Genomic DNA, 106,468 nt, shown 5'->3' with positions numbered 1-106,468 from the left:
AAAGTGTTTTATATATGAAAAGAATTATTTTTCTTTGTTAAAGAGCGAATAATGGCTGAAAAAAGACAAAAGTCGTATCAGGAGGCACGCACACATCACACCCCGTTACTCCCTATAATATTAACCTATAAATTTCAAACTCGGCCTGAAATTAGAGTCTAATGTAACAAACAATTGTATTGAAGGAATTTTTTATAGACTAATCAGTGGGCCCACAATGTTCCAAAATATTATTTGTTGATTAACCGTGAGGAGGTGCTTAAAGCTAAATATTCGCGGAGCAGGCAAGTGAATCGTGGTGCAGTTGGTAGCGCTATGGACAAGGATGATTTGTAGTCCCGGAAGTCCTGGCTTCGATACCCTGCAAGGGTCGACTTTAAATTTTTTTATTTATTTCATATTATGTTTTTTAATATACTTTTCGACAATTTAGCGTGAATGAAGTGTTCTGTATATAGAAATGACTATTTTTCCTTTATGAAATTGCGAAAAATAGCTAATAAACAGATAAATTTTGATTATTTTTTATTTAGTTATTTATTTTATCTAATGTTATTTTTTTTAATTTCTTTCTCAATATTTTTAAGAGAATAAGGTGTTTAAATTTATGAAAAGAATTATTTTTCTTTGTTAAAGAGCGAATAATGGCTGAAAAAAGACAAAAGTCGTATCAGAAGGCACGCACACATCACACCCCGTTACTCCCTATAATATTAACCTATAAATTTCAAACTCGGCCTGAAATTAGAGTCTAATGTAACAAACAATTGTATTGAAGGAATTTTTCATAGACTAATTAGTGGGGCCACAATGTTCCAAAATATTATTTGTTGATTAACCGTGAGGAGGTGCTTAAAGCTAAATATACGCGGAGCAGGTAAGTGAATCGTGGTGCAGTTGGTAGCGCTATGGACAAGGATGATTTGTAGTCCCGGAAGTCCTGGGTTCGATACCCTGCAAGGGTCGACTTTAAATTTTTTTATTTATTTCATATTATGTTTTTTAATATACTTTTCGACAATTTAGCGTGAATGAAGTGTTCTATATATAGAAATAACTATTTTTCCTTTATGAAATTGCGAAAAATAGCTAATAAACAGATAAATTTTGATAATTTTTTATTTAGTTATTTATTTTATCTAATGTTATTTTTTTTAATTTCTTTCTCAATATTTTTAAGAGAATAAGGTGTTTAAATTTATGAAAAGAATTATTTTTCTTTGTTAAAGAGCGAATAATGGCTGAATAAAGACAAAAGTCGTATCTGAAGGCAAGCACACATCACACCCCGTTACTCCCTATAATATTAACCTATAAATTTCAAACTCGGCCTGAAATTAGAGTCTAATGTAACAAACAATTGAATTGAAGGAATTTTTTATAGACTAATTAGTGGGCCCACAATGTTCCAAAATATTATTTGTTGATTAACCGTGAGGAGGTGCTTAAAGCTAAATATTCGCGGAGCAGGTAAGTGAATCGTGGTGCAGTTGGTAGCGCTATGGACAAGGATGATTTGTAGTCCCGGAAGTCCTGGGTTCGATACCCTGCAAGGGACGACTTTAAATTTTTTTATTTATTTCATATTATGTTTTTTAATATACTTTTCGACAATTTAGCGTGAATGAAGTGTTCTGTATATAGAAATAACTATTTTTCCTTTATGAAATTGCGAAAAATAGCTAATAAACAGATAAATTTTGATTATTTTTTATTTAGTTATTTATTTTATCTAATGTTATTTTTTTTAATTTCTTTCTCAATATTTTTAAGAGAATAAGGTGTTTAAATTTATGAAAAGAAATATTTTTCTTTGTTAAAGAGCGAATAATGGCTGAAAAAAGACAAAAGTCGTATCAGAAGGCACGCACACATCACACCCCGTTACTCCCTATAATATTAACCTTTAAATTTCAAACTCGGCCTGAAATTAGAGTCTAATGTAACAAACAATTGAATTGAAGGAATTTTTTATAGACTAATTAGTGGGCCCACAATGTTCCAAAATATTATTTGTTGATTAACCGCGAAGAGGTGCTTAAAGCTAAATATACGCGGAGCAGGTAAGTGAATCGTGGTGCAGTTGGTAGCGCTATGGACAAGGATGATTTGTAGTCCCGGAAGTCCTGGGTTCGATACCCTGCAAGGGTCGACTTTAAATTTTTTTATTTATTTCATATTATTTTTTTTTATATACTTTTCGACAATTTAGCGTGAATGAAGTGTTCTGTATATAGAAATAACTATTTTTCCTTTATGAAATTGTGAATAATAGCTAATAAACAGATAAATTTTGATTATTTTTTATTTAGTTATTTATTTTATTTAATGTTATTTTTTTTAATTTCTTTCTCAATATTTTTAAGAGAATAAAGTGTTTTATATATGAAAAGAATTATTCTTCTTTGTTAAAGAGCGAATAATGGCTGAAAAAAAGACAAAAGTCGTATCAGGAGGCACGCACACATCACACCCCGTTACTCCCTATAATATTAACCTATAAATTTCAAACTCGGCCTGAAATTAGAGTCTAATGTAACAAACAATTGTATTGAAGGAATTTTTTATAGACTAATTAGTGGGCCCACAATGTTCCAAAATATTATTTGTTGATTAACCGTGAGGAGGTGCTTAAAGCTGAATATACGCGGAGCAGGCAAGTGAATCGCGGTGCAGTTGGTAGCGCTACGGACAAGGATGATTTATAGTCCCGGAAGTCCTGGGTTCGATACCCTGCAGGGGTCGACTTTAAATTTTTTTATTTATTTCATATTTTGTTTTTTAATATACTTTTCGACAATTTAGCGTGAATGAAGTGTTCTGTATATAGAAATAACTATTTTTCCTTTATGAAATTGTGAATAATAGCTAATAAACAGATCAATTTTGATTATTTTTTATTTAGTTATTTATTTTATTTAATGTTATTTTTTTTAATTTCTTTCTCAATATTTTTAAGAGAATAAAGTGTTTTATATATGAAAAGAATTATTCTTCTTTGTTAAAGAGCGAATAATGGCTGAAAAAAAGACAAAAGTCGTATCAGGAGGCACGCACACATCACACCCCGTTACTCCCTATAATATTAACCTATAAATTTCAAACTCGGCCTGAAATTAGAGTCTAATGTAACAAACAATTGTATTGAAGGAATTTTTTATAGACTAATTAGTGGGCCCACAATGTTCCAAAATATTATTTGTTGATTAACCGTGAGGAGGTGCTTAAAGCTAAATATACGCGGAGCAGGCAAGTGAATCGTGGTGCAGTTGGTAGCGCTACGGACAAGGATGATTTATAGTCCCGGAAGTCCTGGGTTCGATACCCTGCAGGGATCGACTTTAAATTTTTTTATTTATTTCATATTTTGTTTTTTAATATACTTTTCGACAATTTAGCGTGAATGAAGTGTTCTGTATATAGAAATAACTATTTTTCCTTTGTGAAATTGCGAATAATAGCTAATAAACAGATAAATTTTGATTATTTTTTATTTAGTTATTTATTTTATTTAATGTTATTTTTTTTTAATTTCTTTCTCAGTATTTTTAAGAGAATAAAGTGTTTTATATATGAAAAGAATTATTTTTCTTTGTTAAAGAGCGAATAATGGCTGAAAAAAGACAAAAGTCGTATCAGGAGGCACGCACACATCACACCCCGTTACTCCCTATAATATTAACCTATAAATTTCAAACTCGGCCTGAAATTAGAGTCTAATGTAACAAACAATTGTATTGAAGGAATTTTTTATAGACTAATCAGTGGGCCCACAATGTTCCAAAATATTATTTGTTGATTAACCGTGAGGAGGTGCTTAAAGCTAAATATTCGCGGAGCAGGCAAGTGAATCGTGGTGCAGTTGGTAGCGCTATGGACAAGGATGATTTGTAGTCCCGGAAGTCCTGGCTTCGATACCCTGCAAGGGTCGACTTTAAATTTTTTTATTTATTTCATATTATGTTTTTTAATATACTTTTCGACAATTTAGCGTGAATGAAGTGTTCTGTATATAGAAATGACTATTTTTCCTTTATGAAATTGCGAAAAATAGCTAATAAACAGATAAATTTTGATTATTTTTTATTTAGTTATTTATTTTATCTAATGTTATTTTTTTTAATTTCTTTCTCAATATTTTTAAGAGAATAAGGTGTTTAAATTTATGAAAAGAATTATTTTTCTTTGTTAAAGAGCGAATAATGGCTGAAAAAAGACAAAAGTCGTATCAGAAGGCACGCACACATCACACCCCGTTACTCCCTATAATATTAACCTATAAATTTCAAACTCGGCCTGAAATTAGAGTCTAATGTAACAAACAATTGTATTGAAGGAATTTTTTATAGACTAATTAGTGGGGCCACAATGTTCCAAAATATTATTTGTTGATTAACCGTGAGGAGGTGCTTAAAGCTAAATATACGCGGAGCAGGTAAGTGAATCGTGGTGCAGTTGGTAGCGCTATGGACAAGGATGATTTGTAGTCCCGGAAGTCCTGGGTTCGATACCCTGCAAGGGTCGACTTTAAATTTTTTTATTTATTTCATATTATGTTTTTTAATATACTTTTCGACAATTTAGCGTGAATGAAGTGTTCTATATATAGAAATAACTATTTTTCCTTTATGAAATTGCGAAAAATAGCTAATAAACAGATAAATTTTGATAATTTTTTATTTAGTTATTTATTTTATCTAATGTTATTTTTTTTAATTTCTTTCTCAATATTTTTAAGAGAATAAGGTGTTTAAATTTATGAAAAGAATTATTTTTCTTTGTTAAAGAGCGAATAATGGCTGAAAAAAGACAAAAGTCGTATCTGAAGGCAAGCACACATCACACCCCGTTACTCCCTATAATATTAACCTATAAATTTCAAACTCGGCCTGAAATTAGAGTCTAATGTAACAAACAATTGAATTGAAGGAATTTTTTATAGACTAATTAGTGGGCCCACAATGTTCCAAAATATTATTTGTTGATTAACCGTGAGGAGGTGCTTAAAGCTAAATATTCGCGGAGCAGGTAAGTGAATCGTGGTGCAGTTGGTAGCGCTATGGACAAGGATGATTTGTAGTCCCGGAAGTCCTGGGTTCGATACCCTGCAAGGGTCGACTTTAAATTTTTTTATTTATTTCATATTATGTTTTTTAATATACTTTTCGACAATTTAGAGTGAATGAAGTGTTCTGTATATAGAAATAACTATTTTTCCTTTATGAAATTGCGAAAAATAGCTAATAAACAGATAAATTTTGATTATTTTTTATTTAGTTATTTATTTTATCTAATGTTATTTTTTTTAATTTCTTTCTCAATATTTTTAAGAGAATAAGGTGTTTAAATTTATGAAAAGAATTATTTTTCTTTGTTAAAGAGCGAATAATGGCTGAAAAAAGACAAAAGTCGTATCAGAAGGCACGCACACATCACACCCCGTTACTCCCTATAATATTAACCTTTAAATTTCAAACTCGGCCTGAAATTAGAGTCTAATGTAACAAACAATTGAATTGAAGGAATTTTTTATAGACTAATTAGTGGGCCCACAATGTTCCAAAATATTATTTGTTGATTAACCGCGAAGAGGTGCTTAAAGCTAAATATACGCGGAGCAGGTAAGTGAATCGTGGTGCAGTTGGTAGCGCTATGGACAAGGATGATTTGTAGTCCCGGAAGTCCTGGGTTCGATACCCTGCAAGGGTCGACTTTAAATTTTTTTATTTATTTCATATTATGTTTTTTAATATACTTTTCGACAATTTAGAGTGAATGAAGTGTTCTGTATATAGAAATAACTATTTTTCCTTTATGAAATTGTGAATAATAGCTAATAAACAGATAAATTTTGATTATTTTTTATTTAGTTATTTATTTTATTTAATGTTATTTTTTTTAATTTCTTTCTCAATATTTTTAAGAGAATAAAGTGTTTTATATATGAAAAGAATTATTCTTCTTTGTTAAAGAGCGAATAATGGCTGAAAAAAAGACAAAAGTCGTATCAGGAGGCACGCACACATCACACCCCGTTACTCCCTATAATATTAACCTATAAATTTCAAACTCGGCCTGAAATTAGAGTCTAATGTAACAAACAATTGTATTGAAGGAATTTTTTATAGACTAATTAGTGGGCCCACAATGTTCCAAAATATTATTTGTTGATTAACCGTGAGGAGGTGCTTAAAGCTAAATATACGCGGAGCAGGCAAGTGAATCGTGGTGCAGTTGGTAGCGCTACGGACAAGGATGATTTATAGTCCCGGAAGTCCTGGGTTCGATACCCTGCAGGGATCGACTTTAAATTTTTTTATTTATTTCATATTTTGTTTTTTAATATACTTTTCGACAATTTAGCGTGAATGAAGTGTTCTGTATATAGAAATAACTATTTTTCCTTTGTGAAATTGCGAATAATAGCTAATAAACAGATAAATTTTGATTATTTTTTATTTAGTTATTTATTTTATTTAATGTTATTTTTTTTTAATTTCTTTCTCAGTATTTTTAAGAGAATAAAGTGTTTTATATATGAAAAGAATTATTTTTCTTTGTTAAAGAGCGAATAATGGCTGAAAAAAGACAAAAGTCGTATCAGGAGGCACGCACACATCACACCCCGTTTTTCCCTATAATATTAACCTATAAATTTCAAACTCGGCCTGAAATTAGAGTCTAATGTAACAAACAATTGTATTGAAGGAATTTTTTATAGACTAATCAGTGGGCCCACAATGTTCCAAAATATTATTTGTTGATTAACCGTGAGGAGGTGCTTAAAGCTAAATATTCGCGGAGCAGGCAAGTGAATCGTGGTGCAGTTGGTAGCGCTATGGACAAGAATGATTTGTAGTCCCGGAAGTCCTGGCTTCGATACCTGCAAGGGTCGACTTTAAATTTTTTTATTTATTTCATATTATGTTTTTTAATATACTTTTCGACAATTTAGCGTGAATGAAGTGTTCTGTATATAGAAATGACTATTTTTCCTTTATGAAATTGCGAAAAATAGCTAATAAACAGATAAATTTTGATTATTTTTTATTTAGTTATTTATTTTATCTAATGTTATTTTTTTTAATTTCTTTCTCAATATTTTTAAGAGAATAAGGTGTTTAAATTTATGAAAAGAATTATTTTTCTTTGTTAAAGAGCGAATAATGGCTGAAAAAAGACAAAAGTCGTATCAGAAGGCACGCACACATCACACCCCGTTACTCCCTATAATATTAACCTATAAATTTCAAACTCGGCCTGAAATTAGAGTCTAATGTAACAAACAATTGTATTGAAGGAATTTTTTATAGACTAATTAGTGGGCCCACAATGTTCCAAAATATTATTTGTTGATTAACCGTGAGGAGGTGCTTAAAGCTAAATATTCGCGGAGCAGGTAAGTGAATCGTGGTGCAGTTGGTAGCGCTATGGACAAGGATGATTTGTAGTCCCGGAAGTCTTGGGTTCGATACCCTGCGAGGGTCGACTTTAAATTTTTTTATTTATTTCATATTATGTTTTTTAATATACTTTTCGACAATTTAGCGTGAATGAAGTGTTCTGTATATAGAAATAACTATTTTTCCTTTATGAAATTGCGAATAATAGCTAATAAACAGATAAATTTTGAATATTTTTTATTTAGTTATTTATTTTATTTAATGTTATTTTTTTTAATTTCTTTCTCAATATTTTTAAGAGAATAAGGTGTTTAAATTTATGAAAAGAATTATTTTTCTTTGTTAAAGAGCGAATAATGGCTGAAAAAAGACAAAAGTCGTATCAGAAGGCAAGCACACATCACACCCCGTTACTTCCTATAATATTAACCTATAAATTTCAAACTCGGCCTGAAATTAGAGTCTAATGTAACAAACAATTGAATTGAAGGAATTTTTTATAGACTAATTAGTGGGCCCACAATGTTCCAAAATATTATTTGTTGATTAACCGTGAGGAGGTGCTTAAAGCTAAATATTCGCGGAGCAGGTAAGTGAATCGTGGTGCAGTTGGTAGCGCTATGGACAAGGATGATTTGTAGTCCCGGAAGTCCTGGGTTCGATACCCTGCAAGGGTCGACTTTAAATTTTTTTATTTATTTCATATTATGTTTTTTAATATACTTTTCGACAATTTAGCGTGAATGAAGTGTTCTGTATATAGAAATAACTATTTTTCCTTTATGAAATTGCGAATAATAGCTAATAAACAGATAAATTTTGATTATTTTTTATTTAGTTATTTATTTTATCTAATGTTATTTTTTTTAATTTCTTTCTCAATATTTTTAAGAGAATAAGGTGTTTAAATTTATGAAAAGAATTATTTTTCTTTGTTAAAGAGCGAATAATGGCTGAAAAAAGACAAAAGTCGTATCAGAAGGCACGCACACATCACACCCCGTTACTCCCTATAATATTAACCTTTAAATTTCAAACTCGGCCTGAAATTAGAGTCTAATGTAACAAACATTGAATTGAAGGAATTTTTTATAGACTAATTAGTGGGCCCACAATGTTCCAAAATATTATTTGTTGATTAACCGCGAAGAGGTGCTTAAAGCTAAATATACGCGGAGCAGGTAAGTGAATCGTGGTGCAGTTGGTAGCGCTATGGACAAGGATGATTTGTAGTCCCGGAAGTCCTGGGTTCGATACCCTGCAAGGGTCGACTTTAAATTTTTTTATTTATTTCATATTATGTTTTTTAATATACTTTTCGACAATTTAGAGTGAATGAAGTGTTCTGTATATAGAAATAACTATTTTTCCTTTATGAAATTGTGAATAATAGCTAATAAACAGATAAATTTTGATTATTTTTTATTTAGTTATTTATTTTATTTAATGTTATTTTTTTTAATTTCTTTCTCAATATTTTTAAGAGAATAAAGTGTTTTATATATGAAAAGAATTATTCTTCTTTGTTAAAGAGCGAATAATGGCTGAAAAAAAGACAAAAGTCGTATCAGGAGGCACGCACACATCACACCCCGTTACTCCCTATAATATTAACCTATAAATTTCAAACTCGGCCTGAAATTAGAGTCTAATGTAACAAACAATTGTATTGAAGGAATTTTTTATAGACTAATTAGTGGGCCCACAATGTTCCAAAATATTATTTGTTGATTAACCGTGAGGAGGTGCTTAAAGCTAAATATACGCGGAGCAGGCAAGTGAATCGTGGTGCAGTTGGTAGCGCTACGGACAAGGATGATTTATAGTCCCGGAAGTCCTGGGTTCGATACCCTGCAGGGATCGACTTTAAATTTTTTTATTTATTTCATATTTTGTTTTTTAATATACTTTTCGACAATTTAGCGTGAATGAAGTGTTCTGTATATAGAAATAACTATTTTTCCTTTGTGAAATTGCGAATAATAGCTAATAAACAGATAAATTTTGATTATTTTTTATTTAGTTATTTATTTTATTTAATGTTATTTTTTTTTAATTTCTTTCTCAGTATTTTTAAGAGAATAAAGTGTTTTATATATGAAAAGAATTATTTTTCTTTGTTAAAGAGCGAATAATGGCTGAAAAAAGACAAAAGTCGTATCAGGAGGCACGCACACATCACACCCCGTTTTTCCCTATAATATTAACCTATAAATTTCAAACTCGGCCTGAAATTAGAGTCTAATGTAACAAACAATTGTATTGAAGGAATTTTTTATAGACTAATCAGTGGGCCCACAATGTTCCAAAATATTATTTGTTGATTAACCGTGAGGAGGTGCTTAAAGCTAAATATTCGCGGAGCAGGCAAGTGAATCGTGGTGCAGTTGGTAGCGCTATGGACAAGAATGATTTGTAGTCCCGGAAGTCCTGGCTTCGATACCTGCAAGGGTCGACTTTAAATTTTTTTATTTATTTCATATTATGTTTTTTAATATACTTTTCGACAATTTAGCGTGAATGAAGTGTTCTGTATATAGAAATGACTATTTTTCCTTTATGAAATTGCGAAAAATAGCTAATAAACAGATAAATTTTGATTATTTTTTATTTAGTTATTTATTTTATCTAATGTTATTTTTTTTAATTTCTTTCTCAATATTTTTAAGAGAATAAGGTGTTTAAATTTATGAAAAGAATTATTTTTCTTTGTTAAAGAGCGAATAATGGCTGAAAAAAGACAAAAGTCGTATCAGAAGGCACGCACACATCACACCCCGTTACTCCCTATAATATTAACCTATAAATTTCAAACTCGGCCTGAAATTAGAGTCTAATGTAACAAACAATTGTATTGAAGGAATTTTTTATAGACTAATTAGTGGGCCCACAATGTTCCAAAATATTATTTGTTGATTAACCGTGAGGAGGTGCTTAAAGCTAAATATTCGCGGAGCAGGTAAGTGAATCGTGGTGCAGTTGGTAGCGCTATGGACAAGGATGATTTGTAGTCCCGGAAGTCTTGGGTTCGATACCCTGCGAGGGTCGACTTTAAATTTTTTTATTTATTTCATATTATGTTTTTTAATATACTTTTCGACAATTTAGCGTGAATGAAGTGTTCTGTATATAGAAATAACTATTTTTCCTTTATGAAATTGCGAATAATAGCTAATAAACAGATAAATTTTGAATATTTTTTATTTAGTTATTTATTTTATTTAATGTTATTTTTTTTAATTTCTTTCTCAATATTTTTAAGAGAATAAGGTGTTTAAATTTATGAAAAGAATTATTTTTCTTTGTTAAAGAGCGAATAATGGCTGAAAAAAGACAAAAGTCGTATCAGAAGGCAAGCACACATCACACCCCGTTACTTCCTATAATATTAACCTATAAATTTCAAACTCGGCCTGAAATTAGAGTCTAATGTAACAAACAATTGAATTGAAGGAATTTTTTATAGACTAATTAGTGGGCCCACAATGTTCCAAAATATTATTTGTTGATTAACCGTGAGGAGGTGCTTAAAGCTAAATATTCGCGGAGCAGGTAAGTGAATCGTGGTGCAGTTGGTAGCGCTATGGACAAGGATGATTTGTAGTCCCGGAAGTCCTGGGTTCGATACCCTGCAAGGGTCGACTTTAAATTTTTTTATTTATTTCATATTATGTTTTTTAATATACTTTTCGACAATTTAGCGTGAATGAAGTGTTCTGTATATAGAAATAACTATTTTTCCTTTATGAAATTGCGAATAATAGCTAATAAACAGATAAATTTTGATTATTTTTTATTTAGTTATTTATTTTATTTAATGTTATTTTTTTTAATTTCTTTCTCAATATTTTTAAGAGAATAAAGTGTTTTATATATGAAAAGAATTATTTTTCTTTGTTAAAGAGCGAATAATGGCTGAAAAAAGACAAAAGTCGTATCAGAAGGCACGCACACATCACACCCCGTTACTCCCTATAATATTAACCTATAAATTTCAAACTCGGCCTGAAATTAGAGTCTAATGTAACAAACAATTGTATTGATGGAATTTTTTATAGACTAATTAGTGGGCCCACAATGTTCCAAAATATTATTTGTTGATTAACCGTGAGGAGGTGCTTAAAGCTAAATATTCGCGGAGCAGGTAAGTGAATCGTGGTGCAGTTGGTAGCGCTATGGACAAGGATGATTTGTAGTCCCGGAAGTCCTGGGTTCGATACCCTGCAAGGGTCGACTTTAAATTTTTTTATTTATTTCATATTATGTTTTTTAATATACTTTTCGACAATTTAGCGTGAATGAAGTGTTCTGTATATAGAAATAACTATTTTTCCTTTATGAAATTGCGAATAATAGCTAATAAACAGATAAATTTTGATTATTTTTTATTTAGTTATTTATTTTATTTAATGTTATTTTTTTTAATTTCTTTCTCAATATTTTTAAGAGAATAAAGTGTTTTATATATGAAAAGAATTATTTTTCTTTGTTAAAGAGCGAATAATGGCTGAAAAAAGACAAAAGTCGTATCAGAAGGCACGCACACATCACACCCCGTTACTCCCTATAATATTAACCTATAAATTTCAAACTCGGCCTGAAATTAGAGTCTAATGTAACAAACAATTGTATTGATGGAATTTTTTATAGACTAATTAGTGGGCCCACAATGTTCCAAAATATTATTTGTTGATTAACCGTGAGGAGGTGCTTAAAGCTAAATATTCGCGGAGCTGGTAAGTGAATCGTGGTGCAGTTGGTAGCGCTATGGACAAGGATGATTTGTAGTCCCGGAAGTCTTGGGTTCGATACCCTGCAAGGGTCGACTTTAAATTTTTTTATTTATTTCATATTATGCTTTTTAATATACTTTTCGACAATTTAGCGTGAATGAAGTGTTCTGTATATAGAAATAACTATTTTTCCTTTATGAAATTGCGAATAATAGCTAATAAACAGATAAATTTTGATTATTTTTTATTTAGTTATTTATTTTATTTAATGTTATTTTTTTTAATTTCTTTCTCAATATTTTTAAGAGAATAAAGTGTTTTATATATGAAAAGAATTATTTTTCTTTGTTAAAGAGCGAATAATGGCTGAAAAAAGACAAAAGTCGTATCAGAAGGCAAGCACACATCACACCCCGTTACTCCCTATAATATTAACCTATAAATTTCAAACTCGGCCTGAAATTAGAGTCTAATGTAACAAACAATTGAATTGAAGGAATTTTTTATAGACTAATTAGTGGGCCCACAATGTTCCAAAATATTATTTGTTGATTAACCGTGAGGAGGTGCTTAAAGCTAAATATTCGCGGAGCAGGTAAGTGAATCGTGGTGCAGTTGGTAGCGCTATGGACAAGGATGATTTGTAGTCCCGGAAGTCCTGGGTTCTATACCCTGCAAGGGTCGACTTTAAATTTTTTTATTTATTTCATATTATGTTTTTTAATATACTTTTCGACAATTTAGCGTGAATGAAGTGTTCTGTATATAGAAATAACTATTTTTCCTTTATGAAATTGCGAATAATAGCTAATAAACAGATAAATTTTGATTATTTTTTATTTAGTTATTTATTTTATTTAATGTTATTTTTTTAAATTTCTTTCTCAATATTTTTAAGAGAATAAAGTGTTTTATATATGAAAAGAATTATTTTTCTTTGTTAAAGAGCGAATAATGGCTGAAAAAAGACAAAAGTCGTATCAGAAGGCACGCACACATCACACCCCGTTACTCCCTATAATATTAACCTATAAATTTCAAACTCGGCCTGAAATTAGAGTCTAATGTAACAAACAATTGTATTGAAGGAATTTTTTATAGACTAATTAGTGGGCCCACAATGTTCCAAAATATTATTTGTTGATTAACCGTGAGGAGGTGCTTAAAGCTAAATATTCGCGGAGCAGGTAAGTGAATCGTGGTGCAGTTGGTAGCGCTATGGACAAGGATGATTTGTAGTCCCGGAAGTCCTGGGTTCGATACCCTGCAAGGGTCGACTTTAAATTTTTTTATTTATTTCATATTATGTTTTTTAATATACTTTTCGACAATTTAGCGTGAATGAAGTGTTCTGTATATAGAAATAACTATTTTTCCTTTATGAAATTGCGAATAATAGCTAATAAACAGATAAATTTTGATTATTTTTTATTTAGTTATTTATTTTATTTAATGTTATTTTTTTTAATTTCTTTCTCAATATTTTTAAGAGAATAAAGTGTTTTATATATGAAAAGAATTATTTTTCTTTGTTAAAGAGCGAATAATGGCTGAAAAAAGACAAAAGTCGTATAAGGAGGCACGCACACATCACACCCCGTTGCTCCCTATAATATTAACCTATAAATTTCAAACTCGGCCTGAAATTAGAGTCTAATGTAACAAACAATTGTATTGAAGGAATTTTTTATAGACTAATTAGTGGGGCCACAATGTTCCAAAATATTATTTGTTGATTAACCGTGAGGAGGTGCTTAAAGCTAAATATACGCGGAGCAGGTAAGTGAATCGTGGTGCAGTTGGTAGCGCTATGGACAAGGATGATTTGTAGTCCCGGAAGTCCTGGGTTCGATACCCTGCAAGGGTCGACTTTAAATTTTTTTATTTATTTCATATTATGTTTTTTAATATACTTTTCGACAATTTAGCGTGAATGAAGTGTTCTGTATATAGAAATAACTAATTTTCCTTTATGAAATTGCGAAAAATAGCTAATAAACAGATAAATTTTGATAATTTTTTATTTAGTTATTTATTTTATCTAATGTTATTTTTTTTAATTTCTTTCTCAATATTTTTAAGAGAATAAGGTGTTTAAATTTATGAAAAGAATTATTTTTCTTTGTTAAAGAGCGAATAATGGCTGAAAAAAGACAAAAGTCGTATCAGAAGGCAAGCACACATCACACCCCGTTACTCCCTATAATATTAACCTATAAATTTCAAACTCGGCCTGAAATTAGAGTCTAATGTAATAAACAATTGTATTGAAGGAATTTTTTATAGACTAATTAGTGGGGCCACAATGTTCCAAAATATTATTTGTTGATTAACCGTGAGGAGGTGCTTAAAGCTAAATATACGCGGAGCAGGTAAGTGAATCGTGGTGCAGTTGGTAGCGCTATGGACAAGGATGATTTGTAGTCCCGGAAGTCCTGGGTTCGATACCCTGCAAGGGTCGACTTTAAATTTTTTTATTTATTTCATATTATGTTTTTTAATATACTTTTCGACAATTTAGCGTGAATGAAGTGTTCTGTATATAGAAATAACTAATTTTCCTTTATGAAATTGCGAAAAATAGCTAATAAACAGATAAATTTTGATAATTTTTTATTTAGTTATTTATTTTATCTAATGTTATTTTTTTTAATTTCTTTCTCAATATTTTTAAGAGAATAAGGTGTTTAAATTTATGAAAAGAATTATTTTTCTTTGTTAAAGAGCGAATAATGGCTGAAAAAAGACAAAAGTCGTATCAGAAGGCAAGCACACATCACACCCCGTTACTCCCTATAATATTAACCTATAAATTTCAAACTCGGCCTGAAATTAGAGTCTAATGTAACAAACAATTGAATTGAAGGAATTTTTTATAGACTAATTAGTGGGCCCACAATGTTCCAAAATATTATTTGTTGATTAACCGTGAGGAGGTGCTTAAAGCTAAATATTCGCGGAGCAGGTAAGTGAATCGTGGTGCAGTTGGTAGCGCTATGGACAAGGATGATTTGTAGTGCCGGAAGTCCTGGGTTCGATACCCTGCAAGGGTCGACTTTAAATTTTTTTATTTATTTCATATTATGTTTTTTAATATACTTTTCGACAATTTAGCGTGAATGAAGTGTTCTGTATATAGAAATAACTAATTTTCCTTTATGAAATTGCGAAAAATAGCTAATAAACAGATAAATTTTGATAATTTTTTATTTAGTTATTTATTTTATCTAATGTTATTTTTTTTAATTTCTTTCTCAATATTTTTAAGAGAATAAGGTGTTTAAATTTATGAAAAGAATTATTTTTCTTTGTTAAAGAGCGAATAATGGCTGAAAAAAGACAAAAGTCGTATCAGAAGGCAAGCACACATCACACCCCGTTACTCCCTATAATATTAACCTATAAATTTCAAACTCGGCCTGAAATTAGAGTCTAATGTAACAAACAATTGAATTGAAGGAATTTTTTATAGACTAATTAGTGGGCCCACAATGTTCCAAAATATTATTTGTTGATTAACCGTGAGGAGGTGCTTAAAGCTAAATATTCGCGGAGCAGGTAAGTGAATCGTGGTGCAGTTGGTAGCGCTATGGACAAGGATGATTTGTAGTCCCGGAAGTCCTGGGTTCGATACCCTGCAAGGGTCGACTTTAAATTTTTTTATTTATTTCATATTATGTTTTTTAATATACTTTTCGACAATTTAGCGTGAATGAAGTGTTCTGTATATAGAAATAACTATTTTTCCTTTATGAAATTGCGAATAATAGCTAATAAACAGATAAATTTTGATTATTTTTTATTTAGTTATTTATTTTATTTAATGTTATTTTTTTTAATTTCTTTCTCAATATTTTTAAGAGAATAAAGTGTTTTATATATGAAAAGAATTATTTTTCTTTGTTAAAGAGCGAATAATGGCTGAAAAAAGACAAAAGTCGTATCAGAAGGCACGCACACATCACACCCCGTTACTCCCTATAATATTAACCTATAAATTTCAAACTCGGCCTGAAATTAGAGTCTAATGTAACAAACAATTGTATTGAAGGAATTTTTTATAGACTAATTAGTGGGCCCACAATGTTCCAAAATATTATTTGTTGATTAACCGTGAGGAGGTGCTTAAAGCTAAATATTCGCGGAGCTGGTAAGTGAATCGTGGTGCAGTTGGTAGCGCTATGGACAAGGATGATTTGTAGTCCCGGAAGTCTTGGGTTCGATACCCTGCAAGGGTCGACTTTAAATTTTTTTATTTATTTCATATTATGCTTTTTAATATACTTTTCGACAATTTAGCGTGAATGAAGTGTTCTGTATATAGAAATAACTATTTTTCCTTTATGAAATTGCGAATAATAGCTAATAAACAGATAAATTTTGATTATTTTTTATTTAGTTATTTATTTTATTTAATGTTATTTTTTTTAATTTCTTTCTCAATATTTTTAAGAGAATAAAGTGTTTTATATATGAAAAGAATTATTTTTCTTTGTTAAAGAGCGAATAATGGCTGAAAAAAGACAAAAGTCGTATCAGAAGGCAAGCACACATCACACCCCGTTACTCCCTATAATATTAACCTATAAATTTCAAACTCGGCCTGAAATTAGAGTCTAATGTAACAAACAATTGAATTGAAGGAATTTTTTATAGACTAATTAGTGGGCCCACAATGTTCCAAAATATTATTTGTGTATTAACCGTGAGGAGGTGCCTAAAGCTAAATATTCGCGGAGCAGGTAAGTGAATCGTGGTGCAGTTGGTAGCGCTATGGACAAGGATGATTTGTAGTCCCGGAAGTCCTGGGTTCGATACCCTGCAAGGGTCGACTTTAAATTTTTTTATTTATTTCATATTATGTTTTTTAATATACTTTTCGACAATTTAGCGTGAATGAAGTGTTCTGTATATAGAAATAACTATTTTTCCTTTATGAAATTGCGAATAATAGCTAATAAACAGATAAATTTTGATTATTTTTTATTTAGTTATTTATTTTATTTAATGTTATTTTTTTTAATTTCTTTCTCAATATTTTTAAGAGAATAAAGTGTTTTATATATGAAAAGAATTATTTTTCTTTGTTAAAGAGCGAATAATGGCTGAAAAAAGACAAAAGTCGTATCAGAAGGCACGCACACATCACACCCCGTTACTCCCTATAATATTAACCTATAAATTTCAAACTCGGCCTGAAATTAGAGTCTAATGTAACAAACAATTGTATTGAAGGAATTTTTTATAGACTAATTAGTGGGCCCACAATGTTCCAAAATATTATTTGTTGATTAACCGTGAGGAGGTGCTTAAAGCTAAATATTCGCGGAGCAGGTAAGTGAATCGTGGTGCAGTTGGTAGCGCTATGGACAAGGATGATTTGTAGTCCCGGAAGTCTTGGGTTCGATACCCTGCAAGGGTCGACTTTAAATTTTTTTATTTATTTCATATTATGCTTTTTAATATACTTTTCGACAATTTAGCGTGAATGAAGTGTTCTGTATATAGAAATAACTATTTTTCCTTTATGAAATTGCGAATAATAGCTAATAAACAGATAAATTTTGATTATTTTTTATTTAGTTATTTATTTTATTTAATGTTATTTTTTTTAATTTCCTTCTCAATATTTTTAAGAGAATAAAGTGTTTTATATATGAAAAGAATTATTTTTCTTTGTTAAAGAGCGAATAATGGCTGAAAAAAGACAAAAGTCGTATAAGGAGGCACGCACACATCACACCCCGTTGCTCCCTATAATATTAACCTATAAATTTCAAACTCGGCCTGAAATTAGAGTCTAATGTAAAAAACAATTGTATTGAAGGAATTTTTTATAGACTAATTAGTGGGGCCACAATGTTCCAAAATATTATTTGTTGATTAACCGTGAGGAGGTGCTTAAAGCTAAATATACGCGGAGCAGGTAAGTGAATCGTGGTGCAGTTGGTAGCGCTATGGACAAGGATGATTTGTAGTCCCGGAAGTCCTGGGTTCGATACCCTGCAAGGGTCGACTTTAAATTTTTTTATTTATTTCATATTATGTTTTTTAATATACTTTTCGACAATTTAGCGTGAATGAAGTGTTCTGTATATAGAAATAACTATTTTTCCTTTATGAAATTGCGAAAAATAGCTAATAAACAGATAAATTTTGATAATTTTTTATTTAGTTATTTATTTTATCTAATGTTATTTTTTTTAATTTCTTTCTCAATATTTTTAAGAGAATAAGGTGTTTAAATTTATGAAAAGAATTATTTTTCTTTGTTAAAGAGCGAATAATGGCTGAAAAAAGACAAAAGTCGTATCAGAAGGCAAGCACACATCACACCCCGTTACTCCCTATAATATTAACCTATAAATTTCAAACTCGGCCTGAAATTAGAGTCTAATGTAACAAACAATTGAATTGAAGGAATTTTTTATAGACTAATTAGTGGGCCCACAATGTTCCAAAATATTATTTGTTGATTAACCGTGAGGAGGTGCTTAAAGCTAAATATTCGCGGAGCAGGTAAGTGAATCGTGGTGAAGTTGGTAGCGCTATGGACAAGGATGATTTGTAGTCCCGGAAGTCCTGGGTTCGATACCCTGCAAGGGTCGACTTTAAATTTTTTTATTTATTTCATATTATGTTTTTTAATATACTTTTCGACAATTTAGCGTGATTGAAGTGTTCTGTATATAGAAATAACTATTTTTCCTTTCTGAAATAGCGAATAATAGCTAATAAGCAGATAAATTTTGATTATTTTTTATTAAAGGAAACAAATAGTTTGGGGAGGAATTTAGACGAGAGAGTTTTTTTTTTTTTAAGTACATAAATAAAAGAAGCATTGTCATAATATGAGTAAGCAAAGTAGCACTATTTCGAAGAATCTAACGTGGAACTGGGAAGTTAGCAATTTTTTTGTGGGGAGATGGGGGCCTCTGGGTATCATCTCGTCTGCAGAGGATCAAAATTGTGATGGCGTGTCTTCGGATCATCCTCAGGGATGTTTCCCAGACCGTCACCAATAGCCCATTGTGCAGCTCTACTGCGACGTAAATGCGACTACACCAGGGCCGGATTAACCTATAGGCACGTGCCTAGGGCCAACGAAATTCAGGGGCCTGCGAAAAACTTGGGAGAAAAAAATTTAAAAAAAAAAAATCAAAGCGTAGTGGAATCTGAAAAAAAGTTTTGTTTTTCTGATTCCACTGTGTTTGATTTTTTTTTTCTTTTCACGATAAATTTCGCAACCAATAAATTCTTTTTATTCGTAAATTTCCGGGTTTTAATATTTATGCTAGTGCCTTTTTTAACTATCGTTTCGGTTATTCAAAATTGTTTTGATTTAGATTAATAAGTTTTCCTTTTATTTTATTGTTTCCCCCCCGTTTAATTAGTTAATTAGGTAATATTGCGTTATTTAATCATTGGTTTTGTTTATATAAGTTAATTTAGGAATTGTAATTATTTTTAAAAAATAAATATGAGAATTTTGTATTTTTTAAACTTGTTTTTCTTGTCTAAACTTGTAAATTTTTTATTCTTTTAAATGTTATATTTCTACCATTTTTTTTTTCTCTTTAAAGTTAGGAGTACCTATCTTTTTTCTCTTACTTTATGCATTACACTTGGTCGGTATTGCAGATAAAGTTCGATAAACAAATTCGTAAATTAAAATCCATATTAATAAAAGTGTAAAAAAAAATATGCAAGAAAATTTCAGCATATATTTTGAAAAGAGGAGAGGAGTGGGGGAAGGAAGGGAGGGCCCAAAAACGGCTATGCCTAGGGCCTACGAAAGGTATAATCCGGCTCTGGACTACACCCAAAAAATCTAAAAACGTCATAGAAAACAAGTAAGCTAAGAGCGTGAAAATACTTTCACACAATCTTTCGAAATTAATTCAAAGCCAACAATTTTTTTTTATTTGCAGCATTTGAATTTGCTTTTAGCATTGGTTGATATAATTACCAAAAGAGTATTTTTAAATCAAAAATTTGACTAAAATTAAAAAAGGTTTTTGAAACTTAACTAAATTGTAATAGCTCTGCTGATGTTGACCCGTGTTAAAGTTCTTGTGCTTGTCCTGCTGGATGTTTCTTGTGACTGCATTGTTGATCATGGATTTTTAATGCGCTAATAAATTTAATTTATGTGAATGTTCGTGAAATTATGTAAACATGTCATTTAAGCCCAGCAAAATTAGTTTTTAAGTAAAAGTGCTATTTTTTATTTTATCATTTCGGTTGTTTCAAGTAGCAGTTTAAATTATGCAGGGATATATTCGTAATCTGACCTGTGAAGCCAACTACATTTGCCAAGATCCAGGTTATCCAGGAAATACATCCAGAAATAAAAGTATATGCTGGGATGGCGCGTATATGGATATCATCAGATCGAAATAGTATTTCTATTTTTTCTTTATTTAGGTCGATAGTATTTTTAAGCTAGTTTTAGTTTAAATTTATTATAACTGTTTTCTTTTATTTTGAAGTTTTATTTGGGGGTAAATTACCGAATTGTGTAGGATATTATAAATGGTGTAAACCTATTTAGTGTGATCTTGGCAAACAATAATATACAATAATATAATACCTTAATTCTGGTGGCCAAGGGTGTGATAAATATGTATTATATTCTGTAACGATGTAAACAAGAAATTTACTCAATCCGGAAAGATAACAAAACTCAAATAATTCATTTGCTAATTTAAGACAGTGCTAAACATTCAAGGAACTAGCTCATTTGTTTATTTTTTTTTCTTGATAAATTTGTGTGTATTCTGTAATACTTAGCTTTGTTAATCTGAAATGTTCTGATGTTTTTAAACATTATTATTTCTCAGAATTCCAATTGCTATTTTTAATTGAAAGATAATCTATATTTCATTGTTCTGTAACTTTTATATTAAGATACTAAGAAAATGTTTATTCTAGACCTTAAAAAGGGCAGGGCACAAGAAGCTGGAAAGAGCCCCTAAAAAAGGGCTCACATCATAAAAAAGAGCATTATTTAAAAATATTTACTTTATTTTTAGGACACCCAAAATATAAAAAGTTTTTAATTTTATCACTAAAAAATTTTTTTGTTGTTGAGGTAATTAGTTTAAAATAATTCCCTTAATTCAATTGGTACATTCTATATGTTGATTTTAAAGTGAGCGTAATTATGAAATTTTGAAGCGCATGATAAAATATCTATATGGTTCGAGAGTTGGTGCGAAATTTACATTTTTGTAAAATCCTAATATTGTTTTTCTTTTCATGTTGCTTATTTATACACTATTATACTATGCTTATTTATAAACTTAATTTAAAATATATTTTTCCTTCCTATCTAGATGATGAAAATCAGATTTTTTTTCTTTTCATGTTTATAATTATGCTTATTCATGCATTCAATTGAAAATATTTCTTCTTTCTTATCTAGAAGATGAAAATGTTGGACATCCTTTTTGGAAGATTGTAAGCATGAAAAAAATTGATGGTGGTATCCTTGGTTGTCAAAAACAAGAAGCTATCAGCTGATATAATGGTTAGTCAGTAATTAACAATAAATTTAATTTTTACATTCATTTTGGTGTACTTACCCATTGCAAGAGTAAATACCCTACCCACTGGATTTATTGTATTTTAGTTTTTATTTGAGAGTGACTATGGTTTAATCATCCTGAAGTTCACAGTTTGATTCATAATTCCCAATGTTTCTCAGCTCAGAAATATATTTTTAAAATATAAAGGAACGCTTAAGGAAAACTCAACATACATATATTTACATACTGATATAAATATATGTCACATAACACCTCCTAAAAAGTGCATCCACCACCCTCCAAAATATTCCTTGTCCATCCCTGACTTCCATAATTCTATAAACAAACATTGAAGAAAAACTTATCTTTAAAAACTCATTCAATTTTTAATATTGTCCATTACAATGTGTATTTTTATTACAAATCACGAAAGAGTTTAATTTAAAGACATATTTAATTAAAATTTAATGTTGTAAATTTAATTAAAAACTCAGAGCAATATTAATAATCAATATTTCACATAAAACTGAAAATTAAATACAAGATCTTAATACATTTAACTCAGTCAAATTTGTCAACCTCTTGTTTAATTGTCTAAATTATCTTGTATTTTAAAGATTTGTTTTTCTCATACTTGACAAAATAATTCACTAATATAAAAATTAAATTGTTCACTTTAATATTTTTTGAAAAAATGATTCTTTTTTTAAAAAATTTCATTAAAATATCAACTGATTTTAAAATTACATTAAAAAAAGCATTTATTTTAAATAAAATAGTTATATATATATTTTTTTTTTTTTTTTACAAAAACTTACAAAAGAAATTTCCAGTTTTAGTTTAGTCATTTAATATAAATATTAAATTTATGGAATTAATAGAAATGAACACAGTTAAGAAATTTTAAACTCATCCCTTATGCATATAAATTTCTTCTATTTTATCCAGTTAATGCCATTGTCTTCGAAAAAAATGATTTTTTCTTGAAAAGCGCTCAATTTTCACATAAATCACTTAACATAAAGTCTACTTTGTGATACTGCACAATACCTTTTAACATTGCTTTTTATTGTGACAATTTAGCTCCTCTGCTTGGTATTTATAGTTTTTTGAAATATTTTTCCTGGAATTGATATTCTTTAGTGTTCATTTTTTGAAATTAAAAATGTTATGTTATTGCCAGAACTATAAGCAAGGCAAATGATGGTTATATATTTTAAAAGTGACGAAAAGTTTTAAAAGCCTTGATTTAGGGTACTACCCCAAGGCAGAGGTAAATACCCATTTATAAATACCATACTTACTGGCTATTTATCTGACCACATCTATACCCATGCAGTGTTTGGCTAAATTTGAATTGATAAAACTCTTAATAAATATAAAGTAATGACTATAAAATATGTAAACTTGTAATTGCTGCAATTTTTGTAGTCTTTATCAAATTTTCTTATTTATCTTCCTCCTCAGTGACGATACATATTATATAAAAAACTATTTTAAGTTTGAAATTGTTTTTTGTTTATAAAAATAAATAATTATAATAAAGTTTGCATAAAACACTGAAAAGTTAAAAATTTTATACCTTATTATTTTGAACTTTTTTTTAAAATTTTTTTCATGCAACAAATTTGTCGTAAAAAATTTTAAGCAGAGGAACTTTTTTTAGAGGAAAGAAGAGGAATTAGGTGATTGAATGTGCCTAAAAGTTTAGCTTTTAGGCTCATTCAATGACCTAATTATTCTTTAGTTTAATGAGAACAATCACAAATTTATCTTTAAAATGATAAAAATAGAAAGTTAGAGCAAGGTTTATGTGTCATGTAAACTAAAAAAGTAAATTAATGTTATTAGTTTTACCCATGCTATTTTCTCTTTGCTTAATCAGATGAAAGTATACTGCAAAATAAAAATCTGCAATATCTTTTTTGGTAGAATATAGATTTTAAAAATAATTGATTATTCTAAAATTCTCAATAATTCCCATTAAACTTTGTTCAGCAGTTTAAGCTTCTAAAAATGTTTTGAAGAACCTAATTTTATTATTGATTTTCTGAAAAATGTATTTTCTCCTACAGAATTTAAAAGAATAAGTTTTATTTGGCTAACGAAATAGCAGGGTCTAATACTAATTCTTATTGTCGGCATTGCAACAGATTTGTGTCTTAAAATATTTGTACAAATATTTTAAAAGCAAAATACGCAAATTCGAAATTGAAAAAGTCATTATAATGATCTATTATATAGCTATTATAAAATTATAAAGTTTCTAAAAAACCTCAAAATTTAGATTTTTTGTCTTCTATATTTTTATATATTTCTTTTTATTCTTCACAACAAAATCCTTCTTAAATTAAATAAATTTCTTATTTAATAACAAATCCTTTTAGTTAGTTTACTTTGACTTATATAGTGACTTATTCATTTGAATTTTGTTTATTAATATGAATTTGAAACAAATGAGATTTTTTTAAAAAAAAGAATCACTTCTGACTCGTGTCTATATAAATAGGAAATATATTGTATTACAGAGTTCTCCCTACGAATAAAATAGGGTTGGGCGCTTCCTCTCTGAAAAAAGCTTTTTGAGTTTTGAAACGAACTCACATTAAAAATTAAAATTGGTAATATTATGTTATAAGTGAATTTTATCCACGACAATTTTTAAATTACCTCATACTATCATAAATTGTCTCATACTATCTTTTAAGTATATTTCAAAGGTAATTCTCTCTCATTATCAAAATCTGAGAAGAGATTGTTGTTAATGAAAATAATTAAAGGTATGCTAACAAACAAACTCTGTGCATATTTTTTTTTCAATTAAAAGTAAACTAACAAAAAATGATTAATTGATAAGCAGCTTGATAGCGTTTTTTAATAATTTTAACTAAAAATTATAAGAAAATAAACTTTAAAATGTGCATTTTTTGAAAAAAAAAATATTTAGAAATTAGTTTTAAAATTACTTAAAAAAATTATTAATATGCTCCTCCCCGACCTCCCCCTAAAAAGATACTTCTATTATAGAATGTTAACCAGTTGAGAATAGTCCAAACAGAGTAAATGTTTGTAAAAGTCTTGGCGAGCAAAAAACAAGGGGCGCGCTCAAATGATCAGAAAGTCGGGTCCACAATCGTGGTTGCCGGGAGAAAAGTGTTGCACCAAGCAGACTCCTCAATTCTGCTTTTACCATGTAAAGTCTATGGCGGGCTTGTCATACTTTGAATCGATTTTTCTTGTTCAAGAATCGGAGTGATCAATTAAAAAAAAATACTAATAATTTTTTCAATCTTTCCTATCCACGAAAATGTAGGTTAATTTTTTTAATCTTTATTACTTTTTGTAATATTGCCTTTGAAACACAAGTCACTTTCTACCTTTGAGTAAGGGAGGAAGGCAACTTCCACCCCCAAGTTCACTAATCTTCTCGGTGGGAGGTCTTGCTCCCTTTTGAAAATCTTTTTCTCTCTCTGTCCTCCTGAAGAACTGATATGGGGAACGCTTCAAAAACCGATAGCTTTCTTTTTAGTTATAAGCTTGTAATTTATTATGAAAATTATATTTGCTGATAATTCGTTCATTCTATATACATTTTATTTATTTAGTAGTAATAATTTTCTTAGCTGCTGAATAAAGTGAGATTAATTAAAATCGAATAAAGGACGTAAAGATCTTCCAATATACTATAAAGCATCACAAAACTGCAGTTTTCCTTTTTTTTTTTTTAAATATATCGTACACTCATTTGTAGGTTTAAAAAAACATTTACATTAAAAAAATTTAAAAGGTTCCAATTTTTTCATTCCGTAAATAGTTTTAATTACTCCAATAGCTGGGATAGTATGTTTTTTCACGGTAGGGGAAAAAAATAGCTAGTACACAAGACCACGCATCATCCAAACATGAACAAGCACTTAACCCTGTTTTTAGTGCTTTAATGTAAATACACAAGAACACTAAAGTATTATGAAATTTTCATTTTAATCAGCAAATGAAGAAAAATATGAAAATACACGCATGTATTGTAAAATTCTTTTAAAAAAAAGGAAGTAAAAGAACATTAGTGGTCATAATTAATATTCACGAGAGAAAAATACAAACGATATCAAAATATAATGAATCGATGCTTAGGAACGCAACACTGAAAATATTGAAACCAGTTTGATTGCCAGATGAAATAGAAAGAATGAGAAATTTGATTATTATAAACACCACGAAATTTCATCACGATAAATTAAAAAATAAAAATAAGCTGTAATACTTAGAGTTAAGCTACTCTTTGTTACTTCAGACAGTCAAACTGGTTTTGATGTTTTCAGACCTGATTCTTAGTTGATTCCCTGATCTGTAGTTCCTAATTAATACACTTTTTAAAACTTTTTTTCGCAATATTCTAAAAATATATATTAAGAGTAGTAATTATGCAATATCTTATGTATTTAATAACGAGAAATTTTTCGAATTCATATTAAAAGTGTATAATGTAATTTTTATTCATAACTTTTTGCTAGAACAAAGTATGTAATCATTGTGTTATTTTAATTTCTCTTCCCTGACCCTCTTTTGCCATTCATGGAGAAGAGTTTTAGTAGAAATTTCTATACTGCAAACTTTAATTAGTGTAATTATAGTTAATTAAAATATAAGAAAACTAACCGTCATTAGCATTACATAAAGAGGAAAAACACGAAAACCTCCCAGGGTTAGCCAGCATGCCATCTATATGAATATATCTCCTAGATAACCATAATTTTCTGTATTTTTGTATTTGATAAAATTTTGTAAAGTAAACTTGTCTCAATCTGTTGTTATGTTGTAAGTTTTAATCAAAACCAATAAATGCCTTTTCTTTCAAAAATTTCGTTATCGTACTTTTTATAAATTAATTTCGATTATTTTGATAAATCTTTATATTAATTACAGTGAGCAGTCTCACAAATCTATTTACTAAAATGTAAAATAACATAGAATTGTTTTATTTTGTTGTTTTTAATGATCCATCGAAATGATCTATTAGAAAAATAAATTTAAACTGTCACTTCAGCTTATTAGTCGAAAATGTTATAATTTATTTTTACGACAGAAATTATGGTATTTTTTTATGAATCCTCATAACTGAAATGAAAGAGTTACATCAATTTTCTTATAATATTACTTCTACGTTTAGAAAATTATAAAGCTTATCAAAGATAGTTTTTAAGGAATTTCTTAGAAATAAGTTATACTTTTGTAAGTTATTTATTTGTCCTTTTATTTACGACATTTACAAATAAAATGCGTTCATTACCCCCTTTTATCATTATTCTTTGTTATTAGGGTTATAATAATTTAATTAAAAATGAAGTTCCTTTATTATAATATTATTATAATTATGTTCCTTTATTAATCACAAGATATTACTTGATAAAAATTATTTGATAAAATATAAATACTTTTTAACAAGCAAAAGCTGATAAATAAAATATATTCACTTTTTAATAAGTTATATTTTCCTTTATTCCTTTAAAATAAACTTCATATAAAACTGCGCTCTCAAAATATGCAGTTTAATAAATTTATACTAAATAACTGCTTTAGATCAATAAGGAATTTCTTTTGTATTATTGTTAAATAATATCTCTGGCGATAAGTTTTTAAAGTAACTATAACTGAGAAGAAATAATGTAAGTAAAAATGATGAATATGAGTTTGTGGGTGAAGTTTTAAATGTATCCGAGCTAAATTATTTGAATAAGTTAAGTGATATAATCGGAAACTAGATCTGTCTTAATATGATTTAAAATTTTGTGATAATTAAATCGAATAATTTTCAATTTTGATGTTTCAATTTGTTTGTGACAAATAACCCTGGTGTTTATTTTTTAAGATCGAATCATAATTCCAGTTCGGAGTTATTTATACAATAATAATTGTAGTTAGCAAAAGTAATAATTAAAATGAAGTGAGTTTTTAGTGAAGGTTAATTTAGTTTTTTCAAATTGCGAAATTCAAATATTTAAGTCTAAATCAAATTTACATAGTAAGCAACCATATTTGCTTAAACAATGGATTAAATGTTAACATAGTTTTTTAAAGTGGTAGAATTTAATTAGTTTCAAAACGGTGTAACAATCTTTAAAAAAAATAATTAAAATTAAAAAAAGATTGTGAAAAATATTTGTATCTGAATTGTAATTGAAAGAAGAAAATTAAATACGTAATAAAAAAATAAAATCTTGAACTCAAGGTTTTACTTTAACATAAAAAGTTTTAAAAATTAGCAAATCAATTTTAAAAAAATTAACAAACTTTATTTGATCTATAGAGAAAATATAAATTTATTTTTAATGTAGTTACTTTATATGAATTACTTTCATATGACTACATAGTAAAATTTTATAAATTTAAATACTCTGGTTATTATTAGTTCTCTAAATAATCAAATCAAAATAATAAACAATTCAAGATATAATTAGAAAAAGTGCATGTTAAATAAAATGATAAAACTATTTTGAAAATAAATAAAGTCGTTTTAGAGTTAAAAAAAATATTTTTTAAGTTTTTCTTAGAAAGAGAAAAAGCATAATATAAGATGAAGAGTGAGTTTCTTCTGATATCTTTTGAAAGCTAGTTGACCCCCGCAGGTTGCAATCCCCCTTCTGCGACAGTGGTTAGTCGATTAGTTTCGGGTTACACACACGCACCCCCACAAAAAATGTAGGGGAGACAGTAGAACGGGTTTTGGAGGTGCAATATATTTCGTCCCTTTTCGAACCTATCCTTACTGAAGGTTAGAATTGAAATGAAAAGGCCTCTTTAGGTATTCTTTGGCCAAGGTAAAAGTAATCTGAATTTAACCTATAAACACATAATTTTACCAATGTGTAATTGTTATTTAAGCAATGAATTAATTTTTTTCAAAATGGAATCTGAATAAAAAGACAATATTTTTAAAAGAGAGTGTCTTATTTTTATAAAAAGGGCAAAGAGCATTTATTGGGGTCAAAGGGCAAGCTGAAAGGGTTGCCCTTCACAAAAGGGTTAAGGAGAACACTGGTATTAAAATATACTGCTAATGAATTTCTTATAACAAAATAACTAAATGTTGCATTTTTAGAATGTTTTTCAATCCCCTTGAAAAGTTATAATTATTGGAGATAAGATTTTGTTTTTTTCCGATCAATAATATAAAAAATGTTGTTTAGTGTGTCTTAAGGAGAATTCTCAAGCTCTTCCAACACTTATGTATCTTTGAATTATTAGGTATGCTCTATCATTAATATCATTGTTGTATTAATTTTAAAAGAAAAGTTTTAAATTACCTTTTTTCAAACTTGTGAAGTTTCTAATAGTGTTCTAACAGCTGAACCTTGATTATTTCCATTCTATTTATCCTTTTACTGTTATTTCCAAAGAGTGAATGTAAGCAATTGATAAATGTTTTTCCAAGTTTATATCTTCTTGGTAAAGCTCAACATTATTTAATAATTTCGACCAATTTTTTAAAAATCCATTTTGATGTTCATTTGATCCTTTTACTGTTACATTATTTGGGCAAATTATTAATGGTTGTCCCTACCATAATCGCATTATCATTACTTTAAATTAGAAGTCATTCAAATATTATCTAAGCATATTTTTGGCAATTTCAAACACCTCCCATATCATCAAAATTAAACAAATTTCAAACCTTTTTCCATGTGTCAGGATATTGCATCACCCTCTGGTTTTTACTTTCTTTTCAGTACTATAATTTAATTTAAGGATAAAATTCTAATAAAAGATATTAACTTTATGTTAAACAACTATTGTATACAACTAATAAGCTACCGTGTGATCTGTTTTTATCCTAGCAAAATCATATATTACCCCTAAAATAGTTTGAAAAAAGTTCCTAAAATTACCCTAAAATTTTAAAAAACTTTGCTGCTACCCCTGTAGATTGTGCATGTTTTACAAGGAGATGCCCCAAGGGTAAAATATTACCCTTTAAAGTTTCAGTTCATTTACCTTTAAATTCAGAAAAACTTTGAAACTCACCTGCAGTTGTGGTGCAGCATTTAGACTTTCCATTTTCTGTTGAGAGGTTCGGATTTCGATGGAATATTTATTATCTTTAACTTTCTTTTCTAAAAATGAACTATTTAACATGTTTTATGCAATTTATAAATTATTTTAAGAACAAAAAAATATCAGTACCTGTTTAATTTTATCTTATTAAAATATATAGATTAATTAAAAAATGTGTAATTCAAGTTAAAATTTTGTTGTTATTTTTTTAAATTACAAATTTAAGTTAAGAAATTTTGTAATTTAAAATTCGCATTGAAATGTTATAATTAGTTAAAAATTAATTCAAATATTTTGATTAAAAAATAAGAAAAATAAAACATTTATAAATTTTTGTCTTAAAAATTTAATTTTTTTAACAAATTAATTTTGATTAAAAAAATTATAATTTATAACTTATATAAAACTTATTAAATAGTTATTAACCTTTTTAGATAAAGAAATTTGAATTGAACTCCTGACCTCACAGGTAGAAGGTGAACAGCCTTACTGTTACACCACGAAAGAAAAAAAAATTCAACTAAACCAATATTAACTTAGTTTTAAAATAAACTAAAATACGCATTTGAAAATAATGAAGTTATATTTCTTGAAACTAATAAGAAATCAATTATAAATGATTAAATAAAAATAAATAAAAAAACTTATTTTAAGAAAAAGTTTTCAGCAATTTTTCAAAATTGCCTCATGCAATACTTACCATCTCCCTCCCCACAAACTGATGACATTTTCGACCAATAACTTGTCTTGGCTATTCTTAAATATTATCACACGTTTAATTTGTGCCCTATCTTAACCACATGCTCCTTAATTTAAGCTTAATTTTGTTTTAATAGGAATTTTCTAGATGTGTTCCACCCTTGTTAGATACAAACTTGTGCGCATGCAATCGCTTGTGAGAACTGAACAACAATATTTGGGCATAAGCTTACTTTTCTGGGTTACACCAAAAATCGCAATTGAAATTGCAAGCATTCTTTAAAATGTTTAATCCTCTTTGAATAGAATTAAATTAATTTTGTTCAGTATATTATGAACTGATAACATATCGATAAGACTGCTTTAAAACTCTACTACGCTTTTTAGTTTGTCTCAGAAAGATATTTTTGAGCAATTATATAGTTTTTTTTTGCAAATTCAAGAATGGTATTTATTATAAGGATATTTTTTGTGCTGTCTAATTTAAAAATTTTTAGATTTTGTCCGTTTTATTTTCTAAGTATTCCTTTTGTGTATGTGGATAAACAATTCAATACTGCTGTTTGCATTACTTTGAAAATTTTCATTTTATACTTCAAGTAAACTTATTTAATTCTTGTACATTTCCATTATTTCACAATGATTTGTTTATAATAAATATTTCTATCAGGTGGAATATTTTTCTAACTTGTATCTAAAATTTAACAAGAGTTAACTTAGAAGTTTCAATTGCTATTGTGTCTTTTGAAGACTTTTATTTATCTTTCAGGTTTTGAAGTGGTTATTAACTTGTTATTTCTTAATTTAAAAGTTCATGTATTTCTCTTAATATGGTCACATGCATTTTTCTTAATATGGTCATATATTTTTCTTAATATGGTTATTAAAAAAATCATATAGTATTTTGATGAATATAGAACCATAGTTTTTGATATATATAATTTTCACAAGATTCTTAAAATAAGATCCTTAATGCATTGACCTCTAATAATGTTTTAAGATTTGCTATTCCTTTTTCTCTTCAATAAGAATTTCTCTTCACTTTTTATATTGACACTTTAAAATATATATATATATAATATGCGGTGTATCCACACCGATATTTTTTAGTTAATTAGGTGAAAGAAGCATGATTAAAAAGTCCAGATTGTGCATAATCTTCTTTTATTAAGTTGCGATGGTGAAATAGCAGTTTAACCCCTCTCCAAAGCGGGAGAGGGGGAACACATGTCCCGTCTAAGCTGACGGATTTTATTTTAGCATGATAAACAACAAAAAGCCACGCAAAAACTAGTGCTCTGCGTGTCCATTGGGGTTTCCCTGCGCAGGTTCGAATCCTGCCGGCTTATAATATGCGGTGTATCCACACCGATATTTTTTAGTTATAACTATATATCAACTATATATTAACAACATATATATATATATATATATATATATATATATATATATATATATATATATATATATATATATATACAGTGGTGGCCAAAAGTGTGGACACTTTTTGAAAGTTTCATGTTTTTCAACTTTGTGTGCTTGTAGAATATATTAATTTTCACTTAAATACAAAAGTTTATATATCAAATTAAAGGTAATTTAATCTGAAATTTAATAACAAAAACAGAAATAAAATATCTGTTTTACAAAAAAAGTTATGCCTATTTTAGTAGAACAAACAAACATAAATCGTTTTGAATAAAGACGTGTTTTGTAATAAAAGCGTACTAGCCTATCACAAACACTGTTCTTAGGACCAATCAAATGTCTGTAACTATAGTTTAGGTTATTTGGATGGCAAAAGAGTTATTGTTGTGGAAATATTTTATGGAATGATGCGTACTAGTACAATTAAAGAGAGTATTGCTGTTTTTAAATTTTAAAGTCCTTTGTTTTAATTAAACTAATTTTAAACAATGTCATCAACAAGAAGAACTAATTGGTCATCTACAAAAAGAAGCCGAATTGTCATATTGAGAGAAAAGGACCTCTCTTATGCTGAAATTGCAAGTCAAGTTAGTGGTTCAGTGACTTGTTCTGGTGTACGAAAGTTCTGTTTGCGTTATAAAAAAACGAAATCAATGGAAAATGAAGCCAAATCAGGCCGTAAAAAATGCACCAGTGCTACCGCCGATAGAAAAATTAAATGGCTATGCCTTCGAGATAGAAAAACTTCATCAGATGCCATTGGATGTGAATTGAATGCAGCGGGTATTGCAGTAAGTTCAAGAACAATAAGAAGAGAGTTATCAGGATTTGGACTACAAGCTAGAATTCCAAGGAAAAAACCATATTTAAATCAAAAGCAAAGCGAAAAACTACTTAAGTGGGCAAAAGAACACATTAAATGGTCAGAAAATCAATGGAAGCAAGTAATCTGGAGCGATGAGAGTAAAATATCGCTCTTTGGTAGTGATGATGGAAAATACGTAAGACGTAGAGTAGGTGAAGCACTTCATCCTGATTGCATTGAAGCAACATCAAAAAACCCAACAAATGTTATGATTTAGGCATGTATGTCTGCAGATGGTGTGGGCTGAATTCAAGTGATTCTTGGCATCCTGAATGCCAAAAAATGCATCAAAACTGTCCTGAAACCATAATTGATACCTTCCATCCGGGATCTCTTCCCCAACAACGCACCATTTATTTTTCAGCAGGATGCAGCTCCATGCCACACTGCAAAAGTATGCAAAGCATGGTTTCAAAATAAAGGTATAGATATATTACCATGGCCAAGAAACAGTCCTGATCTCAATCCAATTGAAAATTTGTGGTGACGTTTGAAAATTCTTGCACGAAAAAAACGTCCATCCAATAAAAGACAACTTATTGAAGCTATAATTGATTCTTGGCACCATGTGAATACGAAAGATGAACTTCAAACAGTCGATCACTCAATGAAAAGAAGCTGGGAAGCTGTCTTAAAAAATAAGGGTTATCCTACTAAATATTGATTGTGTAAGTATCACTTTAAAAAAATGCAAATCTAAGATAGATCTTACTATTAGTTGCATAACTTTTTTTGTAATACAGATATTGTAATACTGTATTCATTATTAAATTTTACATTAAATTAACTTCAATTTGATATATAAACTTTTGTATTTAAGTGAAAATTAATATATTCTACAAGCACACAAAGTTGAAGAACATGAAACTTTCAAAAAGTGTCCACACTTTTGGCCACCACTGTATATATATATATTAACAACAAGCTGTAAAGTTTCAAATTTATCAAAAGCTTCTTATTTTCTATGTTTGCAGTAAATTTTAGTTGAATTTTAAATAACTGGTAGATTTTTAAACTGATATTCAAAGAAACATTTAAAATATATTTTAAAATTTCTCTTAAATACTTTTTAGAGAGGGGTTTAAACACTGCTAACAGAGAGCTTGATGACATTTTTTAATTCTGTTACATTTGTTTGAATATTATAAATAGTATAAATATCAAAAAATCAAAAATACATGTTACAAATTGAAAATTGTATGCAAGTTTCAATTAGAGTGCACAATTGTATACAGTTACATTAAATCATCTTTAATGCAGAGTACAATGCAGAAAACATTGCAAAAACAAATGTTACAAATAGTGTGGAATATTTTAATCAGTCTATGAGAAAGGGCTTAAATACTTAAGAAAAATCAGCCTAAATTTTTTTTTTACTGCTCTTTTTATTTTATTTTTTAATTCAGTTATATTTGTTTTCAAAATTTTTTTATACCTATTTGTAATGTTTTTCTGTATAATTTTTCTGTAATGTGCTTTTTACCAAATATAATGCTCCATCATAGTTTTGATGCTTGTGTATTATTTTCATGGTTTTAATTTGTTTAGATTTTTTTTATCTCTTTTATACTTATCAATCTTTATATCATAATATTAATTACTTGTAGGACTCATCTTCACAGTCCTGCTTCACCTATAATTAAATTGTTTTGTTGGAAAAAGATGATCAACTTGAGATTAATCATGAAACAGTGTGGGAGAGGATGAAGAATACCTCTACAGTAAGTTTTAAATAATATAAAACTTGTAAATTTCTTTATTACATATACAGATAACCCAAGTGTTGTGCAGACTTGGGTGACCTCCTTATTACAATATCCCCACACTCCTTAGAAGTCCATAAAAACTGCTTAATTTTTATTTTGGGAAATAAGGGCTATTAAAAGTACTTAATTTTGGTACAAGGTTTTTAAAAATATTTAATTTTTCAGCATCACTATAGTTGATGGGAACAATTTTTTCAGTTCAATTTTTTAAAACAAAAAGTTGATCTTTTATCACCTAGAATTAGACTATGGTAGAGCATTTAAGAGAGACAAGAAAGGGTGTGTCTGAGGGGGCTACAGGCAAGGGGGGTAAGCATATTTCATTCATATACTGGTTCTTTCATTAATATATTCTGCATTTTGTCTAAAATCTGTTCCGAACCTTTTGTTATAAATGTGGATTAGAATAAAATTCTAACTTAGATTTTAATAATCATTTTATTGAGTTAACATTGCAACTTAAAATGTTTCTTCTTCTTTTAAAATTTCTAATTAACTTTTGGTAGCAAAATTAGTTCATGTTTTTCATCAGATTGTTTAGTAATCCTATGTAAAGTTAATTCCTAATAACAGTTTTGGCTGGAAATAATTTTATGTAATCCTCATTATAAAAGTTGAGGTACCATAAGCATAATATGATAAAGTGATATTGCAGGATAAGAAAATGCCACTAATAATGAAGAATACTGTTTTGTTTTAAACTGTCAATTTGCAATAAAAATAAAATATCAAATCATAGTAATAGTAGAGAGTAATATTAAGAATGATAGAGGATAATAAAAAATATTACAAGTAAATGTCTATAAATGATTAAAAATTAAATAATTTACCAGTATTTATTAATTAAGTAACCTTATCAATTTTCTGCCTAAGGAATGTGTTGATATCCTTAAAAAATGGTTTTAGAGCCTTTTATTAATAAGTTTCACTGAAAAGCATTGGTTTGAAAATTATAAGTTTTCTGAACATAATTGTGTTTTTATTCTATAAAAATTTCATAAAAATATTTATTTCAGTAAATTTAAAAAAAAAAAGTTTAAACCAAATGAAAAAAAGTGAATGATTTAAGGTGCTTAAATACCAGCTTTGTCTGTTTTTACTTGAAAAAGGACTTAATTTGACATGACATATTAAGAAAACTACTATCATGCATGACTCTAATTATACTTTTTAGTATTAATTCTTTTAATATTCATTTGAAACATTTTATTAATGGAAAAGAAAGAATTTTTTCGGCATAACTGAATATTTAGCGAGATTGGCCCACAACTAAATATGTGATGCATGTCTAGCATAGTTGCCAACTGTTCCGGTTAAATCGCGTTTGTTCCGATTTTTTAGCTTTGTTTTGAAACTACGGTTTTAGGCCAAAATGTTCTGATTTTTCGACATTCTAGTGCCTTTTCACTCCTTATACCAATTTTCTTTCGACCCAGGGCAGGTCTAAAAACGAGAAGCAGGGCATGTGATTTTTCCACAAATATCACGGAATTCTGTTAGACCATTGGTTAGCGCGCTTCGCGAATCAAAGTTTTATAATCCGACGAGATTTTGAAACTATTGCTAAATCACATTGACGAGACGTTTATGATTCTTCTGCCAATTTGATTCCTTTGATTTGGCTGATTTTCGCCATTCTGAATATTAGGAACTCCATCGGAATCTGCTAATATCACGATTCTCATTCACACAATTTTAATATCAATCTTCAATTTTGATATTTAGCTAATTTAAAAGTTATGCAATGTGATTCATATTCTCGTGATTTAAAAGTGATGCATCATGATTCCTATTTACACGATTTAAAAATTTAGTATTGTAATTTGTATTTTCGCTTTTTTAAATTCCAATTTCACGATTCATATTCACTCAATTTTTAAAATCAAGTATTATGATTCATGTAAGAAGTAAGTTTTTTCTTGAATTAATTACTATAAACATGTGATATTCTTTATTAGTAAGTAATTTAATTAAAACTGTTAGCTCAAAAAATTATTTTCAGCATGAAACATTTATAAATTGATATTTTTATATCAATAGTTTAGTTTTTGATATTTTGTTTTCACTTTGTGTCATAATTTCCCATGATTAGCTTATCAAGCTTTGTGTTCCTCTTTTTGTTTTTAACAAGTAGGCAGCTATTTTCTAGAAACCGCAATATAAAAACTTGTTGTAATAATTTTTTCTCAACTTTATTTTTTTAAATATATGAAAAGAAAATTGCAAATCTTGATTTCACCAATTAATTTTACAATTCAATTTCAATGAAATTATTAAAGATGGAATACTGATTAGTTTCATAGATATTGTTAACCGTTAACAGTCTGAAAATGTTTTTTTTTTCCCTTCAAAAATCCGACTTAGGTTTGCAAAAATTACTCGGTCTCACTTTGACGAGCCCTGTTAGTAAATACAATTTTATCAGTACTTATATTATAATAAAGTTGCCTTTTATTGTTTTTTTTTATTGATTGATTTTCTTTTTCAGCACCGGTCAATAATTGGCACTGTCACTGGTGGTATATATGCATATTCGATGATAAACAATCCTATTATTTTTAAAGTCCTTTATTTTGCTTTCTTAAAAGAGTGGGAATCCTGTATTATACATTTGAATATTTTTTTTAAAATTCATTCAATTACTTTTGTAAAATTGTACTACATTATTATATACAAAAACTTTATAAATTGAATTCCATGTAGTGTAGCCCTTGTTGCTGAACTTTATTCAGCCCAGCATTTGCTCTGTTTAATAGCATGTACAAGAGTAACTGTAATCTGGTACAAATTTTTTTTTATTGATTATATAAAATTCATCATTCAATTTACTTCTGCAAATGTTTTCATATTTTGCAATATAATATGAGTTCACTCTTTGCATCTTTTTCTACCCATGTACCCTATATGTCATTCTCAGTCAATTAGGAATTCATATCATAATTAACTAAATGTTGATAATTTTTACATTAAAACTGTTGATTGAAAATTGCAAATCAATGACTAGCAATAAAGGAACTTTAAAACAAAAATTTAGTTAAAGTTTTAAATTTCCATTGCATGAGAAAATGTAATTAATTACTGCATGCTCACTTAAATGCTTTTAAAACATACAAAGAAAATAATTAACTTTTTTCTTATCAATAAATAATTTATTAAAAAAACATGAAAAATATTTTAAATGATATTTTTTTGAAAAGTTATTGAATATTTTTAAGAAAATAAATAATATTGCTAGGAAATATGTAAATGAGAGTTCATCTCACTTTTTGAAAATTTGTCATACATTTTGTGCCTACAACCAGTAAACATTTTCATTCAAACAACCCATTAATGATAATCTTATCTCCATAATTTTCTTTTGCATTATCCACAATACCTAAACACATAGTAAAATATACTTTTACTTTATTGTCTAAACAATTTATTATAAAAAAATAAGAATGTTTTTGAATCTGTATTACTAAGTACTTGATTACAAATTGCTATCATAAATAATCACAACCACTAACCACATATTTTTTCTTAAAAATGAAAAAAATATTTTTGAATTTATTACAATATATTCTTGAAAACCAATTCCTATTATTATTGTTATTTCCAATTACAGTCGAACCCCGCTATAGTTAACCGTCTGCGAACTCAGTAATGTGTCCACTATATCCAAATTTTTTGAAGAATATTTTTTGCATAAGACAGTTGAATGATTGAAAATTGGCTTTGCAATTTTCCATAAGTTATTTAAAAAATTATTAACTAATTAACGGATAATAAAGCAAAAATTGATGAAAAAGTAATTACGTCGCTAAATATTAGTTTTATTTTCACTTTTTATGAAAAAAATTTGTGATTTTTGATTGAATACAATTTGATTTTAAATTGAGTTCATCAATTTTCTTATCTACAATGTGCAAAGAATGCAAGATTTTTACATTTTGAACAAGATTTCGAACCATCTTAACAAAGTATCTTCTACGTAAATGAGCAAAATCAAATCTTCATTTTAAACTCTGCTGAATTTCTCTTAACATAGTACAATTTTGATATTTTGAATCTCTTCTGGCAAGAAAAAAAAATTTAAATATCTTATGCTATTTGCAAATAAGTTTAGTTAAATTTAATATAGTTACTAATATCAAAATAACTTTCCTTTCTTACTATGCAACTTACAAAATGTATATCACACATTAAAAAAAAAAAAATTATTCATAAAAATCATTTTTTCAGTTATATTAACATTTACATGAATGAAATAGTTTAGTTTTCACTATTTAAATTATGAATTCTAAAAGAAATATAACTTATTTCTCATTGTTTAATATTGTTTATTTTTAGTATAATTTTATTTTATTAAAGCATTTAATGAATTTTTCAAAATTCTTATGCAATATTTAAAATTTTTTCTTTTTTTAATTAAGTTATAACTCAGGAAACTGATTTATTTGTAAATCTATATATATATATTTCTCTTACACGGCGAGAAAAAAAGCCTCATTACAACTTCCCGAATGGCAACGCTAGAAAATCAACCAATGATTGCCGCTAAAAATGTCACATGCCAAATCTAGCTGAAGTGGCTAAACATATAGCCCTTTTAAAAACGGAAACTGGAATAACCAGAGAGAGCATCAGCAGGTTGTTCAATTCAGCTGCGGCAATCTCATGCTATTAAGCTAGGCAGAAGTGAGTAGTCTTTGTTGATAGATCTCCATTTTAATATTTTGTCAAAAGCGCTTTTTTTCACGAATTTATATAGACTGAACCAGTTTTTAGTCATGGGCAACTTTATGTTGTCCTCTCTAGGGTTAGATCATTTGACAGCCTAACAGTGATAGCTCCAAGTCCAGAAATTTATAATTGTGTGTTTAAGGAAGTTCTTAATCTTTAATAGTAATTATTTTTTGTTATTAACAAAGCCCTTAATCTTTCTCAGTATTTGTTCGTATTTAGTATTTATTTCAAATTAATGTTTAGTGTCTGCAAGTTTTTCTTATGTATGTCAAAGTTCAAAGATTTATTCTTATGTTTTTAACAAAGTTGTGAATCGTTCATGGTTATTATTTTTTAAAAAACATAATGTTTTGTTTATGCAGGTTTTTCCATTGCAATTCACTTATTTCAGTTTTTAATAGACTTAATTATAGCCAAAATTTTAACCTTTTTAAAGAGATATCAGTTTTAGAAATTTTATCTTAAGATTTTATACTATAGCACATTTCTAATGGGCTTAATGAATTACATGTCATTTATTTGAATTCAAATTTATTTTAATGACTTAGTATTTACTACAAAGATGTAATTTAAAAAAAAAAAAGTTGTTATATGGATTTGAATGATTGTTTTGAGAATTTTGCGCATTTGCAATGTAAACTAAGTTAGTAGCGAACAAAACGAGCTTGGCTTGCGAAGCAAACCATTTAAGATTGCGTAGCAATTTTCGGGGGTTGGTGAGCGTTAGCGAGCAGGGGGCGCAGCCCACTTGTATATTTTAATTCTTTAATAACTTGTTCCATATATCTATATAACTTATGTTGCCTACTTTTAAATAAAATTAATTTTGTAGCAGATTTTCTATTTACTCTTGAGAGTAATGGGCATTTCTACATCAATCATTCAATAAAAAAATTAAGGTCAATAATTTGGATAAGCTAAACATGTTTGAAATTTTGAAAATTTACAAATTTTTTACAATTTGTAAATTAATAGATAGAGAGTTGACCTAGAGAGCTAAATTGTGTGATATTTTGTTAAGATTTTCAGAGCATTTTATGGCATGTAGCATAGCTAAACTATGAAAAAAATTATTTTTGACTTAAATGTAAATATTAAAGCTTTAAATTTTTTTAAAATAATAAAATTTAATTTCCTTTCTCTGTTTTGGAAAAGTTGACACCAAAAAAATAAATTAATAAATAAAAAAACAGCCAAACTAGTTTTTAGTTTATCATTTACAGAAACCAAGTAGTAGTTAAAATTTCAAAATTCGCTATTAAAAAGAAGTTTTATTAAAAAGTGACTTCTTCATTTGAACTACTAATTTTCATAACCTATTCTGGTCAAAATTGTGATATTTGTTATTCCTTTTATTAAATAACTCATAATAAAATAATTATACCCTAGGGAACAAATTTTTTGTTGTGTTTATACAAGTACTTGATCTTAATTAATTCCAATGTATGAATTTCATGTATGTAATTTCCAGTTTTGTTTCTTTAAAGCTGAGTTCACAACTATATAAAGAATGTATTGTGTATATATATATATATATATATATATGTTATTTTTAAACATTGAAAAAATTAAAAAGTAACATGAAAATTAAAAGTAACATTGCACAATGTATTTTTGAATGAAATAATAACATAACATAAGAATAAAAATTGATGTGGTCCAAAATATTAAAATATTTTATTATAAGCACTACAATTCATTTATAAAAGGAGAAAAAAAATTACTTATTTTTTAGCATCACCTTTAGCTTTGATCACTGCATATAAACAATTACATGGAATAAACAAGTGTTTGACAATTTTCTTTCAAGTCTTAGTAGTCCTAATGCTTTTCGCTTTTTGTTAATTAGAGCAACTTCTTATAGTTCTTTCCTTATTATTCATAAACTATCAGTTGGGTAAGATCTGGGGAATTAACTGGCTACGGTGCCATTGTGATTTTGTATTAAGCAAGATCTTGAAATATTTTAGTGTATGGTGTGAGGCTAGTTGAAAAATAAAATCATCTTCATTTGTGCTCATGCAATTCCATACTATCACACCAGCTTCATGCACTTTTTCCGATACTATTGTATAAATGCATATCCAAACTCAAATGCCTTGATTTTCATAAGAGGCACAGAACATAGTTTTGTCACTAATATTTTCTTTCAATCTTTTAATCCCCATAACAAACTTGATTTGTATCATCACTTTCTTTTAAGCTTTTGTTTTATAGTCTTAAATAGTTTTGTTTGAGAAAAATATGAAATTGAAGGTGCTGAATTGATTTTTTTTAACTTCACCATTCAGTTTTTTTTTTTCAATTTGTGTTTGATTTTTGGTAACCATTAAAATTATTATTTGTTTTTATTCTACTGATACTGCTATATGATTCTTGGTGAGAATAATCTGAACTGTTAGCTATATATATTTGAATTTTACTTGTTTGATATGAGTTATTAACTCTAAGTTTTATTGATTCTGAAATATCAGGAAAAACGTTCCCTTTTGAAACAAGCATAAAACACAGAAAATCAAAATAATCGTTTAACAAATCAATAAATTAGTTTTTTTCTTGGATATTTAATATATATTTCAGTAAAACACATTTTTTTTTTAGTTTGCCCTTTGTCTTTTTTAAACGTAGTCTGGCATGTATCTGCTGTTATAAAAAATTTCCTTATTTTTTTCTTTAATTTTTCCTTAGCCCATTATAAAGCCTGTATTGTATGACATATTCTGTTTTCCTATGTTTTAATTTATTTTTTCTCGAGTGCAGTCTCACTTTTCAAGTCAAGATCATTATAAATAAAATACATCGTTCATATCGCTATAAATAAAATATTAAGAAACTATTCCAACATAAAATTATAATAACTATGTATTTGACTAGTAAAATAAGATTATTTTGCAAAAAGTATCTACCTTCAAAAGAAAAGTTTATTTGAAAATTGACTTACCCTAAATTTTTATTATAAAAACTTTTTGTTAGATTTCTAAACTTATAAGTCCGTATTCAAATACTAACTAAATGTATAACTTTAAATTTATAATTTTTATTCAGTAAGGATCAGATATTCCATTTAAATGTTTGACTTATGTTTATTTTGTCCTAAATTGAAGTACATCAAAATCAGAGGAGCTCCATTATAAAGTAATAAACTAATGCAGTATGTATACCTGAAACTCTGTAAATTTGAAGTCTCTATGCACCCTTTTAACTTTCAAACAGCTGCAGCTATTTTAAAATGTCTGTGGCTATTATTGTGTCTAGGTATTGTAAAATAGCTAGTACTGCATGATTATATTATTTAGAATGCCAACCCGAAGAAAGTTGGGGATTTGTCTCGACAAGATATGCGCTCTATCTTTAAGAGATTAGGGGAAAAGTAATGATCATGTAAAGTCTTTGAAAATTATTTCTCATTTTGATAACGTATATAGTGCTTAAAAATATTTTTTAAGTGCTTAAAAATTACTTTTTTTACTTATTTTTGTGTGATTACGCTACACACCCTGGAAAAGCTCTTTGAGTACTTGAACTGATCACAGTACAGTAAAAATTGCTAAATCCCAGCTCTTTCATAAAAAGTAAATATGTTCAGTTAAACCTATTTACACATAAAAACCCTTATAACTTCCTAACTATGAAACTTTCAAACTTCATTATCTTTACTTGTCTTTATGTCTGACACATATTAATTGATTTTTTGTAAATAAATAGTAATTTAAAAGTTTTTATACAAAAATGACTGCAGAAGCTCACTTTGAACTTAAAATATCTGCATTTTGCTTTAAACTATAACTTTTGAAACATTTAACAGCTTTGTTCTAAATATTTTTATGTTCACTTATTTTGGTAGAATGATTCTAGAATTTATTTTTCTTCCAATTTTATATAATAAAGTCTCCTAGTTTTACTAGTTCCTTAGCTTTGTGATTACATATTTGAGATTAAAAGAGTAAATATGATGTAAGTACTCATTTTTCCAAACATAGAAGTTATTTAAAATTTTAATAACGTCACTGGCAAATAAAATTATATATATATAGGAATGAATGTCTGTATGTCTTTGTGCTAAGTCTGTGTTCCAAAAATAATGAAATTTGGCATATTTATAACTCACAGCACTAAGAAGGTCAGTGTCATAGCATTCTATGACGAACTGTTCAAGCGGGATAAGCAAGCGACAAATTTCATAGTTAATTTGTCTTGCAAGGCACAAGAAACGTTACTGTTATAGGCTGAATTGTCAGAACGAGGTTTAACTTTAAACCTGGTCTAAACCGCGAAGTTAAACCAAGCTGCATTGCAGAAACGAAGTTTAAGGAAAAACGTGGTTCTAAAGATCTAGTTCAGCCTTGTCTAAGTTAAACCTAGTCTGAGGTAGGTTCAAACCAGGCAGACGAGTTTTAAACCTCGATCGTCTGCTTACAATCGGAGAACGTCAATCTCGTTTTCGTAGATGTTTAGTTCTGTATTGTTTTATCAGTTTTAAAATATAAATACGTGCATATTATTGAGAAACCATAATATAATTTAGTGTTAATATCGTATATTTTTTTCTGTATCTATTAAAGTGTTTATAAAATCTTATGAAAGAATGCCTCTTTTATTTTCTGAATTGATAGTATACTATTCAGTAATTTTTGTTTTTCTTGAAAATAAATATTGAGATAATTTAATATCTCACTTGCTGAATGGGGCTTTCTTTTTGAGTGATTTTGTATATTATATTCAACCACTCAGAAGATAGACCTTTTCGGAATTACAAATTTAAGGATTAAAAAGAGTAAGATTACTTTTTTTAAAATTAAAAATCATGAATGTTTGAATAGACCAATTATTGATCTTAAAATAGTGCTATTGTTAATAAAAAGTATTGGATTCTTTACATGTTGACAATAATTATTACTATTTACTTGATTTGATAGTTTCAAATATTGATTAGATTTTTTTTTAAAGTAGGGAGTTTCATTTATTTATAAAATTTCTTATCTCTTAACATATGTTTTTTAGTAGCAGTCAACAGATTTTCAAAGCACATACATTAATTGATCTTTTTTGATTTGTTTGCTACATTTTTCTAAAGTATTAAAAAAACATCACTTAGTAAAATGTTCTAAATCAGAGAATAACAACTTCATGCCTTGAATAAAAGTTACTATGCATGTTATAATTCTCCTTTTTATAAATTTTAACTACATAAATGCTAGTAGCTGGAAGTTGAAAAAAATTGTGTTTTTAAAACTTAATTTAGAAGAAAAAAAATTCACAGCCACTTTTCACTTTATTTTGTTTCTATTGATGAAGTTTTAGTGTGAATTGGTGAAAATATTTTTTATTTCAACTAAATTTTAAGAGAAATATAAGCGAAAATTAATTTGTTAAAGACAACATATCTGTTTTTGTAACACTAAGTGCAGAGATATTTACTTGAATAGACTAACTTAGTAGAATTTTTACTTGCATGTCTCTAGCACAGCTCAAATAGACTAGATGAAAAAGAATTTTTCATTACTGTAATATGAGATAGCAATAATTTTTCTTTGAACTGCTTTATGAGCTATGTAAAATCACAATTTTTTTGTATTTAATTGACTGAAAGTCATTTAAGATGCTGAAAACTGTTTCGTCTTGGCACTATCAACTAAATTTTACAAATAGGTTGCATTTAAATATTTTTTCTGTGTATATTGTCAATAACCAAGTAACCAGGAGATAAACTTTTAATGCTATGGAAACGAGTGATTCTTGCCCTGTAAGAGAGGCAGAAACAGTTGTCTCTTAAGGGAAAATAGACTATAAAATGAGCTAACACAATTCAGGGATATTTCTGTAACATGATCTATCGGGCCAACTAAAATGAGTGATGTACCAAATGAATTTTAAAATTGCTCTTTTTCTAGACTTTTGCAACTGAGCATGTGAACACCACAACATGAAGAGAGCTTGTTTAAACTAAGTATAATTTTATTGGCTCCTTAATAAATGAAGACGTGTTCATGTTTTTATTATTTTATATTTTTGAGATATATTTAGAGAAAAGATATGAGAAACAAACTTTGCGTATGTAGTCAATGATAAAAGACAACAGATATGTGACATTGATTGGCTCTATAACTTCATTCCATGGAATTAAAAATTAAACACCATAATATTATCATTCATGTTGGTTTATGTTACAGTAAAAATATGATTCGTTCAAAAAATTTTTATCGATCAGAAAATGCTTATGTTTTATTGTTTAATAATTAAAAACTATAATGCAATTTAAAAAGTAAAAAAAGTAAGTTAAAAAAAATCTGTGTTATGTAAGTAGTATTTATATAATATATAACATCTTATATGTTATAAAAAATTACAGATATCAGCATGGTGATAAATTTAGTAGTCAATCAAGTTAGTAAGCCCGAAAAAAAGTTTAAGAAGTTATTAAGCATGTGAGTAATAAAAAGTGCTGTTTGAAAAAAAAAAACGTTTGAAGTTCACAAAAGCTTACTTCATTCATTTTTAAATACATACAAATGATTTTCCTCTTATTAATAGTTTCCAATTATGCTTTTAAGTAAATTTTCTAGAATGTGCATGTCCTTGAATTGCAAGAATAAAATCTAATACTGTAGAATTTTTCCTTAATACAAATTTAAACTAAGCTCATTTTTTCATCCCTATTAGTCCTGCAGAGGACTGATCGTTAAGTCACGGTTACCAGTAGAATACTGAAGTCAAGCACCACTGGCTGCAGTCAATAAGTGGGTGAGTGGCGACTTTGATCAGCTTGCGTAGGGACTGAGGGTATGCTGTACAGGTTCTCCTAAAACTGTTTTATCATGAAGTGCTAGACTTCGCATGCAGGACGTCGGGTTACCAAACCAGGGGAGCCATTCCATCTGCAGAAGATCAAAATTGCGATGGCATGTCTTCGAATCACCAAAGTAAATAAAGCAACCTGATGCAATACCTTTCACTTATTGGTGCCAAAGTTATGGCAAACAGTACTAATCTAACTAGTAGTCAGTAACAATTGTTTGTGTCAAAAACAATTGCCAAAAGAAACAAAATTACCTTAAAAAAATATGCAGTTGTTTACCTGGGAGAGACTACGAGTTAGCCCTTAAATTTTATACTCTGTCATGATGGGGTTTTTTTCTTTCTCGTAAGCTGTTGCCTAGTTGTGGGCTGAAATTTGATGAAGGTACACAGGTAGCAATCTATAAATCTTTTATGCTATATCATGTACTGTGCTTTTTTATCAGTAACTAAAATGATTTATGTGAGCAAAAATTTATATATATAGATAATACTTCCATATCGGAATATGTTTGTGTCAACAACAATTGCCAAAAGAAACAAAATTATCTTTAAAAAATACACAGTTGTTTACCCAGGTGAGATTACGAGTTAGCTCTTGAATTTCATACTCTTTCATGATGTTTTTTTTTCTTTCCTGTAAGCTACTGCCTGGTTGTGGGCTAAAATTTGATTTAGGTACACAGGGAGCAATCTAAAAATCTTTTCTGCTAATAGACAAACATATTCTTTTTTAAATATTTAAAAACCTGAGGTCTATAACGAACAATGGTTGCATGAGTGACTTACAAAACATCATTGTAAAATAGTTTATCTACTTAATATGTACTAAGTCTCATAATCAAGTATTAATGTTGCTTACACAAATAGAAATATATATATATATATAATTAAATATATATATATTCTTGTTATATAGAAATTATGCAGATTCCTTAATGTTGTGCATTGAAAGGAAACATACACAAGAAAATTATTTATAAAGATATGTGATCAACAAATATACTAAAATGAGGTTCTAAGATTGTGTCTCCCGTGCTGTGTGTGAGTCCTATAAAAATTTTACTTTGTATATTTATAGGAAAAACTTAATTATTAGTAAATTTTAAGAAATTTTATTTCAAAGCCAAATTTATAAACAAGTTAATTTTATGTCTAGAATACCAATGTTGATTATATCTATATTACTTAGCTTCACTTAATTGGTAACTGTTAAGTTCTAACAAAAATCATAGCAAAATTAATCATTATAATAAAATGTTCCATGCATGATAGAAACATTATTTTTCACTCATTTTCATTTATATAGAATGAAAAAAAATCAGATTATTTTATTAAATGTATTTTTGTATAACACATATAGAAAAATAAAGTAGGTAATAAAAACAAGCATACATGTTATTATACATCAATTTTATTTATAAAGCACTTTTTTTATTCGGATTTTTATTTGCCATGTGAAGTTTTTATTTAAAAATCCATTATTTCTTAAAATTTTCTTTCTAAAATAAGTCAGATAAGTATTATTTTATTTGCAATAGAATATAGACCAATGTTCATTGTTCAATATTTAAAATATAATGTTCTGCATGAGAACTTTTCTTACAAACACACAGCAACATTTAACAAAACCAAATTCTATTTCATAAAAACATTTCTTTTTTGATTAACTATGCAATGATTCTAACATAACTAACTTTATTTTCATTCTGATCATATCTACAAAATGTAAACAAAACATCCCAAGACTTTTACAAATAGTGACAGATACGATTCCTTCCACCTGATTGGGTGAATGTATCAACCAGGCAAAATTCTGGTGCAAATGCATCCGATAAGCGTGGTCTTGCTCCAGTCTCGTTAAACCTCGGCAAAACCACGTTTGAGCAACGAAGACTAGTTTTTCGTTTAGACCGGGTTTACGTAAACCGCAGAACTGGGGTTTAAACTACCGAATTTAGACTGCGTTCTGACAATTCAGCCATAAATGTTAAACTGGCTAATAATGAAACCCAAAATCCATAAGATAGTGCGATTCTCCAAAAATGCCTTTTATTTAAAAGTATTCTTGTTCTGAAGGTTATATTTTTCTTCAAATTGTATTTTCATGTATCTGACATTCATTGCTTGAAAATATTTTATGTTTTTCAGCAGGCGAGCTACACTGATTCGCTTCTAACAGATCAGCATTTGAATCCCAGCCCTCCTTCTACCAGTTCCTCTTGCTGGTCAATGTCTTCTTCTGTATCCTTACCTCCAGGCAGAGTCAGGAGTAAGTTAGTTATTTGTCTATTTTTTTTTAAAAATTTAATTCTAAAGGCTTTTTCTTATTCCATTATAGAAAAAAAAAATTTTTTCATACGATTTTTTTTTTCTTATTGTAATTTAAACAATAGCTTTCTTGATTTTTTGGTGGTCAGCCAACAATTATCTAATCCGAATTCAACTAAATTAAAGAGCATTTTTACGCTAAATTAATTTATGCATTTTATAAGGTATTAATCATAAACTTTTGTAGAGAAGAAAAGGAAATTCTTACTTTTTGAAGCCACAAACTTTTTATGTTCTACATTATTTTATGACTCATTTTAGTTAATTTTTAAATGAAAGATTTTAACTAGATTTCCTTATGTATAGTGCGCAAAATAAAAAGGACAACCCTAAGTAGCTTTTGATTTAATATTATCGGATCTTTACCTTTTAGGACTCAATCTTAATGGTTCCAGGGCGTGACCTCAAATATGCTGATTAATTAATGCAGGCAAAAATTTAAGTTACACACATAAATGTATTTTCTCTGTATAAACATACTTTTCTTTGTTGATGGTTTCGAATTTCAAACCCCCAGAATATAGGATCTAACGGTATTCTGGAAAATATATTCTGGATAGCCTGGGCAGGAGTCACTACCAGAGTTTGAACCCCTTAATGTCAATTTTACTTTTTACGTATTTCACCATCAGTCTTAGAACTTTTTAAGCGAATTCAAAAGTTTTTGCTTATAATTATGTTAAAAAAAAATTATGAAGATTCTATGCAAAATACAACTTTTAGTATATATAACTTTTTTTTAAAATTTAATAGTAATAGTCAAAAAACTATTGGATTGTAAGGTATATAAGTTTGTAGATCATTTTAAAGAATGCAGTTGTAAATTGCGAAATGCAAAAATTTAGCAAAATTTTTCGATTAGTTTTTGGGAAATCAATTGCATTACTGTTAAGTAATATTAAATATTATTTGTGCATTTTAGAGTTCAGATCCTTAATAGTTAAAATAATTTAAAATACAAAATCTTATTGAAGTAAAATTTATAATATTTAATATATATATCTTTCTTTTAAACAAAATCTGATTTTTATGTACCCTGATAAAATTGTCCTCCGATGTTTCGTTCAAGGCCGCTACAACCCTAAACACGAAATCACCTGGTATATTTCTTTGCTTAGCAAGTTAATTATTTGTTTGCTAAACCTACTTCGGCAGAGAGACCTTATAAAAAAAAGTTCTTTATGTATCATTGTTAATAAGTCGGGTTGATTTTGGTTAATTAGTTTTAAATGGTTTGCATTAATTAAATAATATTAACCTTTTTTTTATTACTAATATTAAGAATTTTAGTGTAGTTTTATATTTAAATGGTATTTAGTATTTATACATTTTATTAGAATTTTAATCATTAAACACAAAAAGAATTTAAAAAAAATTCTGATTGAAATAAAATGTTACACTGTTAAATCTGTATTTCTTAAACAAAACATGATTTTAACACTGATAAAATCTACACAGCATAAGTTAATTATTATTTTCTTTTTTTTTACTAAAATTACTAATGCAGAAAAATCTTAAATACTAATTTTGTTAATTTGTATAACAGAACAGGAAAACTTAAAAGATAGTTTATGTTTTCTCAGAATTAAGAAGAAACTTCAAAAACCCATTTTTTTCAAAATAGATTAAAATAAATGTAAAATCTGCCTCATTGATTTAGATTTTTTTTAAAACTCAAAAGAAAATGTTTTTGTTCATTATATATTTGATTACTTGATTATTTATTTCGTTATTTATTTGATTTGCTGACTAAACAAAGTATTTTTAGTCATCAAAATTTAATTTTTGAATGATCAAAATGTAAAAATAAAAATTTAAAATGCAAAATGTCAAAGTGAAGTGTACATTGATGTACAGTCCGCAAAAAAAAAATAATAATAAACGAATCACCCTGAATAACTTTCGTTCTAATGATTGGATTTTCACGAACTAAGTGTCAATCTTAAAGGTTCCGGGGGATGACCTCAAATATGCTAATTAATTAGTGCTAACTATAAATTAAGTTACGAAATCAGACACAAAAACGTACTTTCTCTGACTAAACATAATTTTTTTTTTGCATATTTGGATTCTTAACCTTCGAAATATAAGGGGTAGCCGCAATCTGGGAAACATGGTCCCCATAGTTTGATCAGGAGAGCGATTCAAAGTTCGTACCCCTTAATGTTAATTTCACTTTTTACGTTTTTAGTCATATTTTTAAAACTAATGAAGCAATTCAAAGAAAATTGCACCCACTCATAAAACTCACTTACCCAAAGATAATTTCATGAAAAAAATAATTTTTAATAATTATTAATTATTTTTTATTATTTAATTAAATTGAGGATGAAAAAATTTTGAATTATAAGGTATGAATTTTTTTATGCCATATTAATCTACATATTTTTCAATTGAAAAATCTAAAGTTTCAACTGTTTTTATTTATTAGAAGCTGAGAAAAATTAAAATTAATTATTTTTAAAAAAATAATTTGGCGACGATAAAGAAATGATTAAATAAGGCGATTAATATTAAAATGTGATAAACTTGCGAGGAACTTGACTTCGTGCGCGTAGCGTAAAATTTCATTCATATTTTTTTCCCTAATAATCGTTTGCTAATCTTTTTATTTTAATTTCTTTCAAACCATAAGATATAATGTTTCTTTTTTATTCGTTTAATAATTTATTTACAATTTAGTAAAGAAATTTGAATGAAGCATTTTGAATAAAAAACACTTTATTCAACGAATGCCTAGGTTTATAAAAGCGTGCATCTGATAGAATATGATTTTACATCAGATTGTGCTTATTTAATGTGATTATTTTTTATTTTTTGATTTTGTTTTTCAAACACTGATACAATTTCAATAATATACATACGTATGCATAGATTTGGAATAATATATTTATCAATTTCTTGAATATATATTTCATAAATACTAATAAAAATACACAGTCAACATTTTTAAGCATCTCTCACATCACAAATTTCTCAACATCTTATAGGGTAAACTAACCAATGAAGGAACATTTATGCTTAGCTTGCCTTTAAAAAAAATCATGAACATTTCAAAATTTTTAATTTTAGCTAAATGATGTTGTCGACATATTTGTTATTGAATGAGAATTAGGTTAAAAAAAAATTTGATAACTTACATAATATTGTTTTAAGCTTTTGGTGGTTTAAATAATAAGTAGTAAGATAACCAAGTGAAGGAACAGTTCTTACCAGTGAATAAACACTTAATTTTGAGAATGTTTGATGCTCGTTAGGAATTCATAGGCCACACAAGTGTCTAAAAACAAGATTTTACTTGGAATTACAACATATAACCACAGTTAACGTGGAAAATGTTACTTTTTTTTCAGTCATGGAATGGAAAGTAAAATATGTTTGAATACATAATTTAAAAAAAAAATATTTCATTTTTTTCCCTCACAGTTTAATAGTCTATTCTAAATTATGAATGTTTATTTTTTTGTTTACTCTTTTCCCCATATTTTTTTAAGCTTTTTTTAAAATCTTTTTAGGTATTTTTTTTCTTTCTTTGTCATACTTTCTGCTTGAACTTTTTTTCAGCTCTTTCAATCTCTTTAAATTTTCGTTCTTTTTCTGAAGTTAATGCAAAAAAGTAATTTATTTCTTTTTCTTTTGATTTAACCGTCCTCTTTTTTCCAAATTTTTGGCTAATGTAAATGTATCTTCGAAATTTCTTTTGATTTTTCAGTACCATTTCTAGAATTCCTCACTGGATAATAAATGAGAAAAAGGAGTTTCGAAGTTTGAGTAAAATCCATCTCTCATTGACTTATATCTAGTAGGTCTTCAGCAGTACTTACCATTTACTTATGGAACCAATTGTTTTTGCAACTAACAAATGCCTTAAGAGGACTTATCTCAAAATCAGTTTTCAAGATACTTTCATTATCAATGCTAGTTGTATCAGCTTCAGTGCCAAAATTTGATGAACCAAATGTTCTTTTTGAAATAAATTCTTCCATATGGAGAAAAGCACAGGCTATTGGATATTTGGGAGATTAAACTTTTCTGTCAATGTTCTTTTAAAAATTTACAACAGAACTTGTGAGATTTCCTTCTCAAGCTCCTGAATAAATAGTGCATCGTTACTCTCGAAGCACGTGTTTTGTTGATAAGCTGTCTTGCTCATTAAATCTTGGTGTCTGTTTTGCATGCATTTGTTAAAGTCAAAGTTTTCTACATCGAATGGAAAAATATCGCATTTCATAAAAGCATTTTAACTTCATCAGTTGATGCCTCAAAATCTTATTTAGAAATGGATGTAAAATTTTCTCGACATATTGTTTTACAATTCTTTTGTTTTCAAGATCTAACGGGAGATTTCCATGAATTAGGTAGAAAACTAAACCAGAAAATTTGTTTTGATGAGCAAAACTTTCTCAGTTTCAAATTGATATGAGTTTTATACCTAGGGAATAGGGAATTTAATAGCATTTTTAATTACCCATGGGTAGTAAAATTTGCAATATATTTGTAAAATGTTGCTGCAGTCATCGTTTTATTTCATGAATCGCTTTTTCCAATGAAATATTTAGCAGGGACTGATTCTGTAATATCTCAAAGGATTCTTCAGTAATTCTTTTATTCTTTTGAATTTTTTTCTGAAGTTTTTCAAGCCTGACAAGTCTTGAGAATGGGTGATTATATTTGAACTCTCGAAACATGTCGACTTTTACTTCCCTCTTCATATTCTAATGCACATTCGTAAGGTTTTCTATAATCTACGATATTTCTTTTTTCTATAACTCAAAGAATTGCTGAATGCTTAGTGGCATTTTAAAAGCATTGAAATATGTTATGTTTAAGAATAAGATATTGAAATATGCGATAAAAGCCAGTTGAGTTTTTATCGTCAATTATACTGTTTTACATTTGGATCTTGATCATTATTTTGATAAGGATTTTACACTCGTTAAAGTAAACATATGCATTTCAATATTTTAACAGGATTCATGTGGTCTTTAAAAACGTAAGAGCATCAATATTGTAAAAGTTATATTTAACTTAAAAATTAAAGTTTTGAGACCAGATACTTTGAGTTAATGAAATTAAATATTTTAACTTTTAAGTTTTTGTGCCCCCATTTCAGTATCTTAAGGATCTTACGAGCTCTGTTTAAAAAGAGAGTATCAGATATATACAGGGTGATTCTAAAAAGATGGGCAAAATTTTAATAAGTGATAGTGCACACCCAAGCAAACAATTTTCATCAAAGGATGCATGGTCGAAAACAAAACGCAAAACCGCTAAAGGGCGTCAAAGTTCATGTTCTTATATGAGGCAAAAACACATAAAGAACGATGAAATTAAGTTATAAAAGCAAATTTAATGGCATGTGATTACAATAAATGTTCAAAACAGTGGCCGGCAGCGACTATGCATGCAGTACAACAGCGAAGAAAAGATAGGTGAACATTCTGAAACACACCAGGCATATCACGAACTTTCCCTGCAGCGGCCGAAAACTTGGCGACAAGTTCTTCTGCAGTTTCAATGGGAGTCTTATACATAAGACGTTTGCATCAAACAACTTTCCAAATGCGCCAGCACCTTTGCGTTTTGTTTTCGACCATGCATTCTTTGATAAAAATTGTTTGTTTGGGTGTGTACTATCACTTCCTAAAATTTTGCCCATCTTTTTAGAATCACCCTGTATAAGAAAACGAAAATAATCATAGTAGCAGTATTTGGTGGTAAATGTAGCTTATCGTAATTGAAGAATATGCTGTGTGACATTTTATGGTGAATTTACGAACATAAGTTTCGGAATGTATCGAAACATGAGGATGCTATTTGCTAATCATCTTTATCCAAAGAAGAAAACCATGTAACCTAAATATCTAGCAGAATGAAGCGATTTTTTAACAATGAATCTTACAATATGCAACATTATTTCAATATCTTATTCTTAAACATAACATATTTCAATATTTTTAAAATGCCACTAAACATTCAGCAATTCCTTCAGTTGTAGAAAAAAGAAATATCGTAAATTATAGAAAACCTTGTTAATGTGCATTAGAATTACTATACAATCTACATTTAATTTTCAAGCACTTTTTTCCTTCAAACTTTCTTGCCTCGAAGACTCTATTAAAGCTGTAAAAATGATTATCCCAAAAATTTTGTATATAGCTATAATAAGTTATGTTAATTTGATTTTAGTATGAGATCCTCTAATAAATATAGCAAAAGCAGCATAATCTAAATAATATCAGATAAAAAGTTCGTGTATTTAAATTCTAAAAACTTAGAAAATCATAAATAATTTATAAATCAATTCAAATTTTCTTTTCAAATAGGATTAAAAAATTATTTTTTTTGCATTTTGGACAGAAATCAGCTTAAAAATTGTCTATTGCCTAGAAACTACGAGATATTTACTATTAACAACTAATTAAACCTCTCCGAGCAATCACGAAACATTATTTCATTTTTTTTTACAGTCAGGGATTGGTTGCCTAGCAATCTAGTAAAATTAAGCATTCCTCTTTTGAATTAGTCAATGGGTTATCTTAAAATAATCATTTGCGCAGGCGACTTTTTTTGGCTGTTTTCTGGACTATCGCCAAATATATAAACCTTTATTGCGACCCAATTTACTACCCAATTTTTTTAAAATTTTTTCTACCCCCCCCCCTAATTTGCATGTCTAGATTCCAAATATGTAAAAAAAAATATATGTTTATTCAGAGAAAGTGCGTTTTTGTGTCCGATTTCGAAACTTAATTAATAGTTAGCACTAATTAATTAGCATGTTTGAAGTCACCCCCAGAAACCATTAAGATTGACACTTAGTTCGTGAAAATCCGATCATTAGAACGAAAGTTATTCAGGGTGATTCTTTTTTTTTGCGGACTGTACACTTCCATGCAATTGTAAAGTTAGACTGAATATTTTTGTTTAAATTTGTAAAAGAGGGTTTTTAAGGTGCAAAAGAAACTTTTATATTTTCTCTTTTATAGCATATTTTATTTTCATTATTTCAAAAGAGGTGCCAATAAGTTTAAAATTATACATTTTTGCCTATTTTGATATTACCTTTTGCTCTGTATATTTTCAATTAACCAGTATTAAGCTTAAACAAATACAACATGTCTTCATGCTACTAGTGTAGACAAATGGTGGTATGGGTAGTGTGGACAATGACTCTGTTCAACTTCCAATGGAATAAATGTTTATTGGTTAAATATATAATTCATTTGATATTGGTTAAATATATAATTCATTTGATATTGATTAAATATATAATTCATTCATTTCCTAAATCAAATGATTGATTTTGCAAAATAATATACCTTTACAATTAATGATTTCAATATTTAGCACAAAACCTTTAGATTAATTCATCCCTTAAAAGTTTTAAGAAAATTTAAAGGTGGTGTTTTATCAAGTTTGATAAAAGAATACCATTCAATATAGATAAATTAAAGAATTTTTGCCATACGTTAAATTAAAACAACAAATGGTTCTCTTTTGCCAGTGGTTTTCATTACCCCAGTGAGGGAAATATCACTAAACCATGCTCTCCTCGTGTTATCCATTCAAACCATTACATCATCAAATTAAAATTATGGTTATTAAAACTGATTCAATTTTAAGTTGATTCAATGCTATCAAATAAATCGAATTAAATAGTAATTTTTAATGTATTGATTTTGTTTAAAATGTCTTTTTTAGTTAAGAGAAATGCCCTCCAATAAGGCTTAAATTGTAATTGATTTCATTTTTGCTTTAGATATACCATTCTGAGTTATGATAAATGACTACTTAATAAATTATCAAATTCGTAACTAGCACCTTAACTTGTCCACATTAGTCCGGTGTAGTAAAGATAGCGAGGGGGGAAATTATTACAGAAAACTTAAACAACTTTGTAATTCTAGATATAAACCAGAATACAGGTTCAGATTATTATTGAAAAAAATTCTTGACTAGTTAAAAACTATATTTAATAAGATTTTTAGACAAATTTGTAAGAAATGTATCTCTCCAAAACTAACCACCAGAAGGGTGTATGTTAACACACATAACCAAACCCTCACCTCCTATAAAATATTTCCCCTTAAAAAGTTCATTAATAATGTTTGAATTGTCAACTAAAAAATGTTTATGTTTTCAGCACAATTTGGACACTCCTCTGATACTCCTTCTGGCATTCTCTTCCCTTTTTATGATCATGATACTTGAAAGGTGTATCCTGCTGGAAAGGTCAAATATTTGCTTGATTTTCTTTCTTTTAAAGTCTTGAACAAAATAATGCTTTTTAATGAATAATATGCTATTTTTATAACTATTAAGAGTTTGGAACATCTCAGGGTTCTTAGTTGTCCTGATATTCTTGATATTTTTGATCATATATTGTCCTGATTTTTATCTACTTTGTCATGATATTCCTGATTTTTGTGTGTTCAGAATATTCCATTTTTTACAAATACAAATCATGTTTATAATTACTGAACTGCCCATAAGAGAGTTTGAATTTTCTATTATTTTGGGAATGGTTAAATTATTTTGAAAAAATTGAATTTTCAATCCAACATCTTTTAAAACGCACACTATTCGATGGTTCAAATTTATGAACCACTAACTTATATACACTATTAAGTCATACAACCTTACCTGCAGGATACTTTGTTTCAAATTATTTAGGAATGCAGTCACTTTTAAAAAAGATACTCAATAAATCTTATGTAGTATCAAATTTTTATGGTAAATAATTCACGGTCCATAAACTTATTTATGCAAATACAATAACAAACATTAAAGTGTTGATTTTTGTAATTTTAAAAGTTATATTGATTTATCTTTTTCATCTAATTTAAAAAATAATCAATACTTATCATGTCGTAACATTTTCAAATGGGAAATTGAGGTATTATCCACTAAATTACTTTTGCACAAAAGTGTTAAGAAACACATTCACTGCGCTTTTGTTTCAAGATTTGTATCAAGAAACCCTACTTTAAACTTATTTGTTTAATATGTTGACTGCCACATCACCCATATTCAGATAACAGCTTAGTTTCTGATCAGACCACGTCACCCATATTGGGGTGGCGCTTATTTAACTCCTTGTGAAGGATATTCGTATGTATTTGAAAAGATATTTCACAGGACGTAACAAAACCACCGAATTTTTATAAAAGTAGTACAAAAATGATTTATTAAAGGAAATTATTGTGAGCCTCATAAAAGCTTTCTTCTTCACTTCTATTTGACTCGCTAAGAAATAAGTTTTCCATTTTCTTTTCGAAAGTTTAACTAGTTAGAGTAAAGATTTTAAGTAATATTCCTCATTGATCCGAACTGATTGTGTGAAGTGGCGAGATAAGAAGCAACGGACACAAATAAACAGACATGATACTATGGAAACACACAGAGCGATATATTATTCTCGTGAGACTCACGTTATTAAAATATCATTGGAAGCAGAATACGCTTTACTCATGGCGTGAAGGTGATTTCACTGTAAATGCGTGTCTATGTGTTAAGGAAGTCTTGAACTCTATTATAAAATTTAATTAAACATTGGTATAAGAGAATGTTAACTGATTGATACTGATTATTTATTTTTTTATTTCAATGTAACAGCACTGTAAAATTGTATATGTATTGATCTCTAAATCTTATGAATTGTTCAGTACTCCATTAATGGAATTATACTGGATACTGTTAAAGTATCTGACTAAACAAAGTTTTGAAACTAAAAATAGTATATTGTGTAATTCTTTTGCTATAAAATTCACTTTTAATGTATTTAAGTTAATCAAAATTTGCTTCTTTTTTTTTTTTTAATAGTTTGGTATATAAATACTTTGCAAAAAAAATGCTCTGAATTTTTTTTCTTTCGCTGTCCCAAAGACGGAACAACTGTTAGTTCACCATTTGAGTATTCTTAGTCTGCACTCTTTATGCTAATTATGAAAATGAGACAAAATGTCAATATGAAGAAGAGTCACAGTTAATGGAAATATAAAGCAATTGTAATCTAATTTTTTAATATTTGAAAAACTACTGTAGATTGCATTTTCTAAGTTTGCAGAACTTCAAATAGAATTTAAGAATTATTCTTTGATTTTTAATAATTTTCTTGTTGGTAGAAAAATCTGGCCAAATTAAAGGCTTTTAAAAAAAAAGTTTAAGATTCTTTTTTTGTTTTAATATTTAAACTTTTTTTTGTAAAACATTGACGCTTCTTTACAGCAAGATAATTTCTCTTTCTCTCTTTATAAATATATAACACACAGTGCGCAAAATAAAAGACAAACCACCCTGAATAATTTTTGATTTGATGATTCAGATCTTCACATTCTAGGGGTTAATTTTAATGACTTCAAAAAGGGACTTCAATTATGCTAATTAATTAGTGCAAATGATATTTTAAATTATGAAATAAGACACAAAAATGTACTTTCTCTAAATAAACATATCTTTTTCGATGAATTAAAATTTCTGTCCCCCAAAATTATTGGGGGTAGCCGCAATATGGTCTCAATAGTTTGACAGGAGAACGCTCCAAAGATTTGAACCCCTTAATATTTTATCTTTTTGCTTAATTCGCCATATCTGGAGAAAGTTTTAAGTGAAAAAAGGAAAAAATTTGCTCGCAGTTATAAAGTTTGTTTAGCCTTAGATAAGTCCGTGTAAGCAATAATGTTTAGGGAATATTTATTAATTTTTATTACTTTATTTAATAATAATCGGGGAAAAAATTTAACATTAAGACATGCAATTTTTTACATTGTTTTTAAGAATGTATTTTTGAATTGCAAATTACAACATTTGAGCAAATGGTTCCTGAGAAATCGAATTTTAAAAATACAAAATTTTCAGAGGAGGATTTCTCGGAAACCATTGGACCGATTTCACTCAAACTGCGTAGTTTGGATTTTAAAATTACATTCTTTAAAATAATGCAAATAACTGTATACCTTACAATTCATAAGTTTCTTGACTATTAAATAAAATAATAAAAAGTAGTAAATACTTGCTAAAATTTATTTTTTGCATGGAATTATCTGTGTCTAAACGGATTTTATAATTGCGTCCAACAATTTTTTTAATTTGCATAACAATTTCTGTTCCTATGGGGAAATATGCAAATAGTAAAATTAACATTAAGGGCCCAAATTTAGACTGCTCTCCTGATCTAACTTTAGTGGCCATATTTCCGAGATAGCGAGAAATATTCCCCTTCATTTAGGGGGTAAATAATTCTAATTTGTCAGATAAAGGATGTGTTTGTTCAGAGAAAGTATGTTTATGTGTCTGATTTTGTGACCTAAAATATTATCTGCTCAAATAACTTAGCATATTTGAGGTCACCCACTCAAACCATTGAGTCCTAGAATATGAAGATCTGATCATTAGATAAAAAGTTATTCAGGGTGCTCTGTTTATTGGTTTATGCAATGCACATTAGGTAATTTTCTATGGATTTTGAAATTTTATAGCATTTAAAATTATAACTTTCATGTTTGCTGCATTGGCTTTTATTTATTTTCCTTTGTAAAAGAATTTCCGAAAACACTCTTAATCTTGTAGGGCAAGAGTTTTTAATTGGTAAACAAAAAATTGTCTGAAAAACTTATTTTTAAAAAATATTTTGGAAATCATTCCTTGTTCAGAAAGGTCTTTAGCAGTTAAGAAATAAAAAATCAGACAGACATGTATGCAATTTTACAACAGTAATTATTGAAAAGATCGCTGGTGCCATGCCAGGAAAATGGTTTTTGAAAATTTTTTTTTTTGGGGGGGGGGGAGTATAGAATGTATGTAAGCAGTTTATAAATAATAATTTTTTATTATAATAATAACAGAATATCTGATTAACAGAAAATTATCTAGATCTGAACATAGGCAATAAAGAGGTATGATTTTGTTAAAGAAAATTTCTTGAAAATTTTTTTTGGCTTGTTTTTTACTCATTTCACGGTTGTATACTAACATGACTTTTTCTATTGTTTTTTTTTTTTTTAATCCAGTGTCATACTCCCTTTTAGAGTTTAGAAAAATGAGCAAATCATTTCTGTTATTTCTAAAAGTAATTTTCTGTTAATAAAAAATTCCCATAAATGCTCTTAAAATGAAATAAATAAATCCTTTGTAATTAAATAAAAATTTTAATCTGAGACATGGTTTCTTTTCTGAACTTTCATATAACATACAATTGTATTTAAATACTTAAAAAAAATGAGATGTAATTTCCATTATACTTTGAAATTAATATGAAGATCTAAAATAACAAAATACTAAAGAAAGAAAATTTGTTTTGATACATGTGCACCGTTAAACATTGTTCATAAATAAACTTTCACAAAAGGCTAGATTTAGAGGGTTTAGATTCATATTTAAATAGACTGTACTTTTGTATCAGCTGTAAGTTAACTTCGAAGTTATTTATAACTAGAATAGTCTTCTAGACTTAATTTCTGTTTAAGGTGTAAGAATGATATTGGTATTTCCAAAAAATTTAAAAAAAAAATACATTTGCTCTAAAAAGGAAAAATTACCTTCCAGAAACAAATAATGTGCCCCAAAAATTGAAAAACTTTCTCTAATATTGCAAAAGTATCCAAAACTGCAAATGCCATCAAAATCTTTATTTTAACTATAATATGTTGTAGGCCAAAAATGGACCATATGCCATTGAAATTTACAATGCCTTTAAAATTGTCTATAATCATTTTTAGTTTCATCAAATAAATTTTATGAAGTAGCTGTTGCTACATTTAATGACTATGCCTAATATTTGTCATATGGTATATGAAGCATTAAAAAAGCTTCATTAATTATGAATTATAACTATTTAATTTCTGAAAAGAGTTTAGTTAAAATAATATAATTAACTGCATTTTTAAGCATATTTTAAAAGTATGAATTCATTTATGATTTGTAAAATTATTTTGTTAAAATTATTTTCTCCAGCAACTGTGCTTAAATTACTGTTTTGTTCATAATATTTTGATGAACTTTAAGGCCTGCTGCAATTGTTAGAGAATTGGATTTATTTTTTCTTATAAAATTTCCTTTTTATTGTGAAGTTTCTCAAATTTTCTATTAATAATTCCTTTTTTATTTTAAAAGCATACATTTTATTTGCTATTTCTTTTTAATTTTTTTTTTTGTTTTTTTTTCGCTTTTCAGTACTAAAAATTACATTTATACATTAACCATCATTACTCTAAAAATAGATTTGTACTAAAAAATATGCATATGATGTCTAATTTACATAAAAATGATTATTTCTATTTACTCTACAGATACTGTTATATGATTCTTGATGAGAATAATCTGAATTGTTAGCTATATATGTTTGAATTTTACCTGTTTGATATGAGTCATTAACTCTGAGTTTTATTAATTCTGAAATATCAGGAAAAACTTTCAATTTTGAAACAAGCATAAAACACAGAAAATCAAATTAATTGTTTCACAAATCAATAAATTATTTTTTTATATATTTCTGTAGACCAAATTATATGTTTTTTAGTTTGCCCTTTGTCTTTTTTAAAAGTAGTCTGGCATATGTCTTCTGTTTAAAAAATTTTTCTTATTTTTTCTTAAATTTTTCCTTAGCTCTATATAAAGCCTGTATTGTATGACATATTCTGTTTTCCTACGTTTTAATTTATTTTTTCTCAAGTGCAGTCTACTATTTTTCAAGTCAAGATAATCGATCATATGATTTTAAATAAAATATTAAGAAAATATTCCAACATAAAATTATAATAATCATGCACTTTACTAGTTAAACAAGCTTATTTTGCAAAAAATATCTACCTTCAAAAGAAAAGTTTATTTGAAAATTGACTTACCCTAAATTTTTATTATAAAAACTTTTTGTTAGATTTCTAAACTTATAAGTCCGTATTCAAATACTATTTAAATGTATAATTTTTAATGGATAATTTTTATTTAGTAAGAGTCAGATATTATTAAACCATTTAAGTGTTTGGCATATGTTTATTTTGTCCTAAATTAAAGTACATCAAAATCAGAGGAGCTTCTATATAATGAAATAAACTAATACAGTATATATACATAGTGCTCAGTAAAGTTAAAGTATCAATGCACCCTTTTAATTTCCAAACAGCTGCAGCTATTTTAAAATGTCTGCAGCTATTAAAGTGTCTAGGTATTGTAAAATAGGCAGGTACTGCATGATTATATTACTTAGAATGCCAACTGGAAGAAAGTTGTGGATTTGTGTTCCTATCTTTACAAGATATGGGATCTATCCTTATGAGATATGGGGAAAAGTAATGAGGATGATAATAATTTTAAAGTTTGGAGTTCTTTGTTAGAAACTAGTTATTTTATCTGGATCATGTAAGGTCTTTGAAAATTATTTCATATTTTGTGAAAGTATATAGGGCTTAAAAATATTTTTTGAGTGCTTAAAAAGTACTTTTTTCACTTATTTTTGTGATGTTTGGCTACACACCCTGGAAAAGTTCGTTGAGTACTTAAAATGATCATAGTACATTAAAAATTGCTAAATCCAAACCTGTGCATAAAAAGTAAATATGTTTAGTTAAACCTATTTGCATATAAAAACCCTTATAACTTCCAAACTATGAAACTTTCAAACTTCAATACCTTTACTTGTTTTTATATCTGATGCATATTAATTAATTTTTTTTAGATAAATAGTAATTTAAAGGTTTTTATACGTAAACTTTTATTTTTGTATTCTTGGCTTTTTTTTAAATCATATTCAGAACAAAACAATATGCAGGACCTATTTAATAGCAATTTTAAGCACACAAATGTGTAAAATTGTATTTTTTTACACACTTATTTCTTTTCTCTCTTATTTTCTTATTACTTCTAAATTTTAAAATCTAGGTTTTTGGGTCTTGCCTTTTTTGATATTACTTAAAAAAAAAGCACATGAAAAAATACATAACTTCGCTTGACAGCTAAGCGTTGAAAAGTGCAAATTAAAATACAAAGCTTTTAAAGCTCTTGTCTTTTGAGAGAAATTATTATTTCATCATTGACTATTTGAATGTCTTCAAATTCTGTTCTGGCGCCAACTACTTGGTTCGGATTTAAAAACAACATTTTTAATTATTTATTTTCTTTTGATCATGTTCAATTTAGAATAAAGGAAACTTACGAAACATTACCTCACTTGCTCAGACAGCAGCGTCTGATGCTTAAATATTTATCAGTCTAAATTTGTATTGTTTTTTTCTTCATTAAATCATATTAACTATTAAACTTTTGGTTCTATTGACATGAACAAATTCATCAGAAACTACACCTCCCTGTCTAGATAGCATAGTTTAAGTTTTGTACCACTCTGACCTCTTCTGTAAATTCAAGATAGCTTCAAAAGCTCACATTGAACTTAAAATATCTAAATTTTTCTATAACTTTTGAAACAATTAACAGCTTTACTCTAAATATTTTCATGTTCACTTATTTTGGTAGAATTATTTTAGAATTTTTTTTCCAATTTTAAGTAATAAAGACTCCTATTTTTACTAGTCCCATAGCTTTGTGATTAACGGAGTAAATATGATGTAAGTACTCATTTTTCCAGACATAAAAGTTATTTTAAATTTCAATAACGTCGCTAGGAAATAAAATTATGTATATATAATATTGAATCATTAAATCAAGCATCAGCATTGGCACAACAGCTCTTTGTGAGCCTTACTCAGAAGCTTTTCCCATTCTGCCCTTCTCCCAGCAATTGATTTCCAGTTCTTTCCTTTTAGGATGGCAAAATCCTCATCTACACCATCTTTCTATCCCTTTTTAGGCCTTCCTCTTGGCCTTTTATTGGAGGGGGTTACAATAAAGACTCTTTATGCTGTACGTTCTGGGCTCATTCTCACTGCATGCCCAGCCCATCTCATTCTACTTAGTTTAATAGATTTAATGATATCATCACTATTAAGGATATTTCAAAATTATATCTTTTTCTCCAGTTGTTGTTATCGAGGATAGTAGTTAAGTTCATGAGATACTGAAGTAAATTTATTGAGTAGACTATGTCATCTATCAGAAGGTACCTCAAGATAGATTCAAGTGTCTTATATACTAGTGCTTTGGTATTTAATATTTGTAGTGGTAGTTACGCCACATTATTCCCCTTCCAAAATTTTATCTGTGATAGAATTCGATGAATACTAGTTGATTCAAGCGTTTTTTGATTTTTATCAATTTGCATTCATAAAAATATTCTTCATTTTTTTGTTTATAGCATTTCGCTCATTCAAAGATTTAATAGGCATTTTAATTCGTAATACAATAATTTATTGACGATCTTAAAATAAATTGGTATTAATTTAGAAGTTTAAAAAAAGTAGCTGAGTATTGTTCCCTGCAGTATATTATTCGGCTTAACCTAATATTCGATTTGTACTTTGAATACCGAAAACTATCCTAAAATTTTTTATATCACACTTAGGAAAAAAAATTACATTGTATTTTGCATGATTGACATTATTTAAAAATTGTAATATGAAATTTAAAATTGAAATTGTCTGTAAAAATTGTAAAAAAATTAAAAATTTTATGTAAAAGAAAAAATATTTTTTACTCCATAACATTGGTACACATTACAAATGAGAAAAATATGCTTCATATATTACATATTTGTTTATTCAAGAAATAGGTTTACAGAACTGTTTGTTAACAGAATGTCATTATACTTTCAATCAGAGGCTTGATAAATTTATTTAATTACTATTATTTATATGTTTCCCATTTTATGAAGAAAGGATTTAGTACAATATAGTAATAAGTAACTTTTTGTTCCAAATGTGATATTTTTGCTGTTTTTGTTAACTGTTTAAAAGATATTTTCAACATGCTTCCCGAAGTTCCAATAAATGACAATAATTGTTAAATATATTTTTTTACCTAAACAGAAAACCTTATATGATTAGCCCAACGATTTTTACCCTTGACCCATTAACAGTGATAATCTTACACTTAACTTTCTGGTCGTTGCAAACCGGGAGTAAAACCCACATAGACCAATCATTGAACCCGGGACACCTCATTGGGAGGGGAATTTCTTTTCCGCTGCGCCATCGTGATTCCTCCTTGACAATTTTATTTTATATTGTCATTTGATACAGTCATGAAACAGCAGATCCAGTTTTGGATTTACGACTATCAATGTTCAACTACGTAGATTTGTAATTTTGCGCCCAATCCAGAAAACAAGATATCAAGTATAGGGGGAAATTGCCTCCATGGAGGACTTTTTTTGATAAAACTAAACCGCATTTGCGTTACACGGCGAAGAAAACCACTAAAACCTCCCACAGTTAATCTGGCCGCAATGGGACTCAAACCAGAGTGACCACCCACCTCGAAAGGAAATCCTCGATTATGAGGAAATTTTTTTATACTGGAAAAAAACTGGAAAAGTCAGGGAAATTTGGATTAAGACCTGGAAAAATCAGGGAATTCCAAAGAAAAGCTGGAATTTTTCTCTTAATTAAAATTATTTTACCATCCATTACATCCACGCTTATTTAGACGTAAATTTATCGTAAAAAAAGTTGAAATATCATCAACTCAGTAATACTTTTCTTGCATTAAAATTCTCTTCATTAAAATTCCTGCGAAACTGGAATACCATTGCAAACTCTTTTGTGTTGCGAAATGAATGGAGAAATCTTTTTCCTCTTTGGAGATTATGGGACTATGCAGTTTAAGAAAGGCAAAAATGTGGAAGAAAGGATTAGGATATTTGCTTCTGTTTATAAAAGTAGCGTTTAATTTTTTTTTCTTTAAATCTTCTTTTAATCTGTGGGCTGAATTCATTAATTGTTCAAGTTTGTTCCGATACTTTGGGAGTATTTTTTTCTTTTAACAAAATTATTCAAAATGTTTTAGTATTTTTAACTTTATAAAATTCTCCAAAAAATAATTGTTCATAATTTAATTAGAGATTTTATCTTGAAAATTTGAAAAGTTAAAAAAGATGAAATTGAAATCTTGAAAAGATTTTTATCTTTTTTTGAAAGCTTTTGTCCATTGAATTATTTTTTTCTGGATTTCATGATAAATTTTATTTTGATATTTCCGAAATTGTTTCTCCTTTTACCCTGTAAAGCTGTCAAAACCAAGGAATGTATGGAAAACATGTTAAATGACATATAAACTTAGAATGGAATTATTTTTTATTTAAATTTGTTTGTTAGAAAGAAGGAAAACAAAACTTTGCTTTTTTGTTTTGCACTGTACAGGGACAGGTTTCAAGTTGGGCAACCAGATGACCAAAATTTTAAACTTAATATTAAGTGAACTAAGTATTATTTCCAAGGTAAAAAGTCGAAGATTTAGAAATAAAGATTTTTAACTTATAAATATCAGTTTTCAATAAGTCATAGGCTGTTAAATGAAGGGCAACATCATTTCAAATTTTCATCCATGGTAAGAGAATCTGTAACAAAGTACAGTTTTAAGAATTCACACTAAAGAGAAAATAGGAATAATAATAATTAAAGTAAACTATAACAAAACAGGTTATCTTGCACAAATATGTAGAAACATTTCTTATTTTGATTTACAAAAAAATTTCTCAAGATATACTTTTGATGTTTTACGTGTGACACCAAAATACATCATTAATTGTACTGTAGCACCAGGATTTAATATAATAAAATTATTTTTTCTGTTTAAAGCAAGATTTGATAATAATATATATGTTTATTTTAAATTAATAGTTAATTATTTTTACGCACCACTCAGACACCACTGTTTTTTTTTTTTCATTACATTTGTTTTTTATTTATTTTCATCTTTTATTTCACCTTTTCTTTATAAGTAAAATATGAAGAGAAACAATATAAATATTCCTTAAGGTTAATTTAAAATAATGTATTTCACCTCAGTAACCTAATTTTTGCAACTATGTTGTACTTTGAGTTATTTATGTTATAGCTTAAAATTGATCAATGAAGTTTTAATATATTTTTTTAATTTAATTTAATTTATTTATTTAAGGTAACTATCTCAGTTTTAATTTAATTTTATTTATTTATTTAAGATAAGCATCTCGGTTTTAATTTTTTTAGTAACAATTTAATTTCATTTAGAACATTTTAAATCAATCATTTTGCTTAGAGCTTGAATAATGTGTGTATTGAGAGAAAAAATAATTTCTGAACATTCTATAGTTATTTATTTATTTATTTTAAGTAAAGAAGAGAAATAATTTTATGGGGGGGGAAATATTAAACCTACTTGCATAGCAAACTACAACAATAACTCATATCCTATTCAATCTTTAGGTAAATGGGGTAAAAATTATTAGTTATTTATTGGGCCTGTAATTGGTCAACAAAACTGGAGAAGGGGTATTAAAAAGAGACAAAAATTTATTCGGGAATTCATATAAAAATTTATTCAAAAAATTTGACCCATCTTTTATACTACAGCCGGACATATGTTCTTTCTTGTTCAATGCTAGCTATGCCACTAAATGGAAGTAAAAGCCATATCGGTTAATATTGTCTGCTACAAAAAGATTATTTAATTTTATGCAGGCAATAAATAAAGCTATGATTATAATGTTTCCTGTGCCCAGAAAAATTTGTTATAGGCTAACAATACAGTATAAAATTTTTCCCATATTTAAAAAAAAAAGTTTTTTATTCCATGTTTTTTAAAATGATATTGCTTAAATATGAGTTTTATTTATATTGCTGTTAATATATTACATTGATGTTAATATATTACATTGATGCTAATATATTACATTGTTGTTAATATATGTTGCATAGCTAAAATGAGTGATTTTTCAACTAACTTTTATAAGGTGGAAAATGTTATAAAACATATTAATCTGACCATTCCAACAGGAAAGACAATTTAAAGAAGCTATTTAATTAAAAAATAATATTTGTAGCATTAAGATTAAAATTAAAGTAATTTTCAGTCATTATAATGGTTAGCATTGACTTAAATTTCTATCCAATTTGAGTAATTTACGTCTGGCACAGAAGTAAAAAATTTCAAATAAATTATGTATCCTATTTCACAAACAACTGCATAGAATTTTTTGTTCAAATGTCAGCTTCAAAATTCAGACAAGTTTACATTTAAATTACAAACAAATTCAGAGTTTTGCAAATTAGTAATCATTTTTGCTTTTGCGCGATTCACATCTGACAGCAACAATTTAACCCATTTAATTTGAACTGTTAATAATCAGTTTTTATAAAACAAATTGTTTTTTGATAAGTTATGATATACTAAATATTTAATGTAAAAGTTTGATTATAAACTTTTGTTTTATAGGATAGTTTTTCTAAGAAATGTATGTACATTTTTTTCTGACACCATGGAATTGCCCAGATGTAAAAACAAAACTATTTAACTCATCTGAGCTAGGAAACTATGTTAGATTGGAATTTTTAATATATTCTAATTTCCAATAAGAAAGAAGGGAAAAAGAATAAAATTTAAGGAATTTTATCTTGTTTTTTTTTCTATAGAATGTACAACAAGAAATTGAAAAAATTTTCAAAATAATAATGCTAATTTGAAATAAACAATTTTATTTAAACATTTGACTTATGATATTGGTTTAAAGAAAATTATTTCAGTGAATTTTATAAAGAGCATTGTCTGGATAAAATTAAGTATAAAATGGCTCTATATTGAAAGTAAAGAAATGTAAAAATTTATTGGTTTCTGATCACCTGGAATTATTTTCTTTTGCTTAATAAAAATATATTAAACAGTACTTATCCAAAGTTGCTTTGGGTCATTGCTATTAGGTACATTTTGCGCAAAAACTATCTAACACATAAAAAAAAATTTTATTCATTAAAAGCGTTCTTCAAGCTAGACATATTGTTTCCTTCACATCTATTCGAGATGATATATTTAAAACATAACATTTTAAATGAAATACTACGCTATTATACTGACTAATACACTAATATTGACACTTTTCTTCTACTACACTCCAGGAGGAAAAAAAACACGCTGACCCGGAAATTGTCAGATTTTTACTGGAAAAATCAGGGGAATTTGAAACCTGATTTGAGTGGCCACCCTGAGTTATGATTATGAGGGCTTTAGCTCAATTTATGTTTCTATTTTGGTCTCCTAGAAATTCAAATTTTTCTCTTATCAAAATTGCGCAAAGAGTGACGTTCTATATAAGAATAACATTAATGTAGCTTGTAATATTAACCTGACTTTAACTCTGTAGCTCTTTTTATGTAATTTTCAGTTTAGGAAGCATTATTTTTGGCCATTCTCTATATTAAACACTTTTACATGCATTTCAAAATGTATCACATTTTTATACTAACATGTTTAACTATGTATATTTTAAATTTCAGTTTTCTTTATTATGACAAATGCAACTCTAAATCTTAAAAAAAAAAATCTTTTGGTTATACTATATAATTTTTAAATTTGGCATTTTTTTAAAAAAGTTGTAATTTCCTTAAGATTTGTTTATATTCATTTATATGACCATATGTAAGGTTTTTATTTTGAATGTTTTATACTTTCAGATTTTATTTCAGAACAACATTTATTCAATGTATTTTGAAGTTATAAAATTCAATATTGATGTTTATTCCAGACTGTGGAGATGGCGATATAGAAACATCAGAGAAAATAATACAAGAAATGCTCTCCAGATACTCAGAAGTAAGTTTTCATCCAACTTTTAATTTTTGAATATTTCTGTTTTACAATTTAAACTCTAAATTTTGAATAATTATTTTTTCTGATTTTTGAAACAAAGTAAAATTCAGATTATACGAAATAATTGGTGTAAAATACAGAGCTACTTAATTTTTTAAACCAAAATTCTTTTACTAATATTAAAATTATAATTACATGTTTTTGGAAAATCAGAAGTTTTTGAAGGATTCAGAGTTCATCATCATAAGTTCATAAAATCGCTGATCAATCATTAAAAAAAAGTTTCTTTTTCTTTCTTTTTTTTTTGTAATCGACGAATATTTGTATTCTGTTCATATCAGTGATTCATGTGATGTTTAAAACTATTGGTTTTGCCTGTTTTCTTTTTTTTTTACATAAATGTTTTATTTTTCATATAAAGTGTGCATATTTTTTTGAAACAAGAATTTTTTCCCCACTCATTTAATTATTTTAACATTTGAGAAATGATTTAAAAATTTTAACTTTAATTTTTTTGGTTACAATAAAATATGTTGTTGTATAATTATAATTTATATAAAACAAGATTTTCTTGCTGAAAAACAATTATAATTTATAGTAAGAATTTGTTCTTTATTTAGGCAGCTTTGTTCATTTTCTTATCTGACTGAATAAAAATGCAGAAAGGACAAATTAATGAGGTAAATCATTTGTATATTTATCAATTAATTCATGATTTAAATTACGTTTTAAATAATGACCTGTGGATTTATTGTAATTTCATAATGTATTATGTATGGTAATGTATAATGAGAATTGTCTTATTTACATTCATTTAAGAATGTTTTACTTAAACTTACGGTGTTAAATAATTGCATTCATGCATATGTCACAGATAAAATTGGCCATTCACCATAGAACACATGCATTAGATATTTCAGATTTTGGCTTCAACTTTCTAAACTTTAGACTTTATTACTCTGTTATTATTTTATTCTCTTTAATCATAATTTACTTTTGAAAGTTAACAGTTTGTTTGACTGTCTAAGTATAAAGTAAAAAGGCTTTAAATAAGTATGCAAATAATTTAAATGTTTTCTTTTGCGCAAATTATTACGCAAATATTGTTTTTTGTTTTTTTTTTAATGATTTTAGTTGATAGGTCATTTAAGATTTTTTTTTCTACTCTTATGCCTGAGATAAATGTATGTGGATTTGCTCTTATTTCTCATCGTTATTTACTGTTCTTTTGCCCCAATCTAAAATATTAAGTATGTAATTTGAGCAATTCTGTTACTTTGCATAAATTGATACTGCAACACTAAATCTCTATAATTTAGAATTCTTAAGTGCACTACATTTTAGAGGATAACATGAACTAAGGAAAAATCCCAAGCAAATGATTATATCAATAATCATATTTTTACTAGCAGCTATTTTTCCTTCTTGCCTAAAATTGGGAATATGAAAAAACAAAGTTTTAATTTAGTCTTTTATCTCAAAGTTGAAGACAAGCAAAAACATAAGTCACAGCTTTGCTGATATATCAAGTTTTTCTTTTATTTTCTATCAACTCTTAGTTACTGATGTGAAAAATAATTATGTCCTATTAAAATAACTCTCCTCTTAGTTGTTACTTTTAATAATATGCATTTTAATGATTATTTTTTCATTATATCATTTTTATTAATATTTATATTCCTTACTTTCAGAAGTTGAGATTTTTTAATTAATCATGCTTATTATTATTCACATAATTATAGATGATAAATTATCTAAAATACACTGGTCGACAAAATTAAGAGATGGAAGACATTTTCCCAAATATCTAAAAAAAATACTAAATATAAATAAATGAAATTTGGTATGGTTATAGCTTATTCCATGATAATAAAGTATGCGAAACAAAAATGAAAGTGCCATTCACTGGCGAGACCTATTGCCAATAAATCCAATGTAGTCTGAACTTAAGGATAAAAGATTACTATAAAAGTGAGGCGTGTAGAGTGTGTGTTGCCTCTAGTATGGTGTATGTTCACCCCTGACAAACAGACAGCATGCGCAACAAGTATGAATGCTGTTAATAAGGGAGTTAAGGAGGACTTGTGGAAGACCCTCCCATTCTTCCACCAGAGGAATTTTGAACTCCAGAATGGTTCTGGGGGAGGTTGGCGCATCGCTATAGCTCTCCCAAGAGCATCCCAAGCATGTTCAATAGAATTCAGGTCAGGGGATTTGGCTGGCCAATCCATTCGTTGAATATCCTCGCTTTCCAGATACTCATCAACCATGAGAGCCCTATGTGGTCGCGCATTGTCCTCCATAAAAATGAACTCAGGGCCATCAGCGTCCCTGAAAAAATGCGCATAGGGCTCTAGGTTCTCCTGCCTGTACCTCTGGGCATTAACGGATCAATTGTCAAACACATAGGAGCGGTGTGCGGGTATCTTGCATGATCCCTGCCCAAGCTATGAGTCCTCCACCAGCATAATGGTCCCTTTCGATAATGTTCCTGGGATGGTATCGGGTTCCAGGTTCCCTCCATATCAATAACCGTCCAGAAATAGCGTCATAAAAATGTGCGTCGTAGGAGAATATAGCATCATAGAAATATGCGAAAATGCTTTCCATCTCTTAATTTTGTCCACCAGTGTAGATAGTATTTATCATCTTGTACTAAGAATTACATTTTGGGTATTTAGGCCATTGACACATATCAACTGTCTATTAATGTTCAGCAAGAGTGTAAAAAATGTCATTATCTTGGTTATTGGGAATTGGTGTGGTGCCACCGGTAACATTCAGAATTAATTACCTTCTTGCTTTTATAATTGTGAACATACATTGTTTATATGATAAACTTTATTATATTTCGATTAGCTTTGAATGTGATTGGAAAGAAGCAGCAAAATGCTCTGATATATTGAGATTAGAGTGGTCTCCGGTGGTTTATACTTATGTTCATGCTTCAATTCTCTCTATGATGGTAGAAGAAGGAAAAACAGAATTACAAGGTACTATTTCAGAAATCATGGAGTAAGATTTATTTTAGTAATGATTATAGAAATGCTTGTCTTTATCTGTAAATGTAAAATCTATTAAGAATTCTTGCATCTTACATAGTTTCTTAGATATCTTTAGTTAATAAATGAATAATATTTTCAGATTTTCTTGAAACTGCTTAATCTTTGTTGTTTTTTTTTTAAAGAATTAAAAAATTTTAAAAAATTTCTAACTATACAAACATAATTAAAAATGTTAAAATAATTAAAAATGTTTTCTAATTATACAAACAGGTTCTTAGGACACTCTTAATGACATACATAATTTAGAGGAGCATGATTCTGATGATCTTTTTTTATTTAAAAAATAATTTTTTTTCTCAAATATTGTTTGTTAACATGCGTTCAGTGATTATTTGAAATTTGAATAATTTAAACTGAAAAAAACATTAAAATATTTTTAGAATTTAATTTTTTTCTGTTTGTTTTTTATGTTCATAAATTACCAGGCTGATATGCCTTCCAATTATACCTTTATAGCTGTGTTATAAATAAAAGAAGTTTGAGGAAAAGTAAACTACTGCTGTTGTGTATATTTTATGTACTTGCAATGTTGTTTATTTCGTCATATCCTTACTTGTTCATCATTGATTATGTGGTCATCAACAATTTATAATTGATAGTAAAGTTTAAAAACACTATTATTTAAGTTGGTTAGGGCTATTGTTTAAGAACTGAAATATATATTATGAAGCAATTATTCAGGCAGTTACAAAAATAAGTGCTTATGTTAATTATTTTTTTAATTTCCATTCTATGTTAGGTTATTCTTATTTTCCATTAAAGGTCTTGCTTATAAAACAAGACTACATTTAAATATCATTGCGGAAAACTTTTTATGATCATAAGTTTTTAAAGTAATATAATTTTATCTCATTTTGGAACTTTAGCTCTTTTTTCTGCGTAGCATTTAAATTATTTCTCTTGAATTTTAAAAATATTAAGCAGTTTATTTTATGTGCTGTTTTAGGAAAGTTCCAAGCTTAAAACAAGGATTAGCTGGTAAATCAATACCTTTAGAAAAGTATGTAATATGAAAATCTGTTAAGTTTGTGTCCCAGAAAGGTCGTCTGATTGTTCCAGCATTATTAAGTTTAATGACTTAAAACATTATTTTCATTGGTAAATCCAAAACCAATATTTGATACACATGATATTTGTATTTATAATTTAATAATGAATCAAAATTATAAAGAAAAAATAAATAATTATAAGTAATTATTTGTATATACAAAAAGTAGTGTGAACTATTTCTCTTGTTATTTCTACTTCATTTTTTGAAAGAAAAAAATTTTTGAAAAAAATTAAAGTTTAGTTTTTATATTAAATTTTTGAAAATAAAAGAATATAATCTTTGACCCAGTTTTTTTTAAATTCTTTTTTCTAAATATCATTTAACCATATTCCTTTGTTATAAACTCTTTGTTTCTTTATATTGACTATTAAATTACCAGTCAAAAATATTCAATGAGTCTGTTTATATTCAGTTTCAGTATTTGTTAACATATATTCTTCATGTGATGTCAATTTATATAAAAATGTAACAATTATCTTATGTTTATTTTTAGCTTTTATTTTAATTATACCATATTTCAAAAATTAAATTTTTTTGTTAAAATCAAATTGAAATATCAAAATTAAAATCTGTTAGTTATTAATTGTAATTGTTAAGATTTTATTGAATTTGATTTTAAAAAAACTTGTTTTGTTTAGTAAAAGCTTATTTATTATTACTTTAGTTATAATCTAATTTTTTATTTTAATATTTGGTACCTTTCAAATAATGGCAAATTATTTTGTTTTTAAAAATGAAATTGATTGCTTAAGAAAAAAGTGAAAATTAAATATTTTAAAATTAAGTGTAGTATAATGAATTTCTTTGAAAGTATATTTGCCTAAGTTAAAATAATTTTTTGTTTACAAACATTATTTTTAAACTTTTAAGTTTAGCCTAATTAAACTTTGATTATTTTCTGTTACATTCTTAAAATATCAAACAATTTTAAAAAGTTTACATTTTACAAGTTCTACTCTCTTTATTCTCTACTATCATTATTTAAATAAAGATTCTTGATATCAATTTTTTTTTTAAATAAATTGATTATTTACTTATGAGCTCATTGTTGTAAAAAAATTTGTAAATTGAATATTTTACACACATTCTTTCTTTTAAACTAAGTCATTTATCTAAATGTTGTAAATATTTTCAAATTTCGTTTAATAACAAGTTTTTATTTCTAAACACAGATAAATATTAAAATGAAAACGTAAAGAAATATTTATTGCATTTCTAAATTTTTAGTATATCATAGGTATCGCAAGTTTTTCATATCATCTTTGAATTATATCACTTATTTTTTTTAAAAGAAAAGAATCTGTGTTCTTAAGCTTTATAATTAGTTTTTTTTTAAAGAATTTATTACCTACTACTTGTTAGTTTCTAAAATTATTTTCATAATTTGTTTTTCAATGAGAAGTTTCATATTCTGTATTTTGTAAATTTGGTGTTTATTCATACGTGAAGAAGATGGCGTTTTGGCTAAAGTTTTCAGTTTTTCACCTGGGGCCCTACCATGAACTACCGGGAATGGAATGAAGATTCCCGGCTGGAAAGTGAAACTGGGAAAGTTTGGTTCCATGAATGCTCAATACCGTACCATAAACACTCCCTTGGAATCAGACATTCCACGATAACTCGCTCTCAGGGCGTGGCTAAAATTTAACCAATCACACAATTTACTTTAGATTTTCTTTTTGAGTTTGGCAGCGTTAGCATGAGTAAAACGAAGCGAGCTTCTGCTATTTAGATAATATTTTTGACTACTTATTGTTTTATTTTTATAATGTTTTTTGTTTTCATTAGACTAAAAAAACATGAACTGCGAACACTTTGAAATATTCTTCAATTTATTATACATATAGTTTTATTAATTAAAAACTATCATATTTATCATGTATAATTCATAAAATAAAATCCTTTTTTCATAATAAATATTTCTGATCTATCTCTTAATATGTTTCATTATTTATTTTAAATATTTTTTAAAAAGTACAACTCTTAAAATAATGATCATATTTTAATGAATTAAGATTCAAAATTTCGTGCCTGAGAACTGCAAGTAGATAGATTACTAATTATACTAGTTTTTAAATCTAAACTAATTTCCAGAAAGAATTCAAATTTTATCAGACAAAACAATTAACGCTTACCTTGATCACTTTGAAATTAATTTTATTTCAGAAAAGTTCATTAGTTTTCAATTAAAATTGTAACAATATGAATGACTAGAAAGTTACTACTTTGCTTATTACTTTGGTTTATTTGTTACATTATAAAAGTGACTGTTTTTACTGATAGTTAAATAAATATGTTCACAAGAAATTAATTTCTAGATCTGCGTAAAAAAATTTTCGTGATTTGTAAAATCATTTTACGTATTAAATACTTAAAAATTATAGTTCAGGGAACTACTTGCGCAGCTTTATTTTAATGGAAGAATGAGAATAAAAATTTTTAAAATGAGTAAGAGAAGAAATAAATACAAATTTCATAAATATTTTTTGAAACGTTTTTATTCTTTTTTGTATTTCTTATTATAAATAAATTGTTTACTTTATAATACATCATGCCTGTAAAAAATTCTTTTAAATGTGCTGCCATTGGTGTATAGTATAAAGAACTATCGTTCGAAAGGAAGTTAAATATTGTTGAATTAAAAGTTCATCGAAAGAAAATTAAAAAAAGAAATGATTGGAACTTCAGAAAAAGGTATTGGCCAAGTAATACATCCCGTAATAATAACATAGAAATAGTAACAATTATTATATAATGAGAGCATAATTATTTTTAGTTAGCCGTAATTTCTTAGTTAACTCTGAAAGTATCTTTTCGTTCACACATACTAATGAAACAAAACATTTCTCTTTTAATTATCGTCTTGAAAATGGCTCGGGCACGTTTATCTTTTAGAAATTTTGTTATCTTCTCTTATGAAATAGAAAAAAATTAAGACATTCATCGACGAAATATCGTATTTAGTCCTTAAAAATTCATCATTCCCTCTATGGAACGACGATTCCAGGTGCCGGAGACTGGTTGGAATGAAACCGATTCCAATTCCAGCCAAGAAACTGTTTCCAAGGTGTTCGTGGTGGGGAAAAATAATTTCCGTTGGAACGTGACGTCATTCCCAAATGGAATTTCATTCCATGGAGCTCATGGTAGGGTTCCTGCCTAATATTATACCCAACTACAATTTTTGTGTTGATGAATTTTTTAACAAAATATAATTATAATTTAAATGTAAGTATAATTTTTAAAGATAAGTTTTAAATAGGGAAATAATTACTTTAAACCTCAGTGATTTTAAAATTATTTAAATTGCAATTTTTATTCTGGTCATATGATTCATTTTTTATGATTGGCCATGAGAAACATGAAGAAAATATTAGGTGTTACAACTTTAGAAAATTGAAGGAAAAGAAATTTATGTTAGGAAATTTGTTAATAAAGACTTTTTAAACTATAATCTAAATTAGCTTTCAGATTTATTTCTGATGTATCTAAAGAAAAAAAAAATCCGAAGTCTGTACTTTGAAGGCAAATTTATTTCAAAAAACAGTAATTATTTTGACACATCAGTTCACTGAGTTCACTTCATTGCTCACTGAGATCTGTATTATTTATTTTAATGAATTCATGAATTAAGTATAAATAATTACCTTATTTTTATTCAATATTTGATTTAAAACTATCCATTTTTTTGTTGTAAATGTTTTACATAATGAATGTAAATGTTTAGTATTATTTTAGTAATAAATGAGAAAACAAGATAACAAAGAGTATTATGAAAATATTTTTAAATTTAATATACTTCTATTTTTTATGAGATAATGGCAAAGTTGATATTTCCAAAAAAAAATGTTCATTTACGTAAAAAAAAAAACTTCTGGGGGGAACTTTTTCAGAAAAGAAAAAAAAACATTATTTGGCGAAATTTTTTGCATGCTTTATGTGTATTTTTAATAGGTTATTTGTCTTAATTAAAGACAATTGCTTGTTACCTAATCTTTCCCCCGGTGGGTCAATATTATTTTTGAGCTATTTTTTGTTAAATTGAATTTGATTTTTTTGTGCAGAATTTATTTTTATTATTGTAATTTTTTTTATTTAAAAATGTTTAGCAAAAATCTGCATTACACACAAAAAGAAATCTTATGGGTAACTAATGTGTCTAGAGCTGCCGTTTTTACTAAATATTCAAATTGCATTTTTAATCTCTAGAATGCAATTGTTATATATATATATATATATATATATATATATATATATATATATATATATTGCTGATTAAATGTGTTAAACTGTTTTATTCATTACACTATAAATTATTTTAACATTTATTGATAACATTATAATTTTGTAACTTGTAATATTTCATTACAGCTATATATTGTTTCTTTTAGGAATTGGTGTATAATTGGAGTATAGCAAAATCTCGCGAACTTACTGAAAATATTCTTTGTAAAATCAAAACTATATTTTCTAGTCTTTGAGATGCCAAAGGTATGTTTTTTTTAAGATAAATTCATTGCAGTTTTGAATGTAAACAGTAAGGGCTAATAATGTATAGGTAGAATCCTTTTTATTTATCTACTATTAATTTTTTAATATATTTGACTTATTCAATTTGATTTTTAAAATTCATTTTAAATTGGGATTATTTAGAATTTTTGTTCTTATTAGGCATGTGTTTCTTCTGTTAATTTGCAGAATTCCGCGAATCTCAAGATTATTGATTCACGGACTTTCGTAAATCAATAATTTATATTTCAACAAAATTTTCTCGGAATTTCGCTAATCAAAAACTTAAATTTTACCACTTACACAAAATCTAGTTAACATGAAATTTATATCTCCTTTACAAGCACCTCTTTTTTTCTTTTTGAGTACTTAATGAGATCCAAAAGAACTTTTTTTCAGCAGATTTGTTTGAGTTTCTATGCTTTATATCTGTAATAACTAACTCTTATAAAACTTTGCATCTGTAATAACTTCTTCAGTAAAAATTAATGAACCACGGAGGCGAATAGAAAAATAATTAAGTTGACGGTCTTCAAAGTAATTCTGAAATCGAAACATTTCAACTATCGTTCCCTAGAAAAAAAATGGTGTTTTTTTTTTCATTTCTTTTAAACTTTGATTTTAAATATGTAATAAATTCCGATTTGTAATAAAGGAATTATTTAGTCAATATTATATATTTGCTCTCGTTTTTTAATTGGATGCAATTAGATTGAATTTTTCATATGATAACTGTAGATGGAGATTTCAACTCGCTGGATATCATTATAATTCCTGATTTCGATGTTTTATTTTTTTTTTTGCAGTTACTGCTACTGATTTTCTCATGGTTTTTAAAATTCCAATATTATTGTGACATGCAAAATTCAATTAATGTATTTATTATTATCGTTTGTTTTACGAGGACACTACCAAGTTTTAGTTGAGGTTTTTAAAGTTTTTGCTACTTGATATCGTCAGGATTTTTTGAATCGTGATATTTTCATACAATATTATTAAGAAGCGAGAAATTCTAATCACGTATTTATTTGTGTAATTGATTTTTCGCAGACTTGATTTACGTTTTTTTTTTTTTTTTTTTTTTTTTTTTTTTTTTGAGTTATTGCTGTTGATTTTCACATGATATCTTAAAACACAGATATTACTATGATACAGAAAATTCAAATTGCACAACTGAATATTATTAATCTTATACGATAATTCTACTGTTGTTTTTCTATCAATTTTTCAGCAGTTGTCACTGCTAAATTTTGAATATTTTTAAAATCTCAATATTTTTAGTACAGTATTATTAGTTATAATATGTGAATCTCGAAACATACATTTGATTAACTTCTTTTTCACCTGCTCAATTTGTGCGATTTCGTAGTAAATACTTGAGGTTTTTATCATCAATCTTTTTTCAGTTATTGCAATAGATTTTACAAACTTTAATATCTTCTTTTCTTCTTTTTTTTAAAGCCACACTTAGTTCAACTATGGAGGAATTTGTTTGTTTTAATGTTTCTTTTGTCTGTAAGTCTTTTATTTATTTTTTATATAAGAAAAGAAAAAAAATTAAGCACTAAAAGAAAAAAACATTGAAGAAAATTCAGATAATTTCTTCTTTCAGGAATCATTTGTCTATCTTATAAATAAAAAAAATACACTAACATTTATCATGTCTGAGATTGATACTTTGGTTCCTCAGTGAAAAATACAGTATTGTTATGAAGTACTAATTTCCATTCTTTGGAGTCTGGTGTGGGGCTCATTTTTTTTAAAGTTCTTATTCCTTAAAATCTTTCTTCATGCATTCTTTTTAATTTCTTAAAACATTTTTCCTCCTTGATTCTTATTTTTATTAATTTTTTAAGTACTAAAATTGTTTTATTATTTTTAATTTTCAAAAATATTTATGTGTAGTCTATTGTACTGTCACTTAGTTTTTGTGCATCGGTCATTTTGCCCCAATAGGCATATATTTTGCATTCGCTCTCATAACTCAGCCTGATTGTGATAAAAAATAGTTTTTAAACTTATATCAAAAACGTTGAATATCGAAGTGAAATTTTCCCTAAGAAATTATATATATATATATATATATATATATATATATATATATATATATATATATATATATATATATATATATATATAAAAGCACTAATTTTATCACAGTTGAAAACTTGTTGCATCTTGACTCATTGTGTAACACTTAACTGGCAAAATCAGTTTTAGATAAAATTTATTTAAAACTTCATCTTGTAAAATACTCATAAATCAAGTTTCTTGTGAAGTTTCAAAATTAATGACATTGCACTTTTTAAAATGTTCTTACTTAACCAATTCAGTGAATTTTGTGTGCTTTTAGTTATTGTCTCTAATTTTTTTCATAATCATATTTATCTAGATATAGCGGGCACACGACATGATTAATATTACTGAGAGGTGTATATAATTTGGTCGAGTCAGCGGTACTAATTTGGGTCGCATCAATCAAGTTGAAGATTGTTTCCGTGGAGTCATTTCTTGGTACGATTTTATTTAAACGACTGTATTTTATAATAATTTGAATGAAGTAATTTTTGGTAATTAGCTTTATTTGCTATTGTGTTTTTTTTTTATTTGCACATGCAATATTATAGAATGACTCATTTCATTTGCGTTTTTATAAATAGCTTACATTCTTTTTTGTAGGCTTCCCTATTGCATAGACCTCTTCATTAAAATGTAAGATACGAAAGTCCCATTTGATGCATGCAATGTTATTTTACTGTTCATTATACTTGCTGTCAGAAAAATGACCTAGAATTTGAAATATTAACTAAAGAAAAAATGAAGGTGATAGAATTACTTGCTTTTCTACTGTTCTAAGAAACTAGGTAATTTTTTAGTTTCAAAATTAGTTGCATATAATTGAACAAAAGTTCTGATAATATTAAAAGACAACAGAAGGAAATTTTTCTAAATGACTACCATATGCAGCAAAACCTGGTCAAGTTTAAGGACATTAATTTAGACATGACATTCTTGCAAATACTTTTTTAGTTGGAACAATGGTGTTTGTAGCCATAGATTCCATCTGCTGACAATCTTAGTATCTAATTTTGAAATTAAACAAGAAAAATGTTTTAGTAAATATCCACCGTTCTTTGCTTGATTTTTCAAATCATACGTAATTTTTGGCACACCTGGTTCCATGAAACTTTCCATAATAGCATTTGAAATTAAATGTCTTCATTCCTAAAAGAAGTATTTAAAGAGAAGTGTTTTATCTATTTTTTAAATTACAGAAAAAAATGTATCTACCTCGCAAGAATTATTAACAATTAAATTTTTAGAACCTTTATTTTATATATGTTACCTCACTATACTATAATTTAAGTGCTCTGTTTAAGTCAGCAAGAGTCCTTATATTGATTGTTGGCTGTTTGGGTTTAAATAAAAACTCGGATTAAAATACTGTATAAAACTACTTCAGTATTATAGTCTTTAGTTAACATGCACGTAATTTACCGCTGAATACTAGAGTGATTTACAAATTAACGAATAAAAATAAAAGCACAAATACAGTTCAATTAATATAATCTAGAAACAATGTACAGATGCTTATTTCTATAACTTGGCTAAAAACTAAATCTGTAGATCATATTGCAAAATTTTAAAATCTTTAATACAAGTTGATCAATTTCTAACAATAACAATTTCTGCAATAACAATTTAATTACAAGAGAATGTATCTTTAAAAATATTCACTCTAAAATATAGTTCAATCAGTAGACCAGAGTCCATCAGTAGTCTACTGATCTTGACTGATAATTGTCTCAATTAAATTACAATTATTACAATAATGAAAACCAGTGTTTGTTTTTTTGTTAATTTAATTTGTATATTAAAATAAAATACGTTGAATGAAATTTATTTTAAAATTATTGATAGCTAATTTATAATTGATGTGACTAATTCATCAATCCCATTTGTTTTATTAGATTCTGACGCCTATGTAATTACTGGCAGTTTTTAATTTGTGATTAATTACTTAAATTAGTTCATATTAGCTTTCTTATAAATTTTAATCAAAGTGTTTTCCACAATTTACATTTTAATAAGAATTGTGCACAGCTTTCTCCCAGCTTCTTGATATAAAGATTTATATTAGTAAAATTAATGTTGATAAAAGTTTAAAAATGGTTGTTGCATTATTTAAAAATATCTTGTTGAAATAGACTTTATTAATTTTCATGCTTTGAAAATTTAATTTCTATTTTTGTAATATTTTTTCTATGTTTTTAAGCTATATTTAATGTCCATTATTTTTTCAAACTTTTGTTATACTCTAAAAAAGATGATAATAAGCATAAACATATGAATCACAAAGTAGTTGGTTGATTTTGATTTACTTATTAACATAAAGTTTTAAGAAATTTTGTTTAAAAAGAAACTTTTTACTTCCTTTCCAAATAATAGTTTTTCCCTAGATAAGAAAAAGAATGTTGGATATTTTTCTACAAAAGGTAACCATTAATATTTACTGAGTTTATTTAACTAAAGACAAGGAAGTGTATGGAAGTGGAGAAAAATTTCTAATGAAGTATTATGATTAAGCGAAAATTTGATTCAAAAAAGAGGAAGAAAAAAACTATTTAGTGAAGGATTAACATTATACATTATAGGACTTATATTACATGTTATTATTTAAAAACTTCTTTTTATGAATTTTTATGAATATTATCAAACAAAATATAAATTTGCTGCATTTTGACCTCAAAAGAATAATAAAAATACTAAAATATACGAAATAATTATTTCGTGCTATATGTGAATGAATAAAGCTAAACAATACAGAAAAACTTATGATTTCATTTCAAAAGTCCTTTAGGATTTTTTGGTTGTTTAATTATATTTTTTGTGATCCTAAACAATTGGAAATATTTCAGTGAAAAGTGAGTTAAAGATGATATGTATTTGATACCTTTCACTATGACTGAATTGGCATTGATCAAGTTAAAGCAGGGAAATGGTGTAACTGCTAAAAAACTCTTGGAACCAACTCGGTATGTTGCTTAACATGTTAAATTTATTGTTGTAACTTTCATACCTGTTTGTTCTTATTATTATTATATGACTCTAAATAATTTTCTTTAATAAATTTATGTCTATATGCATAAATTTATAGATATTTTTTAAAAATAACGCTAACCCATTATTTTTGTGTGTTATTCAGGATCTCCTAGTGCTTAAAAAATTTCAACATTTTAATACATGCCATTTTATCATTCCAGTTGTCGTTTCTATACTTTTGACATTTTCTTTTTAGTATTTTTGTTAGCTTGTTTAGTTCTTGTTTATTTTTTGGGTCTCCGTTTTTCTGCCATCTTTTCCTTATGTAGTTTTTATATCCTATTTCCTCTCTAAGGTGTTGCGGTAGTGCCATGTAATTCTTTGTCATGTCTGAATGAGACTTTTGCATGCACCAACATCTTTTCTTAATGCCTATTTAAAATATATGAATGCACCAGTTATTAATATGCTAAAAAGATAACATTATTGTATTTATTTCGGTATGAATCAGAAATATCAAGCATTGTTAACAAGGAATTATTTAACATGAATAGGTATTGAAAGAGGAAAAATCATAATTTAAACCACTTGGATTTTTTTTTTTAAATGTCACTGATTTAAATTTAAAAATTTTTTTTAATCTAATTTGTAGCTAGTTATCATTTTTGAGTAAAATTTAATGCTATTTAAACCTATTTATCATTTATATAAAATCTGTATTTATAAGTTTATATATTTTTGGAAGGTAGGGGAAACCATTTTCAAATTCTTTTATGTTCAACGGCAACAAAATACCTTTCTCTTCATGTGTTCTATTCCAGCGGCGGTGCCAGAATTGTTCCTTTTCATTTGTTGTTATCATACCAGAACTGCTCTTCACTACAAATAAAAAGAAAAAGTAATAGGACTTCCATTTCTTAGCCTTTTATTATAATTATTATAATTAGTTTACATTTGAGAGTTAAAAGGAAAAAAATTTTTTTTAACTAAGTTCACAAGAAATATTTTAGTAATTTCATGACATTAATTATGAAATCACAATAACATTTATTATGCAGATCTTTTCTATGAATATTTTTGAGGATGTTGTTGCATCTCAAATGCTTCCAATTTAATGATGAACCATATATTTAGCCATCTAATATTGAACAGATAACAGAAGAAAAGCTTACTTATGTCTCTGTGAGAGGCTTGCTTTTTTAATTTTGATAAATGTCCTAGTATACTCAAATGAAAAATAAAGTGGAAAATGAAAAAGCCAGGAAGATAATATTTTTAATTTAAAGTCCACTCCTTAATTATTTTTAGAATAAACTAAATGCATCTGAATTATTTGATTTGCTATGAAATTTTTATTAGTTTTTATCAATATTGCAAATGACATATTGGACAATAATTACTATTATCAAATAGTTAACTTTATAATGTGATATTTAAATTATTTTAATACATGTATATTTAAAAGAAATATTATTTCTAAGACCTTTGAGTAATACTTGAAATTTTAGTCAAATATTTCAATTGCATTTAAAATACATTTATTCTTTTATGTTCATTACTTTCCATTTCAATCACTTGCTTTATGTCTGTGAAAAAATTTAATATTTTTAAGAGGTCACAGTACCCAAAAAATGACCAAAGTATCGAATTTTTTTTATTGCTTATAATAAAACTTTAAACTATTTCAAATTCACTGAAAAAAAATCATCTATCTATCTACATTTTTAAAAAAGTTATGACTGATTTTAGATTGTCCTAATACAGAAACTTGCACAGCTGACAGATTTTAGAGTGCTTTTCCTCATTGATGATAATTTTGTGTTTTAATCTTAATTAAATCCCTAAGGAATTTTTTCTATTTAAGTATTATTACTTTTTTATCTTGAGTATAATACACTTATTTAAACTGTGCATGGAATAAGCATTTTATGAGGTATTAAAATTTTTACAGCATATTATATATACCTAACAGGAATTTTTAACCTTTTTTTTCTACATTTTTACAAAATAATCTATCAAAAATATTCTAATTGATTAATCAACAAATAAATGCACAACATTGTTAAGATGAATATGGTAAGCACCAAGGGAAAAAATTTTTTTTGAAAATATGTTCAAATAAAAAAGCCTTAGGGATTTAAAATTTTTGAATTTTTTCAAATTTTTTTAAAATGTTAAAAAAATTAAACAGTTTAATTACTTTTTGAAAATAAATTATTGATTATAAGTTAAATGAGCATGTAAAGCATCCACAAAATGAATGATTATATCTTTATTTAAAATAATTGTTGCAAAGGTACTGTGACATCTTAAAAACATACTAGACATCTAATAGAAATTAACTTAATCAGTGCCTGGGTGATTGTAAATAGCATAATTAGAAAATATCTCTCTTTCTCCCTAAAAGATTTCAAATCATAAATTATTTAAAATCCTATTATAGAGTAATGCTTTACATAACATCATTTTGAATGAATTTCATGTATTATTTACTCATCAGCTAGCAATATTTTGTTACATAGCTTAATTATACTTAATTATTTCAATTAAAGTAATAAATGTATTATGAATTATTAGCTCGTATAATCAGACTGAAAAGTTTTTTTTTTCCAATGGCAGGCACTGAATTTGAATCTACACTGAAAAGTAGAATAGGCAAAATTTAAATAATAGTTAAATCACTTAAATGTTGCAATTTCTTTTTATGTACTTTCTATCAGTAAGCTATTTTTACAAGAATTTAAATGACTTATGGAAGATAGCGTATTATCCTTCTGAACAATGACTTTAAGTTTATGCAATCGCTTTTTAGCCTTTCTTGCATACTTCACATCCTCTTCCCTTACGATAACAAAGCTTTCCTTATCGTAATATAGTTTTCTGTACTGATGTGCTCGACTTGAAATTCTAAAATTTTTGTTTAGAATAAACTTTGTGTAACTCGACCACCAAGTGAGCTTAACAATGTTCGGATGAATGTTGTTTTCCTTTCCCAGAATAAGATCAACTTGTTTAGGTGCAAGTTGATTCAACACTATTTTGACTGCGATTCTACATTCCAATTTGAATTTCTCTCTAATCGACCGATAACACATCTCGGTCAGTCTCTCCCTGACCCTCGTCCTAAATTCGGTTTCAGAGAGTGACGTGAAATCACTTTTCAAAACTTGAAAGATTTCGCTTAAATCGAATCTGACATTGTGCGATTGAATATTATTAACGGTGGCATTTTACCTTAAGTGTTTTTTTAAAACTGTATTGTTATAGTGTTCTGTTTGTAAATTAAAATTTTAATAAAATAATTAAGTTCAGAATAATTATCTTTTGATGTTTCCCAGTATTTGTCTTTAATCAAGTGCAGGCTAAGAAAAAGACATTAAGCTGGTTGGTTAGAAAGAAAGGCTGGTTAGTATCTTCCTCCTTTATTAATAAACAATAAATGTATTATATTGATTATTTTACAAAAATTATTTCTTTTTTCTTTATCAATTTTTAAAAATTTATTATTTTAGCATTCAATTTCTATCAATAGGGAGAAATAAAATTAATTAATGTCATTTTTAAAAGTATTTAAACCTTACTTCATAATAAATGATGAATTGTCATGTATCAATATTCAGTAGGATTGATTTTGACTTATAAAACATTCAAAATAATATAAGGTCTCCCTTTTTCACTCTAAATCAAATGCGGGCTGAAGAAGAGAGGAAGAAAAAAAACTATGTCTGGAAGTTAATAAACTTTTATTACACAGGCCTTCGATGAAAAAAATTCAAGGGGTCTGATAGCTGAACTTAATGTATTTTTTGGTGCTGAAATGGAAAATAATAATGAAAACTTTCTATCACGTTGCGTTTTTTTGAAAAATTCAGTTTTACTGGAATTTTTATGAACATTTACCATAAAAGAATTTCGTTTTTGAATTGCTTAACTTATTGACTGACCAGCATTCTACTTAGGTTAAATCTACAAAAGCAGCCCTCTATGACTACTCTGTCACAATCTCTCTCTAACAATAGCGTCGCGAGAATTTTTATCCAGGTTCGCTGACCTCTCAGAAACACTAGCAAACGTAATAGGGAGTGACTTTAACGTCTGGTTTTTTTCTGTGTGTTTCGTGAAACATGACTTCGAGTTCGAGACATTGTAAAACTTTCCCAGGTGGCTTTTGTTATGTATGCGGCGAGTATAGTGTTGTTAAAAATTGCATGAGGAGCATTACAGACTATGTAAGACAACTAATGGGGCATATTTTGGCATGAAATTAGGAGACCAGAACAAATCGTGGACTCTCCATAAAGTTTGTGTGCAGTGTTTCATTTGGAATTCCTATGACATGGAGGGAGCCCAAAAACCACTTTGATGATTGTTATTTTTGTTCCTGCCATGTTCGTGGGTATAACCAGAAAAATCAAAGGCTAATATCTTATCCTGATAGTATTAAATCGGCTATATGCCTCGTTCCTTATGGACCTGGTGAGCCTGCGCCTCCAACTGAATTGCCAATCATCTCTTCAGACTTGGAACATCCAGAAGTTCAAGACTCCGATATTGAATATAAGCCACCTATAGCCGGTTCACCTCAGCCATTCTCTCAGGTTGAACTTAATTATCTGAGCAGAGATCTTGGCCTTTTGAAAGAGGCAGATGAATTGTTAGGCTCCAGACAGAAAGAAGAAAAAAACTTATTGGCCAAAGGAACATCATTTTATTGGTACAGGAATCGTGAAAAGGAATTTATTAAGTACTTTGATGAAGAGGAGAACTTTGTATATTGTTCTGATGTTCCTGGATTGATGAGCAAATTTAATGTCATCTACGAAAAAGATGAGTGGAGGCTGTTTATAGATTCATCTAAAAGAAGCCTCAAAGCTGTTCATCATGGGAGCCAGTATGCATCCGTACCAGTTGGAAACTCAGTATATTTAAAAGAATGCTGTGAAAACCTGGCATTCGTCCTAGACAAACTAAAATACATCGATCACAGTTGGACCATCTCCTGTGATTTGAAAGTTATCTCCATGCTTCTTGGTCAACAAGGTGGATTTACAAAGTTCCCATGTTTCATTTGTGAATGGGACAGCCGTGACAAGACTCAACATTGGGTAAAAAAAAGAATGACTGAAAAGACAAAATCTTGACCCAGGCACCAAGAACGTTATTCGAAACAGCTAAGTTGATTCGAAAAAAGTATTGTTACTTCCGCTACATATAAAATTAGGTGTAATGAAGCAGTTTGTCAAGGCTGTTCCAAAATATGGCGATTGTTTCAAATACCCGTTCGAAAAGTTTTCAGGTTTATCCCAAGCCAAGTTGAACGGAGGAATCTTTGTTGGTCCAGATATCCACAAACTCATGAAGGATAAAGAATTTGAGACACGGCAGCAACGGAAAAAGAAACTTGGGTTGCTTTCAAAGATGTCGTCAGTAAATTTCTGGGTAATTACAAGGATCCTGATTATTAGGAAATTGTAATGAAAATGCTGGACAAATTTAAAACTTTGGGTAGCTTCATGAGTGTAAAAATGCATTTTCTTTGCTCACATGTGAACTTTTTACCCGATAATTTAGGAGCAGTCAGCAAAGAACAAGAAGAAAGGTTCCATCAAGATATCAGATATATGGAGCGTAAATATCAAGGAAGATGGGACAAGAACATGCTCGCCGACTACTGTTCGATGATAGCTCGGGATAGATCTGAGATTTAGCATAAAAGAAGATCATCAAAAATAAGTTTCAGAGGAAAACGAGTATATCCTTAAATAGAAACTTTTCTCTTTTTTACGTTACCTTTAAATTACCAATAAGTTTTTTGCTTGTTTTGTATTTGTTTCAAACTTTCATGTACACATACACAATATTTGCTATTTTTGGTCAATCATCAATTTTACATAAGCTATCTTAATAAAAAAAAATTAATTAAAATTGTATGTTGGTGATTTTTTCCAGAAACTGATATAAAAAGTTTAAGCGCAAGGAACTTATTGTTTTTCTCTCGACCAGAGGTGACTTGTGCGGTCTGGTAACAGTATTTTTTATTCATTTTGACCTATAAAAAATTAGCTGATAGCTCAAAAATCAATTTTCTTTCACAAGATTAAATTTTACATAGATCAAAATGAATGAAGAGAGCAGTTACTGGATAGTACTTGAAAAATTGTTTGAGAAAATTCCTTTCCAAATAGGATTTTAGTAAAAACATTAATATCGATTTTACAAAAAATCCTAATGTGATTAGGAAAAATGAAGATCATTTTCGAAATCAGCACATCAAATAACATATAAATCAACAATAACTTCTCTTGTATTTTTCAAAAACTTCAATTTCGCAGGCTTGTGTTATTAAACCATATTTTTGTTAATATTGATGTAATGCTTTAGTTATTTTTTGAAGATTTATTTTTTCTCCTTTAAGGTCAACATTGTTCTTGTATCAGAAAGTTAAGTTAGTTGCTTATGTTAATTTTTTAAAAAGTTAGTTATTTCTGCCATCAGTCTGTAAATGTGTCTGTTCTAAAAGATCAAAATAAAGAATTAAGTTTGCAAGTTGTGAGATATAAGAGCAGTCTAAAAGAAATATGGGTTTTCTTGTTTAATGTTCTATTTAAGTTTTACTTGATGATGTAGTAAAGTCTCTTTAGCTTAATTCATAACACAAATATTTATCATATTTTTAGATAAACTTCAGTTACAGAGTTTTGACATAGTTATCCTGTTGCACATTTTATTGCTAGCAGTTTAGATGCAGAAACCATTAAGTATTTCTTTCTCTTAAATCTAAAATTCCAAACCTAAATTGTTATTGTAAAATGACTAATAATAAATTTACAGCTGATCCATTCAATACGATTTTTGAAAAGGTTTCACGTTTGCTATGTAAATGGCACATTCACAGGACCTGGCAAAGACAATTATCAGCTAAGGTTAAAGATGTATATTTACAAAATGAACTATACACAGACTTATTATCTCTTACAAAAGCGAAATCTTTTATCATTTTTAAATAAACTTCAGTTGTTTATACAAAAGCACGAAATTGTTGCTCTGCTGTTTACCTCTTATTTTGTACAAAATTATTGTTCACCACAGTTCTGCAACTAAGTTCTACCGTAGGCAGTGCACCCGCCGATCAAGCAGTTGGCCGTGAGCTCATTTATGTCATATGCAAAGAAAATAAATTTTAAAAAAATCTGTGCTGTGACTAAATATTAAATGTTGTGATGTAATATCCTGTGATTGTCTTGTTCTTTAAATGCTGTTATTTATGTCTAAACTCTGATGGATTCTGCAATAGAAATATTAAATAAGATTAATCAGACACTACCCCTCTCTTTCAGACGTAAATAACCTGATTAAATTGAAAACCTGCAAAAGAATTGAAAATAAGAAACCGAGCATCAAACCTCTCGTAACAATAATTTATTTAATTTTAACAATTTAACTCTCAATGTAACTTTGTAACCCAGTAACCTATCAACACTTAGACATAACTTAAAATTGTAACAATGAGAACTATCTTCCTTTAGTTTTTACTTCTTTTACTAGACTGTAACTATGTGATTCAAAAATTCATTTTTGCAAAACCCATTATAACTATAATACTTGAGTGAACACCTGAATGCTAGAAGATTGAGTTGAGAGAATTAGTTCAACCTCATGACAAGTTAAACATGCATGGAGGAAGTGGGCCAATTTTTTATTGTTAATAAAAGCTTTTTGGTCGACTAGCAAAGCACGAGAGCGATTTCCTAATTGTGGATGTGTGCTCCAATGTTCTGTTAACTGCGTCAACATGCCTTCAGATATTAACACCCTTTTCAACTCCTTTTTTATGTTTAGATTTTTTAAGTGACGAATGCACCAAATCCCAAAGTATGAGTTGGAGTAGCACTTCCACCCAAAAGTGTAGTGAAACTACTCTGACGGTGTCGCAAGTAGTCCCGGAAGATGTTGGATGAGCCATGTTTAATAAATCGTGGGCATTTTTTATTTTATATATATATAATTGTATGTGTGCATGCTTATAATACTTTCCTGGTTATTAAAAATTTTCTCTTAAAATGTATACTTTTGTGTTAAATGTCCCCTTTCACTCTGTTACTCAAGTTGATTCAAAGTAATGTTTTCAATCTTTTTTAGATTTACAATTTAAAAAGCTGTGCTTTAAGTTATATACTTAGCCATCCATTGAAATTTTCACAAGGTATCTTGAGTGCAATACTAATTTGAAGCAACTTGTTCTCTCCTAGCTTTTACCTAGATTTTTTAAGGAATTATTCTTTAAATATTTAATATAATTTGTTTTTAATAAAAATTTTTTTTTAGTATTTACATTGCTGTTTGTTTTACTGATGATTTACATTTGTCCCGGAGAATAATCTCACAGCATTGTCTGCTTAAAGCTTTTCTGTGAGATATGTTTACCAGGACTTCATGTTTCTACTATGATTTATGCAGATACTCATTCGCTTTGAAGAATATCTCTGTGCCATAACAAGTCAAAATTTAGTCATTAATTTTGTTATATGTAATAGATATAATTGTAAATTTTTTAAATTCATAAAAAATAATTAAGCTCTTTATTATTTAGCATAGTTGTCTGATATTAATATAATGTATGTCTTAGATTAGATTCTGACCCACTGCAGAACTTTAAGGTAACATGATTTACATTTTTTTTATCAAGAAAAATGCTTCTATTTTACAGCTGAATAAGCAGACAAGACTTTTAGCTGCTCCTTTTCTCAGGATGTTGCCACTAGTAGCTGTCATAAGCCTTACGTGATTGCACCATCATAGAGTCAAGCTGTCTACCAATACTCTTTCTCTATTGTATAAGAACAACAAAAAATAGACATGCTTCAAATTTTCTGATCCAACTTACATATTTTTTTTTTGTGTGTCCTATTTTGTACTTTTTACATATATGCTGTGCTCTTACTTACCACTAAAAAATAATTAAAAAGGTAAAAATAAAAATTATCAAAATAAAATGTATCTCATTTATTTATCATTTCTTGAAGATACATATTATGTATCTTACATTTCACATGCCAATTCATCATCACATCTTCACATCACATGCCAATTCTATACATGTAATTATATTCTTCTCAACAAAGATTACAAATTCAATAGTATACAAATCTTACTTTCTGTCTTAAATTAATTAATTTTAATAAAAAAAAAAGTTGTGTTACCTGCCATAGTAGGCAAAAAAGAAACGAAACTTGATTTGCAGCATTTTTGAAAACAATGTACCATAACAGCTCCTTTTTTTAAATTAACTTTTATTGAGTACACACTTAAGTACATTAATATTGATCAAAATGATTCAGAAATTAAGCATTCAATGTACTTTTTATTCCCATTTAAAATATAATTGATTTATTCTAAGAAGAAAGAATACTGTTTTCCACTTTATTAAAAAAACAAAGCATTATTAATTCAGGCTATAAAGTAGCAGTAAAGCATAAGCAAACACAAATAATTCATATAATGAGTATTAAACTCTATTTAAGTTGATTTGAAATGAGGTCAGTAATCTCCAAAGACAGTATGTGGCCCCTTTTAATCAAATAGTAAAGGAATAGAATATAAATGCCCTTTTAACACAAAAAAGACAGTCTTACAGTAACAATATTTTACGAAATCAGACACAAAAATGCACTTTCTCTGAATAAGCCAGCTTTTTTTTTTTTTTAGTGATGCAAATGTCTGGCCCCCAAGATATTGGGGGCAACCGGAACTCTGGAGATACGGTTCCAATAGTTTGGACAGAAGAGAATTCCAAAATTTGGATCCCTTCATGTTAAATTTTTTTTTTGACTACTTTTTAAACGAATTGAAAGATTTTTGCTCACAATTGTAAAATTCGTTTATTTAAATTTAATTCCACTCAAAATATATCTTATAGTAAATGATCATTGTTTTTTTTATTTAACATAAGTCTTAAAATTTTTGAATTGTATAGTAGAAAATTTTTTTACATCATTTTAAGGAATGCAATTTTAAATAGCAAAATTTCGTTAAATCGGTCAATTAGTGAAAAGTTAAATTTTGAAAAAAATTTCTACCTTGCAGTTATTAATATATATTATTATAAATATTTTTCGACTATTATTATATAAAATAATGAGCATTTACTATAAGTTATATTTTGCATAGAATTTTCTTTTGGATAAACTAATTTTATAACTGAGAACAAAAATTTTTCAAATTCTTTTTATAATTTTTTGAGATATAGTGAAATACACAGAAAGTAAAATTAACATTAATTGTTTTAAACTTTGGACTGCTCTCTTGACGAAACTATTGGGACATTACCTCCCAAAACTACAACGTACTGCTGTGCTAGTTTTGGAGCTCCGTCTTTCGATAGCGCTATGCATACTCTCCAGAAAAACTTTAGTTACATAGCAGATAAATGAGAACGATAAAGTGTAAGCTCGGTCACATTTTCATTATTTATTCATTTTGTACAAGAAACTAGCGTTAAGGCAATATATTAAACTTTTTTAAATAAAAATGTATAATACAAAAAGCAGAGCCGTTTTGGGGGCCCTCGGCCTGCCTTCATTAGGGGGCTCTTTATGAGTAATTTCAAAGAAAAAATTTTGCTTTTGAATAATTTTTATTTTAAGAAAGTAAAACATTGATACATTATTATAAAAGCTTTATTTACATTATTTTCATCAAAAGTTTAAGGTAGCAATACTTTTTACGCGTTTTGAGAGGTGAAGCCCTCTATCACATTGCCAAAATCAATTTCCAGCACATCATTTTCAATGCTCATGGAAAATCATTCTTTCTTAAGTCATTTTTAGTTCATTTTTTATCAAGTTCAGTATGGAGAATGAACGTGCGCCACTACATCTAGTTATCATGAGTGACAATTGTCCAATGTCACGCTTGAAAAAAATATTACAAACGTCAATGTATGGAAACGTGTCTCCGAGATTGTTGTTTTTTACTATTTTATGCATCTATTCCAAATTTATCTAACTTATTCTACTAGGCCAAATCATGCTTGAAATGTTCTAATTATAGCTCTAGCTCTTTTTCATTTATATCACTGGCATAAAATGTTCAAAATTTATAACGGTGAAACGTTAGTTCCTTGCTCTTTATTTTTTATTCCATGATGCGATCTTTCACTAAGAAAGACACTTGATTTTAAACACAGAGCACATTTCGCATGCTAAACTATCGTGAAAATATTGCAAAAGAAGTTTAAAAAAATAATATGATAAAAATAAACTAATTTTTCGAGTTTTTAAGCATTGTTTGAAATTGCACGATTAAAAAAAATATTTTTTACATATAGGATCCTATAATATATCGAAAAACACATTAAATAAATAATAAAATGCGAAAAAAAACAAATGAAAATTTTTAAAAAAAAAAATTGACTACAGCCGGGGTTCGAACTCGCGCCCCCTCGCTTAAGGCGTAAGTCACTCGCATGCGGTCTTAGCCGTTGAACCACGTTTATACGGGGATCGTGCTACCACATAGATTCAAGTACCCTCACCCGGTTAGCTAAACAAAAAACTTAAGGGGCATTTTCTGCCCCCCTATATGGTCTATAAAAAGTTTTCTTGGTAGTGTGGTTTGGCCCATAGAGGCAAACTCTCCGCCCGAGTTTTAAAATTATAGCTTTCAATTGAAGGGAGTTAGACGGACTGTAAATTTGAACTTTTTCCCGCCATTTTATTTTATTTTTTATTCCATTATGGGTTCTTTCACTAAGAAAGACACTTGATTTCAAACACGGAATACATTTCGCATGCTAAACTATCGTGAAAATATTGTAAAAGAAGTTTTAAAAAAATAATATGATAAAAATAAACTAATTTTTCGAGTTTTTAAGCATTATTTGAAATTGCAAGAATAAAAAAAAATATTTTTTACATATAGGATCCTGTAATATATCGAAAAACACATTAAATAAATAATATAATGTAAAAAAAAAATCAAAAGAAAAAAATGTAAACAATTTTAAAAATTGACCTCTGCCTGGGTTCGAACCTGCACCCCCTCTCTTAAGGCGTAAGTCACTAGCACGCGGTCGTAGCCGTTGAACCACGTTTATACGGGGATAAGGCTACTACATAGCTTCAAGCACCCTCTCCCGGTTAGCTAAACAAAAAACTTAAGGGGCATTTTCTGCCCCCCCTATATGGTGTATAAAAAATTTTCTTGGTAGGTTGGTTTGGCTCATAGAGGCCAACTTTCCGCCCGAGATTTAAATTTATAGCTTTAAATTAAAGGGAGTTAGATGGACTTGAAATTTGAATCTTTTTCCCGCCATTTTATTTTATTTTTTATTCCATTATGCGTTCTTTCACCAAGAAAGACACTTGATTTCAAACACAGAACACATTTCGCATGCTAAACAATCGTGAAAATATTGTAAAAGAAATTTAAAAAAATAATATCATGAAAATTAACTAATTTTCCGGGATTTTTCGAGTTTCTGAGCATTATTTGAAATTTCCAGGAAAAAAAAATTATTTTTTACATATAGGATCCTTTAATATATCGAAAAACACATTAAATAAATAATATAAAGTAAAAAAAAGACAAAAGAAAAAAATATAAGAAATTTTAAAAATTGCCCTCGGCCGGGGTTCGAACCTGCACCACCTCGCTTAAGGCGTAAGCCACTAACACGCGGTCTTAGCCGTTGTACCATGTTTATACGGAGATCAGTCTACTACTTAGCTTCAAGTACCCTCTCCCGGTTCGCTAAGAAAAAATACTTGAGGGGACTTCGTGGCCCCCTTATATGGTCTATAAAAAATTTTCTCGGTAGGGTGGTTTGGGACATAGAGGCCAACTTTCCGCCCGAGTTTGAAAATTATAGCTTTATATTAAAGGGAGTTAGACGAACTTGAAATTTGAGCCTTTTTCCCGCCATTTTATTTCGTTTTATTATTTATTCCTTTATGCGTTCTTTCACCGAGAAAGACGCTTGATTTTAAACATAGAGAATTTTTTGGATGCTAAACTTTCGTGAAAATATTGTAAAAAAAATAATATAGAATAAATAAATAAAAATTAACCCTTGACCGGTATCGCAGTTTTAAAAATTAATCTTCTGCCAGTATCGATCCCCAGCCTCTATGCTTACTACCCCGTCGCTCTTCCAATCACGCTATGCCTTACACACTTCTGCCGCGAATATCAAGCTTAAAGAACTTTAAAGCGGGTACCTAATGGAACCTATTATGGGCCATTGTATGTCCCCTAATATGTCTATAAAAATTCTCTTTCGTACGATTGTTTAGTATATTAAACTCCAATCTCTTGCCGAGTTTGAAAATTATAAGTTAATATTAAAGGAACATACTGGGTGATTCGTATCCGTGTCTGCGGACCCGAAATTTACCCGTTTTATAGCAATTATTTGCTTTTTCCCAAAGAAAAATAATAATTCTTATATATTGAACACTTCATTCACGTAAAAATATTGAAAAAGATATCAAAAAAATAATATAGAATAAATAAATAAAAATTAACCCTTGACCGGTATCGCAGTTTTAAAAATTAATCTTCTGCCAGTATCGATCCCCAGCCTCTATGCTTACTACCCCGTCGCTCTTCCAACCACGCTATGCCTTACACACTTCTGCCGCGAATATCAAGCTTAAAGAACTTTAAAGCGGGTACCCAATGGAACCTATTATGGGCCATTGTATGTCCCCTAATATGTCTATAAAAATTCTCTTTCGTACGATTGTTTACTATATTAAACTCCAATCTCTTGCCGAGTTTGAAAATTATAAGTTAATATTAAAGGAAGATACTGGTTGATTCGTATCCGTGTCTGCGGACCCGAAATTTACCCGTTTTATAGCAATTATTTGCTTTTTCCCAAAGAAAAATAATAATTCTTATATATTGAACACTTCATTCACGTAAAAATATTGAAAAAGATATCAAAAAAATAATATAGAATAAATAAATAAAAATTAACCCTTGACCGGTATCGCAGTTTTAAAAATTAATCTTCTGCCAGTATCGATCCCCAGCCCCTATGCTTACTACCCCGTCGCTCTTCCAACCACGCTATGCCTTACACACTTCTGCCGCGAATATCAAGCTTAAAGAACTTTAAAGCGGGTACCTAATGGAACCTATTATGGGCCATTGTATGTCCCCTAATATGTCTATAAAAATTCTCTTTCGTACGATTGTTTAGTATATTAAACTCCAATCTCTTGCCGAGTTTGAAAATTATAAGTTAATATTAAAGGAAGATACGGGGTGATTCGTATCCGTGTCTGCGGACCCGAAATTTACCCGTTTTATAGCAATTATTTGCTTTTTCCCAAAGAAAAATAATAATTCTTATATATTGAACACTTCATTCACGTAAAAATATTGAAAAAGATATCAAAAAAAATAATATAGAATAAATAAATAAAAATTAACCCTTGACCGGTATCGCAGTTTTAAAAATTAATCTTCTGCCAGTATCGATCCCCAGCCCCTATGCTTACTACCCCGTCGCTCTTCCAACCACGCTATGCCTTACACACTTCTGCCGCGAATATCAAGCTTAAAGAACTTTAAAGCGGGTACCTAATGGAACCTATTATGGGCCATTGTATGTCCCCTAATATGTCTATAAAAATTCTCTTTCGTACGATTGTTTAGTATATTAAACTCCAATCTCTTGCCGAGTTTGAAAATTATAAGTTAATATTAAAGGAAGATACGGGGTGATTCGTATCCGTGTCTGCGGACCCGAAATTTACCCGTTTTATAGCAATTATTTGCTTTTTCCCAAAGAAAAATAATAATTCTTATATATTGAACACTTCATTCACGTAAAAATATTGAAAAAGATATCAAAAAAATAATATAGAATAAATAAATAAAAATTAACCCTTGACCGGTATCGCAGTTTTAAAAATTAATCTTCTGCCAGTATCGATCCCCAGCCTCTATGCTTACTACCCCGTCGCTCTTCCAACCACGCTATGCCTTACACACTTCTGCCGCGAATATCAAGCTTAAAGAACTTTAAAGCGGGTACCTAATGGAACCTATTATGGGCCATTGTATGTCCCCTAATATGTCTATAAAAATTCTCTTTCGTACGATTGTTTAGTATATTAAACTCCAATCTCTTGCCGAGTTTGAAAATTATAAGTTAATATTAAAGGAACATACTGGGTGATTCGTATCCGTGTCTGCGGACCCGAAATTTAACCGTTTTATAGCAATTATTTGCTTTTTCCCAAAGAAAAATAATAATTCTTATATATTGAACACTTCATTCACGTAAAAATATTGAAAAAGATATCAAAAAAAATAATATAGAATAAATAAATAAAAATTAACCCTTGACCGGTATCGCAGTTTTAAAAATTAATCTTCTGCCAGTATCGATCCCCAGCCTCTATGCTTACTACCCCGTCGCTCTTCCAACCACGCTATGCCTTACACACTTCTGCCGCGAATATCAAGCTTAAAGAACTTTAAAGCGGGTACCTAATGGAACCTATTATGGGCCATTGTATGTCCCCTAATATGTCTATAAAAATTCTCTTTCGTACGATTGTTTAGTATATTAAACTCCAATCTCTTGCCGAGTTTGAAAATTATAAGTTAATATTAAAGGAACATACTGGGTGATTCGTATCCGTGTCTGCGGACCCGAAATTTACCCGTTTTTTAGCAATTATTTGCTTTTTCCCAAAGAAAAATAATAATTCTTATATATTGAACACTTCATTCACGTAAAAATATTGAAAAAGATATTAAAAGAATAATATAGAATAAATAAATAAAAATTAACCCTTGACCGGTATCGCAGTTTTAAAAATTAATCTTCTGCCAGTATCGATCCCCAGCCTCTATGCTTACTACCCCGTCGCTCTTCCAACCACGCTATGCCTTACACACTTCTGCCGCGAATATCAAGCTTAAAGAACTTTAAAGCGGGTACCTAATGGAACCTATTATGGGCCATTGTATGTCCCCTAATATGTCTATAAAAATTCTCTTTCGTACGATTGTTTAGTATATTAAACTCCAATCTCTTGCGGAGTTTGAAAATTATAAGTTAATATTAAAGGAAGATACTGGGTGATTCGTATCCGTGTCTGCGGACCCGAAACTTACCCGTTTTTTAGCAATTATTTGCTTTTTCCCAAAGAAAAATAATAATTCTTATATATTGAACACTTCATTCACGTAAAAATATTGAAAAAGATATCAAAAAAATAATATAGAATAAATAAATAAAAATTAACCCTTGACCGGTATCGCAGTTTTAAAAATTAATCTTCTGCCAGTATCGATCCCCAGCCTCTATGCTTACTACCCCGTCGCTCTTCCAACCACGCTATGCCTTACACACTTCTGCCGCGAATATCAAGCTTAAAGAATTTTAAAGCGCGTACCTAATGGAACCTATTATGGGCCATTGTATGTCCCCTAATATGTCTATAAAAATTCTCTTTCGTACGATTGTTTAGTATATTAATCTCCAATCTCTTGCCGAGTTTGAAAATTATAAGTTAATATTAAAGGAAGATACGGGGTGATTCGTATCCGTGTCTGCGGACCCGAAATTTACCCGTTTTATAGCAATTATTTGCTTTTTCCCAAAGAAAAATAATAATTCTTATATATTGAACACTTCATTCACGTAAAAATATTGAAAAAGATATCAAAAAAATAATATAGAATAAATAAATAAAAATTAACCCTTGACCGGTATCGCAGTTTTAAAAATTAATCTTCTGCCAGTATCGATCCCCAGCCTCTATGCTTACTACCCCGTCGCTCTTCCAACCACGCTATGCCTTACACACTTCTGCCGCGAATATCAAGCTTAAAGAACTTTAAAGCGGGTACCTAATGGAACCTATTATGGGCCATTGTATGTCCCCTAATATGTCTATAAAAATTCTCTTTCGTACGATTGTTTAGTATATTAAACTCCAATCTCTTGCCGAGTTTGAAAATTATAAGTTAATATTAAAGGAACATGCTGGGTGATTCGTATCCGTGTCTGCGGACCCGAAATTTAACCGTTTTGTAGCAATTATTTGCTTTTTCCCAAAGAAAAATAATAATTCTTATATATTGAACACTTCATTCACGTAAAAATATTGAAAAAGATATCAAAAGAATAATATAGAATAAATAAATAAAAATTAACCCTTGACCGGTATCGCAGTTTTAAAAATTAATCTTCTGCCAGTATCGATCCCCAGCCTCTATGCTTACTACCCCGTCGCTCTTCCAACCACGCTATGCCTTACACACTTCTGCCGCGAATATCAAGCTTAAAGAACTTTAAAGCGGGTACCTAATGGAACCTATTATGGGCCATTGTATGTCCCCTAATATGTCTATAAAAATTCTCTTTCGTACGATTGTTTAGTATATTAAACTCCAATCTCTTGCCGAGTTTGAAAATTATAAGTTAATATTAAAGGAACATACTGGGTGATTCGTATCCGTGTCTGCGGACCCGAAATTTAACCGTTTTATAGCAATTATTTGCTTTTTCCCAAAGAAAAATAATAATTCTTATATATTGAACACTTCATTCACGTAAAAATATTGAAAAAGATATCAAAAGAATAATATAGAATAAATAAATAAAAATTAACCCTTGACCGGTATCGCAGTTTTAAAAATTAATCTTCTGCCAGTATCGATCCCCAGCCTCTATGCTTACTACCCCGTCGCTCTTCCAACCACGCTATGCCTTACACACTTCTGCCGCGAATATCAAGCTTAAAGAACTTTAAAGCGGGTACCTAATGGAACCTATTATGGGCCATTGTATGTCCCCTAATATGTCTATAAAAATTCTCTTTCGTACGATTGTTTAGTATATTAAACTCCAATCTCTTGCCGAGTTTGAAAATTATAAGTTAATATTAAAGGAACATACTGGGTGATTCGTATCCGTGTCTGCGGACCCGAAATTTAACCGTTTTATAGCAATTATTTGCTTTTTCCCAAAGAAAAATAATAATTCTTATATATTGAACACTTCATTCACGTAAAAATATTGAAAAAGATATTAAAAGAATAATATAGAATAAATAAATAAAAATTAACCCTTGACCGGTATCGCAGTTTTAAAAATTAATCTTCTGCCAGTATCGATCCCCAGCCTCTATGCTTACTACCCCGTCGCTCTTCCAACCACGCTATGCCTTACACACTTCTGCCGCGAATATCAAGCTTAAAGAACTTTAAAGCGGGTACCTAATGGAACCTATTATGGGCCATTGCATGTCCCCTAATATGTCTATAAAAATTCTCTTTCGTACGATTGTTTAGTATATTAAACTCCAATCTCTTGCCGAGTTTGAAAATTATAAGTTAATATTAAAGGAACATACTGGGTGATTCGTATCCGTGTCTGCGGACCCGAAATTTACCCGTTTTTTAGCAATTATTTGCTTTTTCCCAAAGAAAAATAATAATTCTTATATATTGAACACTTCATTCACGTAAAAATATTGAAAAAGATATTAAAAGAATAATATAGAATAAATAAATAAAAATTAACCCTTGACCGGTATCGCATTTTTAAAAATTAATCTTCTGCCAGTATCGATCCCCAGCCTCTATGCTTACTACCCCGTCGCTCTTCCAACCACGCTATGCCTTACACACTTCTGCCGCGAATATCAAGCTTAAAGAACTTTAAAGCGCGTACCTAATGGAACCTATTATGGGCCATTGTATGTCCCCTAATATGTCTATAAAAATTCTCTTTCGTACGATTGTTTAGTATATTAAACTCCAATCTCTTGCCGAGTTTGAAAATTATAAGTTAATATTAAAGGAACATACTGGGTGATTCGTATCCGTGTCAGCGGACCCGAAATTTAACCGTTTTATAGCAATTCTTTGCTTTTTCCCAAAGAAAAATAATAATTCTTATATATTGAACACTTCATTCACGTAAAAATATTGAAAAAGATATTAAAAGAATAATATAGAATAAATAAATAAAAATTAACCCTTGACCGGTATCGCAGTTTTAAAAATTAATCTTCTGCCAGTATCGATCCCCAGCCTCTATGCTTACTACCCCGTCGCTCTTCCAACCACGCTATGCCTTACACACTTCTGCCGCGAATATCAAGCTTAAAGAACTTTAAAGCGGGTACCTAATGGAACCTATTATGGGCCATTGTATGTCCCCTAATATGTCTATAAAAATTCTCTTTCGTACGATTGTTTAGTATATTAAACTCCAATCTCTTGCCGAGTTTGAAAATTATAAGTTAATATTAAAGGAACATACTGGGTGATTCGTATCCGTGTCTGCGGACCCGAAATTTACCCGTTTTTTAGCAATTATTTGCTTTTTCCCAAAGAAAAATAATAATTCTTATATATTGAACACTTCATTCACGTAAAAATATTGAAAAAGATATTAAAAGAATAATATAGAATAAATAAATAAAAATTAACCCTTGACCGGTATCGCATTTTTAAAAATTAATCTTCTGCCAGTATCGATCCCCAGCCTCTATGCTTACTACCCCGTCGCTCTTCCAACCACGCTATGCCTTACACACTTCTGCCGCGAATATCAAGCTTAAAGAACTTTAAAGCGCGTACCTAATGGAACCTATTATGGGCCATTGTATGTCCCCTAATATGTCTATAAAAATTCTCTTTCGTACGATTGTTTAGTATATTAAACTCCAATCTCTTGCCGAGTTTGAAAATTATAAGTTAATATTAAAGGAACATACTGGGTGATTCGTACCCGTGTCAGCGGACCCGAAATTTAACCGTTTTATAGCAATTCTTTGCTTTTTCCCAAAGAAAAATAATAATTCTTATATATTGAACACTTCATTCACGTAAAAATATTGAAAAAGATATTAAAAGAATAATATAGAATAAATAAATAAAAATTAACCCTTGACCGGTATCGCAGTTTTAAAAATTAATCTTCTGCCAGTATCGATCCCCAGCCTCTATGCTTACTACCCCGTCGCTGCTCTTCCAACCACGCTATGCCTTACACACTTCTGCCGCGAATATCAAGCTTAAAGAACTTTAAAGCGGGTACCTAATGGAACCTATTATGGGCCATTGTATGTCCCCTAATATGTCTATAAAAATTCTCTTTCGTACGATTGTTTAGTATATTAAACTCCAATCTCTTGCCGAGTTTGAATATTATAAGTTAATATTAAAGGAAGATACTGGTTGATTCGTATCCGTGTCTGCGGACCCGAAATTTACCCGTTTTTTAGCAATTATTTGCTTTTTCCCAAAGAAAAATAATAATTCTTATATATTGAACACTTCATTCACGTAAAAATATTGAAAAAGATATTAAAAGAATAATATAGAATAAATAAATAAAAATTAACCCTTGACCGGTATCGCATTTTTAAAAATTAATCTTCTGCCAGTATCGATCCCCAGCCTCTATGCTTACTACCCCGTCGCTCTTCCAACCACGCTATGCCTTACACACTTCTGCCGCGAATATCAAGCTTAAAGAACTTTAAAGCGCGTACCTAATGGAACCTATTATGGGCCATTGTATGTCCCCTAATATGTCTATAAAAATTCTCTTTCGTACGATTGTTTAGTATATTAAACTCCAATCTCTTGCCGAGTTTGAAAATTATAAGTTAATATTAAAGGAACATACTGGGTGATTCGTATCCGTGTCAGCGGACCCGAAATTTAACCGTTTTATAGCAATTCTTTGCTTTTTCCCAAAGAAAAATAATAATTCTTATATATTGAACACTTCATTCACGTAAAAATATTGAAAAAGATATTAAAAGAATAATATAGAATAAATAAATAAAAATTAACCCTTGACCGGTATCGCAGTTTTAAAAATTAATCTTCTGCCAGTATCGATCCCCAGCCTCTATGCTTACTACCCCGTCGCTCTTCCAACCACGCTATGCCTTACACACTTCTGCCGCGAATATCAAGCTTAAAGAACTTTAAAGCGGGTACCTAATGGAACCTATTATGGGCCATTGTATGTCCCCTAATATGTCTATAAAAATTCTCTTTCGTACGATTGTTTAGTATATTAAACTCCAATCTCTTGCCGAGTTTGAAAATTATAAGTTAATATTAAAGGAACATACTGGGTGATTCGTATCCGTGTCTGCGGACCCGAAATTTACCCGTTTTTTAGCAATTATTTGCTTTTTCCCAAAGAAAAATAATAATTCTTATATATTGAACACTTCATTCACGTAAAAATATTGAAAAAGATATTAAAAGAATAATATAGAATAAATAAATAAAAATTAACCCTTGACCGGTATCGCATTTTTAAAAATTAATCTTCTGCCAGTATCGATCCCCAGCCTCTATGCTTACTACCCCGTCGCTCTTCCAACCACGCTATGCCTTACACACTTCTGCCGCGAATATCAAGCTTAAAGAACTTTAAAGCGCGTACCTAATGGAACCTATTATGGGCCATTGTATGTCCCCTAATATGTCTATAAAAATTCTCTTTCGTACGATTGTTTAGTATATTAAACTCCAATCTCTTGCCGAGTTTGAAAATTATAAGTTAATATTAAAGGAACATACTGGGTGATTCGTATCCGTGTCAGCGGACCCGAAATTTAACCGTTTTATAGCAATTCTTTGCTTTTTCCCAAAGAAAAATAATAATTCTTATATATTGAACACTTCATTCACGTAAAAATATTGAAAAAGATATTAAAAGAATAATATAGAATAAATAAATAAAAATTAACCCTTGACCGGTATCGCAGTTTTAAAAATTAATCTTCTGCCAGTATCGATCCCCAGCCTCTATGCTTACTACCCCGTCGCTGCTCTTCCAACCACGCTATGCCTTACACACTTCTGCCGCGAATATCAAGCTTAAAGAACTTTAAAGCGGGTACCTAATGGAACCTATTATGGGCCATTGTATGTCCCCTAATATGTCTATAAAAATTCTCTTTCGTACGATTGTTTAGTATATTAAACTCCAATCTCTTGCCGAGTTTGAATATTATAAGTTAATATTAAAGGAAGATACTGGTTGATTCGTATCCGTGTCTGCGGACCCGAAATTTACCCGTTTTTTAGCAATTATTTGCTTTTTCCCAAAGAAAAATAATAATTCTTGTATATTGAACACTTCATTCACGTAATAATATTGAAAAAGATATAAAAAAAAAATAATATAGAATAAATAAATAAAAATTAACCCTTGACCGGTATCGCAGTTTTAAAAATTAATCTTCTGCCAGTATCGATCCCCAGCCTCTATGCTTACTACCCCGTCGCTCTTCCAACCACGCTATGCCTTACACACTTCTGCCGCGAATATCAAGCTTAAAGAACTTTAAAGCGGGTACCTAATGGAACCTATTATGGGCCATTGTATGTCCCCTAATATGTCTATAAAAATTCTCTTTCGTACGATTGTTTAGTATATTAAACTCCAATCTCTTGCCGAGTTTGAAAATTATAAGTTAATATTAAAGGAAGATACTGGGTGATTCGTATCCGTGTCTGCGGACCCGAAATTTACCCGTTTTTTAGCAATTATTTGCTTTTTCCCAAAGAAAAATAATAATTCTTATATATTGAACACTTCATTCACGTAAAAATATTGAAAAAGATATTAAAAGAATAATATAGAATAAATAAATAAAAATTAACCCTTGACCGGTAGAGCAGTTTTAATAATTAATCTTCTGCCAGTATCGATCCCCAGCCTCTATGCTTACTACCCCGTCGCTCTTCCAACCACGCTATGCCTTACACACTTCTGCCGCGAATATCAAGC

The 106,468-nt window shown here is 28.3% G+C and overlaps 1 long non-coding RNA gene across 9 annotated transcripts; it reads left to right on the top strand.

Moving 5' to 3' along the window:
* The first annotated feature begins 20,034 nt into the window (after positions 1 to 20,034).
* On the top strand, positions 20,035 to 92,660 carry LOC147803250 (uncharacterized). Of its 9 annotated transcripts, XR_015428953.1 has the most exons (11): positions 20,354 to 20,492; positions 21,564 to 21,668; positions 34,315 to 34,428; positions 48,148 to 48,268; positions 56,474 to 56,562; positions 69,935 to 70,002; positions 70,620 to 70,679; positions 72,859 to 72,992; positions 78,507 to 78,606; positions 81,017 to 81,138; positions 83,544 to 85,209. It is a non-coding gene; the product is annotated as an uncharacterized LOC147803250 (long non-coding RNA). The 9 variants fall into 9 exon arrangements; XR_015428954.1 differs by lacking the exon at positions 78,507 to 78,606 and adding an exon at positions 92,375 to 92,660 and having other exon boundaries at positions 20,354 to 21,668; positions 83,544 to 83,660; XR_015428951.1 differs by having other exon boundaries at positions 20,354 to 21,668; positions 48,151 to 48,268.
* Positions 92,661 to 106,468: the final 13,808 nt, after the last annotated feature.

The sequence above is a fragment of the Parasteatoda tepidariorum genome, chromosome 9 (genome assembly GCF_982258835.1).
Source record: "Parasteatoda tepidariorum strain Cologne lab strain chromosome 9, Ptep-v5.0, whole genome shotgun sequence".
Lineage (NCBI taxonomy): Eukaryota > Metazoa > Arthropoda > Arachnida > Araneae > Theridiidae > Parasteatoda > Parasteatoda tepidariorum.
This window is presented reverse-complemented; position numbering and strand designations above follow the sequence as displayed.